General features: G+C 43.5%; 2 protein-coding genes across 5 annotated transcripts; both read right to left on the bottom strand.

Annotated features, from left to right (window-relative positions):
- Positions 1–11,249: 11,249 nt before the first annotated feature.
- On the bottom strand, positions 11,250–98,910 carry PIK3CB (phosphatidylinositol-4,5-bisphosphate 3-kinase catalytic subunit beta). 4 transcript variants are annotated; one of them, XM_071566490.1, is made up of 27 exons: positions 98,838–98,910; positions 78,640–78,804; positions 70,883–70,973; positions 70,121–70,178; positions 58,462–58,580; positions 47,005–47,190; positions 44,071–44,296; positions 41,536–41,759; positions 38,657–38,839; positions 38,253–38,423; positions 37,319–37,396; positions 34,569–34,820; positions 33,901–33,997; positions 32,921–33,051; positions 30,907–30,960; positions 29,998–30,186; positions 27,128–27,249; positions 26,050–26,193; positions 24,991–25,090; positions 22,526–22,704; positions 21,774–21,883; positions 21,376–21,454; positions 15,893–16,060; positions 15,469–15,592; positions 14,271–14,416; positions 13,264–13,396; positions 11,250–12,789 (listed from the first exon to the last, which is right to left on the bottom strand). In XM_071566490.1, exons 6-27 carry the CDS (start codon positions 47,155–47,157, stop codon positions 12,652–12,654), a joined length of 3,201 nt encoding a protein of 1,066 aa, XP_071422591.1. In that variant the 5' UTR covers positions 47,158–47,190; positions 58,462–58,580; positions 70,121–70,178; positions 70,883–70,973; positions 78,640–78,804; positions 98,838–98,910; the 3' UTR covers positions 11,250–12,651. The 4 variants fall into 4 exon arrangements, with proteins under 4 accessions (XP_071422591.1, XP_071422589.1, XP_071422590.1 ...); XM_071566488.1 differs by lacking the exons at positions 70,121–70,178; positions 70,883–70,973; XM_071566489.1 differs by lacking the exons at positions 70,121–70,178; positions 70,883–70,973; positions 98,838–98,910 and adding an exon at positions 88,662–88,767.
- Positions 98,911–128,909: 29,999 nt separating this feature from the next.
- FOXL2 (forkhead box L2) lies at positions 128,910–129,958 on the bottom strand. The gene has a single exon (XM_071566626.1). It carries the CDS (start codon positions 129,956–129,958, stop codon positions 129,038–129,040), a length of 921 nt encoding a protein of 306 aa, XP_071422727.1. The 3' UTR covers positions 128,910–129,037.
- Positions 129,959–144,179: the final 14,221 nt, after the last annotated feature.

The following is a 144,179-nucleotide window of genomic DNA, read 5'->3' on the forward strand; positions in this document are numbered from 1 at the left end:
AGGTATTGCTGTTCAATCCATACTGTCAGGGGTGAGTGAATGAAAAAAGGCAACCTGGGAGGATTGCAATGCCTACCCCTAAGACAGCAAATCCAGAGACAGATTAGCTCCTAGATCAGCCACTGATTGTGAAATGGTTGTATCCCCCATGAAGAAGAGCTGCTGCCAAATCTCTACTGCTGGCTTTAACTTCACCTCACACTCAACCCAAGTCAAGGCATCCAACTTCACCCTTGAATCTCTTTCATTACTATCAACACTTCCCCTTCTTGCCCCACACCCTTGTACAGCACAAAACTTCTGAAGCACAACATGCTCCTTTACATTCACACCAATATACTCTAAACAGAGGCCAAGGAGGAATAAAGTCTGCAGTTTCTCTAGAAGTGGCACTTAACATTGCTGTCCCCAATGATACCTTGTTGCATTTCACTTGCAAAAAGATACTTTACCTGTCACTGCTATTCCATCAATGTCACAATCTAGCACAAGATGTTTAAAACGAGGTATCACCCTACAGCAAAGGCTTACCAAGAACAGAGAGGAGCTTCTGTAAGACCTCAGATCTCAAGGCACCTGTTGAGGATAAAGTACAACAGTGTCATCAGATCAAATCCATGTTTTCTGATGTGTGAGTCAAAGAAAAGGTGAATTGTTCCTCAAAGCAACAGGCAAAGGCACAAGTACTGGGGCTGAGCAATTCATCAGTGCCAATTTCTAAACTTGGCGTCAATCAGTTGAGTATTTTCATGGAGAAAGTAACCAGGGAATGTGACAACACCCACAGTGGTGGTACAGCACAGACCTGACTCAGGAGCGAGCCCTTGGCTGTCAGCTCTTGGGGGAACGGTGGAACTCCTGAGTCACAGGAACCTCTCTCTCCTCTCCCTCTGCTGTCTGAGACCTTGCTCACTGCACTAAAGACTCATCACACCTACAGCCACTGGAGGGTCATTCTGTCTCTTCTGCTGGAGCTAATTATTTGCATGAATGAATAAATGGCACTGTAGGCTGCACTTTGAGCCTTAGTTTTCTACATTTGACCACATCACTAAGGGCTTGCTCACATATTTCAGCTGTGACAGCCTGGCCCTGAGAAACTTTCCCTGATGGAAGCAAGACACTTCAAAATGGATTTTCTTTTTGAAAAGATATTGTTTCAACCAGTTGATAAGCCTTGATGACAACAGAATATTCCTGAGTAGCTTTAAGGTTTATCCACTCACAGATTATTTAGCTCAGCACTTCTCATCTGGAATTCCTCCATAACTCTTTCCTGCTGAGGACAGTTTACTTTTCAGATATCCTAGACAAAGACACATTTATCTGATATCCCCATAGCACACAGCCACACCAACACCCACACCTGGGATTACACCCAGCACAGGTACAACCTGCCACCAGGTACGTTCTCACAGTCTTCAAACCTCAACCACATTCACACATGGAGGAGGTGAGAAGTCATGGAGGAGGCGAGGCCAGGAGCTTCTGGGACACAAGTACCTGATGTATAGACCTTCCTGTCCTTTCTGTGTTATCACTTTGTGTCATTACTACACGGAGGGTGGAACCAGTACTGATGCTAGAACAAAGCTCAAAAGACTCAAGAAAAACCCCTGAAAGACCCCAAGGCCAACATCTTACAATGTTTTGTTATACAAACTATCCAGAGCACATGAAACGGTGTTTATGCTTTCATGCCAGCTTTATCCTGATTGAAGTGGAACAGAAAATACACCCACAAGCAAAAAGGTGAAATGACAATCAGAGAAGTTATTAGAAGCGTGTCAGTACAGGAATAGTACCTCAAACCTTGTGGACACAGTGCAGAATGTGCTGAAGGTAGACCAATGCACCACATCATATGGCCACAGCTTTCTCTGGTGCGATACAGAAGAGTTCTCAAAACCAAATTAAATAACATCTTTGGACTGTGGCTGCTATGGAAGAATTTCCTGCCAGCTAATGAAGGCATCACCATTCCAATCCAAGATCATGATCCTGAATAAAATCCACAGCTAAACTGGGAGACATCTTCCTTTAGCCCTTCATTCCCTCGAGCTTGCAGCCTGCCATTAAAGGCTACCAAAGCCTTTGGTGTAAGAAGAGATGCAGAGACACCCTGTGGTGGCAAAAATAATAGTATTGGAATTAGTTCAAACAGCTTAAATTTCATTTAAGACACAGAAGTGGGTCAGAAAAGCTGCATCCTGAGGAGACAGAGAAATTTTCCCCAAGTTGCTATTCATGTAATTTCTTCTCTCTGGACCTCCTTTCCTGTCTGACGTCTTTCACTCTGCATATTTGCACGACAGTCACTGCCACAAAGATTTTGCCTCTTATTCTGTTTAGTTCTTTTATACCAGAGGTTAACAGCTGGATCAGGGCTGCTACAATTGGAAGGAGAGCTGTGGAAATGCTCTGTTTTAGGAAAATAGTTTCCTGCATCTTTCACCTGCCAGTCTTGTGTAGGGAAAACAATCAGTCTTTTGTAAACTGTTGTTGTTGATTTTTTGCCCCATCCATAATTCATGCTTTGTACTGAAGTCAAATTTTATATATAAAGGCACTTTCAGAGCCACCAGTACACCACTCAGGACATCCAACAATGAAAGACATCAACATCCAACATCAGTGCAGGTTAGTTTTGGCATCTGAAGTCTTGTAGGTCCTAGACTTTGCTTATAATTAACTAAAGACATCCTGCAGGTACAATGCTGAGGTTCCTCAAAATGTTGTCCATTCCCGATCCATGATCTTCACTGAAGGAAACATATTTTCTCCCAGATCTGCAAGTAGGACCCCCATTTTAAAGAGTCATTAACAAACCAAAGTAACTCTGTTAGTGCTAGATAAAGGTGAGAAAAATTAGTTGGTGTATAGAAACCAACGGTAGTCAAGTTTCATATGATTTAAGCAGAGAAGAAAACAAGGCAAGTAAATCAATTATTCAAATACTGGGTGTCCAAATCTGATTTGGCAACATATTTAAACATATAGTCAGAGTACAGAAGGATTTTCCCCTACGTCACTAGAACTAAATACACTCAACATAGCCAGACAAATTCATCTGTAAAAGAGAACTTAAATACTATGCTTGTCCAAAGTAAAATTTTTTCAAAAACTGTTGTCTAAAATGCTTTTAAAAACATCTGAGTGTCTGCAATTCTTTGCTACCAATCGTTACATGTTTACTTTCAATGTTACATTTTCTTCTCTTGATCTTGTAGACAAGTGGAAGTGGTACTGACAGGCCCTACCGGGAGAAGCCTTTGAAGCTCATTGTCAGAAGCAGGGTAGGTGTCTGCCCCACCAGCTGCTGGTTTTATTAGCCACAGATTGGGCTGTTCTGCAGAGCTTCACCTCAGCATCCCTGGATGTCTCAAATGGCTCTTGAACTTGCAGATTATTTTGTCACAAATTAAACCTGAAGTCTGTAACTGTGAGGTGTGTAGTTTTCTTTCATTCACAACTTCTATTCATTCCTTCATAGCATAGTAATTCTTCAGTGACAGTTTCCCTTTACAGGTCAAGGAACTGTTTGTAATTCCTTTCATAAATGGTCTTTTCTGACACAGGTCTGACTTACCTGTGTCCTGTTAAAACACTGGGTGTCTCCTGACCAAGCCTGAGCAGTAAGGTGTGTCACTCTGTGATCCTTCAAGGGATTTATGGCTTCTTGTTAATGTGTATTAACATGTAATTTTGGTAAATTATTATAACACAATGAAAAACTGTTTCAAGGTGTGATCTTGCAAAGCATTTTCACAGTCACTCTTGCCTGTGTGTGTGTCCTAGAGTAAGAACTGGATATGGAGGATTGAACTTAAAGGGCTGGGAGGGACTGAGGGGAGAGCAGTGTACAGGAGGGAAGAGATGAAGGGAAAAAGCAAAAAAGTTCAAAATGATTGTCAGTTTTGTTTATGAGCCTATGAACTTTATGTTACTTGGTATAGAAGGTTTGTGGAAAATATTTTCAACAGGCAGGAACAAGACAAGAGACATAGGAGGGGATGAGCATGACCCTCCAAGTCTAGCAACCAAAAGTTAATGCAATTACCAAGTATCAAATGTAGAGCAGAGAGACTAATTCAATCAGAGAGGCCAAAGGGATAATTCCTGGAGACAAAGCATCACAACGCGGAAATGCAGACTAATCAACTGCTTTATCAAAAGAAAAAGGAAACAATTTCCAAGCCTTAACTAAAATCCCCAGTTGCTTCTCCATCTTTTCAGGGGTCTGGTTTTCGCTTTGCAGTGTTTGTTCCATCTCACATTTGTTTTGCTGCTTCTGTTCTCTGCACAAAGCTGTTTCCCTGGCTCCTGGCTCTTCGCTCCTATCACACCAGCCGCCTCTGCTCGTGGTTTAAGCAACCAGCTTAACCATGAAAGAGAGCACATAGAGGGAAATATTCATGATATTTAATGTCCAAGCCTACTTTCCATAACTACGTGGAATAGAGCAAGAATATCCAGAGTCACCTTGTGCCTGGAGGAGTTTTCAGAGCAGGTATTGGCTTCATCTGATGGAAAGCAGCTGCTCCCTGATCTCAACTAAACTGCCTGTGTAACCAGGACCCTTTACAGGTTTGTAGAGCAACAGATCCAGACTTCACCAAGTACAACACGCAAGGGAGAGGCTTTCGAGAAGCTACTCAGACTTCTGTTTTCATCTGAGCAGATTCTGTTGTTATGACAGATAAAATGAGCTGGCACAAAGGAAAGAAGGACCTCACAGAAGGAAGCACAGGAGATGGGAAGCACAGCCGAAAAAAGAGAGAGCGGCTATTTAAGAAGAGATTTTCTGGACTGAGCCTCTTCTCTGGGTCTCCTAAGAATAAATTGTAAGTATATTTTAGATTGTATTTTATATACATTTTTTACTAAGGAATTTTGAAATGTTTCTGGAGCAGCTTTGGAAGAGCCACATTAGGTACCTCTGCTATACTAACAGTTTCACAAACAAGGAAACAGTTATGAACTAATTAAAGAATGTGACCTAAAAACTAGTAAGTCACTGGCAGAGGTAGCCACAAAATTAATGTCTCCAAACCTTGTGTGCCTGTTTAGCTTATAACCATTTCCCTGTACTTTCAGTGAGCAAGTCAGAGAGGCAGCATCTCTGTGTCTCCAGATATGCAGCAGCACTGCCAGGATAATGGCTCGAGGAGCAACCTTGCTACAGGGTTTGTGGCACCAACAGCTGCAACTCCAGGGTTCAATGGGCAATGGCAACGTGTGGACAGCAGCAAATATCACTGTCCAACAAAGTCACTGTTACTAAGTTTCTTGAATCAGAGCATAATTTTCCCGTGTTCCCACAATAGTGCCTTTATACTTACTACTTTTCAGTTAGAAGGAGAAAGAAACAAAGCAAAACAAAATGACAAACAATGCAAAACTGTTCCTTTTTAAAACAAAGTAAGCAGAGGCAAAAGTGAGTTTGAGCCTACTGCTCTGCGCATGTATTAGTTTAGAGCCATTATAATCATTCTTATGGGAGTGGAAATTCTCTTCTTGGGTCTTTCTACTTGACGTTATTCTTCCTTCACATGAATTAAACTGAATGTATGCATCATGCTAAGATCAGCAAGGGTTTCAAAAAACTGTTTTTTCTCATCCAAGACCCATTTTCCCTACAGATCTCCAGAAAAGAGTCTTTGATAATTATCATGAAATTACTGTCTTAGCAGGAAGTGCATGCAAGTCTCCACAATTACTCAGCTAACTACATTAAGCTTGATAGCCACAGCAGCTGATTACAGGCTTGACATAAGATTAAAATACACTAGCCAGAAATGAACCTGAGAGCCAGATTTTTCCCTCACACTGATCTAACTGCAGCACAACTAATACCAAGGACTTGGTTTGGGGATTTATCTTGCTGCACTGCTGAGGAACTGGACTAGAAACAGAGTCAAACATCCAAGAAGTGAATTACAGCTGTGAGTGTTCTGTGTTATTAATAATTCCACTGAAGCACACATTCAGGGGGGCAGACAAACATAATTGAAGCAGTAAAATCATGTTTTCTGAACGTTGATCCTTATGTGCCAGTGATAATAGGGATTTGTTCAGTTTGATCTAAAAAGAAAGAATAAAAAAAATTGAACAGTAATGTAGGAACCTCCTTCCATAGTACTCTCACATTAATGGAAAGAGTCAGTCTTCAGACTGTACTGGATATATTTCCACAGATATAGCAGTGGTTTTTAAACACATTGAAGCCATCAGGATGTACAGAACTCTCACAGTGGTGTAGCCAAATCAGATCATCTCTACAGCAAAGCACCAATTTGTGAGCTCTTGTAAGGGATTATGTAGGTTAGTAGCTTGATTTTGAAGAACTATTTTATATAAAGTACAGTGGTATATAATTTAATCAAGGGAGCTTTCCTTTCAGCTCCTCCATCTCTGTTCAAGGCCAGTGCAGCACAGGGCTTACCTCCTAGCCAGCATTAGTGTGCATTGTTAGTGCACACAAGTGGAAACAGAATCTTTAGGATGGTATGAGGAAGCCTACTAGGTCAGGTGCCAGTAATTCAGATACGCAGAGCTTATGGAATTTGTCCTCATGCAAACACACAAGGCCACAATCACCCACGGAAAAGCTTCATATTAAAGTTCCTGCCTAGCAAGCTGACATCACTGTTTTATGGTTTTGTTTAAATGGTGGAAATCCTTTAATAATTCTGTGTTCTGAAACTAATGGATTGTCACTGCCATCACAGCACCAGAGCCAGACCCTCCTTTTCCTGCTTTCTGCAGCTGAGCACATATTGCACCTGCTCCTCGTGTGTCGCAGGTACAGCCCCAGAGGGGTTCATAAATCACACACTAATTGCTCCTGCTGCCCTCGTTCATCTGAAGGAAGTGCATAGGCTGAACCTGTCACCTCTCTTTGTGCCTGTTGTAGTGCTCAGGGAAGAAGCCAGCTTTCTGAAGACAAGAGGAGATGTTTACACAGGAAAGGCTCCAAAAAACTCAAGCCAGAGCAGGAGGAAATCTGTTCTTTGAGGCAGCCACAGTCTGGGAAGATGTGTCCGAAATGCGAAATCCTCACCTGCCGAAAGTGCGAGACCCTGCACTCGGAGAGCAGCTTCATTGCCCACAGCCTGCTTGACCACTACGACAGGGGAGGAGTCACAGCCCTTCTGTGACTGCACAGAGGTGATTGAGGGTCTGGTGTGGGTGTCCTGTCAAAGCCCAGCTCCAGCCCAAAGGCTAAAGCTTGGATCCCTTGGGCTCACGGGATCTCCAGCCCATGCAGCGCCAGCAATTGCAGCCATCCTGTACTTTAGTGAGCATGCACCCTGCAAAGATATGTAAGCTTAAAGTTTCTCAGCTGTTAAGGACAGGCAAATGTTTCAGAAATTTTCTCCAGTTTTGATTTTCCTCTCACATAAACCAGGTTACCCCACAGAGCTGCAGAAGAAGAAGTGCCTATTGCGTGCAGGACTCTGGGTGCATTACACTTGCTTGCAATGCCTTGCTATGTTTCAGTGTTGCTTGTGGTCTGGAATATTAAACGTTTTATTTTTAAATTAACTAGCTCTGGTATGCAACTTGACAGGGGAAAGGGGCTTCTAAAGGCTGTCCTGGCCACAGGGAATTCAGGTGACATCCAAATTCCCTTCTAGAATTTCTGACTTTTCCCAGGCTTTCAACATCTCTCTTATGATCCAGCATCTTGCCTTAAAAGGAGCAATAAGGATCACAACTCTCAAAGTATTTAAGCCTTCTTTGGGTTCTTAACCCCAGATCTGTGGTTTTTAAGCAGTTCTTAACCTGTGTAGTGCAGCTCCAAATAACAGGCCAATATAGAGTGGGAGGGGAGGATGGTGTTAAGGTCCAGGCACACATAAAACTGTTCACCCTCATGAGTACACGTGAAGGGAGGAGTAGCCTCTGGAACAGGTTTTCCCAAGTTTAGCAATATACATGTTTTCCTCCTGTGGCAACTGGCACAACCACATATGCAGGATGAATTCCTTGCTCTTTGGTAGGGAATAGGCTAAACAGACTTAGTGTCCCATAGCCTTTAATATTGAGGGTTCTTTCATTTAGCCAAGCAGACAGAACACAGGCTGGGAATTTTGGACCTCTCTTTCATCACTCCTTTTCCTAAGGACTCTGTCCTTCCCACTCCCCTTTTGGAGCTGTTTCATTTTTGTTCCAATGAATGGTAAGGGGACTGGAATCCTAATTTTTTCCTTTCCCTAGGGAGTACTTTGTCTGAGCTATCATCCATTCTTGTGTTTTGTTTCTGCCACCCCAGAAAAGTTTCAACAGGAGGAATTCAGAGTCACATATACAACATTCCTGTGCTCCAAAGTATCTCGAACAATACTGCTTACCTCCCTTCATGAAATGTCAAACACTCAGTGCTCCTCAGGTAAGAGGTAAAGAGACCACTACAGCAACCAGACTGAGCTGCTCAGTGCTCCCAGGGCAAAGTACCATATGTAGCAGAAAACCTGAGCAAGGTTCACAAACAGGAATGAGCCACAACCAGGAACAAATCCTTAAGCCCAGACTTCATTCATTCTGTGCCCTTCCAGCAAGTGCCCAGACTTCCTGTCCACACACAGACTTCTAAAGCCAGAAATTAGATCTTACAAACATCCTTGTGCTACAAGGGCCTCAGTCCCTCAGAAACCATGTTTCCATGGTGCCTGATTGTAGCTTCCGCTCATTTGCTTCATAAAAGCCAAGCAATGCCTGGCAAACCACAATTAACCTTTTACATTTCTCTGTGACTGCTATTCTTAAGATGTGATCCTTCCCAGCTTTCCCAAGAATAAGCCATGCCATTACTTTGAAAATATGTATTCATCCTCATCCCTCTTCATCAAGCAATCCGGAAGAAACTTCTCCAGATAGTCACCTGAGGAAGAACCAGGTGACAGACTGAAAGGATGAAGGACTAGCTCATCACAGCAATGTTACTTAAAATCCCATACTCCAATACAGTGACACCTGTTCCAATAGGCTATGTGGTTGAGGTTTTGGCCAAGTGTTCCAGAGAGACCAGAACAAGAAACATTCTATCAGCATCTGCCTGGTAGGGTTTCCTGTGTGGCTTGCTAGAGGACACACAGCAAGCTCCTCATGTGGGCTATTGGGCTGGAAAGGCATCCAAGTAACAGCAGTGTGCAAATGCAGCTCATTAAAGTGAGAAGCTTTCCCTTCTCCACACTTCCCCCACAGTTAATGCTGTTTTGCTGTTCTGTTTGAAGGACATATGGTAATATATATGGGCAGGGTAAATCATTTCCCTGGTCAGCACTGGTCGAAGCACCATTTTCTCCTTTATCAGTCACAAAGTCACGCTTGGGAAGAGTAACTACATGTCCATTATGCACTGAGGTAGCAGGAGCAGTACTGTGCCTGTTTTTTCAGTAGCTGTTCAATTAGTGCACCTTTCCTGCACTGGCTACCAGAACTTGCTCCAGAGATCTGCTTGTGTTGCGTGTTCCTGACACCACGTTTGCTCCTGTCACACACAGGTTCATGTGTGTGGTATTGAGGTCAGGCAGCAGAGCCACTACCTTGAGCTCGGCCTGACTTTTGTCCCACCAGCCACGACACCACGAGGCACATTTGTCCATAAAGCCCCCCAGGCCCTGCCAAAGGTGAAGCCCAACAGCCAGGCAGCACCTCCTGACACTTGCCCATCGGCACAGCTCCAACCCTCAGCTCCTGACACTCTCACACCAGACAAGCAATTTTGAAAATTATTTCAAGTAAACTTACCAAAAACCAGAATGCATTATGTGAGCACATGATTTTGGGGTTAGATTTTAAAGCTGGCTCAGACATGTAATTACATTAATACAATATATTGTGAAAGAATTATAATAGAAATACTGATTACACATTTAAAAGATTTAGGCTTGAAATCATTCCTAAAGAATAAAGCCATGATCATACCTGACATATCAATTATTAAGAGCCTGTACTATTTAATTATCTGATTTCAATAGCTTGAGGAAATTAAAGAAGAATATTGGATTCTATTATATTAAATACACGAATGGGTTCCATCAAAGGCATTCACCAGAATGGGAGTGACTTGACAACCAATACACCCCTGCCAATACTAGTGATACAAGCATGAAAGGGAAAGGAAGCAACTCCACTGGTGAGGGGCCAATCTAAGGGAGTTCTTCCCCTGGAAATCCAACACAGGACAAGCAGAACTGTAAAAGCAGCAGTTGTCACCATTTGTTCCCAAACCAAATGATTCAAGGTAAAGAAAGAAAACACATAAAGTACTCATTCAATCAAAAAAATCAGAATAAATTAATACAATATACACACTGCACATATCCAATTCCAGTTTTGGCTTTTAAAGCAGCCTAGGTAGCTTTCCTCTCTGCCAGACACAATGAAAGTCTTGAACAAGAAACAGTTCACATGTACAGAGCAGACTAGAAGTAGACCTGGAGAAAAGTGATTAACATGAGACCACCTGAACTGAAGATGTTTGATCTCAGAGCTGTACCTTGTTTCTTTTCTACAGCTCAACAAAGATACATCCTTTCTAAAGCTTCCACATTTAAAAAGGTAATGTTTCATACAGTTACAAACAAAACCTTTACAGAAAATGGTCCAAACTGATATGATCGCACGCAGCCCAAATGAACCTGCTATTTCAACACTACAAGCTGGATACTGGGAGGTAAGGACAGAAATAAGCAATAGACTAATGTGCCAAAATTCCAGTGTTTTCCTCTTGGACAACAAAATGTGGAGGACAGACTGTCTCTCCTCCCACTTTTCACAAAGCAGTTATTCATTTGTTTGTTTTCTGAATGAAAGTCTGTATGCCACATGCTGTAGCAAGTGTGATGAAAACCAGGAAAACAGACTTGCCTTTTTAGCTATGGATTTAAAGCTGCCATTGTGCTCCCTCCTCTCAGACACCACACACACCAGCCTCAGGCAGCCATAGTGAACTTACCAACTTCATCTCAAAGTTCTGGGAAAGGTTATGCCTCCTTCAACAACACAACTTACCAGAGATGTCCAAGTACTCCATTTTACAGAAAAAAATAATGTGTCCAGGAACAGCTACTTATGCAAATTTACATGCTGTGAATTAGCTGAGAATAAAATTACTTTTTTCAGAGTTGTCACCTGAGGAGAAGAAAATCAATGCCCTACACAGAATGTCCTCCTGGCTCCAGGTAGGTTCTTGACTTCTAAAAGAAACAAGGAAACCCCAAACCAACAAAAATACACCATTCTCAACAAAGTAAAACCACTTTTAATTAAATTCCTACATAAACCAACATTTCTATGCAGAACAATTGTTTAGTCAAAAGGTAAATATTTATGTTTCTTTCAAATGTCAACAAGAATCAAGAGCTACCAGTGTTCCTCGGAGAACAAGCAGTAGTTAAAATCTCTTTTGCTGATGTTTACAAACAGTATGTTACATCTTTGAACCAGCAGTTCCCTATTGCACGTAACAAATTTGCTCTCCATTTAAGCACCTAAAGCCTGGTACCTCACTAAATAAATTAAAACAAATCCAGTTTCTTCAGCAACCATCTTCAACATATATATCTTGGTAAAGCAACATTACTGCAAACTTTTAATAAATAGAGAGAAAAGATCAATGACTACCCATTGATGTTCTGTGAAATTATCTCTTCCTATAAACACTTGATTTCCAAATATCTGGGGTTTTTGGTATGTAGGCTCTAAAAATCACTTTGTGTAGTATGTTTAATGAAAACGCCCCTTACATGAGTCAGTACGTTTTGCAGGGAACAACTAATCAGAGATAGGAATTTCAGTGTAAGGCTGTGAGGAGCTTCTTGTTGAAACTGAAACAAATGTGTCTCTCAAGGAGCTGAGGGCAAAGCCCCATAGACTGAGTGGGAGACTGTTACCAACGAGGGATTCTCAGGCATGGCTGGAATTGGCCTAACCCTCCTCATTCTGAAAAGCTTCTTTTGTGTGTGTGTGTGTGTTATGTCAGAGGAACAAAACTGTGCAACCCTGAACATCTGGATGTTGCATCATTCCCAAAGATCTCCTCATTCTCCCCCACCCTACACACATCACCCCTTCCTTCGGCAGCAGCACGAGACACGGAGCAGCCCCTGCAGTACAGTGATACTGTGGTTGCTATTTACAGTAGAATTAATGCATCTGTGCCAGTAGGGCAGAGGTCTTATGAAAAATATACACAATCCAGTCGGTCATTTTTAGCCAGATTAGGATATAAAAAAATTTACTCTTCAAGTCCCAACTTTAAAGAAAGAATAGTTCCTCCAGAGGTCTTCAAACCTCCTGAGCCTGTTAGAGTACATTACCCTAACGTATAAAAACAAATATTTACACCTCCATAAAGTACCAAAGAATTTTTAAAAATGTCTAGTAGCTCTCAGCGTGCAAAGTCAGCAGGAACTGATTATCCAGGATGTTCACTCTTTCTAGAGACAGTCTTGGAATCAAGCATTCAGAAGCAGAGTGCAAAAGACTCAGGAATTATTTCAGTCCATTTCTTTTTGCTGTTGTTTGTGAGCCTGAGAGCGTTGTCCAAATGCTTCTTGAAGTTCTGTTGGTCCATATGACAGACACCCTCTAAAACACTTATCAAGGTAACCTTCAGCTTAGTGCAAATGCAGAAATCTTCTAAGATCTGTAATCTTTTCTAACAGTGTGAGCCATCCAATTCACTTTAGTAGTCCAACTTTCCCGGAGTGCTTCATCAAACTTTTGCTTAAATTGTTTTAGTGCTTCTTCCTCACTCTTCCCTAAGGCGAGAGAGTCCTAAGACAACAGGAAAACAGGTACTGTTAGGAATTCAAAACCCCACAGTTTTAAACCCTCCTTCTCCTTTCAACACAAACCACATTCTGGTTTGTTCTATTTTGACACGTTTTCACCCATTATTCATTGAGCCATCAGAGTACCATCAGTGGTATTTTCTGGGTTTAAAGATAAACTGAAAATAATTAAGCAAATAATTTTCACCTTTACAGGTCTATGCTTGTGCGTAAACACCCCTGAGATGACTACCTTCAAGATGGAGGGATTTCATCACAGCAGGGCTGAAAGGAACAGTTTCCTTTGAGCACTAGGACTGAGTACAGACCTTGGTCTATAGAGCTGAACAAGAAAGCTTTGAGGACTATGTGGAAATCTTGACAGAAATGGAAAACAATTAAAATGTACTAATCTTGGAGTCAAAATTCACATCCTGGAAGAATGATAAGTCCTGCTGAGCTGTAAATCTTACTTTACCTTGAGATACTGGATGTCCTTGACAGAGGAGAGCTCTGGAAGCCCTGCAGTTAACATCAGTGCAAAGAGTGTGATGAACAGGTTCCCGTGCTTCCGCAGGATCAGGTAGGCTTCCTCACAATACTGCCGGAACCTTCGAGGCCAGTGCGGGGCACACGCAATGGAAACAACATGTGAGAACCTCCACACAGGGCAAGTGCATGCAACAGTTCCCAAATTTGTTATCTGGTCTGACACATGTATTGTGGGAATGCAGGAACAGAAAGGATTGAGGTGTCTGTAGAACCTCCACTGCATTCTCACAACCATGCCTGTGCTACAAGCCCTTAAAACATCGGTACAAAAGACCACCAGCTGCTCTTCAGAAAGAACAAAAATGCCAGAGATTATGCCAATGTCCTGCCTCCCTGAGAATTTGTCAGGTGAAATTCCCTGATGATCTCATTGAGTGGACCTACAGTGGAAAAAGCAAAAGCTCTGCAGCAGTCCCTCTGTATCAACCCAGCCTGTCTGTAATCTCTGTCATCTGTAATTCCTTCCTATAGACACGGTCAAAATTGAGCCAACTGCCAGGTCTGTCTGCAGCACGAGCACCTGGCTCTCCATGCCCTAGCAAGGCCAGGATGGGTTGGCATCCTGAGTGTGCACTGATGGACAGGTAGGAGAGAAGGCAGCCTGTTCCTAAGGCCAGTGCTTCATCTCACCTGAACCCCTGCCTAGTGCCCAGTGCTGCTGCAGGCAGAAAGAGGTGAGCCCAGCAGAACCTGCCACCTCCTGCTGTGGGAGATGGAACCACACTTTCATCCTGCAGAGCTGCAGCTTCTGGGTAGGAAATAATCTGTATGTACATTCTAGCTCAGATAGAGAAGTAGACAGGACAGTAAATGTGCGTTAGGACACCTCCAAACAAGTGCAAATGGGCAAATTAAACCCAGACAGGTTCCTGGTATGATGGAAATTATCACGAGGGATCATGACAGTTACAAAGAGATCAAAATAATACTCACCGACCAAATTTTTCAGTGTTCCCTGTTTTTCCTTGTTGAATAACATGAATGAAGTCATAGGTGAGTATGAAAGGTACCCGTTCCCTTTTAATTCCAAACTTGGACTTAAAGTTTCCAAGAATATGCCCAAAATCTATGTGAAAGAGCTAAAAAACAAAACAAAACACCACCAGAATTGAAAATCAATTTCTCCAGTGAAATATGTCACTTCTCTAATATCTCTACAGGATGCTGGTATTAAGAACAGTTGTAACTCCTAGTGCAACTCTCCACAGCCCACAGTTTCAACCCTTTTGGGGTTAGTTTTAAAACATTTCAAGATTTAAAGTCAGTGAGAATGTCCACACTTATGAGTGACCACTGCAGCAAATCAGCATGCAAAAGATTATCTGAGGTTTGAAGTGCTGCTGTCTGCCACTAGATGTCTTGTTGGCAATATCAGGCAGAAAAATGAGCCCAAGGATGAGTTCCCAAAGCTGAACATCAACATATCCAAGGGTTTCCTACATAACGACAGTGGCAAAGGCAGCAGAATTAAGGTAATCTCAAGGAATCTGTGGCAGTTGTTCCATTTTAGAATCAAAGATAAGGACATTTCAGCTTTCTGTCAATAGGTACAAACTTTATACTGCAAATGCCCGTAAAACTCTCACTTTTGTAACCCCTGCTAGTTTTCCAGGCACAATAATTTCAATTAAATCAGGCAAATTACAGTAGAACATAACCACTAAGTACAAAAGTACAAGTCTAAGAGCTCACCCAGGTTCTCAGTGAACAGGATTATGCTCGTACGGGGTTCCCCATGAACATTTCTGCAGAGCTGAGTGGTAGAGACTCACTTCAGGGAAACTACACTGCTCCAAAATGCAATTCATGTGTTTTTAGGGATGCTCTTTAGGCAGATACTCTCAGGTTACTTTTACTCAATGAATCTGAGCCATTAACACACCTTTAAGATGTTCTGAAAAAGCTCTACAGAACAGCCTCTCTTGATACAGATTTGCTTGCATTGGTCTGTCCTTCCACCAGCATTACATTTCCTTTCCTTGAAGCTCTCTTCAATTCTCAGTGAACAGACATAATTTCTAACCATGTGTGGAGTTAATTTCACCAAGACGGCAAAGAAATTACAAATTCTCAAGACAATTCTTGCATACCAGAGATACCATTGTTATTCTGCCCATGGAGGGATTTTTACCTGCCCGTTTTTTCTGACCATGATGTTGTCACTGTGTCTGTCACCAATTCCCAACACATAAGTAGCTACACAGTAGCCAGCGCAAGATAGAGTAAATTCTTCAATGGCTCGATCCAAGTCATCTCTGTAACCACAAGACAAATGACATTAGTGCACACCATTGGTAATTCAAGTCATGCCTTGAACACAAAGAGGATTTTTGCTTGTTTAAACCAGAAGTCCATTAGGATGATGTAAAACCAGGCTTACTTATGCTACAAATGCCAGGTCCAAGGGCACCAGAAATACGAGTCTGAATTTGATATACCAGAAAAAGAAACAACAAAACTGCCAGGAGAGCCACACCTTCCTGAACATTAAAAGAGAAACATAAAAGGCATTTTATAGCTTCTACTGTAGCTGAGAGAGTAACTGTAGAAATTACCCCAAATTGTATTCCTTCAGCCAGTTCAGGAGCGCATCCTTGTTGAAGGCAGCGGCTGCAGCAACATTGCTGCTGTTTAACTGAATGTCAGCAATTGTTTCTGAACTGGAAACAGCCTCAATTAGGCCAGAGTGATCTCCAGTTGCTAAACAGCCATATGGCAGTATCCTGAAAGGAAACACAGAATCATGTTAGAATGTAAAATAGCAACATATTTGTTTAGTGTATCCATTATCTGAGAGGGCTGAACACTTGTTTGAACAGTAAACTCTCAAAGGAACGTACAGGAATTGTTTGTAAAGGTAAAATACCAACAATACATTTAAAAGATTAATTTTTCCTATTATGCACATAATACAAAAAAAAAAAGAAAAACTTTTAAGAAGCCTAATTTTCCCCAGGTACTTGTACTTTCATGGGAAGACCCACAGAGGGAGCCCCGTGTTTGCATTTGTTAATTCCTTCCCGTGCACCACCACACTCCTGTTCATTCCAGATAAATCACTTCTGTAAACAGAAGAGAGTATCTACCCTTTCCCCCCGCTTTTTCATATTTCAAATGAAAATGCAAGAAATCCTTCTAAATATAAACATACAAAATGCTCTCCAACTCATAGCAAATTTAAACGTAGAAATCCAGTGAAAAAGAGGAACATCTCTTAACTCATCTGGTATCTAAGAGCACACTCATGCATTCATATACTGTGACTAGGAAAAATACCTCCAACAATATCACTGCATTATTATAAGACCCAGTTAATGATATGAATCAATGAGAGACGTGTCTAAATAGATAAGCATTTTCTCACTCCAGATGCTTAAAAAGGCAAACAGAATGGCAATTCCCCATGAGATGTGAACTCAGTGTGTGCAATGGAAACTTACAGCAAACGCTTCAAAGGCACTGCATACCAAATTGAGGTGTCTAATCTCGTGCCAGGCATCTCAGGTGAAGAATATCATCTTTGGTGGTTGTGGATCCAAATATAAGGAAACACATGACCACAAAAATCTACACTGCAGTACACAAGCTATAGACTAGCACTCACTAACCTACAGAGCTGTACACAACAATTGCAGGGCATGTTAAAATTGTGTGTGCACACACACATATATATAAATATAAAACATTGGTGATGGATCTGTTGTTATTATTTATGTATAAAATATATATTAAATTCCATTGCCACAAAGCAGAACCACATCTCTTAACTGACACAGCTTATTATCCCAAGCCATAGAAGAAAAACAAATAAAATTCCATAGAAAATTAATCACAACTTTTTGCTATAACAGCTATCAGGCAACTCTGCAGTTTCTCTGCCCCGAGGACAAACACAACTGGAGTGGTACAAGCTGCAGTAATGACACAGTCTGTGGTTCTTCTCTACTGGCAACAAAGTGAACTGAGAACCAGACTCAACTGGGTATTTCAAGAACACTCAACTTCCAAACAACAAAAGAAGTGCAGACTTGGAACGTTCTTCCCGTTTCTATTCTGATCCTTGTCCCCACCAAACGTAGCTGCCCTGACCAGGGGCTCACAGTGCACACAAGGGTGTCTGCAGCTCCCCAGCCTCGAGGAAGCTCTGCCCATCCTTATCGCGACACGGCAACTGTGAGCCAAATATTGCCAGGTTAAAGTGCACGCTGGCCTTCTTCCACAGCATGTCAACCCACCCTACTTGCAGCTGAACTGGGCACATGTCCAACAACTTCCCCTTCAAAAGCAAGCAATGATGAAAGCCTTCCCTCCCTTGAGGGCTGTGTGCTTACAACTGGAGGAAAAAACATCCTTGTCAGAGAGACGGTTTGACAGGAGTCAAGTTAGGGACAAATCCTCTGGGCCCTTTCCATCTCATCCTGGTCTTTCTGACTTCAACATCTGTCAGCAGGATATGCTCCCTGCTTTTTAAAGCCAGTAAGACCTACGGACAGATCCATACTGCAGTTCTGTGCAGGACAGAAAATTTTCTCTTCACTCATTTAAAACTGTTCTTTATTTCAGGAGCTTAATTCTCCAAAGTAGTATCCTTCCAAATACACACCAAATTCTGGTAATTTATCAAGATATTCTCTGTAGCTTTAGATCCAATAGCTTAAACATTATGACATTCTTTAGAGTTGTAACTAATACATTTTCAGTATTTGTGTGAATTCTGATTTCAGTCATACACAGCCACATTACATCAGACCTCACTCATAGGAGATGAGAATGAAATCCCACAATAAACAGGCACTGAAACAAAAAAGTACTTTGGAGAACGTCCCTGCATCTGTCCAAAAAATAACCAAGTATTAAATAGTTTTATGACAATTTACCACAGCAAAGGTGACTAAATACAGATCAAACTCCTCAAATTCAGGATTTTTTGTTGCTCTGTGACTTTATTAGTTTCTCCCTTAACACAACTTTGATGCTCTAACACAGGTAAAGCAGACAAAACACTTTCTAATGCAAGGATTATTTTCCTAAGAGGTGCACACCACAGACCCCACAGCATCCTTGAGAAGACAGATGTTGTGCTTCTCTGCTGTGACATGTGCTTGTAATAGTTAAATATTCCTCAAGGAAATAGTAGAATAAGCTGTGTAATACACTGTGAGTATGCCTATACACAACTTCATATGCAGAATATTTTAAAGCCAACTAACTTGAAGAGTTGTAAGTTTTCGAGATGTTTCAACCTCTGAAAGTTTGAACATCTGCAGATGCAGCCTCAATAACTTAATAGCTTACTAAGTTTAACTTAGTAAGTTTGTTTTTAACTACCCATATTTAAGTGCAAGAAAGAACTAGAAAGAAAATGCAGAAAAGGGAGGAAGTTTGGCTGCACATACTAATGTCTTAGGCCAACTATTTCCTGCTCAATTTTGAAGCAATAGTTTGTCTTAGAAAATAATAGGTGTGGGGATTAACTAAAAAATACACTTTTTTGGTTCTCATTTCTCTCTGCTACCTTAGTGACTGAGGTTTAAGGTACACTGAGCCTCTGAACAGCAGAGAAGAGTTTGCCCAGGGTGCTGCCCTTGGTGCTCATGGCTGGCTCTGCACTGGGAAGCAAATGAATCTACATCTCAGGTCTACTCAGCTGTGCACCCACAGCCCAGCCAATGCCAGCCCAGGATGAAGGACCTGCTGGAGCGCTGCTCCATCCTCACACACCCTCATGGATCTCCTTTTCCACACTGACCTGGCTGTGGTGTTCACTCACATCTCACAGGAACCCAGGCAGCACAACACACATGTGCAAAAGGACAGTTTACCCATGAGACAAATAATTTGACAGTTACACAAACATTTCTCCTTCAGGTTTGGAGATCTCAAAAAAACCCAATATATATTTGATGTTCTTCTCTGGAGTTGAGAAATCACGCTGGGAATATAGTGCTTGCTTTAGACACGGACTGAGCTAAGATTTAATTTTAAATTGCTACTAAATAACTGACTGTGGATCACAGTGCAATTAAAAGGGAACTGGTCTTGTCCCAGTCTCCTCGACTGCCATTTGGTCCACACTTAACAGAAGCTGTACAACTGGCTTGTAGCAAAACATGATTGATGAGGATAGGCAAACAGCAAGTGCTTCTGCTCACATTGGTGACACAAGTGAGAAACCCCACTTTTCTCAGGTGGAGTCATCAGACTTTCTGTAGTGGAAAGAAGCTGGAAAGTGCAAAATCCATTATGCATCCACAAATGGAAATAACAGCTTCAGGGAAACTAAAGCCTCTAAGGACAATACAGGGCAAGAAGTGAAGACTTCACTCATTGGTACAGGCATATGGCACTATCTTTCAGGAAGGCACATCTATTTAACACTACTATTCCACCCAAGACCATGACTTCTACCCAAGCAAAAAGAAGCCAACAGTCCTGACTCATGAAGGTGGCAAAGAACTCATGGCTACCACCGTTAACTCATGGATTTTGGAGTTGTCACTTTTTGAGAGATGGGCAGACTATAAACATGAAGATGACAAAGTCTCACCCTCCAAGCTCTGTCCTCATGCTGCAGGCACTTGGAGTGCTGCTTTGTCCAATTCTGTTCCAAATTAAGGTCATTTCAGAGCCTTCTCTTGGCAAGTGCCTGATAAATCTCTCTGACAGACATAAAACTCTAAACCTGTCTCAATCTGAGAAATTTATTCTATAATGGTAACTATGAGAGGATGAATGGAAGGAAGATGCTCCCAGTTAAGCAAATAAATGGAAGTGGTCAAATATAGAACTTCAATTCTCACTAGGAACTTCCCCTTTCTATGTTTTTTTCTTCTCAGAGTTTTAAGAAAAATCTTGGACATCAGAGCTACTATTTGGTTTTCCTTTGTTGAGTTTGAAAAAAATGCCTTAGTCAGGAAAAGCATATTTGATGACTGTAATCACTATTCCTGTTTGCTAGGCATGGTGTGTGGCCCAGGCTGGAATCACAAACTAAGATTCTGGGAAGGCAGCAACCAAAGAATGCCTCATCTGGAATTCCACAGCTGCCAGAAGTTGTCCTTGCCCCTAAATGCTGGATTGGTGTCCTCACAGCCTATCTATAATGACATAAATTATCCAAGGTTTCCTCAAGTCAGTGTTCCAGATGACACAAACTCAGCCACCTCAGTGCAAATGTACATTTCCAGAAACAATTTGTAATTCACATTCCTACCTTTCAATGAGCAGCACAAGTAACAAGTTTATAATTTTACCTCTCTGTGCTGATGTTAAAGTGCCCTATGTAGCTCCCACTATTACACTTGAACTACAAAACATTTTAAATGACCTCAAAGCATCTAAATGAAGCATTTTAGGTAATATTTAAGTAATTCTAGACTTATAAAAACATTTAAAATTAACACAGAGGATCACAGCTTTTTCATAGGTGTACAGAATTGAATTTATGGCCTCCAAATCGTGTATAATAACATGATACCCAGTATCTTCTGTAGGACTACTTTCCTAAAGAGCAATTAGATTTTGAGAATCAAATTACCTAAAACTGGTGCATAAATTGGGTTGGATGTGCTTCCCTCATACAAGAAGGTTGTATGGTAACACTGCACAATTCCTGATACTCTTTCTCTTTGGAACACTCTGGTATTCCTATGAAGAATTAATGCTTACCTTGGCAAGCATATAAAGATAAAAAAGCTGCTTTTCAAGAGACTTTAGAACATACAAAGATGTTTCTGGTCTGAAAAAATGTCTTCTGACATCCAAATAAGTGTTTTATCAAGAAAAGAGTGCAAAGTGGGATTCAGAATGTCTGCTGAGGATGCTCACAGGAACTGTAAGTGTCGGTGTGAACAGTGATAGGAGGATGTTCAGAGCAGGAAGGAGTAAAGGTTCACCTTGGCTGTGACAACTGAAACCTCTGGGCATCCACACAAATGTTTAAAAAGGGGGCAGTAGGGAAGGTACTGAAAAACAGGAAAGCTTTACTTCTAATGGTAGACTCTCCATTCAAATAAACTAGAGCCCCAGAGATTCTTACCGGAGATCCAGACCAGCTTCTTTCCAAAGAACGTCCATCAGACGCAGAATCTGGAGCGTCAGCATGTCCTGTCGGAGATCTGTAACAAAAGGTTCAAACTGCTGCTTCAGTTTATCACTGTGCTGCAGACACATCTTGTAATATTTATAAGGCCTTCAGAAAAAGGTATTTAAAAACACTCATCAAGCCTAAGGGTTAAATGGCATTAATCATAATTCCATTGTCATGACAGGCCATGTCTGCACTTTGAAACTCAGCCAGAAGAAGTTGCTGAATTTGTTTACCAATGTTGCAACAATCCATGGTTACATTATGGCAACACAGAGCAACACAGCTTAAGAGCAAGTGTGACAGTGAAGAAGGAAAAGGAAAAAGTTAAAGTATTAAGCATCACCTACCATCACCATTTTTGAAGATGATCCCTACAAGATCTCCTCCAAACATTTTGTTGTTATATACTATCCATAGAGGCTTCATTTTAGAGTCCATGAATCTACACTTCTCAACACTAGAAGAAAAGACAACAAAATTTTATAAAAATTCTAAGAATAATTCAACTGAAGAGGTCTAACCATGGTTCAAAGCTTGATGGAACACGCAGACTTCCAGTTTGGAAGCACCTACATGTTCTCTCAACTTTAATTCTGCTGCTGTGCTATGAGCACATATCATGCTATGGACAGATCTGTTATAGACAGAATGTATTTGACACCATGACTGGCACACACATCTCTGATGCTTAAATCAAGCATTCTCATTTTCAGAGAAAATAATTTATTCTTTATATTCTTTTCCATTAATTTTTAGACTTCAAGGGCTGTGAAAAGTTTGAATGGCTTTTGTACTTATTGTTATAAACAGAAGGAAGGAATACAGTCTAATTCACTTTGAGGCTTATATTTAAACATATTTAGCTATGGCGATGCATTGAACAAGAGAGTATTGAGTTTCACAGTGGATTATAAAAGTTCTGTAACTTCACTGGTACCTTAACCTTAGGCAGATTCCAAGCAGACACCTGGCTGTAGAAAAAGCTTCCCATGACAGCACATCTGCTGAACAACACAGCCAGAGGAAGTTCCTGTGTTCCTGCTCTACTGACTCCATGCAAAAACTCCAGTGAAACTGTATTCACTCATTCTTTACTTACTGCAGTTCTGAAAGTATAACTGAAGGATTCAGAGGAGACTGGAGGTCAGAAAGTGCTTCTCTGTAAGCATTTTGTTTCAAACATGCCTGCATGGCATCTTTTCCTTTTGCTTTGCTTTGCTTTGCGGCATTCAGCTTAATTAGACCGTTTAAAGTCTTCATTTTATTAAGGGCTTCCACCTGAAACAGACATTTTATCTTTAAGGATTATTGCTCTGATCTGACATATAATACAGTGCAAATCCCATGTCTAAACCAATCAACATATTAAATAATTCTAAAACTTTTTAAAAACAGAAATAATAGATGACAATTAAGTCACTCATATTCCAGAAATACCAATTTCATAATTAACAGAGACATTGATGGGATGAAATCTTCTAAGCTTCGAGTCCCTTTTAAAAGCATGACTTAACATTTCCAAAAAAAATAATGAGGCATTTTAATACATCAACACAAATTGCAATACAAATACTAGTTCAACCAAGCACATAACATCAGTGCCTCTATCCATGTTGAAGTCAAGACAAACACTGACTGCTTCACACTCCTACCAAAGTCAGACATTACTTGAGATGAGCTGTGGGTGCAGACACTTCACTGTTGACATTAAGTTGCATCCAATAAGGCATGGCCATGTGACCACTTGCAGACAACTTTCAAAGTCCAGTCTTAAATGCCTGTCACTAAAATCTTGCTGAACTCAGGCATAAGGCAAAAGCTCTAATCAGCTGAAGTGCTCCAAATCATAGCATCTCAACTAAGCAATATTTTTAATATGAGTAAAAAGTCAAGGTAATTATTTGCAATAATACAGGTGAGTTTAACCCTTTTTGCCCCTTCTGTCTTACAAAGTTTTCTACTCATACATAATTTCTAAGAAAACTAGTGTTGTATAATGCTGACAGAACAAAGCCCTTTGGTAACAAATCCAGACATCACATACACCAAACAGAATTTCTACAGCTAAACAACTTGTTGGCCAAACACAAAACAGTTCTTGTAACACCCAGCTGTGTCTGCAGCAGCCACGGTTAACAAGCTCAGCAGTACACAGATCCTCCAGCAACCAGCACCAGTGTAATAATTATGAAAGCTGATTTCTATACAAGGAAGCTTCAGGCTAACGCACAAGGTGCTGAGTCAAAACTCACCCCTCCCACAGACTGAACCCTGTCAGGCAGGATGCTGTGGAAATTGTATGCAGTTTGATTATAAAACTGGGCAGTGGAGACCTGCCAGGTCAGCCATCTGTCAAAACCAAAAGGGCTCTGCTTTTCCACTATTCTAGGAGCTGTACAAACATCAGTGACAAGGGAACAAAATGGAACCTGTGCTGTACAAACAGGAACTTTTTGAAGTATTTCTACTTTGAATTTCTTCCGTGTTTGCACAGTTGGGAATTTTTTTGCCCTTTCTTTGATTGTACTGACATTTGCTTCCTGTAAGTGCACAAAAACTTCACTGACCTTACATCTATTGCCTAAAGCATTTCACCACCTAATCTCTTTATGATTTTGACAATGCTAACAAGCACACATAAGTAAGAGATGGTCTCTTCCATGCCCTGTGAGCTGCAGCAATAAAGAGCACAACAGAACACTCCTGTTCCATATGCCTCCCAAAGGATAGTTTTAATGCAGACAAATACCACTCATCAGTTAGTCATCCACTGAGTGAGTCTTTGTGACCTGATACTGTAAATACATTAACTCCAAGAGAGATAATTTTTCAAATATTTTTATGGTCACAATCTAAATTAACTCACTAAAACTGCATTAGAGACTTCAAACATGATTTGTGAGTGTCTCTTAATGATCTGCTGATACATTTATCAGTGTTTTTAAAAGCAGACCTGTCATGGTTTTAGGGCATTTAACAGCAAACATATCTCTTTCCTTTTTTTTTTTTTTTTTTTTTTTTTTTGGAAATGGCACATCTATATTAACACCAAAATGAGTATTTGGGTTACTTCAACACCTCTATTTCCAGGGAGCACTACACTACACTACAACTTCAAGGGGTTTTGCATCACGTTTTAACAAAAGTCAAAACTACAGGAAGCAGTCCTGGAGTCATCTAAGTAAAATTTAGAACAAGCTGCCTTTACTGAGGGAAAAAGTTCAAGTGCACAGAAGCTCTTCTCCAGTGAACAAAGCCCAGAGCCTGCTGTTGTACCTGGAACACACCCACAGTGTGAGGTATCCCTCACATCTTGGAACACTATAAAACCAGATGCCTACCTCTGAGGCCCCACAGCACTGGCTGCCTCCTCTGCCAGGGAGGCAGCTCCATCATCCACTTAGCCCTTTTACTCCTCAGTGTCACACAAGCTTCCTTCTCTCCCCCCTTCCCACCAGATGGACGTTGTCAGGGTAACCAATATGCCCCACAGGAACAATGGAATGAGGATTGGAGTTACAAGCTCAGAGAAGTCAAGCTTGACAGGAGAAGGGAAGTCCATACCTGTTTAGCAAGCACCTTCATGTGAGCAACACTTCCTCTGCAATAAGCCTCCAGAATCAAACCAAACTGCACTGACACAGCAGGGATGTGAATCTCTGACCTGGGAGGAGAAAGGTTTCTCGTCAGACCATGGCACCTACAGGCTTGCATTCTTCCTCTCATTCAAAAAACAAACAAAAACACCCAAAACAAACATGAAACCACCCCAAGGTCATGTAGTTAAAACAAACTCCCAGATTTCTTAAGAATTAGCAGAACACTTCCGTGCTGAAGGCTATGAGGACAGGTTAGTTTCAATATGTGCCACTTGTTTCAGGGTCCAGGACTGCTCTGGAGACAGAGGTGTTAATGTCAAGAGACAGCAACTGGATATCTCTTTCAGGACCTTTTTTACTCGGAGTGGTGCTGGTAAGTCACAGAAGAGGATACTGACAGTCAGGGCTGATGTTAAATCATGTGTTCTCAAATCTTAGAAAGGGAAAAGCCCAAATTTGTCCAAACAAAACACTTCGAAACCAACCACTGAACTTTATATGAGAGACAATTATTCTCCAAAGCATTTCCATGGAGTACTGTCTCTTTTTAGTTAGAAATATTAAAATAAATTATACTTTGAAGCCACAGTCAACCTATAGTCCCTTCTGCAAGGCTTCTGCCATTCATGAAACTGCTAATCAAAAGTAGAAATGACACATAAAACTACTTTTATTTATGCTGAGACTCACAACAATAATAGAAATTTTTCCTAACTGTGAGGTATAAATACTGTGCTTTAACTGCATGCACAGCCAGAACAAACTCTAAGGGTATATACAAACCTAACTTATCAGGTAGTCAGACCTCAATGCAGTTTGGAATTCTTACATCAAATGGTAGATTACAAACCACTTTAATTTATTATTTAATAAAAGACTCACTCAGATCTATAAATGCCAAAGATAAAGACACAAAGAGGACTTGTAGGGCACTATGGCAATGGCTTACTTAGAAAAATCCTCAAGAAATCAGCTTTGGAAGTACAATCAGGCTTAACAGAAAGAGAAAAGGGGAAACCACTACCTTAGATGCCAGAACAACATCTGTCCTATTCTCCTATTGGCAAGTGCTCTTTCCAAGAGAAACCTGGAGAGTGCACAATCCAGAAAAGGTTCATACTTCAGGACTTGCACAAGCTGGAGAAGATACTGAGAGAGCTCTTCATCACTAGAATGAGATAAAGGCAGTTAGTGACTGAGGAACTAACTAATGATACTCCAGACATTAGGATGCATATGAAAGACCCAACAATAACAGGTTTGTTTCAACAGCAAGAGTGTCTCCCAATTTGCTGTTCACATGGAGAAGGACAACACACAATGTAGTGCAATTGCCAGATGGAAATAATTTGAGATGTAATAATTTGGTGTTATTAGGACACCCAGCAGCTAAACTGCTTGTTTGCATTTGAAAGAAGTCAAAATAATTTTATTTTTTTTTTACCCCAAAGTCTAGCCTTGACCATTAAAAAATTAATCATCAAACTATTCACCACAGAGAATTCAGAATTCAAGGACAGGAAATATGCAGTAATGATAATGTTACACAAATCTTGCCCTAGGTTACAGTGAAGAGCAGAATGAAATGCATTAAAGGAAGAACTGCAGAGAGGGGAGGCTCCTGTGAGGAATAAACAAATCAGTAATTCTCTCATTATTTATTATATGCTACAGCTTACATTCCTATTATGTGATATAGCCAAACCCTGACACAGTGTGAGGTGGCTGCACATCAGGTTTTACAGTATTTGACCATTGCAATATCCCTCCCTTTGTTTTTAAAATGTTCTCACAGTATCTCACTCTCCCTTTGTCCCAAAAAGGGTTGTGTGTGTTCATCCCTTCTTGGACAAAGGTACACTGGTGTTCTCTTTGCAACATGGAAAATAATAATTTCTGACTACAAGATGTCAGAATAAATAGGTTTTATTTGGCTATCAATGTGCCAATCTAGAAATCAGCCTGCTTTACTTGGTAACACGTTCATGGCAGGCAGTGTGTTTAACTCTTCCCTCTTTGGGTGCTTCTTTTCCTGTAAACAAACAGAATTAAGTTTTCCACCCCACAAATCCCTGCATGCTGAAATGATACAACACACTCACCTCATTTGCTTCAAACAACCCACTGCATATTCCCTGACATACTGGTCTGGGTAATTGAAATCCAACAGCTCTAAAGCTTCTCTGGGCAGCAGCTTGGGCCAGATCTGAAGGAGAGCCTGAAGCTGTTTGAAAAAGAAGACTATTAGGTTACAGGTAAAGTAATTACTTAGGGACACAGATGGGTGTAACTGCCCAAAAAACATTCATACCAACAGAAGATGGTTACCAACTGCTATGGGGGTTTGGTAGAAAGGACAGAAATAGTTTGAGGTAACTGGGCACTCCTGATTCAGTTTCTTACCCCTTAAAATGATCCAGATTATTTTTAGTCTGAAAAACATGTTTCTCCACACACAGAAACAATGTACAGTAAACAAGAATCAGGTAAACTCAGATAAGTATGTTTCAGAAACAGACTGTCAATAAAAATAAGACAGTTTTGTAAATGCTCTCATAAATACATAACAATTTTGGTAATGGCAAAATGTTTCTACCAGAAAAAAAAGAAAAATGTTTTTGTTGAGAAAATCTTTCCCAAGATTATTTGTCCACCTCAACAGATGAAGCCTTTTCACACATTCATTGTGAATAATAATGAGCTTAAACTGTGAAAAGCATGATCCAGGTTCAACTTTTTAAAAATAAATCCCTATGCTGATGCAATGATGTGCTGGGAAGCGTTCCAGAACACACCAGAGCATCATTTTTCACTACCAAGAAGAACAACATCCAGAGATCTCACAAAATAAACTGGTTTCATTGCATTGTAATGAAGCTCCCTGCTGAGAGTGTATTTTTAATAATATGTATATGGTTGTATGAGTGAAAGAGTTCACCATTGTTCAAAATAAACAAACTTGAATATATATTGCAGTGTATCAACAGCACAAGATTTTTCTTTCAGTAGGAATAAGTCATAATTAGTGATAAAAACATCCTTTCCCACAAATTAGATAATGCAGGTTATTTCATATTTAAGTAGCAACTTATGAAATCTGAAGGATTAGAAAGATCTCATTTTCTTCCTGATTTAGTAACAATTTTAAAATAACAGTGAAAATTCCCTATTTCTACTGTATGTCACATGTCAACTAATGATTCCAGCTCAAGTAGGACAAAGACATTTGAGTTCAGCCTCAGCCCACGTTTAACAGGCATGTTCATGACAATATTTAAACACTCAGGGCTGGATTCTGAATCGGTTCAGTTTTGTGAAATTCAGAAGGCAACAAACAGGCAGAGATCAATCCCAGTGCAAAGCCAGGGGCCAAGCTGCAGCTCCAGAACTGGAGGTAAGGAGCAGCTAAATGGTGATATGAGCACATGCATAATACATAATGATATGAAATTAAACTAAAAGGTGTTTTTAAACATACATGTCATATTCCCACAGAAAAATACACTCAAAAATCTATTCCATCCATACCCCAACAAGAGTGAGCGACACCAGTCCTGACCTCAGGATGGCACCATCAACACTCACAGAGCAGAACATTGACACAAACTCTGAAACACTGGCACTGGTCAGATACTTAACACACAAGATAGATGTTGAAATGCAAGCAGCACCTACAAATACACAGCAAAAAACTCTGAAACAAATTTATCAGAATTTCTAGACAACCTACTTTAAATGGGGTGCAGAACCAACAAAAATATTTATATATTCTGTCAATACTGAATGATTGAATTGAATGGAGAACCTGAAGTAGTCTGATAAGATGATCCCTGGCCCTACATGCCTCATATGTCGGGCAATGAGCTGTGAAAGTCACAGTCTGCAGTGTGCACATTTACTGTGAAGGTTATCTGAAGGTACAGACCTCTCCCTTTGCTGAAATTATTGTTATTACTATGAGAAAATATTAAGTGATATGAGCTTGGACGAAGCAAGACCTAAATTAACCTATGAAACAGCCCAGAAAGCTGCCCAAATACCTATGGCTCTGCTCTCATTGTGTCTTGGAACTTTATTAAGACAGAAGTGCAGCCCAGGCAGCTCCACATCCCAAGTGTGCAGCTCCAAAGTGCAGGGAGAGGAGACAGAAGCACTTGTTGCACTTGGACAAAAGAAACTCCAAATTATGAGATGCCCTCACCTGCTCTGGCAACAGAGCAGTAACTCTGAACAGCTTCCAAGTACACTCATTTGTAAAGAAATTTTGCCTTCCAAAATGTGTTGCAAGCTCTTAAAATTTCCCTGCAAAATGAGACACGTTAATGTGAACATGTGAAAAACCACCTACTTCTATCACATGGTTTGCAGCTCCTGACAAGCTGTGAGAAAATGAGGATTCTCAACAAAAACCTAGAGGTGCAGACAAATCTCAAATTTGGTCTTGATGTATCAATACTTTTTTCTATAAAGAAATAACCACAATTTCTTTCTAACAAGACTTTACTGTAAGAGACAATACCATTAAGATGTTCCTGCTGTGAGGGTGGTCAAACATTGGAACATGTTGCCCAGAGAGACTGTGGAGTCTCCATTGGTGGAGATTCTCCAAATGCAGCTGGACACATCCTGCTCAGGTGACTGTGCTTGAGCACAGGGGCTGCACTAGGTCACCTCAGAAGGTTCCTTTCAACCTAAGCAGCTCTGGGAGTCTGTGAAATTCCTTGCAGTTAAGATCAAAGTTGACAAAAGATTTTAAAATTACTCTGTATAAATAATCAGTGTTTTTCTCAGAAAATCTCTGAAATGCATTTTGGAGTTTTGTTTTCAGTGATTAAGTTGTTCCTTACATGTCCAGGCCACAGAAGGTTTACACAATAGCACCATTTCAAACTGGCTACACTTGGGAATGAAATCCTGTTTACTGAGGATTTGACTCTGGTATTTTTCCCACCATCACTGTTGTTTCCCTTACCTGAGCAACATCTTCAAGTTTGTTCCATTTTAAAGAGAGCAGCAGTTTTGGCAATGATTGTGGGAAATTTTCACGACAGTCATATCGCAAAGTCCAAATGAGATCCATTTCATTTTCACAAAGCTGAGATAAAGGATCTCTTTCCATTATTTCTTTTAGCACAACATAAAACTTCTTACCACCACGACCCTAGAAGGTGAGAAATATAAAACGTTGCAATAAATTCAGTAAGATTCTTATATTTTAGCTCAAATACTGGGAATCCCACAGCAGGAGTAACCTCAGGTAAAAGTCATGGAACACAGGGGAATGAATGACTGATGTGACTTTCTTGCAGATTTCTTAAGCTGTAAGCCCTGGAACTAAGAGGTTCCAAATTCAACATGCAGAAGTTTCTAAAAAAACAACTAAACTTTAGAGTTAATGACACTAGATGGCAATATTTCTGTTTTTCAACTCCAACATGGAGAATTGTCATTTAGGATGCATATTTCCTCTTTTGTTTTTAAAGTGAAGAAATTTAATAGATACATGAATAATTATTTCTTTTAATAAAAAGCAAAAAAATACTTTTCCAATAGTAATCAAAAGAAAGTACATTTGCCAAGTAGACAAATACATATTTTTGTCTTCTAATACCGATTTGTTTTCCAGATCTGATGTAAATCTTAGCTGTTTTCCAAATCCATAGAGCATGTAAAGTTTTTGACAAAATCCAGCCAAGTACAAAATATATTGGAAAAAGCAGATATATACATGAATTTTAAGGCAGTTCACAAAAGCGAATTATATAAGAAAACAGACCCAGTAAACTCTTATTTGGGCAGTTGACTCCTTTATTCCTAGACTTATGTAGAGTCAAAAAAGCCCAGAGAATTAATTTTAAAACAGTCTTTAGATGATGCTCACCGCCATTGCAGCATTGTCACTGTTTCTTGCAATCTCAGCTGCCTTTTCAAGTATCTGCAAAAAATTGTTTATAAATACATTAGATTGAAACCCAAACATGATTGCATTGAAAAAACAAGCATTATAGAAATGGAACAGATAAGGACATTTTGCTATCTTTTAGGTAAGTTTTAACAGTAACAGTGGTACAGCATAGACTTTATGCTGTGTCCCATTTCCAATCTGCAGGACTAGGGGGATCAGGAATGGAATGCTCAGGATTACCTCAGGATTTTTTCTTCAGCACACCTGGGCTAAATAGTCTTTCTGATGGCATCTTCCTTTTCATTTCTGTTTGTCCTCCTTATTTTGCAGTTCAGCAAAACAATTCCTCAACTCTAAGTTTTCCTTTACTGTCAGTCTCTGCTGTTTCCCAGGGCACTGTTTCTGCACCCACACAGCCACACTTCCAGCTGTCCACTTCAGTGGGAATCCACACACCCAGTCCCTTCACCATCCTCTCAGATTGCCCACGTGATCCCAGCGAGCATTTCCAGGTATTTCTCTAGGTCTGGGGTTTCCCTTCATGTAGCACCAGGCCAAACCAGCTTTCAACAAGAACTCATTTAACAGTGCAGCAAATATTCCACCAACGAACTCCCAGCACCAATTATTACACACCAACTCTCAGAGCAAGGACTGCTACTTTTGTGAACAGCCAAACAGCATTCCCCCAGAACCTCAGCCCTGACATTCTTGCTTTTTTTAATTTTTTTTCCTTTTGAACATTCTGCTTGGTTTTTGAAGTCCATGTAATAAACCACAATGGATAATTAAGTATAGATGTAAAAACAGTCCTTCAAACTGTATTCTGCACACCACTGCAACCCCAGACAGGTGTTAGAGCAGTGGCTGCCTGAGCCAATTAGACCAGCTGAACTGCTCAGGTACATCCATCTACAGCTGTCAGATGCTGCTGCTTTGAGGAACAAATCATAAATGAAAACTCAGTTAAGACAAAAGTCAAAGGAACTACGACATCTCCCTTTCCTCAGAGCTCTGCCTCTCCCATCACCCTGATCAAAACAGCACCCCCAGTCACAGGTTCAGCAAGACTCGTGCTGTCTTCACTCAGGGAATGTGAGAAACAACAAAGACTACAATAACCAGAGCATAAATACCCAGCAGCTAAAATCCTTGAAAAGGTATATTAACTTGTTTTATTTCTTTCTCTGTATGAAACTCTTATTAGTATCATGTGTTACATCTGCTGCTCAGCCACAAAGCTTGTTTACATACTGTGTGAAAACATGCAGAAACAGAACCACAGTGTCCTAATTCTGTGTTTGATGCTTGCCTCCCCATGCTCTTCAGTTTGCAAATAAACTTTGAAAGTCTGCAAGTCCAGCTTTGTTGAACTGAACCCCAAGCCCTGCAGTGTGCCAGCAGCACAGGTCATTAACCAGCTCCTGCCTCACACAACACCTTCTTATCAATGGTCCAGGCACTTCTGCTCCCTCAGCCCCAAACTCGCTGTGCAAGCAGGTTGATGATATGATTGAAAAGTTTCATCTGCTTTTGCACATTGTGTTTAGTAGAATAAAAATCTGGCATCCAATTCTCCATTTTCTTGGCAGAAACAAGCAACAGCACTGGAAAAATCAGAAGCAGTCACACAGCAAGCAAATCTCAGACAGCTTTGAGGAACAGATTCTCAGCTGATACAACAGATCACAGGCAAACACAGTTTGAAGATTTCCAGAATAGGAGATAAGTTAGCTTTTTGTTAAATCATACTGATTATGCTTCTGACCCTCGAAAGACTATGTACAGTCCATTTTTAAGAGCATACATCTTCAAAAGAGATCCTGAAGTCAAAGCACTGCCACTCACATGGTGCAAGTTTAACAAACTGCACTGTGTTGACTAAAAGGCAGGAAGAGGGGAATTCATTGGAAAAGGCAGTGTTGAAAGGAAACAAGAAACAGCTATTTACACATAAGCTTTCATGACTGTTCTTTATGTCATACCTTACCTTATCAAAGGGAGGGTAATTAATAGGCTGTTTGGAATATTCCTGAAATCTAATGTGCAAAGCTGTTGCATTTTCAGTGTAAGGGTTAGTCTGGACGGTTCCCATGGGATTCAGCATTTCTTCAAGTTCATCTGAAACATTGGCAGAACAATTAATATCATAGGCCAGGCATGCATTAAAATTTTAAAACTCTGAAAGGCAAAGACACAGGAAGAAATCAATTCATGTGTACAACAGACAGAAGAGTGTTGTGCAGCACAGCACTTCTAGTACAATGCTCTGTACTTCCAGCATAAACTACCTCCTACATTTCCAATGGATTAGCACCCAATGAGAAACTGATTTTTTCTCTCCAAAGTAAACATAACAGTCAAGGGAAGCTGAGATATCCCTGTCTTGAGACAAATCCCTGTAAGACCTGTAGCTCCTGCAAGCAGGACACACACTGCCCCTGTACAAAATAGTGTGGAGGAAGAGGAGTTTGGAGCCAAGGTGAGACAGGTTTTCTCAGGATGGAATGAACAGTGACATGGGGGTGTCAGACACTCTCACTAATTGATCCAAATACCAGGGAAGAAAACAAAATTCTAATTCACATTTTCTGCCGATGCAACTACTGCCACATACACCATAGTTTATCTATTTAGTTCAGAATGCACAGGGGACCAAATGAAACCTAAACTGCTTCTTAAAAACAAGTAATGCTAGATATAAACATGCATGTATTTTTATGTGATTTTCCTTCCGAAACAGATAAAACTTTTAGAACACTACTTCTAAGCAAACTCTTGCTCTTCCCCTTTCCTGATAATCAATACTTTCAAGAAAGAGATTAAGGTGCTATGTATTTATCCACATAAAAAATACAAGCAATAAAGAGATTATTACAGGGGAATTGGACATGCATACAGTAAACATTCTACTACTTGATACTACGTTCTCTGGTACTTAAAGCCCAAATCTTAGAAGTTAAACTTTACCAGGAAACGATGACCAGCTGTGCAGTACCACTTCTCCATTCTTCAAGTATCCTTTATAATCAAACACCATGGTATTTACCCAGGCTACAGGATAATGCTGTTAAAGGAAATTATTTTTACATGGAAAATTAGATGCCAGTAAATATTACTACAAAACAAATACTACAATATAAATAAAATTGAGAGGGTGGATTGTTGTTTTGTTTTCAAAGGGTGATATCTTTCAAAACAGCAGTTGATCACATGCTTAGTTTTCAGCATATACTCCAGTACCACTGACAACAACAAGACTTAATTTTAAGGGTGTCACTTTGCCAGTGTAAAAATACACATTTCCCTGAATGTGAGCCTTTTCCTGAATGTAAGCCTAATGCTAATTTTTTCATCTTTTCCCAATCACAACTCAGAATAAAACTGACCTTGTAAAATACAGTTCTTTAAACAGCTATGTGACAACTGACTTACAACTGACACTTTTATGTCTTTTTTCAGCATCTGAGAAGTATCACAAGTTTTTTCATGCCAAGACGTGCAATTCTTCACACATATGCTCTTTTTAATTTTCATTTTGCACTCTTGAAAACCAAAGAGAGGGCAAGGAAAGATTTCTGAACATTCATTTCAATATAGCTCAACAGTCACCCAAGAAAAATAAATTACATAATTACCACTTTTCCTGCTTTCCTAATGGTTTGGTATTTGGAAGGATTCATTGCCTTGGTGGACTTTTTAGTTTTCACCTTATCCATCACAGCATAAACAGCAAAGCAGAGCCTTGCCATCCTTGGCAGATCACAGACACTGATGTCAAACTCCAGCTCTTCATTCCAAATGTGGTCACTTCTCCCAGATATTTCTGTGCTTACCGTAGTTTTACAAAGGAGCTCTGTACCATGGAAAAGACCAGCCCTAACATGAACCTGCCATAAAAAAAGAAAAAATTTAAGCTCCTCACAGAACCTAAAGAACTCTGTATAGAATATTACACAGAACATACATATGTGAATTTCATCAAACAAACTACTAAACAGAATGAAAAAGTTAAGGCTAATTTTCTGAATACAAATTTAGGTCTCCAGGCAGAACCAATTTGTGCTTCAAAATGAGAAGTGTTTCATTTTTTTTGTTCCACCTTTAAAAAGAAAAAAAAATAATTTTTTACTTAAACTGTTTATAATAATGTACAGAGGGAACACTGGTGACTCTAATGTCAGAAATCATCTGTCATAATAATGACAATGTACACAATTTCCAGGATTTGTTTTGTCTTTAGCACCCAAAAACCTAACAAAACTAGGTAGCCTGAATGATGAAAATAAGGATCAGGAAAGGAGAACAAGTAGACACAGAAGCTGGAGCTATTGGCACTGAAATGAAACACATTACAGGTCAATGCTAACATCTGGCATATTCCTGCATTTCTGTTTAATAACATATGCACACAGAAAATGCAGAATGAAATATGCCATCTTCTTTCAGGTGTCCTTCCCGAATACCAGTGTGAGAGAGGGAGAAACCCACAAGTGTAATCCTTTGGTCAACACATATGGGAAGTTCTCAGTGTTACAGTTAAATGTGTATAAGTGACCTGATGTTTCAGGTTCTCTATGCTCCTTTATCAACCTTGCCAACATTCCCTTTAAGCTGTCATATTATTTCTGAGCACAGCAAGAGAAAGACAGATGTTTAGAATTTGACACAGGTTTTAGATTAAAAAATTAATTCACCTTTCTAATTCTACAGTTTCCGATCATGTTCATGTAAGGGATTGAGTCCCAATTTTTTCCTTTTCATTCTGACATGGCCCTATTACTGTATGTGCCAGTCAAAGAGCAACACCCAAAACCAAGCAATTTCCAGTGTCATGTACTTGGATGTCAGAGAGCTGAATGACAACACTTGTGCACCAGGTGAAAGGACCCAGCCCAGCCCAGCTCAGGTCAGTGCAGTGCAACCCATCTGACAAAGGTTTCATTTCTCTCCCACAAACACTGCGTTTGTGGCCCTTGGTAGTGGATTCAGCAAAAATGGATGAATATTGGCTTGATCCAAAGCACAATGGGTGCAAATGAACAATGGGAGTGAATTAAACAGCCTCAGAATCAGGGCTGGAAAACAAATGTGTTCTCAGTAGAGACAATTTCATAATAGTGTAGAGACAGACAACACAGGGCAACAAGCACGAGTTTGCAGAGTTACTCTGAGCACTCTTGTTCTTGAGTAAATACAAGACTTCTAAGTCATCAACATTAAAAAGCATTAAAAATATTAAATAATATTAGCTGTGCCCACAGGTGCCAATACAAAAGAATTGTAGTTTTTTTCTGTTTCTTCCCAAGTTTGCAATCAAAGTATTTTCTTTTTCCTCTAAAACATAGCGAAATTAACCAAAACTCACTTTTTTAAGCATGAAAAATACACCTAGGAAAACCTGACAGCTATACTGCTGTCAGAATCCACCTTCTCTTTTCTCTTTTTTTCTTTTAAAAACTTGAGTCAAAAGAATGCAGAATTAAGAAGAACTAAGCAAGTAATGGTTTAGACAAAGTAGAGGAAAATACCTGGTTTTGCAGGGATCTTATTCCACAATCACAGTGTCTCAGGTAGTAAAATGTAATTATGGCTCATTTAGCTATGTAGTAAAATGCAGGATTGCTAATTTACAAAGAGGTTGTAACAACAGATACTTGGTGGTAAATGCACCCAGTATCCTGAATAGCAGATATCAATGGCTAACTGGATCCCTTTCTTCTCCACATGACTGGTTATACAATCTATTGATTGCTAAATGAAACAAAGGAAATTAATGTTGTTTAATCTTACAGGCAAGTGTCTTCTCAGGCCTAGAAGTAGTTGTGCAATAAATCCCCATGTGTTAACTTGTGGTCTGTACAACAGTCAGCAGCCCAGTCGTGTACAATTTTGCAGGAAGTGATACTACAGCTTTCCTGCTTTGTGTTCCTCGTGTTTGAAAGTAAAAGACAGATTGTATGGAAGCATGCAGTCCATGTTTAGACACACAGAATATGTTTGGGACCACAAAAAGCCTCGTGTTCCACTGAAAAATGTTTAATCTCCTCCTATGTCAGGTGTTTATGACAGTCTATTCTATAGAAACTTTATTTCACACTGATATAGGTCCTTTATAGAGCCAATATTAAAAAAAACCCACAACACTACCACATGAACATTCATGTCAAACTCAGAATTATTGCAATGTTCTATGCACAGATTCAACTTCAGACAATAAGGGAACACTTCAGCAGTAAAGCTGGATTTTAACCAATATAATTTGGAATAATAAAAAATGCTTACATGTCTGCTAAATTGAAATCTGTATGATTTTCACTTCGCTTAACACTGAAAACCATTAAAATGATGAACAGAATGTCTTCTCATACTAGACAGAGTTACTTACTTTGGCATTTTCTTCTGTATTAAGTTTATTACCCTTTAACAGAATAATCTTGAAAGGGTTGGAAATATCCCACACACTCTGAAAAGTGAAACAAAAACAAGTTCATTTTTCATCAGTGTAACACTGAGACCTATTTTATAAGCTAAGCATTTTAAGCAGAAGTCAAATACAAAAAAATGTATCTTAAAAATATAGATTTGAAATTTTAACTGATAAATTTGTTATCATAACTACAAGAGCAGACAAAGTAAAAACTCAGCTGAAAGGGTGGTGGGGGTGAGAACATACATCACGTACTACCTGCTGACAATTCAGAATAACCCTTCAAATTTATTGTTCATTCTGAGTAACTATGGAGTGTGTAATAGAGCAAAGATTTCTCCACATTCCTAAGAGTGACAGCACATAAAATATGACTGTGCTGTAAGGCCATAAGTTTAGGAAAAAAGGAAGCACCAGATTATAAGAATTTTCTGTGTTCATTGTGGAAAAAGTCACTGGCCTGCAGTGGCAGCACCACGTGAGGCTTCTGGGCTGGCACAGCATCCCAGGGCACTCCTGCCCAGGCTGCTGGAGCTCCAAAGCTGCAGGTCCAGGGGCTCTGCAGTATCTCCTCCAGCTGCTGGTAAAAAATTATTATTACCCACTCTTCTGGGTCATGATTTAAAGTAGAGTCGACAGCAATGGAAAGGGGTGGGTGGGTAGCGGAAGGGGAGAAGGAGGATGGGTGAGGTGAGGGAAGGTAAGAAGGCTCTAAAAAGCTGCAAGGTCTGCTATTTCTGAGGTAAATCTTGCAAGCAACAGGAGGCTCTGAGTAGACTCAGGTGACCTGCAATGGAGAACAGCAGTCCCAGCACAAATCCCAGGCACTGGGATTCATATTCCACGAGTCACTGCTCCATTCAGGTATTAGACATTCCCCATACAAACTCACAGTTGTTGCTCTTGTTTTTTTTGGTGGCAGAGGAAGAGGAAGGTTGGATGATTTTCGGTTTATGGCAGCCTCTGTGGCAATCATCTCCTGCTCACACATCTTCTTTATGGTGCAACACTCGACCAGGGTCAGCTGAGGGAGGGTCCTGTTCATCACACAGTTGCGGATGTACTAAAAACCCAAGAAAATCAGTTGTTACCAAGCTGGCAGAGCATTGCTGCAGCAACTTTCAAATCAAAGAAACAAATAATTCATGACAAAGATACAAAGGGAATAGCACACATGTATTTTACAACTGGAGATGGCTGCAGACAGAGGAGACAGGCTGTTACTCCTCAGCAGAGAGCACCTTTGGCCAAGGCAACAGAGAATTGTTACACCAAGTTCCAAAAAATTTTATGTACCTGGTACTGGATTAATGGATGATCACCAAAAACATACTCTAGCCTTCCACTAACTTGCAGCACATAGTCAGCAGGATCAACTTCCTCATCTTCTTTTCCATGGATAGTCAAACGTTTTCGGATTGCCAGTTCATTCAGCTTGATGGGATTCATGTTAGGAGACACCTGGAAACTAAATACATCCTAACAAAACACAAGCAGGAATCCTGAATGTCAGATTTGTCATAGTCAGATGTAAAAGTCTTAAATTGTAGCACACATAATAAAAGGGTGTAGAAAGAATAACTGCCAAACCCAGTCTATTTCAGCAGTTATAGTTAATGTCTGTATCTGTAGGACAACCACAGTAATAACTACCCTGAAAGCTGCAAAATGTCAATTCCCAAATTTTTATATTAATCAGAAGTACTTTTAAAAACACAGTCCAATTCATCTATTTGATTCATCAATGATTTAAGCAGTGTACTGATTTAGAAGCTTGTTTTTTGGAATGTGACTGAGGGAAACAATAAATCATGCACACACATTCCAAGGCATTTAGCAGTACTGGATGTGTTAATTTTTCTTCTTCCTGGCCACTAGCAATCTATTCCCTTTCTAAGTATCACTGTACTCAGAAGGAAAAGAAAGCTTCAAGTAATAAAGCAGAAGGAACTGTTAATGTGATTAATGTACAAACCCACCATCAAACTGGGAAGAGAGCAGAAAAAAGAAGTAGCAGCAAAACCTACAGCATTCCAAACACAACATGGAAAGACTGCTCTTTCTAACACTGTTTTAATCAAACCTTTAGAGGCTATTTATATATTTCCAAAGTATCTCTAATTTCAATGTGTTCTAGAAAGATAAAGGTAAGAAGTTACTTTCTTCTGTACTTTAAAAAAGAGGTTTACTTTAATTTCAAGTTCCTAATATAAAAAGATCTTCTGTGAAACCTTTCATTCCCCTTAACCTACTACATTATGCTCTGCACAGGCTTATTTGCAAATGTTGTTTCAGGGAGTTCTGAGTTTTTGTTATGTTTGGGGTTTTTTCTTTAATTATTATTTTTTATTTACATACACACAATTTTGAAGATGCAAGCATCCTAAACCCAGTTAATAACAAATGTTAAGTGTTGTCTGGCTTGCATGCTTTTGACTTGTGCTTTATTTAAATAGACATTTACTGGTAAGAGGCCAAGCTGCCCTAATGGAAAAAACAAACTCTGTGCAGTCACGCTAAATTAATTCTGTATTTTCTCAGTTTCTGCATGGTTCACAACAGCTCCCCTTTTCAGAAAGCTGCCACACTGGGAAGGCTTTCTTCTGGTAGTGGGTGACAGGGAATAACACTTTTTCTTCCCAGGAAGCTGGTGCTCTCTGGCAGCTGCCTCACTTCCCAGTTGCAGGACTTGACACTTATGTCACAGAAATGGGGATCAGTCTCTCTTGCTCCAGAGATAACCAGGTAGCTCTTACAGCTCACCCACACCTTCCAGACAAAATGTATTTTAATGTTTTTCTCTCCACCTTACAGCTGAATGAACTGAGAGACCACAGCAGGCCCCATACCTTCCTGTGTAATCCTCCTGGGATGATTCCGGCACTCAGGACAAGCAGTAAAGTCTGGAACACAGTTTACTGCTCTAAAAAGCAGCTCAGATTTGAACTGTTAATAGCTCTGAAGGTCAGAGCTGGCAGCAGAAGCATTTGAAACATTTGAATTGTCAGCAGCCTAAGCTATTATAGTGGCAGGCAAATACATTCTGCACCAGCATGAACTTTTGCACTGCTTCTGTACTGTCAGCATATGCATATATATGCAGTATTTTAATCAAAAGCTGACAAACACACACGTGCTCTCACTCCTGGACAACTACAGGTTCTCTACTAAGCCAAAGGGGACTAGAAAAGGTTTTGTCATAAAACACCTGTGCATTCGCCATCAGCTGCTGTTACTGGTGACCAAATTTCACCTCTACAGTTAATGTTTCCACAGGCAGATATCACCTTAGCATTTTAATTTTTTTCTTAGTTTAAAAAATAGTACTAGAACTTATACAGTTTTGTAAATAAAATTATCTGAATTATTAGAAAAATTAGTATCTAGCACCTGGATCAAAATGGACACCAGATACAGCCTGATATATTTACACACTTGTGAGATTTTTAAGGTTTCCAATTCACAGTTATCCAAAAGGACAGAGTGCAAAAGGAGTAATGGGAATGCTGGACTCAAGTAGAATCACAGCAACTTCAACATCAAAAAATCTGAGGCTAAAACATTTCAGATTTTTTGGTGGAAACTAAAAGGAATTTTATTTTAAAAATAAGCTATGTTTTATTAGCCAAAACAAAAAGGTAACACCAAGTCTCAGTGTTTTATTTGTCTGTGTGCATTTTTAAGAAAGGGAACACTAATTCTTCTTTTTTTTTTAAATACATTGCTCAATCTAGTGAGCAGATCAACCCCAAAGATGTTCAAGAAGGCACACATAAAGCGAGTGTGGTGAATATGGTGCCTCCCAATTACCAGTAATCCCTGAGGAACTAAGCTTAAAACTTAATGCTAGTGAAGCAACACATTAACAGTTGTCCAAAAAGAGTCCTGACAACTTTGAATCATGTTTTATGTTTAAATCAATGTGAAACCATATAGAACATACAAGTTGTACATTTTGCCTGTAGAACTGTAATTTGACTTCAGAAGTTCAGTTCTCAGCTGTAGGTTAGCACCCTCACTTTCTTTCAAGAGTCAAGGACCCTGGTGAAGAATTTGCATTTTAAGGCAAACACCATAATGTCAGTATTCTGTTTCATTTACACTCTGGATCGATCTCATTCTAATTCAGAACTGGGTAAGACCAGACACAAAACATGATGAACAACCAATCCTACCTGGCAGTTATCAAAATGAACAGCCACGACAAGATTTCCACTGTAGAGCTTATCCTGGAAGCTCTCTGGGATAACAGCTTCCTGTTCTGGTGGGTAAGTGTGTTTTAACCAGTCCATCCAGGAGAGACCCACAAGGGACTGATTCTTTTCCTCGCTGATCCTCCGCATTTTAGCTCGGAAGTCGTTGACTTCAGGATCTTGTAAGGCATCGAACTCATGGAGACCTGGAAGAATTCAAGGAAGCAGAAAAGTACATACCTGAACCAGTATACCTCTCAGGTACTATTAAATGGAAAAGCCAAACCCTGAGTTTAATATAGTTTGGAAGGTATTATGTCTCTCTTCACAAGAGCAAAGAGAAAGCACAGCAAATGCATCATAAAGACCACAGGGCAGAAGAAGTGTTTGCAAAATGTTTTTTTTTTTTTTAAATAGATGACATGGAAAGATGACATACTTTTAAATTTTGTTTTAAAAATAAAAAAAAAAGAAAATCTTCTACTCAGGTCAAAATTACAGGACTGAAATTTCAGCTAATCCAAGACGAGTCAAGTTCCTCTTCCAAAACATGTAGAGAGAGAATACATAGGGCAAGTCCTGCCTGACCAACCCAATGGCCTCCTATAATGGAGAACTACACCAATGGACAAGGGAATGGCTATAGATGCCACTTCTCTGGATTTCTGTAAGGCCTTTGACATCATCCTCCATGACATCGTTCTCTCTTCATTGGAGATGGATTTGGTAAGTGGACTGTTAAATGGATAAGGAATTTGTTGGACAGTCACATCCAGGGGGTGATGGTCAACGACTCAGAGTCCCAATGGACATCAGTGACTAGTGGAATCCCTCAGGGGTCTGTACTGGGACCAATGTTATTTATTATCTCCACTAGTGACACAGACCAAGGGATAGAGGGCACCCTTAGCAGGTTTGAAGCTGACACAAGCTGAGTGGTGCAGCTGAGGCTCCTGAAGGACAGGATGTCATGCACAGGGACCTGGACAGGCTTGAGAAGTGGCCTTTGGGAATCTCAGTGGTTCATCAAGATCAGGTGCTGTTTCTGCAGCTGGCTTAGGGCAACCTGTGGTATCAACACAGGCTGAAGGATGAGCAGATCAAGAGCAGCCCTGCAGAGAACGACTTGGGAGAGCTGGTGGATGAGAGGCTGGACATGCCACACAATGTGCCACAGAGCCCATCGTGTCCTGGGCTGCACCCCAAGCAGAAAGATAAGGACAGACTTTTTAGCAGGGTCTGTTGCAACAGGACACAGGATAATGGTTTTAAACTAAAAAAAGCTAGATTTAGATTAAATATAAGTAAGAATTTTTTTTACAATGAGGGTGATGGAACACTGGCACAGGTTGTCCAGAGAGGTGGTGAATGCCCCACCCTGGAAATATTCCAGGTCAGGTTGGACAGGACTCTGAACAACCTGGTCTAGTTGAAGATGTTCCCGCTCACTGTAGGAGTTTGGAACAAGTTGACCTTTAAAGGTTCTTCCAACCCAAACTATCCAAATTTCTGTGATGAAGAGTCCACACAGCTGTGACTCTTCAGTACTTCAGGACACACTGGGCCTGTAAGTGTCTTTATCTTTTCTCCTGAACTTTGAAGGACATTGTCCAAACCACACAAAGCACTGAACACCTTTTGGGAACAAAACACCAAGTACAGAAGCTCAGACAGGAACACATTTTTTCCACTGCTAAGGTACAGATTCAAGGCTGCAGAAGGAAGGACCACACACAGCTGTAATAAGTCAAATATTCAATCACAGAATGTGAATCTCTCAGAATCTGTCTGAATGGTTAAACTGGCCAACTGTTCCCATTGTCAGCTTTAACAAACAGGCAGACAGTGCACTGCTGAAATCTAAACAAAACCTGCAGTCTTTATAAGAGACCTAACAATGGTTCATTGTTTTAAAACAAGAGGTATGACCTCACATGACCCTGTCAATCTTGATTGTATAACCAAGCAGGGTAGATTTAGAAGCTGAAAATTCTGAAATAACATCAAGAATAAGTTACTGTGAAACCTTTAAAATAGCTTTTCATTGTTTGATGAAAATCAGTGTCACAATTGAGAGCAAAAACAAGAATCATTGTTAGCTATCTCAGACACCATGTGTAAAAAAATCAATGGTTTCTAGTTCCTTCTGTGGAATCAGTTTGCTGTTAGGTTATTTATGATAACTGTTCAAGGATTATACTTTTCTTCATTTAGTAGTAGTAGTGGTAATAACAATAATAAAAATGTTCTCCACATCTACAAAATAAAATTTTCTCTTGATTGGTGTAATAATACAATATAGTGCTGCAATCCAATACAGAAAGTAGCTTTAGATAACATTCATATGTTTCATCTTGGGAATTTAAATCCTTTCCAACTATATCAGTATTTATTTGAGAAAGAGAAATACTGAATTTTTAATATTTTTTTTTAAATTTTTCACTGTTACCTGCCCAATTAAGACCTTCACACACAACAAAGTTTACCCTCATTTTTTAAAAAATTAAATGGAATTACCTTTGCCTATAAGGACACCTATTTTGGAATCCAACTTTTCTCCTGGATCACAATTCCTTGTCACTAGTTTAAGGACAGGAAGAAAGGGTCTAACATCACAAAGTCTCCGTGTTTCATCCTCTAATTCTTCATGCACAGCAGTTTGATTCACACATGAGAACATGTAAGAGTCAATCTCCATGAGGAGGTCGAAGAGTGGATAGGCATGTGCCTGCTTCCATAACAGCTGCAGTGGAAACAGAAGAGAAATGAAACAAAACAAGCAAACAAGGGCCTGAGTTAGTGCCTTGAAGGTAACATTCATTTCCATTTATGCTCCCAAAGGAACATAAAAGTGGCACGTTTGCATCTCTGTAAATCATTATATATTTACTTTGTCTCTTGCTTGTGGTCTCTGCCTTGGGGTTCTTTTTAAGTAGAAACTTGGGTGATAAACATCCCAGGGGCAAAAGCCACATGGGGACAAGTGCTATGAGCTGAGGAGAGAAGGGTGGCACTAACCCTCATCCTGATCCTTCTCCTGGAATTCCCCAGTACAGTCCTTTTTGCAGGGAAGTTGCAGGACTGGGGCTGTCACCACAGTTAAAAAAGCACTTACTGATGTTCTTGACACTACCCAGCAAACTGCTGCTCTCCTCCATCCAATCCTAGAGCTTCCTATCAAAATCCCTCTCTCCCAAGACACATCTCTATTTTCTTTTCGCAGTAATTATCATAATATATAGACAAGAAATTCTCACTATGGAACTAATTCCTGAACAAAACAACACGTTGTCTGGAGAAGATTAAATTAAAAGTTGCAAAGTACAGACAGGCCACTAAGACATGCAATTCGCCCACAGAACACTTAATTAATGCTTTACTGAACTGATACTTCAGTAGCAGATTACACCTGAAGGGGCACCAATGTATCAAATACACAAAAATACCAAATCCTCAGCAGAAATCAAAATTGGAGGTAAAGTGAGTTCTCCCAACCTAAATATTACTCAAATCTTTAGCTGAAAGAGTATTTTTGTCCTTATTTTAGAAGTTTGCACTTTACAGATTTATTTCTGAAACTTCTTTCAAACAGGAGCTGCAGGATCAATAATGCAATGGCAAAAACCTCTCCTCAAATAACTGCAGCTGAACCCAACTGCTTCTGTGGAGCTGAGCACACCTGCATACAGTTCATACATTTGTACAATGAGTTCTGTCTACCAGAAAGGTCTTACAGTACATATTGCATAGCTCAGTGAGAGCCAAATCCGACAACTATTTTTGGTGGAGATCAAAAAATTCCAACTTCAAAGGTATCAGAAGACTAAATCTATTATTGCCTCTTTTCTTGAGTTGTGCAACTTCAATTTCCAGCTACTGGTATTTATTGTATGACTTCACGATTGCAAAATTTACAAAGCAGTGAAGTCCCTGAAACACTTTCACTGAAAGCAGCCACTGCCCATTACCCACAGCACTGGCCTGGTCGAATTGCAAATCCTACAGAAATTAAAAATTCTTCAGCCTTCAAATAACTGGCTATTTTACTTTTTTCCCTATTATTTTAAGTGTTCATGTACAAGATGCACTGCTCATGTTTGTTCTCAAGTCTTCTATTTGTACACACAAGAGTCCACAAATTAGGGCTTGTCACAGAAACGTGATGGGAGCGAAATTACTAATCCAGTTTGGCATCAAAGTCTTCATTACTGTTTTGTTTCCAAATACAGAGATCTCCAGGAAAGACCTCTGTGGTTAGGATCAACATTCCTTTTCTTTGAAAAACAGCTACATGTCAACAGTACCTGTTTATAGCATGTTAAGTTCAATGTGCCACAACCATCAAAATCAGACAGCTTAGTTCAAGTCCCTTATTGTTGTCACTTGCACACTTGTCTTTTAAATGCTCTATCAGTTGAAATCACTATCAGTTATTCCATTATCTTACCCACCAACTAACCTGTGGCTGCCCAGGTTAACCTTTTACTAAAACAACAATGACATTTTCCCAATCAGAATTATTTCACATATTTGAGTACAGCATAAAACATATTTCTCAGATCACTTCAATTGCTAGTGGCATTCCCATTTCTTCTAAAGTGGTTCTCTGCCTCAGAAAATACTTCAGTGTCTAGAAAGTTTCAGATTAGGACTACAAGAAATTAGATGAAGCTACAACTGATTCACAGAAAATAGTTTCTATAAACAAGTATATAGTGTCTGTCAATAGGACTGAAAAACACTATATTTATTTAGCAGAAAATGCCATGAAAGGGGAAATCACACTTCTGTATTTTCCTTTAGAAATTTATTATGCTTAAGAAGTAGATTACTCAGTGGTGTAATTCACTCACTACCTTATCTGAATGTCCTCATGTGACCATTATCTCATGAAAGGCAGTATATTCTTTAATTTCTCTGGTTATTTCCTTATATTCTCCTGTTTCTTTGATTTGGATATTCCCTCACATTTTAAGTGATGCCCTGAATTGTACAAACCTTAAGTGACAGACATAGTTTTTGAAGCATCAGTCTTTGGTGGCAATCAAAAGAAGCAGGAGCACAATCTATGACTTCTATACTAAATATCTAATTAGACACACTTATCAGGGAAATGTTAGCTCAAAAATGAATATATTACAAATGTGTTAGAAAAAAGGTTTAGAGCAGCACTACAGTATTACTATATAGCTATTAGAATAATCTCTGCTGAGCTGCAACTATAAGCAAGCAGTAACTTCTCCAAACCTTGTCGTGATGTGCCCAAAACCACTGCAAACCCTCCCACAGATGTACCTTTATTAGTCTATCTGCTGCGCACGTGCCTTCAACACATTATTTTTATGCCTACTCAAATTCATTACTTGATTTGCCAAAAGGCACGTAAAAAATCAGAAGCAGCACTCACACCAAACAAGTTTAATTTTAAGTTCCCTGCCCCTTTGGCATTACCTGTTTAATGTGAGATATGGTGGCATCTCGAGGGACGTCCAAGTTGATGTAGATTCCAGTGGGCAACAGGAAGTCCACAGATACTGAGCCATCAGCACCAATCTGTGAATCCACTGCCCAGACGTCAAGGCTGTCTGTCACGGCAGGAGGCATTATGGACTCTCAATAATATCATAACCACATGGCCTTAGGGGGAAAAAAAATTAAAATTCAGTATACTTAACCTTCTATAATTAGACACACATTTTAAAGCCTTTGGAAAGTTTACATTAGGCTGCTTGTGCAGCTCAGCTTACGAATCCGAGGTCACAAATGCCAGTATTGCAAACACATAAGCACAGTTTTAGTCATTAATGTTATTTAATACCTGGTAAAGCACTGTGGTTGAAATGTTTATATCATTACGACAAAGTAATAAGAGAAAAAAATCTAACTAATTAGAGGTTAGCTAAAACAAAGGTAGAAATTAATTTCAGGTTTTCCCTAAAAATTTACTTGCATAAAACACAAACAAAGTAAACCTCTTGGATGAAACAAAGTAATATTTCATATGAAAACACATGATCAGCTTTATTATTTTTTTTTTTTTTGCAGATTTTCTGTTAATTGTCCACAGATATGGCCAATGACATATTTAACTTGAAAATCTCTATTAATAGCAGGAAAAACATCCTCAGCTATATTAGAAAGTGACATTTTCCCTTAAAGACACTTATCTCAATTTGAGTTCACCCTTAAAGAAACTTCACTGTGCAAACTACGTTCTCTACAGGGCAGGAGGAAACACTTTCTGTGATGTACTTCAGCTCACTCCACTGTCTTCCTGACTAGTCGTCCTTTGTATTCCAAGGCATTTTTATTTACTTTTAGTGCTACCATCACTTTTTCTGACCTTCCAAGTCCTCTTTTTTGATTACTACTCTTTAAACAAAGTTTTCTCTTCAACCACAACTCACTGAAGTATTTACCTTCCTCTTCATCCAGACAATGCTCTCTAGCTGACAAAGGGGTGGGAAGAACTGCAAAACACTCTTGCAAAGCACTTCAATAAAGACAATTCACCCACACAACTTTCTAATTGTTGTTGGACAGCAGGAGCTGTGGGAAAGCAAAAGAACATGGCAGAAAGTGCAACTCCACCACTGCCACAACTTTCCATTGCTTTTATCAGTCCTTCCCTTCCCTTCCATGAATAACAGAACATGCCAACAGCACAAAAAACAACTTGCCAGTTCATAGCTGCCCCAGGCACTGGACAACACCCTCCAGTCTCACCTCCACCTGCCATGCAAATACAGTGAGTAACAAGACTCAAATCACTCCAACACCTTTCCATCTGGCCTTGGCAAAGCTGTGAGGACCTACACAAACATGACTGCTGCCAACATACCTTGGAACCACACTAATACGTGGATTGCTTCATATTTTGTTTGCTCTAGATAAAAACAAAGTAGAATTTTTATTAAAGCCAAACAGGAACCTCTAAATTTCAGAAAGCATAAATACACAAGAGAAAACATTTTTCCTCAATAGAAGCAACATTTAGGGAGCTCCTACCACCATCACTAACAAATAATATTTTACCACCATCATTTTCTCCCAAAAAATCCACTACACTGATCAGAATGAATCAAAACAAAGAGTTGGAGGTGAAGGTGTAGACCTGGTGGAAAGAAGAAATCAAAAGATTTGATACTGAAGATATCTTAATTGCCCCATTTTACAAATCCATGCATTCATTAATGGGTGTACGAAGTTTAGCACAGTGTGTGAGCTCCAACTCATGTTAGGAAAGAAAGAAAATGTAACTTCATCATGCAACACAGATGACACTACTGGAGTAACACAGTCTCTATTCCAAAAATTTGTAGTTCCTCATTAGTGATCAGTAGATCTTTAACAAGCTATTCTTTAAATGGGATATTGTATTTCTTTTCCTCCATACAGTTCCTTCTACCCATAAAATCCTGCCTGCAGTTCTGTTGTAACTGAAATTAGTAGTCAAAGAAAAATAATAATACTAAACATTTTTCATACTTTGTTGCACGCACAGTATTTTTCAGTTATTTTCTGTGGTCATCAGAGTAAAATAAAGTGATATTGTCATCATAACAGGTACAGTGGCACGGAAACCATTAATCTATTCTATGTAGTTATTTTGTTAATATTTCATTCCTGTTTTAATTCAGCCTAAGATTGTTTTCTATTTTCATCCTCTTCCAGATGTTTCACCACATTTCCAGTTGTGAAACCACATTAGTGCATCAACAAGAGTTTAAAATATCCAAAGAAACAAGATTTTAAAATGCTGCCTCGTGCCCTGCAGCCCGGGCATCACAGCAGAGAGAATTATATAAAGTTTTGCAAGATTCTTGTTTATAATTATGCCCTTCCAGCACAGGCATCAGAGTCTTCTAAAATTCCATTTCCATTTTCCATTAAAAAGGGAAGCACAGCCACCAAGCCAATCTGAGCACGCTGGGAAGCCCTTCTTGCTTTCAGGCACTTACTTAATATTTCCTTCCTCAAGGAAGCAGGTCAGTGTCTTGCACAGCCAGCACTGATTCTGGCCCAGCAGTGACATCACAGGGGTCAAGAGAGAACCAGAAATTTACCCTGAGAATAACATCATGGCAAACCCACAGTGAGCGTGAGAATGAGTCACAGCCCCAGCTGTAACACGTGTGTGGCACCAGTGACTGACTAACAGTATCACATCTAGGAACTGAAACAAAGCCATCTGGACTGGGAGCAACACCAGAGACACTTTAAACAACTTCCAACTAAAGGAAAAAACCAACAAGTGAAATAATAATAAAAAGCTATTTCAGGTTGTTAACCTCATAGCTATTCTTGCCTCCTGTCACAGTAACAACAACTTCACATACAAAAGAAGGAAGTAATTAAACCAGTACTTAATCTTGGCTACTCAAGTGTCTAATCAATGACTTTGAATTTCACAGCAGCAAAGTCCAATACAAGATGCTTTTCTAAGCCACAGGTACATAGTATTGATAGACAGCATTCAAACCTTCCCATGTGAAGTGCAAATTTTAGCTAAACTTAAACCTGTGCATTTCAGATTGATTTATGTGTGTGTAGATACCCAGTCTGAACCTCAAAACTGCTCAACTCGTACTTTAACAGATCAGCAGCTCTAAAAGAGCTGCTTAGACCAATGGAAAGACACTGAACACAGAAGAGCAGTACATCTGCAGAACAAGAAATAGAAAATTTAACACTCATTTTTGTATTTATTTATTTATTTAATATACACAAGAAGCCCTACAACAAGATCTCTCAGTTGAGTGGCATCATATGGCATTTTTAGAGGAATTATCAGTCTAGGCAAGAGTTTTCTTACTGAGCCAGCCCCTCAGATGCTAATCCCATTCTGCTGAGAAGGCAGGCAGGACTAGTTTGTGCCAAACTCAGTTCCAGCATGACTATTACTTCAGGACACTACTGAGGCCAGGACCACCCAGCTGCAAAGGCTTCTCACCACTGCTCCAAGAGTGGGTGAAATCAATTTTACCTCTGTCAAGTAATTAACTTGAACACGTAAAGGAATTAAATCCAAGATGTTCAAATATCTGACATAAAACTGTGCCAATCAAAATGGTATGGAAGACAGAGGAGCACAGAAGAGAGTTCATAAGGTTATCCTGAAATTAAGATCTACACAGGAACATGCTCAGAGAGACAGAGCCTGTTTGAAGGCATTGCAAAAAATTAGATATGGAGTAACAATGCAATGAACTTCCCTTTGAAAATAATTTATCATATCAGCAAAGTACTTAGACATTAAAAAGTACCAAATCCAGTTGGACTGTCATCAATACATTAATCTTTGTCAGATAAGTTCTACTAACACCAATATTTTGAAGACTACAGCAATTATGAAATTAATTATGTCATTAAGTCCTTTGCTTTAAACTCACCACAAATCCCCTACTACTCATTCTTTGAGGTCTATTTTTCTGTTATTAGAAGAACAGTGACATAAAATCCAATGCAACACTCAATGCATTATCCTGAAGAATAGTCCAAAAGAATACTAACAAAACACAAGTAAAAGTAGCTGCAGAGAACCTGGTAATTATAAATACACATATAACACAGTGTTAGAGGAAAATTTTGATGCCCTTTTATCTCTCATAGTGTTTATTCACCTGAGCATCAAGAAAATTTCATCTACAGACAAGGCTTTAGAAGAGATATGGTACATCTGAAGTGATGTCATCCACTCCTGAAATGTGGTCACAGCTCTCTCAGGATGAAATAAATATGCTATCATGCCAAACAGATGGCAGAAAGTTGGGGAGGAGAGGATCCCTTCCATATTAAGAAGTAATTTTCCTTAGGAAGTAAGTTTTACGTTTACATCACCTCTCCCAAACACAGATGCATTTTAAAGGCACATAAGCATCTACAGCTCTTCAGATTAAATATAAACTTAGATTTACCTTTCAATAAAAACATGAATATTTGCATAAAGGACAAATTGCTTGTTTTGGTTATCCAAAAACTGAGAGCTCTCTGCTTATCTAGATTTTTGCTGTGTGCCATAAGTTGTTACAACTGTTGAGCATCACATTCAAGATAATCATCACTGTGATCAATACAGCTCTTTATTCACTGCTTGCTCTGTCATGTGGCAGTCAAGGGGCAAAAATAAAGAGTCTTGCAGCAGTGAAAAGGGCCACCCTGCCCAGACACACAAGAACAGTGTTTAAACAGTATCTTACTGTCCAGAACAGACTAGATGACAATCTGACTACAGTAATTTTGTAGGAAACAGCACCAACATAGCATGTAGTCTAACTAGGGAAAACGCTGAGCAGTGCCACAATATAATCACTGTAATCATTTTTCTAACTACGTAAACATCTGGTACTATGAAAAGATGAGCAGGTTGTAAATGAAATTTTGGAGAAGAAACGAGGGAAGTGTCTAGTAGAAATATGGAAAAGGAGTCAGAATACACAGGAAGGTTTATGTCCTATGAAATTTAGGAGACCTCTGGGAAAAAAAACTGAAGGAAAAATTGAAAGATTTCTGGTGTCTTTTGAGGACTTTGAAGTCAAATATACAGATTAGATCAGTGTGCCAGTTCATGGCTCCACAGAACTACATCTTCTTGCATTCCTAAAACTGTAATGAGTCCCTGGTGCCTCCACAGCCCCTGAGCTCACAGGCCAAGGCAGTGGCAGAGCCAAGGCACAGGCAGCACTTCCATGTGATGCACAGGACTCCTGCTGCGTGCACAGGCACTCCAAGGGGATCTCTTGGGACACCAGCTCAGCTCTGCCAAGTCACCCTGGTGCGACCCTCCCACAGCCAAAAGCAGCACTGCTAAGCCTTTCCCCTTCCTGGCTGTCCCCTGTCCCCACCCAAGGCACACAATGGGAACACAATAGAAACGCTGCTGGTGTTCCATGAGCCCAGGGCCTGCCTCACCCAGGGACAAGCAGGCACCATATCTGAAACAAGGGTGGGGTGAGAACACAGCCCTCACAGGGATGAAACCAGGATTGATGTGGAACTGCAGCCAAGCTCCTGTTTAAAGGTTTAACATGACAAGGACACCTGTGCTAAGCAGTGCATGTACTAAGGACTGTATTTGCTGTCCACTGTCCCTCAGATCACACAGGACCAGCAGTGACCCTCTGCAGAGACGGCATCCAGTGTACCAACAACTGAAGTGTATTCTGCATGTACCACATACCACACCTCAAGAGTGACCCCCCACTCAAGGTTCTGGCCTTCTGCAGGTGAATGTCCATCAAAACTGCCAGTAAACCTAAATACAATCAACTTGATGATAAATGCAATTGACTAAATCAGCAAAGCTAAGATTTTCCCACTCCACAAGTGTCATGATTATCTATCTAAACAGCAAAGATTCTAAGAATTCAAGACCTCTACAAAGTAGCCTGGGAAGTTATTTTTGAAGGTCATGTGGTACTATAAATAGTTCCCAACAGTTTAGTTCAAATGCCACATGAGCTGGTCCTATGGAATGGAAAATTAAGTGTCTGTTTAGTCAGGATTCCTCTTGAAATTAGAATAAAAATATCACCCTGTTGTTTTCTAAAAATAACTATATATATAAAACATGAAAGGCCTTCTCTAAAGGCTTCATTCCCTCACAGTGCTCAGACTGGCACAAAGAGTGGTCTCTCAGCTATGAAAGAATCTGAACTTGATTCTCATGAAATAAAGTATATTATCCACAAACAAAAAAAATTTAATAAGGGGTTTTTTTTCCAGGATCTCTGGTTATTTTGCCTGTTTATCTCCCGTAGCTTTATTCTGCTGTGTTCATAACGGATAAAGTTTTAAGAAACTGAAGTCAGGATTGTAAAACTGCAATGAATGAAGCTTCCTCTTGGACATTAATGTCTCTAAATAAAAGTGGCCCAGTTTTCAAGAAATGCTGAGCACCTGAATTTCTGATTGCCTTATACAAGATTCAGATATGAAAAAAATGCAGACCTGTTAACTGGTTTCAAATTAAAATTTAATCTAATTTTACAAAACTTGATTTGAACAGATGGTTAGACTACCTCTAGTCACTCCTTCCCATGGAAGTGATTCCATGATTCAGTGGAAGTGCAGTTTTAAAACCAGCTGAAAACGAGACTGTTCTCAGAATTTTTTTCCTGGAAAACAAGTCTACAGGTAGAGAACAGCGCTATTAAAAATGGCATTCCAGACTTAGATGACTTATCAGAACTGGTTTGAACAATGAGGATAGAAGGACATTTTTATTTCTCCTTACTTTATACTCAGGCATGTAAACACATTTTCTGCTCCCTCCAAAGAATATTCATGATGAAGTAAACAAGTGAATAAAACTTAAGTCACAGGCTTCTGATGGACTTCCAACAATTTACAGGCAGCACATAATTCATAATGAACACAAAACACAGCAGTGCCATAACAGCTTCTCACAGTCAATTCACAACCACCCTCTGCTCTATCCTGAAACCCCCACCCCATAGCCCTACATGAAAATACAGATATAAAAAGAAGGAGTTTCAGGCCATCTTTTTGTTTTGCAGAATTAAAGTGAGTTGCAGAAAGAAGAAAAACTCCTTTCCCACTCAAATGCTACTGTCTAAATAGTCTTCAGAAGCACCGATCACTGGATCACACTGAAGCTGTAAGAAAACATCCCCCTTCCACTCATTGGAATGCAGTTCTGCATGGCTGAGATGGGAGGGAATATAAAGAGATGGAAGAAAGCAGCAGATTAGAAAAGCTCTGTCACATGAGTAACAGTTCATTTGACACCTGAAGCAACAAGAGTCAGGGAGTGAAAAAGGAGAAAAGTTCAAATGAAACAAAAAGCCCAGGTAAATAATCCAGTTTTCTATGTCAGCTGGGCTGTGAGAATGTATGTGGTAGACAGTTTTAGGGAATTTTCTAATCAGCTCTCAGATATTTGGTAATTTTTAAATAACAGCTGGCAAGGGGCTCTGACATGAGGGCCAAGGCATTCTTCATGGCACACTCCAGGACAGTGAGGTGAGATGAAAGATTTGAGGAAAGATTACACCTGGGGAGTTCACAAGGTGGATAACTCACTTTTGATACTGTAGATACTTCATGTTCTAGAGGAAGATTGGAATGTAATGTAGGGTATATGTTGAGTTCTAACGCTGCACTAGATATTTAAATGATGGAGTGTTTACATGGATATTTTAAACAAACAAACAAAAATGAAGCTTAACAAAAAAGGTGACTGGGGGTGGCACAGGGGAAGAAAGAGGACTGGACAGCCAGGCTGAGTGGGAAAGGAGGAGAAAGAGCTGAACCACAACCCAGACCAAAGATGTCAGTTTAACACAGGTGAGTCAGGCGGTTTCCTACAGAGCAGCACAACTGCTGTGCCAGCAAGGGGAAGGTGTGAACAGCAGCAAGAGGAGTGGCAGGGACGGTTCCTTCCAGCCTCAGGGCTGCTTTGCCACTTTACAGTTCTTAAGCTCATTTCAAAAAAATGTAGGCAAAACTACAGCCTGGAGGGCTGGCTTTTTAACAGCCCAAGCTATTGTTCAAATGACTCTGCAACGTCTCCATCGTGAATCTGAAAAGATGTGTTAATAATCTGGAGTTGAGCTTGTATGGATTGATTGTACTAAGTAAAGTGTAGAGTTCTCCCCATTGCTAAACAAGAATTGTGCAAGAATTCTTGGTAGTCTAAACAACAGACCTAGGAAATTTTAAACCACTATTAGCCCTGCTCTCTGATGTTTCCTTGCCTGTTCTACCACTCATTCTTGTTCCACCATAAACACAAAGGAAACATTTTACTTACAAGATATCTAAATATATAAGTGACTAATATTTCCTCTCCTTTGTAATTGTACAAATGGACCTAGACCAGCAAATCTCACCAGCAGCCTACTGTTTCCTTCAGCAATTAAAATGCTGCATCTCTAAATTATGAGCTAGGTTACTTCCTCCTATAAAAATAGGTAAAACCAGAAATTGAGGATTTCCTAAATATAGATACCTCTTCTCCCAGGGACTAAAAGGTTCACTTTTCAATTATTTCTGATACTTCAATCAAAACCTCTAGGAAAGAGAATTATTCTGCAGCAGACAGGTTGTATGCATCTAGAAAAAGAGGTAAAACAGTGATATAATTAAAACCTGTGGAAAATTAATGATGAGTGAAATCCTCTCCTACAAGGAGGTCACACAGACCAAAACACAGAGCTATCACATGAGCAGACTGTGCTTAAGTCTCACAGATGCCATGGATCCTAAAAGACAGAAAATTGCCCTTTAAGAAAAAAAAATTAAGAAGTACTTTACATGCTTCATCACTAGACATTCTTCCTGACTGGGTTGGTTTCTTGCCTAATCTGGTCTGGATTTCTGCAGTTATCTTTCTTCCCACACCAGCATGAATGTACCCCACTACACAGATTCAGAGGTGTCTGTTCACAACCATCTGTTATATGAACAGGACTGTTCAGTGCTGAACAAGCATTGAAGGAAACTCAACTATTTTAGTCTAATGCAAATATTTAGATGTATTTTACATATCTTTTCCATAACACTTCTTTATAAACACAACTTGAAATATAATGCCAACTGGTAGAAAAGATTACTCCTAAAAATCCCATGCAATCAACACTTAATGGTAATAAAGCCAAAAGCAGACCTGACCATTCCTCATAAGGACCAAAAATAATTAAGATTATCCAAGAATCACAGAATAATTTAGGTTTGAAAGGCTTCTCTGGGAGTCAGCTGGTCCCAAGATTAGTTCCAGCACTGAAGTTAAAACATGTTGCTTAGGAGTTTGGACAGGTAAATCTGAAGGTCTCCATGGATGGAGGCTCCAGTCTGCCAGAGATGCTGCTACCCTTGGAGCCTTGAGCAGCTCCTTCAGTAGTCACAGCCCTGTCTGGTGTCTGGGGTTACTTTTACCCAGCTGTGAGATTCAGCATCTGCTCCTAAGACTTCAGGAGAACTCACCTAGCTTTCATCTGTGAATAGAGACATACTCAGACTTCATTTTAATGTTTTTAGTACTTTGATGAAAAATCCCAATGGCACAATACTTTATGATGATTGAAATGCACACAAGCACACACAAGTGTTCAACTTAAACAAATGGGGTTCCAAAACATTTTCCCAAAAAGGACAAATTAGAATCAGTTTTAGGTTCCAACATCTGAACCCTCAGTCTCTTAAAAAATTTTAAAAAAGGGGAGAGCAGGAAACACAAGTTTACTGGCTGCTGAACACCTGAGCAAGTTCTGTGCCTGGCATAAGCCTGAACACGGTGATTCAAAATTACTAAAGCTGTCTCCAGCGGACATTCTTCATTTCATTTGAATGGAGAGCTCAGTTTCAACTTTGTTGCCCATCTGTTTTGGTAACTTGATTACCAGAATCAAGAATTAACTTCTAAGACTAAGTGCAAAGGCAGCAAATAGGTATTATTTTATCTGGACATTGTGACAGGTGCCTGTATTTCTGCTGTGTTGTCTAGTAAGTCAGTAAAAGAAAAAATAACTCCATGCTATACAATTCCTGAAAACTTCATAGGTCAGAATTTGGGTATCAGGTGCTACAAGCACTTTTCCTGAGTGTCTTTATCAGTCACTTGCCATATGGCCTAGATTAGGAACCGATGCAAATTTGAATATGCTGACTAAAAACTGTAGCATTTGTTTCAAGTACTTACAGAAAGGGAACTAACACACATTAACTTCTTTAAATCCATGTTTAATTGAATTTTATAGGGGCTTTTTTAAGGCAGGAAGAGTTATCAATTCCAATGTGTTATTCTGACAGTTTAGAACACTGGAAAAAACACCAAGTATGAAGGGTTCAGCCTATCTAACCAGGTTAATGTAGGTTTCACAGACATTTTACTACCAAATTGCAACACCATGTACACATCCGATTTAAAGAAGCTAAAGAGGAGTCATTTTCTCTTGTTACTAAAGCAGTATGGCAAAATATACCTCTCATGAACGAGAGCTGTTTTTAACTCTGTTTCGGTTCTAATGACCAGATATTTTTCATTTCAGGTGTATTTCCATTCACTTTTGCAAAATCACATTCACATAATCCCACAGCATGAGTAAAATCTGCACCAGACATATGCAGGTTTTCCCACTTTCTAACCTCTACAACAATATGTTTAAGCATTTTACAATCTGATGCAAACAAAGTGACAGAGAAATTACTACATTTCCCATCTCAAGCATGTGAGGTCGACAGAAATAAAGAATTACAATGTGTCAGAATACAAATCTTTAGGTAACAAAAGTTGCAATCCACAGTTTCTGTGTTAGGTAGTGAGGCTTCTTTTATCATAAATGAGAAACATGTGTCTCAGCCTACAATTCACAAAAGTTAGAAGTGAACTAGAAACAGAGAAGAAAAGATGTATCTGAGACCATAAATTATTCAAGTTTGATAGATGATGGAACTGCTGTAAAGACAAATACTAAAATACTGACAACAACAGTCACTCAAAGTGCCAGGACTAAAAAGTTACAGAAAAAAAAGATAACTATTTTCAAGTTCCCTGGACAATACAAGCAGGGCTTTAAGTTTTGTCAGCAAATAGGGGGTTATATGTAATTACATCCATTCTAGACCACTCTCTGCTCAAAGCCATAGCCAGAATACACAGCAGTCAAATGAAAAATCTGAAGCCTATCCAAATTTCACAAGATACAACAACAGATTCTAAGATGGAAGATGTTTCAAAAAGAATCACTAAGAGTCCTTTACCAGCTGATCAACTGAAATGAGTATGATCAATGATTTTCTTTTTAATTCAACTCTAACAAAGTTAAATGCAGTAAGAATCTAATAATCATACTAACTTTACAAGAAAAAAAAAAGAACAAACCCAAACAAACCCCCCAAAAAACCATAAAAACTTAACAGAAAAAAAACCAACCCTGTAATACTTACTCCAAAGATCCTTTCCTGCTTCAGGCTGACTGGGTAGCAAAGGTACTTCTATTAACCATCATTTTCTTACTATTACTCTTGTTTCTTTGGAAGATTCCACAAGATGACCTAAATGTGACCTAAAAAAGCAAAACACAACATAATGTAACTGACCAATTGAGAAAATCAGCATTTTATAGTAGGTTTATAAGCTCAATCAACTTTTTGTGCAGAAATACCTAATTAATCACTCATTTTCACTGTCTCCAAATACTACAGCACCACATTCCCATTACACAATCTAACATTTAAATGAATGTCAAATCTGCAAATGCTCTGCTACAAGAAAGAAAAAAAGGAAAGGAAATAATAAATAGAATATGCCAAAACATATTTAGTGGCTACAAAAGTACTTTAAAATTTTTGTGTACTCAATTTGGAACAGACCAACAGACATACACTGTAGTTAAAGATGACAAAAAGGGAAGAGAGTTGGCTTCATTTCCCTTACCAAACTTTCTCTTTTACCCTGGCTGCAAGCTGATTTTGGTTTGCTTCGCATTGTGTTTGGTGGGGTATTTTTCAGAGTGTAGTGTCATCTGTAGTTCTCCTGAGGAAAATCTGAGTTGATGACACAAATGATCCCATCTTCCTATTCATATTTCAACTTGTGAAGTGGCCCAAGGAGGGCTCAGTAGGTCTCCTCTGACCAACATCCTGCAGATCTACAGGACAAAACAGCTCCACAGACCCAAGACATCACCTCCATTAGCTCTACCCTGAAAATCAGGCTCTCAGGAGAGACATAAACAACAACTATTTAAAACCCCCTTGAGCTCAAAGCAGTATTATAAGTTTGCACTGATATTATCTACAGGTTTGTAGGCCAAGCCACAAAGCCCAAGGCATGTAGCTACACTCCTCTTCCCATAAACAATTGTTTTACTAAACCACACGAAGTAACCCAACACAGTTCAGTGACCAGGAATGAGGGTTGTCAGTACCCCTGACCCACACGGAGCAGAACTTCCCTAGGAATTGGCATGTAGAGCACTCTGAGGCAACTTAAGATTCTTTAGTGGCTTTGAGGGAAAAATAGTTGCTGCTTCACCTGCTCCACACACACAATTTTTTGAAAATAAGATTATAGTGCGTAAAGGTGTTGTCCTGAAATGAGTTCTTTCACCCCGTGTGCAAGAAGGCAATCCATGCACAGAGTTGAAGCATTTATTTACAAAGGTATTAACTACTCCAGAAACTTCATCTTGCATAATCTGTGACTGCTCAAACAGGGGACACAGTGCAAGACTGAAGTACCACACCCAGTGGCAGGAGCAGGACACTATTTTAATTGAAAATCAGACATCTCAACTTTCTAGAGGTCTCTGGCTAACACCTGATGACAAATTAGAAGGTGTGAGCCTAGAAAGTATCTAGGGTCCATAAACTACACAGTGAACAAACCAGTACATTGTGAACAGCTCCTGCCACACTGTGTTCTCCCCAGCCTCTGGCTGGGTTTCTGCCCATTTCGTTTCAGCTCCCAGCCCTATTTCTCCTCTAGTCTCACAGCACTTTATCTTCACTGCAGTTCAGACATGATATCGACAACAGGCTTCCTGCTGGTCTTTTACAGCCAACTATAAGATCCCTCCAGACCTCAAAACATTTCTAGTGTGCTCAGACAAATTACCCACTACTATATTCAAGCACAAGAAACAAACCCTTCATTAGAGGGTGACTGTGCAGCTTTATTTTTTTTGCTAACCAAGCTTTCTCATTTTTCAGACCAGAAGAGCAGTGATTAAGAGAGGTGGTATCAACACCTTGCAGATCACATCAAGTCAGCCTTCCACATGCTGGGACACTCTTCCTTCAAAAAAACAGTGGAGAATTTTTCACTGGATGGTGACTGCACAAACTCTGCTGCCCATGAACAGCCAGTGAGGACTGACTACAAAAAATAAAACCACACCAGTATCATCTCTGGAAACAGTGTAAAGGTCAGGAAGACTTGGAGCAACTGCCTCAAGTGGTGAACACAAACTGGACTCTGATGAGGACACATCTTTTCCACACTTTGGGAAATGTGGTAAAAATAGAACTGTCTCCTGGACATCACCAACAGGGCCTCCTTCAGGGATCTGTTGATTGTGAGCTCAGTCAAAAACACAACACAAACCCACTTTGGGCACTTGCCCTTGGGACCACACCTGTGTCACTTCTACTGACAGTATCCAGAGGCGACCTCAGAGAAACCCAGTTCAGCTTGCAACTTCTGTAGGAGAAATTGTGTTTCATAAAATAATAATTTTTGTGAATCCTTTAACTACACCTTTATTACACAGATACTGGTTTTATGTAAATTGTAACTATTGTTTTCCTAAAACATTAACAGTGTAATGAAGTAATTCAGGAATCATAAAATCATGTGGTGGCAACCAAAATGCCTGTGACAATACAGTAAAATTTTCTGCAGTTCTCCACCTACCCTCTATACTTCTCTATGTCCACAGAAACATGAATGTAAGACAAAAAAAATCTGTGCCACAAGTAAAGAAAGAGGGAAAATCTACAAGAAACTTCTGCCTAAAACTCCCCTGTGGCATCTAATGTCAAAGTGAAACAATTGCAAGCCAAGGAAATAGGTCACTCACAGAGATAAAGGGGGCAAAAGACAGAGATAAAGGGGGCAAAAAGGACAAAAGAAACAAATTAATTCATAAACAATGTTAGATGCCACATAGAAATTACTGGGCCAATTGTGGCCCTATGGTCTTCTACTCTATTACAGTTTCTAGACCCATCGGACAGGCTGCTCTGTGAATTCTGACAGAGTACACAGAGAATCATTTGTTGGAGAGGATACTCCAGGTTTCCTATAGGATAAGGAACTCTGAGTGGGTTGAATGACATGACAGCAGTTTCTGGAGTATCTTCCTCTCTGCAGATAAACCACTGGCTCTGGAAGAATGCACTGAGCAGGATATCAGGAGAGCACTAACAGATGTTCAGGACAGGGATACACAGAGAAGTGCACAATTAGGGTATTTCAGAGTCTTTGGTTCGCACCTTTGGCTACCTCAGAGCTGTCTTGTGCATTCCATGCTCTCAAAAGCACTGAAGATTGAACAAGTGAATGTCAAGCTAAATTAGCTGCTGTAGCATCCACCTGGCAATGAAGAAACTCACCATTTCACTGAGTATGAGACAAGAAAAGGGATTAACCAGCCATATTAACACCAAATACCAAATTAAAAAAAAATGAAAAATATAAATCAACTCAGTCTCCTTAAGTCTTAAATTTCAACAATAGGCACAAAATTCTTCAAGAACTTTTACTGTCACTAATTAAGCCATTACAATCTAAGTCCAGAAATTAAAAGAGTGAAAAAAATTATAAACTTGCAGCAGTGCACACCTGGCTAAATCACAGCAACTTCCACACTGCGTATCTGAGTGGAAGTGTTGAAAAGGTGAGTTAAAGCCTAGATCTGAAAAACACATTCCTTCAATATTACATAGTGTTCTATGCAGACTGATCTAAATGGTAGAACTGTTTAGGACCATCCTAATTGTGCAGTGCCCAGAGTCTCTTGAACAGCACAGAGCAGTTTTGACCTTTCAAAGATGACACTTATTTCTGCAGTAATAACAAGAGACAAAATACCTTACTGGCAATGGACAGCGTGCTGTTACACACACAGCAGCATTCTTCATGTTCTACTTTCACAGGTGTTGGTGGTTGGTCAAAAAACCATAATATTCTTTTAAAAAAAAAAGGCTTCAACTTTATTTGAAATGTGAAACCCACCTATCTTGTACAAAATCTTTTAACCAAAAGAAAGCAGGCAGGGAGCTACAAGCTCTCACCACAGAAGAATAGCCACAGAAACAAATAAGGCAGAGACAGAAACTGCAGAACATCAAGCTCACAGTCAAATGAATTCAAAAAAGAGATGCATGTCAGAATTAAAAGTCAGTTTACAGCCTTGCTTATTCCTGAGAATGGACAAAACAGATACCACAAAACATTTTCTTGAATAACTAAAATTATGGGTCACTGTTATTCTTTAAGTTAAATGGGTGCCAGTTAGAAACACAACTCGAACTCAATTCAGTCACATATCTTCATTAAGAAGAACTCAGTATCATAATTTTATTTCTCCAGTGGGTGATTCAGAGCAGGAGCTCTGTACCAACTACTCTGAATCACCCTGTAGGGAAGCCTTGTTCACCCTTCCCAGAGACTCAGACCCACCTCTGAAATCCCCTTAAGTGTCCAACAGGCTTGTTTAAAAAAAATTGTACTTGCACAATCACATACCAATATGCTTTTCAATAAATCTTTCTTTCTTGGTTATATATGCTGCTGAGTTTCTTTCAGTTTAGAACTGTAACACACTACCAAGTTTTCACCAACTCTTTATTCTGAAAATACTGCTTTTAGTTCCAAGCTGCACCAGGAGAGGTTTAGGTTAGACATCAGGAGGAACTTCTTCATAGAAAGGGTGATTAGACATTGGAATGGGCTGCCCAGGGAGGTGGTGGAGTCACTGTCCCTGGAGGTGTTTAAGGAAAAGCTGGAGATGGCACTGAGTGCCCTGGTCTAGTTTACATATTACTGTTCAGGCAGGGGTTGGACTTGGACCTCAGAGGTCTTTTCCAATTGACTCTGATTCTGTGATCCTATCAGGGTGTCAGTTCCTGACATTTGAATTTGTCTGGGGTGGTGGATTGTGTCCCCCTTTCACAGTGATGATGGTGCTCAGGGTTAAGCAACCCAATAACCCTCCTACTAATTGTAGCTTAGAACTCAATGATTGTAATTTGCCTCACAACTTTAATGTTTTGTCTCTACAATAAAGTTAACATGAAAGAAAAAAACTGTGGGCTCTTACTGGCACTGGAATATGAAGGACCTTAAACCAAAGGAGCAAAGAACAGATACTTCCAGATGGCAAGGAATCACCTGCATGATTTAGGATCAACAAACAGAAACCTACACAAAAACAATTTATTTTAGTTTTCCCAGAATGATTCAATTGTTTGTCTGTTGCTCTGCCACTTGAAAAAGAAATTCCTCTGGGCAAAGCAGAAGGGGAGCACATCACTGTTAATAAAGCCTAACAAAAAGAGACTGCTAGAAAACAAATTTCCCTCTCGCATTCTGCCAGGCAGCCAGTCATTCATACTCTGATCTGAGAGCAGTGCTGAGACCAAGACTGGCAAAGTCTCTGCCAGTGGGAGATCCTGCAAATGCCTTCAGCACTAGGGAGGGCTAGGGCTGGCTGCCAGTGCTCCTAACTTCTGATGACAGCTCCAGGATAAGAACTCATGCTAAGAGAGGTTCTGGGCTGCAGAAGTACTGCATTTGGGGGTACACTGCAGTTCAAAAGGCACAAAGTTCTAGGCTGCACATGACCATTTTATAAAAATAGCAGTGTTGTTATGATCTCAGATGACTCACAAACAACTGCTTACATTTGCTTTGTATTGCTTCATAAACAGAGTCAAGTGAGCAACACTTTCCAGCTCATTTCCAGTTCCGATCCAGCACAGGGCACAAGTAATTACCCAACTGGTTCAGTAGCTCCAAAGCTGGTGACAAAGAAGTGAATAGTTTAGACTGAACAGACTCATCCATGTGAAGATGTAACTCCTCCCAGGGCCCACAGATCTCTTTCACCTCCAGGCCAGTGTTGCAGCTTTTCTAAGTCTGGTTCACTCCATCTGGCTTACAGAAGTGAAGCAGCCATGCTCCTCTTCCAAGGAATGATACACAGCACATACACAGAGCGTGAAGCTCAAAGGCTTGAGGCTGAGCCAGTCTAACCACGAGCTGCAGTTCAGGCAGGTGCAAACAAATTCAACCCTACACAAGCCCTTGTGACACCTACAGGGATGTTTTCAAGAGTCAGTGAACTGCCAACCTGCTGCTCTGCAATCCCTGCGCACCCTCAGTGGTCAGGCCACTGACATGCAGCTTCCTGAACACTAAACTAGACTGCAAGTAGTAATGAGATATCTGCATGGATTGCCATTACATCTAAAAAAAGCATTTGAAAACTTGGAGAGGGGGGATTCATTGCCAGCAGCACATTAATTCCTGTAGCTGTGGGATGTCAGTGAAGTGCTGGTTCTTTGGTTCTCTGTCACAAGACAATTATGCCCCACACTTTTGTTTTCAAACACACTTCTTGATCTAGTTAATTACTGGGCTTAACACAGAACACAAAATCACCCCCATACCATCATTTTCATATAGAAATCTTACATTCATTTAATGAGTTCAAGGCCATTTTCAGGCATTCCAAAGCCCTTGTCCATGGTTTCTCTCTGCCTCAAACTCTGAAAGACTCAAGGTGCTCAGGTTTCACTGATTAAGCATTTCCTCAGAATTCAGAACACTTGAACATGGCTCTTACTGCTGATGTGTTTTCTACTCACTAGTGTGTCATAGATGTAAAAACACTGAAAAAAATCCCTACTGGTTCCACCCAAAAGTTACTAAATGTATAAATATTTACCTGCACTTTAAACGAAGAACTAAAGCATGAGTCTTCATCCTGGCTCTGCAAAGATCTTATCACAATTACTTAGTTACTTGAAACTTTATTAGTAGGACTACTCATGATTTCTGTTTCTTGTGATCTCTTCTGTATCTGTTTTCTTCACTACTTTCACATGCTGATGTTTCACTTCCTATTTACATTCTGTTAAATGCCTCATATGGCGAAACTATGCAAATTTACTTCTATTTAGCTCCCAAATTCTGTTTCTTGTTGTGCTCCTATTTGAATTTATATAAATGAAAACACACTAGTGGAGTTAAAGTAAAACTGAGTAATTTTTTAGTAATTAATTATTATGAGCCATTTTGTGAAGCAACTGCCCACTCTGCTCCAGGTAACACTTGAAAGGCTCCATTCTTTGTGATTAAAACAAACTCCAAAGTGTGGATTGTGAGACAATGAACCAACACAGCAGTGTATGTCTAAATGTATTCCAAAGCCATGCTGCTGCAGTCCAACTTGCTGTTTGATTCCAAAGATTACCACATGATAAATATCAACATTATTCCATCACTAACATCATGTACACATTAAACACTATCTGAAACTAAAATTATCACCAAAAATTATTTCTTGTGCTGAATACAGAAAAATTCACGTGACTTATAAATGCAGTTTATCTACAGCTATATCCAAAACTCAAAAGCAAATCTATTAGATAACAAAACATAGCATTTTAATTTGCTCTTGCTCCCCAATCCCCCTTTCACAGGTAGTGAGATTTCATATAAAAAAATTAAAATATCAAGCATAATTTCAGCATGACGACCCCAAATTTGCACTAATCCCAGGCTAGAAGCAGGGGAGTGCTTCATTCGCAGAAGGAAACAAAGAAAAAAATAAGCCCAACCACAAAAGACAGGTCTCCTCTCATCAACAGTTCAAATCTGAATTTGGATACATATGTTAGACTTAAATAGTATTCACGTATTTTATACTGCTTTTAGACATAGCACCGAAAATTACAGAAAAGAACACCTGATGTAAAAACAAACCAGCTAACCCAAACATTTCTATTTTCATCACCTGCAATGCTCAGTACAGTGACTAAGACTACATGGCACTTTTTTGGGCTTCCTTAATTAACGAAAAGGGTTCAGCACATTAACTAACTGCCTGTTCTACAGGCCTATTTCTGACAGAAGTAAAAGGTTTTGTGGCATCAGGAGTGAGAAATTCACTTCTACATTCTGAGAAGGAGCAGAGCCTTAGCAGTGCTAGAGCTGTGACTTCTCTGAGTCCCTTTCAGGGCATTGCCATGTTTATTGACCTCAGAGAATTCTGCACAAAGCAGCAACACTGTGACCCAGTGTGAGAGCAGCACTGGCAGAGTACAGAAATGCTTTGGGAATAGGCTTCTTCCATAGACAGCAACCTGCTTGGGAGTTCTCTAACACAACAGGAGGAATGACTTCTTACCTCTAGCATCATAGATGCCACAGTGAATAGCATCGCTCTAACCAGATCAAGAGCAATTCTATATTCAATAGGATCAAATTGCAAAGCAATCCATGGCACTGAGATGAACCACAAAGACCAAATGGCAAGAATAAAATACAACCCTCTTAATTTTCTGCAACATCTCAAAACCACAGAGAAAACAAAGACTGAACTGAAAATGATACATTCTCTGACTTTTTCAAGGGAAGAATTGAGGAGAGGCAGCAGATGCATTCTGGAGAATGGATTTAACCTCTTGCTACCACTATATTATGAGATCAATATTTACAGCAGTTTCTGGCAATAGGCATCTAAAACACTGCTGTCCCCTGAGAAATGAACATGAGCTCCTCCTTTTCCCAGAACCAATCACTGGAGAGACTTTCTTTCAGCAAGGACTTCACCACATTAGACCCACATTCTGCACCCCCAACATGCTGCTTCACCTCAAACAACAGGAGCAGCAGTGCACAACCTGGGCACATGGAAGAACTGCTGCAGCAGCACCATGTTTATTTAAGAAAGCAATTCCTAATACATGCAATAAAATCAGAAACCAAAAAAGCAATTCTTGTAAATGAAAGCAAAGGCTTTAAAGTGTTCACACAAATAATGGACTGACAAAGATAAAAATTTCTCAACACCACACTTGACAGCAGAAGAGGGGTTTAACCAGGAGAGACTCAGAAAATATTTGCCTTAAGTCCATTCAAATTCTCTCACATAACTCAGAAAGAAAACAAAGCCCCTCTGTAATCCTAATAAACCTATTTCACTTCTCACCAGTAAATCACAGGAAAAAAGCTCATCACAGAACAAAAGAAAATGAAACAAATCATTTCATTTGCCACTTGCACCCCAATAAATCCTTCTTCAGCTTAACTGGGCCTGTTAATCACCAAAATGTAGACACTTGAGCTGAAAGTCTCATGAATGCTGCTGTTTCTGAAGAACCTTTCTTACACAAGGGGTCTGTCTAACCACTCACACTGCCTCCTCTTTTTCTATGAAAACTGCCCTTCCATAGGTAGAAACTCTTTATTATTCTACAAGAAGAGATAAAAACCACCCAAAAAGTAGCATACTATTTTCCTGGCCAACAAGTCCTAATTAAATCAAAAACGAAGAATCAACTTACAGCATCAAGAGGGTGAAAGATTTTCACAGCAATCAGTATGTATTGTCTGGCTGTCTCAGGCTTTAGCAGTGTAACACACACAGCCCCCATCTCATTCTCATCAGCCAATAAACCCAGAAGATCAGTCTTCAGCATTTTCAGGTTTTAAGTAGTTTAAAAACTGGCAAGACCAAAGGAGCCACCAAATGCTGAAGGGCTCTTTAAATCCTGTAGCTGCATCCAGTAAAAACAGACGTGATTTGTGAAATTCACATTAAAGAAAACAAAGTAACTTGAGGATATTAAATTATTAGCCGCAGAGATTAAGACTAAGGCAAAATTGCTCTGCCTTCTCATAAAATTTACCCAGAAGTTAACTGGAACAGGAATTGTAACTCAGAGATAACAGGTATAAATAGAATCATTGAAATTTCTATTCCCAGAACAAGAATACACTAAAGAGTCTAAGTTTTAAATCTTATAATAAATGATGCTTTAAAAATACTTTAGCTGCTGTACTACAGTCTGCCTCTACCTACTTTTTAAGAATATTTTCTCCCTTATTTTTTCAAATGCAATAAAGGAGATTATCGTTTAACAAAAACATTTGCACGGACAGTAGGCAAAGTGATTCTATGCATCAGCTGGAATGATTATATGCAGTAGCTTAAATGGACCTCTTTTAATGGGACCACTTAAAAATACATTTACCTTTTCCCCATCCTAATAAAAATTTGCTATCTACTTCAACTACTCGAGCTGCTACGAAGTATTTTTCAATTAAGTGCTTGCATTTATCCTAAGGTAGTGCGGAAACTTGGAATCGTTACGGCTGGAAAAGCTTCTACGATCAGAGTCCAGCTGTTCCCTTAGCACTGCCAAGCCCATCACTAAACCATGTCCCACAGTGCCACATCTACACACGGCTTTTAAATCCCTCCAGGGATGACAGTTGACACTATATTTGTTCAAGGACATAAACACAAGAAAAGTTTACCACTCAAAGACACCAAAGAAATTAAAACACACAGATGAAAACCCACCATGATAACCAAGTGCTCCTGAACTCACACAGCAGTTGTGTGACCCACTCGGAATTAGCACCCAATTATTGCAAATCTCCAGCCAGTGCTCCACTCACAGTATTTCTCACCCAAGCAAATTAGTCTTGAAGGTTTCGAGTTAAATAACATGGAGTAAAGGAAAAAAGTACAGAGAGAGGAGTTCTTTATTTAAAATGTAGAAATAGATCAGGACTTCTGTCATTTCATGGTGAATAGCAAATGGAATGTAGAGTGAGTTGTCACTCAGCACATTTGCAGTGACAGAAAACACAGCAGCACCCAACACGTGCCTTCAGCTTCAACAGATACAGAGCTGCTGCAGATCCTCATGAGAAATGATGAGGAAAAGATTTGATTGTGGTCTTAAAGTTACTTCTAACTTTTTAGGTTGCGTCTTCACAATCTTGTAAAATTTTTACTGAAGGCCTCTCTTCCTAAAAAATAAGCCTTCCTTTTTATGCAGTACTCTTCTGCTGTTCTTAATCCCTGCAGCCCTTCATACACCACATTTATTTACAGCACCCAAAGGAAGCAGAAATTAGTAGTTATCAAAACAGGCTGCCATATGAAAATAAACAATTGTTATGTGCTTGTGTTATTTGGAGTCCAAGAATTTACACAGAACAACCTTTGAGTATTAAAAAATGGTATTGTGACACTTAAAGCAACAGTTCAGTAAACAAAATGCTGCTGTTATTCTAATTACTCAGGAAAAAATAAAGTTAGATCACTAAGCTGAGCTTACTAAAATTTTCCACATAGCTAGAGATCATATTCTTCAAGTGTAAATAAATATTTTTAATAAACATACTACTTCCTTACAATACTACCACTAGTGGCAGATATAAAAAAGTACTTCCAAAGTGCTGGGGAAATAAAACTGATCTGGCATGAAGGCTCTCAGTACTCTGCACAGTTTAATACACATCTGAATGGTGGTATCTCTTTATCTTTAAAGACACTGGAAATTTTGTACTAGTTTACACACAGCTTGTAGTAGCTTATAAACATAATAAAGTCGCTTAAAGTTTGTTATGTAATTGGATGCAGATTATCAGTATATCATGAAGTGGTTTTTCTTTCTAATAAAATATAAAAGAATATTTTTCAAAAGCGTTGTGTCTGTCTTATGTGGATATCAACTATCAGCCTACCAAGCACAGATAATCAACCCCTCCTCATTTTTATTATTAACAACAGAAACAAAAGTCTTTTTTTGCTAGCAAGTTTTGTGCCAAAAAGTAATGTACCATTTGCTGCTGAAAATCTGCCAAACGAATGATGTTTTTCTTCACTCAAGAGGGTTCAGAAACTACTACTCACTTTCCAGTCAGCATTTATCATAGTTTCCCAAATACAGTCCTCTCATGAAAATAAAAACAAGACAGTTCTTCACACACAGACACACATCTCTTCACACTTGAGTCATTACTACAAGTAAATAATTAAAAATACTTTAGCAGATGTTGACAAGTGTTTTTCACCTTCTGATATTATGGCTCAGTCTTGACGTCATGGTGTACTTGATACTTCCATTCAAACCTGACAAAAGAAAACTGAAAGAATAAAATCACAGAAACATTTCGCTTGGAAAAGACCCTCAAGATTGAGTCCAGCACTGCCAAACCCGTCGCTCAGCCGCCACATCTGCACATCTTCTAAATACATTCAGGGGTGGTGACCGCACCATTCCCTGGGCAGCCTGTATCAGTGCTAGATAATGGATTTGGTGAAGAAAATTCACCTAATATCCAATCTAAACCTCCTCTGGTGCAGTTGAAGCAGTTTCCTCTCATCCTACTGCTTGCCACTTGGGAAAACAAACTGAGCTTCACCACCCTACCACCTCCTTTGAGGTAGTTGGAAAGCTGCACTATTGCAAAGTTGTAAAGCCAGTTGTGGTGGCCCCATTCCTGGAAGTGTCCAAGGCCAGGCTGGACAGGGCTTGGAGCAACATGGTGGAAAGTGTCCCTGCAGGAGGTGGAATAAGATGATCTTTAAGATCCCTTCCAACCCAACCCATTCTGTGATCCTACATTTCAAATTTTATCTCCTCCTAGGTTTGATTCATTATTGGGGATTTTGTCTCCATTAATTAATAACAGGACTTACATTCTTGTGTCTACTCATGTTTTGATGCTGCCATTGCATGTGCCCATTCAGACTGGACACATAAAAATGCATTATTCTGTTTTACAGCTGTCTGTAAACCAAGCACTAACTCTTCTTTGTCTACAGGATCCCACCTTAAATATCTTTACTGATGTCTTGAATTGCACCCTTAGCAGGGCATACAGATAACCAGACAGTAAATTCAGAGCTCCTCCTCTGTATTAGCTGAAACAAAAGGAAAACACTCAGCATTAAAGACCAGAAATACAAACACTTCAAAGCCCACATTGCATGTGGTGGTCTGAAAATCCCAAAGGCCCTCCCTTAGGAACACCTATATAAGTCCAAGAGGGATCTGAAAAAATTACCCAAACCAAAACTCAAACAGAGCCCAAGAGCAGCAGAGAAGGAATAGTATTTTCAGCCATCTTCAAGCACTGAAATGCAGAGGACCCAAAGCAGACCTTCCAGTATCAAGATTTCTGCCTTGCCAGCCCCCACACCTCCCTGTGCACCTCCAGTCCCTGACTGCCAGACCAAAGTTGGCCACTCCTGTCCTAGTCTGGCCTCACCTGTGACTGCTAGTTTCCTTCCCTCCACAGCTGTCACCAGAGAACCTTTTCTTCCAGAGATTCTGTTCCACACAATATTATACTTCATAAAGCATAAATTATTTCTAACACACATCCTCAGGACAGGACCCCACAGGCACTGTAAGGAACACTGGCCTACGCCTCCAAGATCCAACAGTGTAAAACGGCACTAAACAGAGCAAAGACATACAGATGGTTAACACACAGGTTCCTAAATGCTTTGGGGGTTGGGAGGGAAATAATGGGAGAAAAAGGCAGGAGTAGTAAACTTAGTGACATACTGTAAGAAGGAAAAATAAAGCTAGAAAACAGGTATAAGAAAGGCAGACGAAGTGGAATAAAGTACAGGCATAAGGACCAAAGTACTTTTCAAAAATAGAGAAGGAATCTGAGGCATGAAGCCAAGGAAGGGGAGAAAGTGCTCAATGCAGTTTTTAAATAACACTGTATGCGCTTCTTTCTACTGCATCAATTTTATACTTAGCCCTTTGAGTTTCTACTGACATCTACCTTTGTTTACCTGGTTCTCGCCTGTACATGTGTCTGCACCGATGTGTGTGCATGCACAAACCACAGCCTAATAAAACCACAGACTTCTGGAGACACAACAACAAACAGCAATACTCACATCACTGACAAAACCATCACTCTGCAGTACACAAAAGCAGTCTTTTTGGCTGCTTTTTGTACCGACAAATGTAATCAGTGTTTTAAATCAACTATGCTTCATATTCTTCAGTTATTAACATTCTATACTCATGAACATAAAGTTGTTAACTGAAAATAACAGTGCATTTCAAAATACCGTCTTTCCTTCTTAAGAAAATAAAATGATGCAACAATACCAAAATGCATCTCTCAAGCACCTTATTTACAAAAGTTATTGCTCAACAGCTCCCGTAAGAAACTCAAGCACTAAAAAATGTTACCAGTTATTCTGTTTTCTAGAGATTTTTTTACAATATCCTCCAAACCATCTACCTACTCTGACTTCTAAAGTGGTTCTAGTACTCCCTACCTGCAGACAGAGACAGGTCTTCCACATTAAACCTGTCACAAAACCACTTGACAGCAGGACTCTGAGCCTCTTAAAATGTCAGGTTAATGACAGAGAACACCAGCTATTGCACATTCCACATAACAGCTTTCATAAACAAGGATTTCATTGCTCTGCCAAAGACACCTCCTGTGCGCAAAGACAGCAAAGGACTTTCAGAAACACTGAGAATTAGCAACACTTCATAGCAACACTGTACCATAAAACTAAAGACACACCAATATTCTTAAGAATTGTTATTAACTGACAACACTAACCACAAACACTCACATGACTTCCACAGAACTGTTTATCTACCTCTACCAGCCACACAAGCTGGGCCAGACATGCTGCCAGCTGATGTCAACTGTAAACTTACAGCCTCTAACTCATCTTTAAATCGTCTCATAGAGGTGGCTTCGGTGGGTGTTTTTATTTTGTTTTTGTTTTGTGTTTTTGTTTTTTGTTTTGTGTTTTTGTTTTGTGTTTTTATCCAGTTGATATGTCATGCAGGGGCGGGGGGGGGGGGGGGGGGGAGGAAAGGGAGGACAGGAATGATCCAAAGGGAGAGCAAACAGTTGGAGCTCCTAATGGACTATACAACACTTTAAAATGTCCACTAGTTGCAAATTAAAGCACAAACAAAAGCCTCTACTTTCTGCTCTGGGGAAAAAGCCTCAGAAGAACACCGTGAAAAGCTAAACTGGTGATAGTCTCCAAAAGTGAACACCAAAAGAGAGTCATGAGAACACACTGGGTCTCTTGTAAAGAAATTATAAATCATAGTGCTGTTACCTCTTCACCTCTTGCAAGCAGACCCTTGCAAAGAGGAAAGATAACATCACATACAGGCACAAAAATGAACCCCACAACACAGACTCGTTTCCATGACAGGGCATATCTTTCCCATTCAATCACCACGGTTTCTGGAAAACAGAAAAAACTCCTGTATTTATACAGCCAATAGTGAAGTAGTAAAAGATCATTTATCAAACTAATATGGGAAGTAAATGTGTTCAGCATTACAGCAACATGCTGATCTAAGATACACAAACATAAAACCGAACATCAGTATCTCTGATGGAGTTCCTTTGAGATATTTTGATGCTGATATTTTGATGAATTCACAAAGCTATTCTAAAAATAGAGTAACTACCACAACTATTAGCAAGACATTCTAGAAACAGAAGAGCACCCTTTACAATTCAGTTTCGTAGTAAAAAGTTAATGCAACACCACTTATGCAAAAGATGCAGGTTTAACAAATTAAAAGAAACAAAAGTAAGCTGTGAGTAGAAAGTTTATATTAAGTATATTCTCCATTGAGAGAAACATTGTAGTACTCCTAATTCTAAGGCCCTTTAAGAACAAAAATATTTCTATGTATGTACATGTAGCTCCAAAAAACACAAAGTTACTCTTGAGTTAAACTAATTAACAATTTTTACTCCAGAGAACCTAAGAAAGTAAATACTTGAGGTTTTCCCAGACGCCCTTTTAAATGCAACTGAAAAAGATGTGGGACATTTCCTCCGCCCCCAGCTAAAGCTGCGAAGTGGAAGTAGCAAAAGCGGTACCTGAGGACAGCCAAGATCCTCTATTTGTGCAGAACCCTTTTTCTGCAGCACGACAGCAAACTCTGGCTACCTGAAACTGCCAAAGCCAAACCAAGTGACAATGTGCACACACACAAATAATCAGTGGGGAAGCAGAACTGCCCCAATCTCACTCCTCAAAGGAAGCTTTTCTTGACACGTCAGTGTCACTCTTTGTTTCTTTAATCTTCTGAAGCCAGTATGTAAATTCAATTATTTTGGTAGCTAGATATCCACAAGCATTTGCACATGAGGGCCTCTTCTGCAACTCTTAATGTATGTAAATGAAACCACATTCCTGAATTTATTTCCACCCGGGGTTGAGACAAAAATATTTACCCATGTAAATGTGACAGACTGTAACACAGACTGGTCGATGTTGCCTATAGAGTACCTGGTTCTTCAGGCATTGTAAAGTTACATTCAATATCCAACCTGCTGTACTGGGTAAATTGTAAGCGCACAATTTACTAACCCAAAGTGAAACTGCTTGAAGTTACTACTAACACTAACTAGAGGGGAAAAAAAATGTTCCATTGCTAACATAAGATGATCTTTGCCCCCAGATTGGATTTGGTTGTCTAAACAAGACACAGTGACACTTCCACAGGTTGAGTGACCGTGAGGACGAGCAGCACTGCCACAAAACAAGCTGTTTCATGCACTCAGACACTAGTGTTACATTTTAGTTCTCCAGTATTCAACGTCCTTATACTCTGAGGCAAATGATTTGAGACGCAGTGTGTGTGTAACCCTGTGTGTGCCCTGCCCAGGGGTATCAGTTTGAGGACAAACACACATTCACAAGAACACCCAAAAAGAACCCCTCCAAAAAGCGAGCAAGCTTTTCTATGTAACTGTGTAAATGATGCTTATTTCAGATTCTCTCCGGGACTGTTTACACAGAAACTGCCACTTGTGAAAAGGGGGAAACTTCATAACTTAACGGTCTGGTGCTCCCAAGAGTGGCAAGTCACAAAAGTCCACCTCGAACTAAAGCAGTCCTATGGCCTTTGAATAAATACAATACCACATTCTACAGCCCAACAACCCCCGTGTTTATTTCCAGATAAATTAACTGGTGGCAACTTAAAAGAACCAAGGGCAAAACTTCCATGTGTATCTCTAGATTTGTGAAAAAGAACTTAAGCTACTTGAACTCTGTGCCTCTAGTCACTGAAACACAACACCAGCTTTCTAGTTAACCAACCAAAACACCAGCATGTATTCCACCCCAATTCTAAACAACAACAGTACCCTTTCTGCACCCTCCTCGTGTATATACAGCAGTCTAACAGCTTATAGTTCTACTGGACTTTGCTTTTTAATTACATGCAAGATAGAGCATATTGCAGACATATGCAAACTTTTTTAAAGGGAAAGGATTAGTGGAGCAGGACATATTCTTTCTTAACTACATCACAAAAACCAAAGAAAGATTTATTTTTTTTTAAGAAGGCTTTCCTAGACTAGAAATTGGAGTTCTGCCAAAAGTCCATAGACAATTGGAGAACTAGCAAACTTATGACATCAGATATTCCAGGGAAGTGCAACCTGACTCAACGGAAGTGATTTTTACTCAAGAGAAACAGATATTTAAATAGACAATCAATAAAAATATTTTAAGACCACATATGGAGGAAGTATCTTAAAAAAAAAATGGAAAAACCATATAATCAATGTTAAAGACCCTACCCAACCCTGTCTCCAAGTCAATCCACATCAAAACATTCCTGATATCACCGATATCCCTGACACTTTTTTACAAAAGGCCAGTAAAACAGTTACTCAAAAAATTTTGTTCAGTAACCCTTTCCTGAATCCCAAATTTTCTGAAAAGGAGTGCTTGCTGGTACAAAATTTCCTAAGCCTGGAAAACCCCCATCAGTCTGAACTGAAGCTTCTAGATCAAAATTTCCAAGTGACTTGGTGATTGATTCCCCAGCCACCTTAATGCATTCCACTAGACTTCACAACCCTTTGCCAAGCATATGGATATTCAATATTCTTTTATATTCAATTTTCCTAAAAGGAAGCATGTCATAAAGTGTTAGTTCACCTTTTAATTAACCTTTGAAGATATACAGCTGTGGGAGTCTCCAGCTAATACTGTAAACCAGTAAAATTTCCACAACATCCTTCACGTATTCATCTAACTGCAAACCCTAAATTACAGTCCTGAAAACACAAATAATGTGTTGCTGGGGTTTCTAGCCATGTCCAGCTTCAGGAACTTAAGCCTCAATAGAGTTCAGTAGCAACAGAGTAATGACAAAGCATGGACTTAGATAGTATGTAACAGTTATGTAGCCAGTTATGGCTACACTTGCCAAAATTCCCAATGAACAAAACTCACCAATGTATCCAAGGACAAAAATAGCCTGAAAATGCATCAAGTGCTGAGGGAAAAAAACAAAACCAACAACAACAAAAACCCCCACCAAACCCACCCAAAACAAACAAACAAAAAGCGCAATACAAACTAAACTTTCTGGATTTTGGAAAGAATCCAACAGGAGTCTACACACACATGTGTTGGAGCTAGTCAAACCAGAGAATCTAGCATGGAAAGTTTCCGTTTCTCTTTCAGGAACTCCTCGGGACTAATGAAGATTTATTCTCTCCTTTCACAGAAAGGGCTCCCCGTCTGCGAAAGAGTTCAGTTGTCTGCTAAGAGAGTGCAGAATGCCAGCACGCTGCCAAAGCCACCGCTCTGTGCTGCAGAGCGTGGGCATCTGCCTGCAAACACATTTCCGAAATACTGCTTTGCCATACAAATTCCTGCGGTTCGGAAGCGAAACAACGCTCAGAAATGCGGCTGAAAACAACCAGGAGTATTGAGTAATCTAAACGCCACTTAAAATTCACGGAGCGATCACCGAGAGTTCTCAGGTGAGGACAAAAAAAAAAAAGAAAAAAAAAAAGAGCAGGCAGCGCGCAAAACGGGATCGCTCTGGAGAGAGCAGGCGCCGCACGCCCAGGGACGGCCGAGCCCGCGGAAGCGACCTGGCTGAGCCGCTGGCGGTCCCCGGGCCGTGCCGGGGGCTCCGATGCCGTCGCAGCCGCGGGCCCGGTACGGCTGAGCACGGACCGACCGGCCCGGCCGGGGCGCGCCGGGCACTTGTTGCAGAGCCGTTCCCGCCGCGGCCGCGCAGGGCCGGCACAAAGGCGCCCGCCCCGCAAAGCCGAGCCCAGCCGCCCACCCCGGGCCTCTTTTCGCCGCCAAACGGCCGCGTCCCGCCGAGCCCGTCCCTGCGCGGTTGAGCAACTGCGGTGTCGCAACCGGGGCAGCGCCGCTTCCCGCGGCGCGGAGGCACCGGCAGTACCGGCCGAGGCAGCCCCGCCACCGCCCGCCAGTCCCTCTCGGTGCCGTCGGAGCGCACCCCGCGGCACAACCCGCTCGGGGCTCCCCCGCACACGCACCTGCCCGCGCAGGTCAGGCCGCCGCCGTGTTCCGTCCCGTCCCGTCCCGCGCCGCCCCAGCCAGCGCGGCGGCGCTGGCGCCAGCGGGGAGCGCTCCCTCGGCCGCCACCGGCACCGGCCCCTGCTCCGCCGGGGTTACCAAGGCGATGGCTTCGCCCTCGGCCCGGCGCCGCCAACCCGGGCCGGGCTTTCGCTATCAGACCGCGGGCGGCCGCCAATGGCGCGGCGCGTCCCGCCCCACCGGGCGCGTCCCTTCCCCGGGAGGGACGGAGGTGGCCGCGCCCCCGGCCGGGCTGCGGGGGTGGTGGCGAGGGGGGTGCGCCCGCCCCGTCCGCGCCACGGCATCCCCCCGAGCGCTTCCGCAGCGCAGTCCCGCTGCACCCGCCAGCCGGGCGCTCTCCGGCCGCGTTTCGCACTCACAGCGCCCGGAAAGTCGCTGTCGCACAGCCCGGACAGCCCTGCCCGCGGCCGGGCCGCAGACTGAGCGCAGGGGCAGCCGCCCACGGGCATGTAAGAGAGGGCTCATCCATGAGCCGCTTTCCCTTTTGGAATCAGCGGGGAAGACCTCATTATAGCAGCTTATTGCCTTACCAATGACTTCCGTGGTGCATCCTCATCACAAGAGTCTTGGTGCTGAACTATTAGAAATAATTGCATGGAAACTAGTACGTTGAAAAGGAGTTGTTTTTCTAAGGCTTAAAAGAAACAGTCAAAAAAAGGAAGGTAGGATGTAACCGGTAATGAAACAACTTTTGCATGCAGCGGGTCCGCCCCCACCCACTGAAATCAGCAGCAGCATTCCTACTGCCTTTAATGAACATAGGGCGAGGCATAGCACATCCTTGTCCACAAAGAATATCATCATATTCTGCATATTTTAACATCCCTATGCTAGTAATTATGCTGTATCATTAGCCTTGTCTATTTTAGTCTGTTCATCTTTCCAGTTATTCCAGTTTTGAAAATGGGTGGATGGATTTATTTCCTCATCAGCTTCACTTACTGACTCTCAAGGTACTAAAACCCCATTAAATTTGGATTCGAAAATATCTAGTGGACATTTCGTTGTTTGTTCCCAACAACCTAACCACCCACAACATGGATTAACTAGAAATCTATGGAAAGGACAATGATCTTCCCTACTGCTTCAGCAAACGGGATTTTTGCATGAATAGTGAGTGTGTAATGCTACATCCTGGCAAATCTCAGTGGAAGGGCAGAAGTTAATGAGAAATCTTGCCTACCGTGTGCCAGTCGCCTTCCAGCCTGTCGTGTGTATCAATTAACAGTTCCCCTTCCTGCTAAAAGCAGTTCCCTTCCAGTTCCTTTAAGGCTGCTCATTGTTCCTGAACATCATGTTGCTTCTTCACACCACAGTGTGTGGTAACTTCACTTGACTCCTCTTCTTCCTGGAAAAAGAAAGCCAATAGATTTCAAATGAAACTGGTTTATCAAGGCAAACATGCAACTCATACAAATGGATCATGCCTTTATAATGAAGTTTAGTTCACCATATTAAGCCTCTTCTCTATTCTGTTTTGAAGTTTACATGGCTACTGAAATATATTTCTGAAAAATAAGGTATCACTTAAATACAATAGTGCAAAAAGTCACAGATATGGAATTTTCCAAATCATTCTAATACTTGTGGGTTTAACATTAAATATTCCAGAGAGTCATGGCTTAGATATTGAAACCTTGACTTGCTAGTTGACCTCACTTGATGACAAATGGGTTTGTGCCTGAAAGGCTAGATAATGTTTCTTTAGAAAGGAGCTATTTACTCTGGATCTTGTGACATAATGTTGCTGTTCTACAGGATCCAGTGCAGTCTTTGTAAAGTGATGTGAGTGATTTACTGGACTAAGCAGAGGGCTACAATCCAGAAGCTTAAAAATCTGTTTACTGTACCGCCATCTTTTCAATTGAATAATGATGCCTTGAAGTGTCTGTCATGCATAAAGCCCCAAGCACTTAAAAATTGTCCTGTATAGGCAGTTTCTGCTATATCTGTGAATAGATTACAGTGAAACCTGCCCACACAGTTTTTCTGCGGGATTGTAACCCCTGATTTCCTAGTTCCTTTCCATTTTCTGTTTTAACGCCTTCAAACACAGCATTTGTATTTAGCAGGGGGAATAAAGAGATCTCACTCGGTAGCTATTAACATATTTCAGACTACAGTTTATCAACTTGCATATTTAGGTTCTTGTCACACGTGGAGTTGTTATAGACAGTGTGTGCAATAAGGAATTTGTCTTGAAACATCTTAAAGAAATGTTTATATACCCTGTATGGCAGGAGAAAAACGCCAGACTTTACATAAAATTTTAATTCTCAATTTCCTTATCTTTAGATTCCCTTCCCACCCCCTTTCACAAAACAACAAATGTTCTATTCTTCTCACACACCCCCCAGGCTATTGTTACATGTGTTCTCAGTATAACAAAGGGGTTTTGTCTAACAAGGCTGTATCTGAGTCATGTCTTTGCATGTGAAACAGCTGTACACCTAGGGCACATTCTTGGTCACTTGAAAATGTGTCATTTTCGGTGTTCTGGGTTTGCATTATTTGAGTCCTGTGTCACTGCAGTGATCAGAAGAAAGGAACTTGTCTGTGTATCTGCAAACATCAGAGAACCGTGGCAGCAGACCCAGACAGAAAGAAAATGTAAGTGGAAATGCCATGGTCAAGGATGTTTGGCCTAAAGAAGAAAAAGCCAATCTGAAAAATGTCCAAGTTATTAAATCTAAAGGACAATGATCCAGAACACAGCAAAATACTGGGCAGGAGATGTATAGAAATAATTCATTACAAAACTTAAATACTCATAGCAGCTTGCTACTGTCTGATACTGTGATACAATGGCAACATCTACAAACCAAATCAGCTTTGGGTAGTAAATGCACAGGAATGTTTTGTGGTGAATACAGAATGAGAATCTCTCATCAGTATTTCTTTTCTTAAATAAAAAAAAAAAAGTTATATTCAAAACTGTGTGAGCAATAGTAGAAAGAATAATGGTCACTTTACACTGCATGGTCATCCCTTTGCCTGCTTGCTGCCTACTGTTATCCCAACAAAAGGCTTTAGAACATCTTGGGTATGACAAATAACATGTCAGTCTCCTCAGTAGTCACTAGAGGAGAGCCAGTTTGGATTATAACCATCAAAAAAAACACCTTATCTGCTATTAACAAAACTTTCATCTCCCCTTTCAAGTCCTTCCTTCAACTACACTAGAAAGAATATGTCCCCTGTTGCCTAAGGTAGCAGAGGTTGTTACCATTTGGAAGACAGAATTATTAGTCATTGAAACTTAAGAGATGTTAATAAACAAGTGAACAATTTTGGCATGACTGTTTCAAGCCATGTGTTCAGAAAAAAAATCATAAGAATCAGGTTTAACTGTAAAAGTCTATATTTAATCTCCTAAAAAGGAAATACTAAGCAATTCCCAATACATAATTTCATGGCCCAGGTTGAAGTAGTGCAGCACATATAAATGATATGACAGAAGATAAGGTGTGTGGGTGTGCTGGTTTAAAGATAAACCAGCAGGAGAAATGAACTCAACACAAGAGAGATTATAAGTCAGAGCTACAATTTAATAATAATATTACAATAAATACAATGGCACCAGGAGAAATTGGTTTTAACTCACAAAACCCAGCAGTATAACCCAGTGTCCTGGGGCACAAACCCAAAGGAGTTTGTTAGCCCTTGTGTTGAGACCTGTGTGGTTCCCCCAAGTGCAAAGCAAAAGGAAGTGAAAAAACCTGTTAGTGCAGGTGATGGCCGTAGTCTGGTCGAGAGTGGTGGTCTCCTCCTGTCAAGGTCCTGCTGCTCCTTTGGATCCAACAAGTGGTTCCCGAGGTGTTCTTACCCACCAGTTATGTACCCTCGGGGAGCACCCAGTCCCTCCCCCAGGGCGGGGACTCACACAATGGGTGATTGACTCTCTGAGTCATGGGGTATCCCTGAACTGTTGATGGCCCTTTAGCAGCCACGCCCCCCCAGGCTGGGTGTGAAGGTGCTAATGACTCCCTGGGCAGCTGCTGCTAATGGTCCATTGTTCTTGGAAAATGAATAGAGGGGGTAGAATATACAACTTTGATCACCCCCACACAGTGATAATTGGTCCCACCTGCTGAACTAGGACAGTGGGGATAGCATGGTCCTGTAACAGCCTCAGCAGCTAAATAAAAACTGGCCTGCTGGCCTTGATTTCCCCATCTCTGCAGTTCTCTGACAGATCAATCTGTGAAATCCAGACTGGCCACTGCCATGAGGGTCTCTCAGGGTGCACTGGTAAGTGCTAATGGCCCAGTCAAGAACTCGGTGTGACAGGCCAGCTCAATTTTGTAAACACAGCATTCCCTCAGAGGTGCTCTGTACAGCAGGTTGGTCTCTGTTCCAGTGCTTGCACCAGCATGTGTGTCTATAATAAGCCTCCCTTTGTGTCTCGCGCTGACTGTGGTGAAGGGAAAGGCAGCAGCAAATAATGGACTGAGTGACGTTCAGGACCAGACTGCAAATGCAGATGTTGAACAAAACGGATGCTGAGTTTGGTTAATGAAGCAACAGCCTGCTGCAAGAACAAGAGCTTTTAGCAGTGCTTTACTAAATCAAGATATGTAATACGAGTAAAATTCAGTAGAATAGTTCTCTGAGAACTTAAAGCATCTGTATGGGAGCCAGAGAGGCAAAACCCCTCTGTTATCTGCAACAGCCCCCCAAACAGTCAGCAGCCTGGCACTTCACTGTCCTGTTCCACCTACTGAATTCCATGTCTGAGGCCTCTCATTTTAAAATTTTAAGTCTCACTTAAATGACACAAAGCCACTTGAAATAGAGGACCTCTTCCTTTACCTCGCTGGCCACTGTAACACACCAGAAGTACCAGCACATTAGCTGATGTACCCGCCAGGGCAGACACAGCCCAGCTGTGAATGAGTAGGTGCAGCTCCTTCCCCCTTCCCCTCTCAGGCAAGCTGTGTGAGCTGTGTACAGCAGCAGGTCCAAGCTGGAGACAGGCCTTACTCCACCAAAGCTCTCCTTCTGGAGCACCAGCTTTGCTTGGGATCCTGCAGAGCACAACTGCTTCTCTTGGGTTCCCTAAACCTGGGCCATGGACTGGGGAATTGGAAAGGAGAGACCCTCTGCACTGAGGCTGCAAGTGTGCCAGGAAGTGCTGGGAGCTGAACCCCCCTGCCCTCCCCTGTAAATCCACACCCATTGTCATATTGCTTCCAAATCACAGGAACTCCATGGTCAGGAGCTCTTAGGCAGGCACATTGAAATGGTGGCATTTTGATCAACTTATGCCAATTCTATTGTAATAAAGCAGCAAATTTTTAACATCACTTATCTGTAGAGAAACTGATTGAAAGTACTTAGTTTTCACCAATTCTGTATTATAGCCAATGTATATTTTTCTGTGTCTGTTCTGGTTTCTAGGTATGGTCACACTTTACAAGACAGCTTGCTCATGAGGTGTGTGGACAACCATCTTGTATCAGCCAGTGAAGACAAAAAAACCTGCCCAGAATTAGTTAGAAAAAGGTCTTTTTAACAACCAACAGCATCCTTCTGACTTTCCTTCTACGTTCCCTCTTTTTGTAAAAATAACTACATACAGTCTTTCATTTTTCCAGTTTCCTAACACAGACTTTGCAAAAGTAGTTCCCATCAATACAAAACAAATTATTTCATCCAAAAGCATCTTGAATAGCTAGTGCCTAATAGAACAGGACTTGTGTCCACATGTAACCTCATATCCCACACAGGCAAGTCTCCCACCAGCTATTATCCCCTCTGCCCACTTTGAGTCGGAACTCATAACCAATATTAACATACTTTTGTTATAAAAGGCAGCACTGGATTGTTAGAATTTCCAGTTTTTAGACAAGGCACTGAGTTCCCTTGTGTTATTTCTACTGACTTTTCTAATCAAATACAAAGATCCCATGACACATTTTGACAAAAAGTAGGGCACAGCTGGCTTATTTATTCTTTTACTAAAAATAGGCTTCATTGTCCAGCAGGTTGTAATGTGTGAGATAGCACTTTAAGTGTAACAGCTGCTGTACCTGCCTTGATACATCTGTGTTACCAGTCCCTCTCCACAATCTGCTAATTGTGAAAATAAAACATCAGGCTTCACAATTACTTCAGTAGTTCCCTTTTGCTAAAATGCTTACTGGGGTTAGGCCATCCAGCAATTGAAAAAGCAATAAAATACCTTCTCATCCTTTCAGGAGGAGTTTCTGACACCCTTCCAAGCATAGCACAGCATGTTTTAAATCTCCTGGGTTAATGGCATATTACTATTCTCAGCCAGAGGCAAAGACTAGGAAGAGATTCATTACAGGAACTGGAACACAAATGGTTTAAAGAAATCCATATCTCTCCTGCTTTCTTTACATATTTACTTTTTAGCTGGCCTTTTTGTTAAGGCAAGTCTGATAACAGAACAGATGTGACAACTGTGAAAATGAATAATGATCAGGAATAGTACTGAGTCTGTCACACTTTTTAATGAGTGTGGATATGAAATACACTCTATTATTTCAGAGTTTGGCCTTGAGGAGACTTTCAACTGATGTTTTGTCAAGTTTGCTTACACCACTTGTCCAGCCACAATGGTGTAAATCAGGGTTAGGAAGACTTAATTTTGTGCAGAACTGCCACAAGGGAGAAAAGTCTCTCTGCCCTAGAGCACACTGACATAGTTATTCTTTGGGTCAAACACATTTACTGACCTGCAGTGCACATCACTTCAGAGGTTGGTCATGTACCATTTGCAAACCATGAAAGGGTTGCTCAAACCCAAATCTGTCTTTGTCTGGAACAAGTTGTATGTCATGTGCAAATCAAAGAAAAAGATAAAAGCAAATGGGATGTATTCCTGCTACCATAAAACATAGGTACTGCATTAGCATTTTACTAGCCCATAGAAAACATGATCACAATAACCTCACTGATTTTCACACACTACTAGAGAGCTGGTACAACTACACATAGTACATCTATCTATATCTAGAGAGCAAAGCAAACTAAAAAAAAGTGGTGTGAAATTTTAAAAATCAGTAAGCACAAGAAAAATAACAAATATTATATGCATTGCCATTCCTCTAAAAATATAAATTCTTAGCTACAAATCGACTATTATTTTGAAACCCTATTTAAAACCTCAGATTTTAACTTCTTTCCTCTGGTGGATGTGTTGCAATTTTAATATTGCTGATGAGTTTCTATTTTTAAAAGGACTATAAAAATACATGTATATAGCAAAATTGCATTCAAAAGGCATTTACAGATTTCTTATTAAGCATGTTTCAAGTTTCTAGATACTGTCTAATTCTCATTCATGAGCATTTAATTTTAATATTTATTTTGCCATAAAACTGTTCTTCTAGAATAAGATCTGTACGAACAGAATCACAAAGACATGCTGAAATCAGTGAGAGCCATGAATATTCAGTGCTCTGCTGGAAGGGACTGAAACACTTCCATCTCGCAGTTCTGTTAATTTATCTTCTCATAATCCAGAGCCGCAAGTCCCATCCTCAGAAAAACCAGCACTCTGACACATTTCAGAGCAGCACCCACAATGTGTTATTAACAGGCACTGCACAATCCAAGGCAGGAGAGATTCCCAGAATACTCCTAAAATGCCAGTACATTTTTGAAGCAGTACTCTGCACAGCCTTTTGTCGCTAGACAATCCAGTCATCCTGAATCAGGAAGACTCATGTTTACAGGAATTACGTTTTAGACAGTTTCTTCGAGCTACATATGCCTCATCTTCATTTTTAGTCCTCAAGAGCTAATGTTACCAAGTCTGGCTAGATGCCATCAGAGAAAAAAAATTGTTGCAGCATAAGAGGACAAGTACAGTATTATTCTGTTCAAAACAAGAAACTAAGCCTGCCTTACTGTTTTGGAAACTCCAGCCTCTGTGCCAAATTGCTTTTTAAAACATTTCCAGGTATTGATTAACCAAATAAAAATCCACGTATTTCACCCACTCTGTATGACAATCTATCACAACAAGTCTGAGAGTTTCATTTATATGACTCATACACCTTTAGATTAAACACCTATGCAAATGATGCCAAGTCTCTGTTTATCAGAGCTTTGTCAGTGAGACAAATCATTCAGCAGGTGAATCATGAAATTACTCTCTGTGTGGATGAGGGAAGCAGAGAGATACCAGCTCAACTTCACGGTTCCCAATCCATTTCTTCTTCCATTCTCCTTGGCTGCATCACTGCGACATCGCTCATATGAGATGGGGAGCTCTCCTTGCCTTTTCCTCAACACACAGCCCATTTGGCTGCAGCTCAGAATGTCCTTTAGGCACATCAGGAAAACAGAACCTTTAAGTGGTTTGCTCAGGAGAGAGCACTTGCTGCCTCCCTCTGAGAGGGAAAGTGGTGTTTCATTTCCAGTAGGAGAAGTGCATCCATTTAAATGGCTCCAACATTTAGTGGGTAGCCTCCTGCTTGGAGGGGGCTCACAGGGGGCTTTTGGTGCAATTCTGCTCTAGGCTGAAGAAAGACTGACAGTGTGTCACTGCTCAGAGAAGGACTAACCATCTGGACAAGGTTAGGTCACCTTTGCAAGAGAACACATTCCAGTAGTTCATAAAAATGTGGCTCAAGAACATTTTTTTATTCCTGGAATGTATCTTGCTGCCAAAGAAGGTAGCTACGATCAGGAAAATATTCCATGGGGAACAAACAAATTCTTCTGCAAAGCCATTCCTCCCTGCTCCACCCCAGCTGACATTACACAAGTTGAATAATGCATGTCAAGGTATTAAGTAACATGTAAACACTTCCAGTAAATGGTTCTGCTGTAGGCCTTGGCTTAACTGGTATTGCTTCCCTCCTGTGATAATGGAAAAACATCTTCCTAAGACCTTCTGCACCTAAAACGTAATATTAATGAAGCACATCTCACCAATCACTGACTGGAACCTTCCTCCTGCCCTATCTCCCAAATAGACTGTAAGTCCCTTTAAAACTTCCCTAATGAAGCCTTACTCAGATATGGCCTTCTCCAAAAGCCTCTGACTCGCCTTCCAGCCTTTGCAATGGGGCAACCTTTGGTCTCAAAAGTATTACAGTTCTGGTAATACTTTTAATAACAAATGACAAATTCCCACTGGAAACAAGCTGGGGGTTTTCTCATACCACCAAGGATGTCTTATATGAGCCCCATCATGCATTGCCCAACAATATTCCCCACCCCAATTTTGAGATTAGGTGTTTTCACATTTTTTTACCAAGGGTGTGGCAACACAGTGTTGGGAAGCCACAGTTCTTTTCAATCTGGTAGAGGAAATCTCCTTGTGATTTAGTGTGGCTTTAGGCATGCACTCTGCTTACACAGTATATGCCAGTAATTCCTTTCCTTTACTGTCTGTGACATTCCACAGCAGGGACACATGCCAAAAGGGGACATGCTGTAAAGCTAAACCACCACTGGGATGAAGATGGGCTCTTGAATCATCTCCATGAGACTGCGAATCATTAGTCTCAATGGAGATGTGCCCAAGGAAATTTCTGGGATTTTCCACTGGAATTTGTACTTTCATGAAGGGTTTTCTGCAGAAGGGACTGACCTAGAGTCAAGTATCCAAGGAACTCCCAGGAAACAACAACAAATTCCACTCTGAAAAGTACTTGAGCAGTAAGTTTCAACAGAGCTGTTAAGTAAGAAGGTAAAGTCATGCACTTTCTGTAACTTATTCCAAGTAATTATTATTTCTTTTAATGTCTGTTATCTACACAGGGCTGAGAATTGTGGGTTGAGTTGGGTTGTTCTCCTTTCCATAATTGTTTTCCTGGCAATAGAACTTGCAGCCCAGCTGCGGGTGTGACAACAGCAGTGCTAAACATTACTTAGATCCAAGGACCTAAGTAACTGCAACTAGTAAGAAATGTGCTCTTGTTTGGCCAACGTATGGAAAGGAGAAATAGCAAAGAAGAGCCACCTCCAAGCCCTCTCTGTCCCCCTGCTAACAGCAGCAGCCATTTTTTTTTGTCTGATTTCCCACATCTGGATGAGAAGTAATGGGTTAGTGACAGTGAATATCACAGCTCCCATTGTCAAGGCTTCCCACCTCTGTGTGAGAACTGCAGCACCAGTGGCTGTTCAAAGACAATAAAGCACAGGGAAACTGAAATTACACCCACCATGGCAAAATCAGATCACCATAATGTGACAACTGTTGTACACATCTCTGTAGCTGATGTGGGCCTATTTTTTGTCTGGGCTGATCAGGACAGGCACAAAGCAAAAACCATGCCAGAACGAGCCTGTCCTGCTCAGAAGATTGTTAAGTTAATGACTGCATTACAGCTATCACAGGAATGCCAGTGCTTAGTGAGGAGTGTTTTAAAGAAAGGTTTCTGAATGCTACTTCCCTGCTGCTTCCAGTCCCCCCACTGAAGAACTACTGGAAAGACCAAACTATCTTCCAACACCTTTGGAGAAAGGAAAGCAACAGTGACTAGTCCAAGCTAAGAAAGTGCAACTCACTGCATTCTTAATTCTTCTTCATACTTGGAAATAACCAAAACTGCTGATTTCCAGACTTCTAAAAATGTTAGTGCTAAAGTGGACTCTTGGAAGGACCATTGGCTTTTTGACTCAATGCATTCTATACAACTGAAAAGCTGTTTATTTTTCAGTCAAAACACTGAGGGCACCAAAGCTCAGGTATAAACTCCCTATACAGAGAGAAATATAATGACAGCAAAGGAAATGCATTTGCCCTCTTCTTTTTCCCTTCCACCCACCCACCATCACCTGAAAAGCAGAACATGTTCCCCAGCCCTTGTCTGGATACATCTCCAGGCCCAGAGAACAGGCAGGCATCTGCCCCAGCCTGCTTCCAGTAGTGCATGGGATGAAGCAGGACACAATGCCACAGAGACAAGAGGAGCTGGTTTACTGCACAGTCACACACATGTATATAATCCACACCTCCTGCACCTTCACAGCACTTTGGCCTTCTAGCTCTTAACACATGCAAGAAATTACAGACCATGTCTGCCATCCACCATGATTTTGTGGCTATAAAACAGTGTCTGGCAGCAGCACAGCCTCCCAGTCCACCCTACAGGGTCCTGTATACCCACCAGGGAGATGGGAGCACACTCATCTGGCAGATAATAGTGACTACGGAAGCCCAAGCCTGGATGATGATGACAGCCCAGACACACTTGGCATATGGAAAGGTTTACATACCTGTCTGCACACAGATTGTGTCCTTACTGCTGTGTGTGAACACAGAGAGCTTCGAGCACAGGACTTTGGTAAGCAGAGGACTTTGGCAAGCCTGTCTGCGTTGCAGTGATCCATATCTTACACTGCAGTGAGCTGCTAAAGCAAAGCAGTGAGGCAATGCGTTAAAGCAGAACATGCTGCCTTTAACCACCCCACACAAATCCAGCAGCGTTTCTAGTACCCCATACAAAGGACACAAACAAAGTAATTTAAACTGAAACTTCAAGCACGTCCTTACCTTGCCATTAAACTATATTTACAATTCTTTTTGTCAAGTACAACTTCCAGTTAGGGTTACTTAGTTACAGAGTGGTTTAGAGGAGAGTTTCAAAACTGCTAAAACTATCAAATATAATGTTTCAGGCATCTTTGTTCTCCAAAACCATTAACAACAGATTCAATACCTGGAGCAGCCACAATACAGAAAAAGAAATCTCCACATTGCAGTGAAAAAAGTCTTAATTCATGAAATAGCACCTGTAAACTTTAACCACATCATATGCTAATTGCTTCATATAATATAGTCAAAATAAGCTCTTAAAACACTATCATTTAAAATTAGTGCTTTTCTTTAATAATTTACCTTAAAGATGTATGCTTAACCTTTAAATCTTGTCTCTAATGCTAAATATTCCTTTGAGAAAAAGGCTTGAGCAAAGTATTAGAGAGATGTATACCACACCTCTCTTAGTCATATCTTAAACTACCATTTTCATAGATAGATGTTAAAAAGAAGTACATATAGATATGAAAAACAAGGTCCTGTTACAGGATGTCAGCTTTTCTATCAAAGAACATGCCATTACACTTTGTGGCTTAATCATTTTACTCAAACCTAAGAACTGATGATGTTCAGCTAAATTATCCATAAAACATACTTTGGAAAGCTGAGCATGATTTTGTTTTGTTGTTTTCTCTCCTTCCCCCATGACAACAGCTGGGGGAACAGATGTGCAGTCCTACAGTGGCTCGGCCGTATGAACTCTATTAAAAAACTGATTATTTCAAGTTGTTAAAGATCAGGTGATAACCTCCCTCAAAAGATGTAAAAAGAGACCCTAATTAGTATCTGATAGAAGTGGGGCTGTTGCACTGTGTAAACGCTGAATTAGAATAATAATGCAGGGAGACTCAACAAAAGCAGCTTTGTGTTCCTCGTTGCAGCAGTAACAGCTCCTCCGGGGATTGCCCCTGCCAGCAGTGCCAGCTTGCAGATCACTGCGGCAGTGCAGAACAGTTCCTCCACGCCCTGCTAAGATACACCTGAAAGGTGCTTCTCTAGTGTAGTTTGAAGGGACAGACCCGTGCCCCTTGCTCCCCGTCCTGTGTGAAATAAAGAGTGTTTATATAAATCCTCCTGGGCAAATGCTCGCTAAATCACACCCCAGTGAGGCAACTCTTAATATTCGAGTGCATCTATTCCATGCACCTGTGGCATTGCCTGCAGAAACCTCAGCTGTCCTGACCTTGCTCCCCACCGACTTTACACTAAAAAGGAGTTCCTCCTCCACCTGAATTTTGCACTGATGGGAATATGGTGGGATTATGAGTCACTCAGCAGCAAACTCCAACCTGCACCTCAGCAAAGTGCTTTGCGTTCACCCAACGATGGCACTCGAACACATCAGGGTTTCACTCGAGGCTACTGAAGGCAGAAGGCTACAAAGGAATGCCTCTATGGCAAGTTTACTGCCAGATCCACATTACTGTGGTTGCTTCCAGTTCCTTGGCAGATACTGAGATCCTGAGTATCTTAATTAGCAATCTGCATTTTTAATACATAGAAAATTACATGTTTTGCACTCTGGGTCTGGAGTGTCTGATCCCACATACCCACACACATAACCTTACACATGTGAGCAATCCTGCTGAGTCCGACCCTCTTTCCAAGCCAGTCTGTCCTCAGCATATGTCAGATTCTGTACATTTTGTCCTTTTCCAATTCATCCCATCTGTTTATGGTCTTTCCATCTAGCTGACTATGATTTTCCAAGGTTTCAAATTCATCTTTTTCCTTTCAGGGTTTTTTTTCCCCATCTGATGTACACTGTAATGTTATTAAGGGGAAATTTATTAAAGAACATGCTTAACTGATTTTTTTTCCCCCACACTTTTCCTCCAAACTGGTTAAGTGTGATTTACAAAGGTATTTGGCAGCAGCCTGTCATTTGTCATGTTATTTTTCCAATTTTTGTCAGTGAATTTTAAAATCATTACCAAATTAATTTTGTTACAACAGATAAAAAAATGCTCTCTAGCTAAGCTGACATATTTTAATCTAATTCCTCAAAACTGTATGAGACAAATGAAGTACATAGTGGAAAACAACCCCCACAAAAGTCTGGTTTGTGGCCAAAATTCCATCTAGACATAAAACAGGAGGGGAAGAAAAATGAAATCTCCTGAATAGTATTTCCCAAGTGTTTATTATGAATTGCTTTCTTTTGTAGTCTCAAATCTACAGTATTCTCAAATCAACAATGCTAGAACTGCACTTGATGAGATCTGTTGAAAATACAGAGATAACCTCTCATTCTACTCCCTACCATCTCCAGTAGGTTGTGTATCCCTGGCACATGTAGACCAAACTGCTTCTTTCTTACAGCTTTCATTAATCACTCACTGGTGTGTTGGTTCCGGATAACAGGGTGGAATCAGCAGACCAGTTCAAATATCTTCTTACAGTTGCTGCTAAATTGGAACTATTTTAAAAGATTGAGTATGACAGGTCAGTGAAAGGAACAAAGAGTTTTATTCATGGAGAATCTTTCTAGCCCTCAAAGCAAGTCATATGAGAGATATATGAATACATAAGTTTTTATAGCTTGTGCCTAAATTAGAAACAAGATTAGAAATCTCGATGTCCCTCATGAACTCCTTCCTGTCTCACCATGTTTTACTATTCATTTTGGATGATACACTGTCCCCTTTCTTCTTCTTCCCCCTCTTATCCTTTCTTGTCCTTTGTCACTCCACTTAGCACATCCTACTTCTTGACTTTGTGTTCACTTGTAACCATAAATTGAATTCAGAGATGCAACACACCAAGTTCTGGCACTTGGGAAATCTGGCAATTCCCAGCTATGAAACTTCTCATCTTGCCTCCCCTAAACAAGCAATTAATAAAAGGCACAGGGAGGAAAAAACCCCAACCAAACAACAACAAAACCAACAAAAAACAAACAGCAAAGCCTGAGATTACTTAAAACTTTGTCGCTATCTGTCCTGAGTCTTCCCAGTTTAAAGCAAAGTGATCAAACTACACTGGCAGAAGGCAGTAATAGATGCAGCTTAAACTGTCTAGGGTTATTTTTTTATTTTAGTTCTAGGAATTACACAGAAACCATAACTACACAACTGTGCTAGAAGCCTCCAGGGATGGGGCTGCCTTCTCAGGGAACATCTGAACTCATCAGCCTTGCTGCTGGTTCTGGCTCAGTTACATTTTCTTAACCAACTTGCCTGTGCCTTCCCCGTAACTGCCTCAAAGCAACTGTGGTAACAAAACCTTCAATGATTTGCTTGTATTTCAGAGATGAAGAAAATAAGAGCATGCCATGTGCATGCTTCTCTTACTCCAGGGTGGTTTCACAGATCTGCAGAGCATCAGAAAGCACTTTTGGTCTGCAACACCTCTGCAAACCTCAGGTTAGCAAGGGCAGACACTGAGCTTCAGGCAGAAATGAGTGGAATGACTCTTCTTTCTGGTTCACTTGTCCCCACAACACCTTTCACAACACAAACCTGTGTATGTCCCCACTGCCTCACTTGGCAAGTGTCTCATCTGTCTGCCAGTGCTTGTTTTGGATGAGAAAGCTTTGGCACTGCCTGGTTTAAACATGGTGTCCTCAGCCCCTCTGGAAGGCCAACAGTCCTATAGGAACACGGTCCCTGCAGCTCCTTCAGCTCCCTCAGGCACCAATACTGCCTGACCAACAGCACTGAGGCTCTGGCAGCATCTCCAATGCACCCACACCCATACACCAACATTCCAACAAAATGGCACTAATCCAGTGATATCCTAACCAAGTGAGTACAAAGCCAAACTCTAGTCCTCCTTAACAAGCTAAGTATGAGGCAGAAGTCCCTTTGACCAGAAAAGATAATAATTTAAGAAATTTAGAAAAAGGCAGAATACAAGTGAAAACTACTTCCACAGGAATTCTCTGGGACATCCAAATCGGGCGGCTATGCTGGAAAACACTTTTGTGTATTTGTTGAATTAAAGTTTTGGAATCAACCAGGGCAGTCATTTTTGGAGATGTGGTAAAATACACAGAGCTCCTCTTGACTCAGCAAGAAGAGGTAATGACAGCAAGAGGCAAACTTATAGCTGGATGAAAAACTCTGCCTTCAAGGACAACCACCCCTCAAGGAGGTAAAGGGAGCAACAGCAACTACTCAGTTGTACACTGATGCAACAGAACAGAATTGAAACCAGGCAGTATCTCCCAATGGTACCAACTGCTATATTGCTAGGTCTAAACAAGTTTACAGCCTCAGAAGACTGCAATCTCCTTTGCTATACAGGAAAGGAAAATCGTTTATTTTAGAGGAACTCAGAATTGCTCAACTACAATTAATCTTCTAAAACAGGAAATCTCTGACAACACAGGTGGAACTATAATACACTGGCTGTGCAGCTGGGGAACATGAAAAATGGGATTTCCGTGTTTCCATCTCACCAAAACCAGAGTGGAGACACTGTAAGTAAAACACGCAGCTGAAAAATCGGAAAAAAAGCAAGAAAGTTAAAAAAAAAACTGAAAAGAGAACTATAGAGTTCCCTAAGTCATGAAAGTTCCCTGCAGTTAAGGATGGTTTGAGCCCTTCTGACAAAGTTGCTATCACTAAGAGCTTCCCTATATAGGGCAATGGAAATTCATCTAATTTGTATTTTAGGAAACAAAGTTGAGAGGACACTTTGCTGCCTCCTGATGTCACCTGCACTCCTGAAGAAGCCCTGAAATGTGCACGGACAAGACCAGTTTCTCTCAGCTATCCCTTTGTTCTCTGTAATTGGTATGTTTAAATACAGTTTACACTGTTACTCACTGGACCACATCACAAAAGATGAATGTCAGGATAGAAATTTCTTTGCCATTGAAATGTTACTTGAGTTAAAAGTCAGAACAAGAATTAGACATTCCTTCATAATATTTACTTGTCTGCAGCATTTTGTGGTGGCATGTAGAAAAGAGGGATATAACCCATTACTTACATTGCTACACATTTCTGTCTATCTAACTGGAAGCCAAAAGACTTAGGGACATGTGGAGATGACACATGTCCCATCACTGCTTGCAGGGTATGCCCTGCACTCTGCTCTGAGCACTAAGGCTGTGCTTAAATTTAGCTTAGGATAAACAATGTTTTTCAAGACAGCTTATTTTATTATTTGGGCAACCTGGTCTAGTGGAGGGTGTCCCTGCCCATGGCAGGGAGGTGGAACTAGATGATCTATAAGGTCCCTTCCAACTCAAACCATTCAGTGATCCTATGATTGTACGATATCAAGCACCACGAAGCCACCTGTATCAAAAGAATGACACAGGGCAAATTTCAGTGGAACTAAAAAAACCCCAAATGCTGTCTCAAATGAAAAGAACTAAACACAAAGAGCAGCTTTGTTGAGACTAGGGAAGGTTCAGTAATTCACTGATAAAAGAGCTATAAGGGTGGGATACTCCAAGGTGTGTTTTCACCAGGAGACCAGTGTTCTCATTATAAAACAACCTGAGTACTTCTCACCATATAAAGGCACCCTCAGTCATCAGATGTGCCAAACCGAGTGGGTAACTAAACCAAAACCAGATTGATTTCCTGTAACTACACATATACCTCATAGAGGGCAAAGATAAATATATTTACTATTAATAAAAATAGCAGGGGGGAAAGGGGGGGCGGCACACGACATTTTTTTTCTTTCCTACGTATACATAAAAGTAGCCCTCTATTTACACCATCAGAAGGGTAACTTCTCTCACTCATACATTTCAGTCAATATAATAGATAGCTATGCACATTCTTATGTTACTTTTTCATGAATTTATGTTTTATTGCTCCATTTCCAAAAGCCATTGAACCCACAGGACTCTTTTGTAGTCCATATAGTATGGTGCTGCATAGCAAAGGCACGCTTGGAAATGACCTGAATACATGCAATGAAGGCAGTAAAATGAGTAAGATTACTTAGCTGGCCTTTTATTTCAACCTGGATACTAGTTCCAGCAAGAAACTAATACATATTTACCAGAACAGGTGTTCATCAAAGCCACAAAGCAATTTAATGCTTACACGTAAGCTGACAACACTATGTCAGAGTTGTGAGTAACCCAGCAAAGGAGGCTTTAGGTAGATCAGAAGGGCAAGTTGGTCCAAAATGCACATAAACCCTTCACTAACATTATGTCCATCCTCAGTCTGACCTCTGTGATTCAGGGTGCTACACCCAATATTGAAGGTAAATATGTAAGAACAATTGAAAACTCATTTCATCCTGGCCTGTCAGTGATGGGAGGTGTTTAATTGAAGGAGAAAACAAAAATGATCCTGTGATTTTACAGACATGTTGCTCCTCTTAAGATGGAATGATAAGACATAGAATTTAATACAAAGTTAACTGCAAAATCGAGATAATGTCATGATGTTTTGCATTCTACAAGAAAAAGAAAGGCACTGGTTTTAGTTGCTACATTAAGGGAGAAAACTTTATTTTAAATAAAAAGCTATCTTAATATCCTGGTAAATTGCAAGGTTTAGGTCAGTTCTAAAAGGAATTTACGTCAGCTGGAATAAGGCACCTATGTGAAAGATTAATAATAATGAAAATCAACTGCTTAAAAAAAGTAGAAGTAATGCTTGTTGCATTTATCATCACCTGCAAGACTGGTTATGTTAATAATCCTACATGTTTTGCCAAGTAGACAAATAACCTTCTCAATGAAGCTTCAGTGCCAATGTTGTTTTAACTGATTACAATAAATACAAAATACAATCCCAAACATTCAGGCCTTCAACATGAATTCCTTATATCTGAGAAACCTAAATGAAAAGGAATAATAAATCTGTCAGAGTGTTGCCCTATCAAGGACAACTGAGTCCCTGGATCACAGTTTCTCTGGGAATTGTGGTCTCACTGTTCACAACTCTTTAATAAAGTCCATTCTGCTCAAGAAATGGAGCAGCTGATTCAATCTATACACTCAGGGTTTTCAGTACTGAGCTCTGCTGAGCCACCACAAACACTCAAGAGTCAGTGGGTGAGAAACAGGGTACAATCAAAGCTTGGCAGGTTTTGCTATTTAGGAGGTGCTCATTAAATCCTGAAGGTTATCCCTCTCACCACGCAGTCTCTTTCCTCCTCTTGTCCAAAGGAGCTGCGAAACAATGTTCAGCTGGCAACATGTCTCAAACCAGCAAGGAATGTCTGCAAGGACACAGGACTGTGAGAGAGGATGGGAAGGAAGAGAAGGAAATGGAGCATAAAGCAATACATGGAAGGGAGGAAGGTCAGAAGGTTGTTTATGCACTTGCAATACCTCTAAAATAAAGTCACACCCCAGAGAGATGCAGGTGGCAAACTGATCTCATTAGAAAAACCACAATGGTTCAGAAACAAGGTTGATTTCTGCCAGGAACCTGTTTCCAGCACTGCTCATACCCAGATGTTGCAGAGGAAGGTTCCCAGCCACAATGTTTAACAGACTTAAATGTGATTCCTGCAGGACGGGTCAGAAACATTTGGCTAAAATTCATTCCCAAGCTAGAGAAACACTACATAGGTGGAAAAAATTCCACTCTTCAGAACAGGGCATTCTTGACTATCAAGTTTAGAACCTACTCATGACATTTTTCTCTGTAAACAGCACTTGGTACAGCACACACCATCCCAGCAGAACTCTCAGGTCCTAAAATCTTTCATGTATGCCTCAAAAGTATGTGGATAAACCTGGCTACTCACTGTCCTGTTAGCCTAGGGACTAGGCAACTAGTGTACAAACAGTTCAAAATCCACCGAGACATGAAAGGGACTACTATTCCCACACACACCATGAAGGCTTTTGGGGCAAAGCAGAGGTTTAACCAGGTCAGGGAAGAAAGTGCCACACTAGGATGATGTGGCAGCCAGTGTTTCACTCAGGGATGCTGTCAAGGCAAGAAATGGACAAGACCAACTGCATTCATTTCTTATCCCTCCATTAATATTGGATCTTCATAACTGCTGCCTGAGGCTGCTCAAAAAACTCCTTTCATGATGGTTTTCTGCTGAAAATTGTGGCTTTCTCCAGGGGGAAAAAAGAAATCTTTTCATTAAAAACACTCACCCTGTCTAGTACTTAATTTCTAAAAACACAGAGATCTACTATCTTTTGGTTTTCAACAAACACTTGGTTTTGAAGTGGTGCCTCACTGGAGCTGTGGTTCAGCTGCCAGAGCACACCTCCCACGAGGTGTGAGATCACCCAGAGGGTAGGTGATGACACAACTGGGGAGCCCAGCCAGGGAAGCCAGGGTGCATTTGAGTCAAAGCTGTCAATCAGAAATATTCAAAACTTTAGAAAGTCTACTGCAAGTGTTTGCAAAAATAGTATATTTCACTTTTTATATTTCTGCAAAATAATATATTTGGTGATCAGGCCTGTTCCTCACCATTTCTGGGCACCCCTGAAGCTGCCACTGATAAAGATTGAGTCAATTATAGGAGGACACAGGAGGCTCCAGCAATAGGAGCAATAGCCCAGCACTTTTCAAATGCTTAGGAATTGCACGTAGTTTGCTGTTCCTCCTCTAGTTCTTCCACTTCTCAAGCATCTCAGCTCCCCTATCTGGCCACTCATTGCCAAAAGGGACTAAGCTCACCAGGGAATGCTGTGCATTGCCCTGGCAACGTCAAAAATTAACTCGTTGATCCTCGCGTTTAATGTACAAAAACTACTACTGGAGCACTGCGTTTAATACAGACTCTGATCCGAGGGCAGTGGATAGCCCCTGGTGCCTCGGCAGCTGTCTGAGCTGTCTTATGGGATGTGATGTCTAGCAGGAGCAAACGCAAGAGCACGTATGCATATGCAATCAAGGCTCCACTCTTATCAGTCCCCTCCCAGTCTGCTCATGCTTTAACAGATCATTGACCTCCCTCCTGTTACAACTGCCAGGAAAATACAATAGCCTGAAACTGAAAACACCTCCGGTCTACCAAGAACCCAATCTGAGGGACAAACGCTCTGATAACTCTGAGACCAGGTCATAGGATGAGACACTGATTGACTCAGAGCTCCAAGCAAGCGGCTTATTTGGAAAAGAAAAACAGGGTGATGAATCACAGCTAAGGAAAGCACCTTGCTACAGAAGACAGACAACATAAACTCTTTACATCGTTAAAAAAATTTGAGGTTACCATTCAGGACAGCACACGTGGAAAACATACAAGAAAGATGAAATGTTGTTTAATTGGTGAATTCTTGCCATTAACACCCTAAACGGTCTGACACATGCTGGCAAACGGGAGGTGTCAGCCTCAGACATGCTGCCAGCCACACTTCCCCACTCCCGGCAGCTGCCAGACCTTGCTGGGTTTTGAAAATTTCCCAACTCGAGGCCCCGTTTCTATTGCTTTCTGGTAAATTAGCCACTATATTCACATTACCTTGGTGCGTTTCATTCTATTGGTTTTGATTCTATTTTCTTTTTTTCTTCTGCTTTTTCCCCGCCCTAGTTTCTTTCTGATTCAGTAGCATCTGGTATTTTCCAGTCCAAACCCCTCTAATCATCTCCTCCCGCCAGAAAAGGGGAAGAGACCCCAGACGCGCCCCAGGGAGGGAGGATTCACCCAAGACTGCAAAGCCGCTAAACCAGCCGCCAGTGTCGTGGGATAGAGGAGCTTCTTACTGCATGCAAAACCCCGGCAGCGAGAGGAAGGGGACCGCTCCAGTGCCCCGCAGGCAGGAGCCAGCTGGCAGTGGGCTGGAGCGGAGGGGCTAGAGCTGTCCCACGGCAGGCGGCGGTGCCCGCACAGGACAGCGTTGTGCCGCTCCCTCGGCCCTAGGGGCGCTCAGCCGCGGGGGGCTCGGTCCTGGAAAGGAGTTGGAGGAGGTCAGAAGTGAAGCAAAGCAGAGACGCGACCCGTGGTCCTACCCGACTGTGCCTCCCGCAGCCTCGCACCGACAGCGCGTCCCCAGCACCGGCTGCCCCGGCCCGCCCCGCCCCGGCCACCGCCTCTTCCTCCTCTGCCTCGGCCCTACCCCGAGCGAGGCGCGGGGACAGCGGGGAGTTCGGCGCCGGCTGTCCCGGGACAGTTCCGCTTTTTTCCCCAGGCATTAGCACTTCCCGAGGCACCGCTGCCCACCATGCACAGCCTGCCACGCACAGCCAGCCACCGCCACGCACAGCCAGCCACAACCACTGCTGCTGCCACGCACAGCTCGCCAGCCATCGCCACGCACAGCCAGCCACGACCACTGCTGCTGCCACGCACAGCTCGCCAGCCATCGCCACGCACAGCCAGCCAGGACCACTGCTGCTGCCACGCACAGCTCGCCAGCCATCGCCACGCACAGCCAGCCACGACCACTGCTGCTGCCACGCACAGCTCGCCAGCCATCGCCACGCACAGCCAGCCACGACCACTGCTGCTGCCACGCACAGCTCGCCAGCCATCGCCACGCACAGCCAGCCACGACCACTGCTGCTGCCACGCACAGCTCGCCAGCCACCGCCACGCACAGCCAGCCACGACCACTGCTGCTGCCACGCACAGCTCGCCACCGCCACGCACAGCTTTTCACCGCCGCTGCTACTGCCACGCACAGCCCGGTAGTGCCCCAGAACCACACTATACCTTTGCCCAGGGTGGGAGAGCAGCCGGAGCCTCCTCAGTTTCCAAGCGTGATCTTTTCAACCATGACTTTGCACTTAGCAGTGAAATACTGAGTCATGCTAAATACTACCCAGCTGTTTCTTGTTCTCTCCCCCTTTATCTCCTCTCAGGAAAGGTGATTACTGCAATAAAACTCCTGGTTCATCTCGTGCCGCTCTCCAGTTCCCCTAGAGGAACCGGCTGGAAAGTACCAGGTAACACCCTGCACCGATGAGGATATACAAGGCCCAGGTCTACCCCAGCACAGAGACCACTGCATTCTTGCCATCATCTCACTCCTCCTGCCAGCCAGCTCTCAAGTTGGTGTCTCCAGCTGCTCGCCCACATTGCCTGTCTGCCTTCCTCACAAATGTCAAGCAGGCCACAGGCCTCCACCTACTACAGAACTCCTGCAGAAGCCCCTTGCCAGCATCTCAGGCTGACACATGGCATCCCCTGCAAGACCAAGACCTTGCCTGAGCCAGCACAGTACTAATGCACAGTAGAAACCAGCTGCCCACAGCTGACAAAGACACCTTTCCAATTTCTGGCCATCAAAACACCTTCACTCTCCTCTGTGTTCAGTAGGACTTTGTGCCAACCTTCACCAAGGTTTAGGCCACCACTTAGTGTTTTAATAAGTCAAAACCTGTAACTTCAGTTACTGTGGTTGTATATGTACAAATCCAGCCATCACATTTGGCAGTGTGTCAGGTGGTAAGGCACAAAGCTCTGCTGCTTCAGGTTGTGCTTGATAGGAAGGCCAGGCCATCTGCCAGGAGACACAAGACAACTGTAAGGGCTAAAAGGACAATAAACAGCCCCCACAGGAGGGGTGACCTCTATCACTGGACCAAAGGCAAACATGATTTCTGAGAAAAGCCTGAATTCAAAAAATGCCCTAGTAGGAGGCCTGGAACATCCCACAGGGCAAGCTGAACCTCGTATTCCTGTTTTATTGTCTGTCACAAGCAGCAAGAACGGTGTTCCTCAGCAGATGAATGGTCACTTGTAAATTTTAGTATGTGCAGCACTTTAGGTTTAGAGACAATTTTCAAATCTACAAAGTTGGACTATATTCTAAAACCATGGCAACATTATATTTTTGAGGCCTGACATTCTTTTAATGCATGGTATGGACAATAGATTGCAATGAACAATAGCAACTGCAAACCCTCCCCTACAGCTGTGCTGGTCACAAGTAAGGGTCTGAACAGGGCAGGAAAACCATTGTCAAAGAACAAAGGAACCTGAAGCAGCCTCCTTTTTCAGGCTCCTCTCCATCCTCATGGCCTTGCTTTGGGGATCCTCAGTGCCAGATCTCTTCCTTACCCCTGGAGTGAGCAAAGCTCTTCCTCCTCACTGACACAGAACAAAATCCATCTCTAAGTTCCTTGCCATTTCTTGCAGGGTGCTGGTTCCCCTCCCCTTGAACAAGCTTCTGTGCCTACCAGTTACATCACCATATTGGAACATCACCCTCACATATGGAGAAGTGCTCTGGGACACTGTGCACACACAGCTTCCACCTGGAGCCACAGAAACAGAAAAGTCAGACTTCAGTCAAAATTTTATCTGGCATAAACCCACACCTCAGGAAGACACCACCTCCCCTTGCCCACTCTTAGGGCTCTCTGCATTGCCTCCTCCTTTCCACCATTGCAAGCTTCTTTCCCACTGGACAACTAGGATGAGTGAACTCACCTAGGCTAAAACACAGCAGTTTGCTCCTTTCGCCAGTGCACTTGTGACTTCTCTTTAATAACTGCCTTCTTCAAGGAAAAAGAATATATCCAGTTGGTTCCTTTCAGTACAGAAGAGCCAGTACTCACTTCTATATTTAAAGTAGTTTTTCAATAGCCTAAATCCAGACAACTATCCTAACACCTGTATAAATCAGTGGCAGATGTGATAAAAACTCCATAAGCAGCTTAGAAGAAACAACTAGGAAAAACAGTTTTAGTCAGGACCTTATGAAGTGTTTTCCACCAGTAAGTCTCAGCTGCTGGTGCTTTTGAGTTTATATCTGCATCACAATTAACAGATTTTGAAGTCTAGCTCTCCATGACTGACTTGACATCACTTTGCCAGCAGCTTTTATGGCATCTGTAGGCTAAACCCTGCTTTGAAAGGACTCTGCTTCCTTTGGACACTCTAGTATGACCATCTATGCCAAGGAAGCTAATGTGTCAACCTAAAAATCTCAGAAGAATGAGCAACAAGGGTATTGCTGGCTCTGACTCTTCACAAAGTGTCCCTCAGACAGCTTTTAAATCCAAATTTCCAATTTCTTCCCACATAGCATGACTAATACTTCACTTTTTCCACCCTCCTCCAGCCATTCCTGTATGGATGGTGCTTTCCGAGTAAGGCTGTTCCCCATGCACTAAACACAGCTGTGGCACCTAAACATTGCCTGAAAGGGTAAAAATAATTACTGAGGTACTGCAGAGGCAAGTCTGACTTGCTTGGTTTCTTGCCCTTGCTGGGAAGAAATCTTATTTTGTATGTCCACTACCACAGCTGGATCTTTCAGCCTGCAGCCGGCCTCTCTGTCTGGCCTAACTTACACACTCCTGGCCAGGGTTTCATCTCACCTTATTAGTGGATTCAGCATTCTTCAGATCCTGACAACCCATGCTTCTCCCTCACTGCTTCCCAGGATTCCTTTGTATTATTGTTGTTATCTAGTGTTGCCTTTAATCCTTCTTGCTCTTTCTTTTTACTATCATGTCTCACCACACACCTTGAGAAGGGTGAGTTTCCTGGAAAAAGATAGGGAAAAGGTCTTGCCTCACTATCTGAGCAAGTAAGGGAGCCAGGAGCTATTTACATATTTTCTGATAATGAGTGAGAACGTCCTGATGGTCCTGTAAAGTCCACAAGGAATTGACTTTGTGCTGTTCTGCATTTCTTACTTGTCTATGCTTGCCCAGTTCTAATCAAGTAACAGTATTAAACATGTTTTACATACTGTTATAACATTCTTTGGAGGAAAAAGCAGTATCAGAGTCTTGAATTCAGCCAGTAAAAAGGTAATGTTGGCAATACTTGGCATCTAAAAATCATGAAAATGACTTTAAAAGTATGACTTTTTCTTATTAATTATCAGTTAATTTCTGCCTGAACTATTAGGTTGCAGCTGCACCTCATTTCTGTTTTTTTCATGCAACCATTAGAGGAAAAATGATATTGATTATATATATTATTAATTTAAATTCTCTACTCTTTTTATAAAGACTATAATGGAGGGGCTTCTAAGTTTAATTTTACTGTTGATTTTTTCTTTTCTTAACATAACTTTAAAGATCTGGAATCTTACAAGAAAACCCCAAACCAGCCAACGCTCCCTCACATACACACACAGAGCAGATGTGCTAAGACTAGTGCCTGGCAATACCACTGAGAGCTCCCCCTGCCCTGGCACGGGGTAACTGTGGGAATGGGGGTACTCAGCATTTTTCTTTCACCGTGGGAAGAGGAGAAGCAGCCAAGAACTGCCCATCACATAAAGCAGGAGCACAGCAGCGATCCCCAGGTAGCGAGCAGGTTTGTGGGAAACCTTAGGAGCAAACCATGAGCTGACCCAGGCTGAGGAAAGGGAAGGAGGTGACAGCTGAAAGGCAGAGCTGCTGCCACTCCCTGAGGCTGCTCGGTTTGCAGTCCCTTCTGGTAGTCGCAAGTCCTGGGTAAGGAAATGCATGGGAAAACTGGAACATTACTCTCACACATTTCTATTTCAGTGTGTGATCCTTGCCTGTTATGAACGCAGCAGATTTCTGAGTGTTTCTTGCTCTGTGATTAAGAAGTAAGAAAGTAAGACAAGGCTCTGAGATGAGCGACTATTGGAATAGAACAGTTTGCGGTCAGTGATGTGCATGACCACTTCTGAAAATACAGCTGAAACTCTCCTGGAGGCAGATCCTGAGATGGTAACTGTTTTCACTCGAACCGTATTCAAATCAGCCTGCACTGACAACAAACAAAATGAGCAGCAAGCCAAGCCACAGTCTTGGAGGACACACAGGCAGCTGTGAGAGGAGAATCCATTGACTGCCCCCACAGAGGCTCTGGCTGCTTTCAGGGGCCACGTTATTGCTCTGGGGGGAACTCTCTTCTGCCCACTAACTTCATTCTTTAATTTTTCATTAGATACTCGACCTGTTATGACTTTCAAAGTGCTTAATTCAAAGTTTCATCTTACTCACAGCACTTATTGAGCCCTAGCACTTAGCAAATACGTCTAACACACCTGCTTTGAACTGCCACTTAGATTACACTATAAAACCTGCCAATTTGGTAAACTACAGTTACTTGGTCACCTGTCAGTCCTTGACAGCCCCACCCATCCTGTCTCTGTCATTCACCTGTTGCAGCACCTGCTGCAAGCAGATTAAAGGAGTATCTATTAATTTTTTGTTTCTTTTAATTGCTACAGTCAAATCCTGCTATGGACACAATTCTTGACTTTAGAAAAGTCTTTTCTAGGTGCAGTTTGGGCACAGTGCATTACAGATACAGCATCTGTGAAAAACCATCCACACAGGGAGCAATAAGAGGGCAGGCTTCCTGCCAAGAAGCAAACCCCACCAGTCCGATCCAGATGAGCCTGACACTAACACAGCACCTTGGAGATGGCAAAGTAGAGACCTAAACCACACAGCTCCACACATCATCTGCTGCCATTCCAAATCTCAGTCCAATTGCTTACATGTGAAAATCCCTCAACTTGGTTTTTGCACAATTGTACTTATTCTTACTTTGGTATGCTGCTGATGGAAATGCTGCAAGTTCTGTGTGTGATACTTTCATTCAGTCAAGTACTGTACTGAGCTGTTTCTTCATCTTGCTGTGCCTGACTCTAACAATGCTGGAAAGGGAATACAAAACTCCACAGAACAGGGCAAGGGCTTGAGAAAGTAGTGGGGTTTCCTCTGCTACAGGAGCAGGAGACCAAGAAATAAACAAGGGAGAAAGAGATGCTGACAGAGAGATCACAGAGATGGGCAAGGTCGCCAAAAGTGTTTCAGCACTGCTGGAAGGTGGATGCTTTCTTGCTGCCTATGCGATAGGGAAGGGCTGCGTGAGGGAAGGCCCAGAAACTGGCTTTAATCCCCAGCATCCATCACTCCAGCTACTCCTTGTGAACAGTACTGGGGGAGAGAGCCCCAAAGGCTAGAGTAGCCCAGCTGCCCACTTGGGAACCCTGGGGGACAGGCAGCAGGGCTGACAGATGCATGGAAGTCACATGAACTCTGCTGCTTCTGGGCAGGAGGAGGAAGTGCTGAAGAACACAACATTTCAGTGCAGTAGGTAGTGCTCAAGAGTAACGTAAATAATCACCCCCGTACCACGGACGCCTCAGTCAGAGAGGAAGCACTGGACTCACAGCCCTGTTAACAGCCTTGACCTTGAAATGGTCCCGAAAGCAGGGCTACAGAGGAACGCAGCAGCAGAGCATTTGCAAGTAGCCGCATTCAGGCGGAAAGACAACCCTGCGGCACGTCTAACACGGGATCGCCAACGCTGCACAATTCCGCCGCGCAGCCGAGCGCGGCCCCTCCGGGAGAGCGGCTCTGCCGGCGCTGTCTGGCATGGCAGCTCACCTCTGCACGACCCGAGACTCAGCCAGGCAACGCTGAGAGTCTGAAAACACTCTGCACTTGCACTACAGAAAGCGCCAGACTATTTACTCACCTGTGAGCTTTCTGTGCGCGGTGCCCAGACTCTTCCAGGAACAACGTCTTCTCCAGGCAAAATGGCATTCATCCTGACGGATGCTACAAGATGTTTCCCTGTGAAAAAGCAAGGATGCTTGTGGGGTTTACTTTAAGGGAGTCATTGCCTGCAAAGTCACTGTAATGCTTTCTAGAGTCCGTGGGATATTTTTGTACTTGTTCATTAAAAGATCTACCAACTACTACAAAATAGTAAGGGCTGCAATAACAGCATTACACATTAAGGATGGCTTTAATTACGTACACAATATTATGCAAATGCCAGATAGCGTCTTCTGCATGAAAGGCAGGGTTGGTTTGTTTGCTTCTTATCCTCACAGTATGGAATCTTAGTGCTTCTTATGAAGCAATATTAATTTGATTAGACTTAATTTAATTACTGTGGCTAGTAATTAACATATATTAAAGTAACTAGTGTCATCATGAAGTATTTCTGTCATGGTGGCTCCTAAAATATCTGTCAGGATTAGATCCATATTGTTCAAGAGGTTGTGAAAAAAAGTACACTAGAAAACAGATCCAGACAAACCAATCTGCCTTATAACACGATGAAGCCACTGCTGAATGGCAGGTGCCTGGCAGCTCTGAAACATAATACAGGTGCCTGTCCAGCACCAAAAGCAAAATTTTTCTCAATCACATCCTAGTTTGGGTACCTTGGCCTGCGTGTCATGCCCAACATTCCACCATAAACCATTAAAACAGCACTTGTTTCACCACTTTTCTTTAGCTGCTTCAGTCTGTTTGCTTAAACCCTCAAGCACCAGACAGAAAATTCATAGTCATGACTGTCCCATGTAACCCAAGTCACTGAGAGGTAAAGTAGCTTGACCAAGGTAGTGGCTAACTCAGTGGCTTACCCGTATTTGTACTGCTATCATGACTGTTCTAAGAAGTTGGGCTTCAGTTTGAGTAGGAGTAAACAGATCAGGCCCTTGTTGAGTCACTGTCACAAGAACTCCAATGTCCTGCTACTGGCAGTGATGCTTAAGGCACAGTATACCAGGGAATGGGGGTCTTTGAGTCTTCTGCAGGAGCAGCTTTCCCTAACATGAACTGGCCAACCAGGCTTTACTGTGATTTGAGGCATAAAAGCAAGCATTACCTTCAGACTAACACAGCACTTGAAGAATTAAACTGTTTGCTTGATTATGACTGTTCCAGAATATCAAACATAAGGTACAATGCTAAATGGATGCTGAAGAAACAGAGCCAACCCCATAGATGGCCAGGACAAGGGTACCAATACAACTCAAGCTTAGCCCTCTACTCTACAGGCCATGTGGCACAGTCTTAATCCCTTATTTCTCCTGCATTAATTTATCACTGAAGCTCGAGGAAGAGACTGCTCCCAGACTCTCTCTTCCAACTGAATGACAGGGCCAGGAGAACACATCAGACAGTGAGTTACACAAGCAGTTGTGAGACAGCTCTGGAATGTCAGCAAACAGGATCTTTGAGACTAGCACCAGCTCTGGAGGCAGCAAGCAGCCCAAGTCATCATAAACAAGAAGCCCCATCACACTAGCAGGTAGATTTGTTTTGAAAGATGATATGGCAAAGTACACAAACCTCGCTGTTTTGTAGGCCACAGCTCCATCCCCAGCTCTGTACACAGCCCACATGCTGCAGTTTATCTGCAGAACAGGTGAATGACCATTACTTTACTACAGGAAGGATAACTGGCTTTTAGGAGTGGATGTGCTAACAGAAGCAGTGGAGCATGTAGGATCAGATATCATGGGCTTCTGGGCAGCAGTAAACAGCACTGTAAGTGTATCTGACTTCTCCCCCTCCACTTGCACTTCCCTTGTCATTGTGTGGGCTGGCAGGAGACTTGCCAAATGTGTCAGAGCCACATGAAATGCATGACACTTGTAACCCTGACCTCGTGGGCCCCAGGCTGACTGTCAAGTCTGAGACACAGACCAACCTAAAACAAAATGAGAAAGGTCCTACCCAGACCATAAGGGACAGCAGGACCAGTCTCAGTGGGCTTGTTTACTCTGCAATTTTTAAGTTGGACACCCCCACCCCCCCCCAGTAACAACAAAGCTTTTGAATTCTGTGCTATGTATAGCAATTCTCTTATATCTGTGAGTTTGTTGATGTCAATGCTCTGTAACCAAGAGCCACTGCTGCCTGTCACACACAAGTCCTCATTATGTTGCATAACAAATTACCTTTGTTGCCTAACAGAATGGCACAGTAGATTTTGTTGTTGCCTCATGTAAACTTTAGTCTTGCGAATTCCATTTTGCACTGACGCATTGCTTCTGCCTGACAAGTGCTTTATTTCAGTTGTTAAGCAGCGAGCTCCACAATATGCAGGCAGCCAGGGATCCTGAAAAACAAGTTTGGAAATACATAAATACGCCACCACTATGTCTGCAAAACAATTGGCCACGTGGATCCTGACTGCTGTGTAACACGGGGCTTAGAGGCTGCAGCTACACATCCTGGGAGGCAGCTCCGCTGCATATTCATCCCTCGTGGTCATCTGATGTTTTCAGTTACAAGGAAAAACAGTAGCATAAAGAAACAAAGAAAGTGGCAGAATAGCATAGGAATTTTAAACCAACAAAGAATTCATGGTGTTGGCATTTTTACGTTATACTATTGCCTTTTTAATGGACTTATCCAACTGCGTTACATTATCTCTTGTTTTCAGTGTTTAAGTACTGTTTTTAACTAAATAGTATTAGTTACAATGTTTGTCTATTAAAGAACAAAGTGTGAAAAATATTAACAAATTCATCCATATGATCACAAAATGTTAAACCTCACCAGACACTTCTGAGTCTTCTTTATATATGTTCAGCACATACTTCAGAGAAAAGAAAACATGTATTTCCAGGCTTCAAATGGTGTTTCCTTGCTTAAAACGTTTTAGTTGGCAGCTTTTTCCATTGGCATATGACCAAAACTCTGGATAAGTGGGAAAACAGTGGTGATATCTAAAGGCCAAATTTTGCCACTTCTTCAAATAAGTAGTTCTATCTTATTTTCATATATGCTGGCCATACCCTCTACTCAGAGCAGAGCTGGAAGCTCACTGATTGCTGCTCCCTAGTTTCTCTGGATAAAAGCCAAAAAGGAAGAAAATCCAGTCACTACAAAAGCAAACTTCAATAAAGTCTGAGAGCTGGCCTGTTGGGATAACCCTAAATACGAGTAACAAAATCTAGATGCTAGCTTATTTAAAGACACACATGTTTTTACTTCCCCGCCTATCCCTTTGAGAAATGTATGTTTCAATCTCCAACACACTCATCTCTGGTGTACTCTTCAAATTGTTCAGCTGCTTTTCAGTTGAACCTGCTTTTTCATCAGTACTCCTGTCATTCCCACTGCTCACCCCATCTCCTACGTGGCCAAGCAGCAGTCATCAAATAAATCATTGGAGACATTGTTGGACAATGGGTGAATGAGTTACTGCTGAAGGATTGGGCTTTGCCTCTATTTACTGGCTGTAGTTAGAAACACTTGAAGCCAAATTTCAATTACAGGGGATAAAATAAAAGCCAGCCCAGTCTGGGCATTTTAAGAGATGATTGTACTTTGGTAAAGCAATAAGACATGGTTGTTTTCAGACAATGCTGCTCATAGTTAATGGTGCTCATACAAAATCTACCTGGGTATTACTGCAAACAGCTTTGGAAAGCCTTCATGGGAATGCTTATAGTCAATGAAGGCAACAAGGTGTCTGGGTGCTTGAGGTACAGGATGGTGAAACAAAAGAATCCTTGTAGGAACCTGACATATGTGAGCACTCTACAGCTCTAATTATGTGAAAGTGTACAGCCACTCTTTAGCTTGTGGGAAAAAATCGTGAGCAGTGCTAAGTGGATAGGAGGGAGATCACAGCCCTGCCTGCTTCAGTGTAAAACACCAGCCCGAAGATGTTGGCTACTTCATCTTCGCAAATACACTGATGACACAGGACCTGCAAAATTTCAATTATGATTGGAACACCAGGACTTTTTCAGACAGAGAAGAAATGAGTAAGAGAAGACTTGATAGAAGCACAGCTTGGAATGAATAGGATTGATAACAGGAGATAGGAGCTTGGCTCTTTCCTGTCTTGGTGTTTGAACACAGAGATATGTAAAAAAATGGGAAGTGTGGAAAGCTCAAATCTGAGGAAAGGAAATACATCTTCAGTGAGAAATTTAAAGTGAGTCTAGAAAGCATCTGGACATTAACAGGAGTAGACAGTAACCCAAGTCCTGTTTATGCTTCACATGTTTTGACACTAACACATGTTGTTTAAGTCCTGTTGTCAGCTCTGGGCTGACTGGTTACCCTCTTCTAATAATACAAGAACAAGATGACAATGCAGTTTGAAAGGCAGCATTTGAAATTATAAAATCCCTTTCCATACAGCACATAATTAACCTATGGAACTCATTCCCACAAGACTTAAATTGAGCTGAGATTCCTCTGTATCTGAAAAGGATTGGACATGTATTTATAAATTGGCCCAATTCCACTTGAGGCAAGGGTAATAAATATTCAATTAGGTATTTGTACATGATCCTTTTTAAATCCCCGTGGAGAACATGCCAGCAGCCCTAAGGACCTCAGCAATGGGCACATACAGAACGACTTACCCAAGGGACAGAAATTCTCCAGGGCTGCTGCATCTTAACACTTGATTTCCCTTCAACAAAAGGTGTTGATTATGCTTCGGCTCCAGTGCAGTTGGCAGCAGCGCCTTCAGGACTCGACCCGCAGCCCTGGCAGTGCATGTGCACAGGTAACACAGAGACTACACACCTGCTATGGATGTGCACAGGTAACACACAGAGACTGCACACCTGTGGTGGGTGTGCACAGGTAACACACAGTGACTGCACACCTGCCTTGAGTGTGCACAGGTAACACACAGTGACTGCACACCTATTTTGGACTTGCACAGGTAACACAGTGACTGCACACCTGCCTATTGCTGAGGCTTTCTCACACCTGCTGAGCTTCCCGAGTGTAGGGTTTCACAGTGGTTTTGCTCTCCAGAAGCTCGAGCAGGATCAAGATCCCTCCACACCCGACACTTTACAAGCACACTGGGCTGAAACCGAACTCCCTCCCGCCCGCACGTTCGTGGTTCCCCTGCCGGGGGTGCCGGGAGAGCCCATGCTCCGCCGGCCCGGCGGGAGCCACAGGCGCTGGGAGGCGGCGCGGAGGCTACCGGTGCAGCCGGTGTGCCTGGACCGGGCCCATCGCGGCTCCTCGGGGCTCCTCCCGCCGCTCCGGCCGTGGGGCCGGGACCGCACTCAGGGAACGCACCGCGTCCCGCCCCGCCACCTGGCGGCGGGATGGGGAATCGGTCACACCGAGACGTGGGGCTTGGATCGGTCACATCAGGCTGGCAGCTTTGGGGTTCTGACACCGAGAAGCATGAGAGGAACTGAGAGCAGCAGGGACAGTCACGGGTATGGCGTGGCTCAGCCAGTGCACAGGGGGCTAAACACTATACTGGCATGAAATACCCTAAACCAGCCCAAATGGTAAACAGCTCAGCCCAAGCAGACATTCAGTTGGGAAGCAGAAGGATTTTCCAAAGGAGCCTCAGGCAAACCTTTGCTAGCACAGAGATGACCATGGGAGATTCTCCCAAACTGACAGGAGCACAGTGATGCCCGAGGGGGCCCAGGCTGTGTACCCAGATCAGCACCCCAGCATGAAGGCTCCTGTCCAGGTTTGCCTGCAGTCAGGGTTCTTTAGACAAGGGTTTCTTTGGGTAGGTCCCACTATCACAGCCTGAGTGCCCTCAAATGAGCACCTGTAACACCCAGTGGTCCCAAAACAGAGGCACTGCAGGATGCAGCAGCTGGGAACACTCTGTGGTGGCAGTAGGTGACAGCCCAAGGCTCTGCTCTCTGGCCAACTGCTCCTTTTCTAAACATTCTGGCTGCAAACTAGTGCTCAGTGCTAGATTTCTAGGTATACTGAGAGGAAGTCCTCATGTCTGCTGCTGCAAAACAAAATAATTTTACCATAAAACAAGATGTATTTACTCATATGTTCCGTAAAAGAACAAGCATATTAAATGTTACTACAACATCCAGGCTTTGGCAACATCCAAAGCCTTTCCTCTGTGCCTGTGTTTTCACCCACATGTGTTACAGCTTTTCCTGTCCCAATCTTCCTCCAACTGCCTTTAAAATAACACTCCAGCTGGGAAGGCCAGACTGGCTACAGTTCCTCTGCAGCACTGTTTCTCTTTGCCTCTGTAGCTTGGTGGCAGAGGGATTGGACTGGACTTCAAGAGAGAAGGGACACATCCTCCTGCAGCTTGCCCATGAGGCAAGAAGGGGATGAATTGCAATGGAAAACCCCCTTGGAGCTGTGGGCCTGTTAAATATGCTCAGTTCAGCTTCACCTGTCAAAGGGAAAAGTCTAAGGGTCTTCTGGAAGGAGAGAAAGCAGTTCACCTGTGCACCTTAGAACTCTTTAACTGCAAGACAGCCTCTGCTGGAAACACAGAGCACTGTCAGCCAAGCACAGGGGCTGAGCAGGCAAAGGAGACCTCAAAGCTGGTGCTACTCTTTAGAAGGACAAAGCAGAGCCCAGTCAGGAGCAAAGAAGTGAACCTAGAAAGGAAAGGTAACATTCAGACAAGCTAACTGAGGAGAAGCAGTGGAAAATAGGTTAAGAGAGATGCGAATTTTACCATTTTTGACTCTGCAATTCAACTCCACCTTCTAGGACTGATGCTTCTCACACAAATTGCTAGGAAGAAGCTCCTGTGCTTTTTGAAGGAGGGTTTCTTCATCTTTGGGCAGAACTCACTTTTCCAATCACGGTGGGAGACCATCACTCGTGTCATGTAGCTCAGGTCAAGACTGAAGGCTCCAGGATAAGCTGAAAGAGGCTCCTAAGCAGAGACCACAGGGAAGGCTGTTTATGCTAATTGGGACCTATTAGTGCCCTCAGGGCCCTGACATAACAAGAGAGCACCTGTGCTCACTAAAGGTCTGTGGTGACTCCAGAGATCTCACTATTAGGGATCTAACAGAAAACTGTTGAGAGAAATGTGGGAACAGATGGTGCTGATGCCCAGCACCACGGCAGCAGTGAGACAGGGCTATATCATGCCCTCACCATGTACAAGCCAGTTTTCCCTAAAAATAGCCCTTGCAGTGGTAACAGCTCCCTTCTGAAGTTACTAGCCAGAGAGGCATCACCCACATCCAAGCAGACAAGATGAAGCAACAACATATTTTGAGTCTAACTGCAAAAATCAAACACACTATTTCAGTCTTTTACAATGGTATCTGTGATCCCACAATTAAGCAGGTTTGGAGAAGCAGCTACAGGTTTCTACAGTTTTCAATTCCATTTCAAAACCGAACATGCTCTGCTTCCCTGCATTTCCAGCATGAAGTCTCAAACAGATGAAGTTTCATTGTGCTAGGTTCCTTCAGCCTCAGCCCCTCTGGAAAACATTCCCTGTGCGCATTACATCTCTCCAGATTTTATTCTCATTGCAAATCTGCAAGTACAAATATAGTAACATTCCACTCTCCTAATGCACACTTACAAGATGTGCTGAAATGTCAGACGCTAAATGTTACAAAAAAGCACTTTACCACATTCCCGTTGATGTGCAGTATAACAGAGAAGGCAGAAATTGTTTGAACATCTGTTGATTTATTAGATCTGAATACTCTCCTGCTTTCATCTGGAGCAGCAGAGCCATTAATGCTGCAGCAGCTTCTTCAGGGCTTGCAGCAGTACACTGGCAAATACATACCTCGAGAACAGCCTCATTTCTGCTGGATTTTGGTCATGACTCCCTCTATCCAAACCAGAGCTGCTGGAGCAGAGGGATTATAGGAAGGTGAACCCAACAGAGAGGAGTGGGCAGGCAGGTGATACCCCTGCTGTGGGGAGGAAACAGGGGTGAGGCTAGAAAGCTTCCTACCGCTGTAGCTATTGTGTCCCTGCTTCCTCTGCTGCACAGCCAGGGAAACCATGGATGACGCAGCCAGTGGGACTGAACTCACCCAGCAGCAGGCGCAGGGCTCTGACAGCCTGATCAGAATCAGTTCTCAACAAGCAGTGTTGCTGTGTCACTTCAATGGATGCAGGGTCCTTCCCCATGGCTGGTATTGTTTCTCATGCTGCTAAAAACAGCTAGTTGGCAATATTCCTTCTGCACATTTGAATTACCCAGAAAAAACTCAACTCAGCCAAAAATGTTGAGATAACAACATTTTTTTTCCTGCTTCTGGATGGGAAACTGAATATTTTGACATACTAAGAGACTTCAAAATGAAAAAAATCAAGGTTTTGTCCTGATACATTCGCATTTTCTCAGGGAGTGGAGGCCCAGGGAATCACTTTGTTAAAACTTCCCAGTCAGCTTTAATAATAAGGATATGACCTTGAAGAAGTCAACTGTGACACAAACATTTTCTCATAACAGAAGACACAATCTCTACCTTACTGTGGATCAAGCAATGTGACTGATATATTGAACCCTGTCCAAAGGAGAAAACGTATGTTCAAATGGGAGCATCTCATCCAAACCCAAAGCTCCACATTAAGGCAGCACAGGTCAGGGCTCACATGTCCTTGCCCCACCTCTGGTCTTGCCCTGCTGCAAAGTGTCTAAGAAGACATCTGATGTTTCTGGGAACTAGGGACATACCCTCCCTCTTCTTGGAGGACATTTAAGAAGGGAATAGCTACCAAGGGCTCTTGCGATGTTAGCACAGCTTGCTGATGTGTTGACTTTTGCAATGTGTCAAACATCCTCCAAACGGGCGCATTGCTCCATTCCCTTCCATGGGCATGGGCATGGGCACAAATCAACTCTGAGCATACACCAGTCAGCTACAGCAGCTGTCAAAATGCTTAGGCTGAAAAAAATGACAGGACAAATTTGTTTGGAATCAAATTAGAACTTCACCATGGGATAAGCACCAGGTTAAGTTGAACCACCTCAGGACCATCCCTGCAATAAGAAGTCCTCAGTTCTCCTTCTCTACTGGCAGGAAGCCTCTTGATTTCAGCATATTACTTTACTCAAATACTCTCATATTTTCCTAATGCTGAAATTATAAAGTGTCAGAGCAGCCAAATATAGGAACAAAATAAACTAACTTCATGAGAAATAAAAGCTTATTTTTGTCTCCTCTGATTTCATTAATAATATTTCTTTTTCTAGAGTTCCTTGCTGAGCTGGAAACAAAATCCTAGTTGCCAAATCTGTACCTAATCTATTGTTTCTTTCTATGTATTTGTTATATATTTTTTCCTCGTTTTAGTCAAGGTTCCTCTATGAATGCAAGTTTTCCCCACTGTCCTAGCCAAAATATATGGTGTATTAGTGGGAACTAACCTCTTCAGTACTCAAGGAGGAAATCTCACAGGGATTTTTCTTCAGCAGAAGATCTGTAATACTCTGAGTACCAACAAATACTGCAAGTCATGTCTCTCATATTTTGGGTATAAAATTTAAACTTCTCCCAGCAGCATTTCTGGCTGTGACCTCCATGGAGATGTCACTGACAATTTCCCCTGTGATGAAGGGAAATGTTTGGCTGAGACTTGCATGACTCCTGGAGCACATGCTGCTGCCCAGCAGCCCCTTCTGCTGCCTGTGGTGACATCTCACCCAGCACGTTTCAGTGTTGGAGCTCCAGTGCCTGGTTGTGCCAAACAAGCCCTTATCTCACTGAGTTTGGGATCAACCCTTCCAGCTGAGCATTCAGCCAGTGGTGACCTGAAACTGGAGGACAGCACAGACAGTCCTGGAACATTTTTCTCCATCTGTCTGTGCTAAGTCCAGCTAACTTTTGCCATCTTCTGGAGGAAGGGAATAAAATGAGAATGCTCAGTTATATTTGTGCTGTATCAGACTTGAGGCACTAAATAATGTCCTTATTTGCTATTCTCAAAAACTTCACCAAGTTTAGAGAATTTTTTATGGGGCTTTTAACCACTTCATCCCTGATTCTCTGATGATGTTTTCATTCTGCCTCAGACTCTGGAAGCCTCATGTTCATCAGAAATGCTTCCAAGGTACCCAGAGCATATTTAGGATTTCCTGACCAATTTTTCAGCAGTGTAGTCTGCTGAAAGGAACTGCTCAGTACCAGAGCAGTGGTGCGTTTCCCCTCAACTGAAACAAGAATCTCCTTCACAGGAGAGCTGTGCTTTCCCGTGGACAGTGAACTCACTTCCTTCTGTTTTGTTTATAGCCCTATGTGAGGTTTTTCCTCTTCCATTCCCTTTTCCAAAAGCAGTAAGACAATAAGATATTGTTAAGTGTTAAACATCCATGTTTCTGTTTCTTGTGTTCATAACAGGAATATTAGAATGATGAGAAGTGAAACAGGGAAATTATGAGGGAGAAGGGCAAAATTTAGCTCAGATTTTTATCCAAAACAGAAGAAAAGACATTCAGAAATGATCCAGCAATTGCCAGGAGGCATTTTGTTTTTAGAAAAATTACAGATTAACCATGTAATGTTAAAGAACCTGTGCACCATGCTTAAACTAGAAAACTTTGTACCCTGTACATGGTGCCGTGAACAATGCCATCTGTAACAGGGCATGGGAATGAAGCATACAGGTCACTAACAAAACACAGAGATGGCATTTGCAACAGTATAAGGAAATAAAGCATCCATCACTGAACTACAAAATCCTTGGACTCCTCCAAAAAGGGCCCTCTCTGGAGGGACAAGGGACAAACATGATCATGGGAGGACCTGAGGATACCTTTGAAGTAAGCTCTCCCCAGTGTTTGGAAGAAAACTAAAGGAATCTGACCTCCCTCACACCCTGGGGAGAGAGTCTAAGGCCAGACAAAATAGTACTGGAGTGGCACTCCCAAAACTAGGGACTGGAGCAAACCCTGGAGCTGGTTAGACAGGTAAGATCACACATGCACACATCCAGCAGCAAACCAACCGCTGTGCAAGAGGAGGACATTCTGCACTATCCTCAGCATCCTAAATGTGGTGGATGTGACACTTTGTCCTCAAGCAAGAGAAGGGCACACACAGGGACTGTGGACGGCTTTGAAATTAATCTTGTGATCAGCTAAGAAGATCCAGAAAATGTGTAATTAGTGTAATGAGAGGATTCAGCTCAGCACATGGACAAGTACATGGCAAGGAGGTTTGGCAGCACAGCCACTCCAGCAGGAATCAAATTAGAAATTCCTGGGGATGCTCAGCTGTCTAGAGAAATGCATGTCACACCAATCTGACCAAGCCAGAACCAACCCATTTCAGCTTGCCAAGTGTGTTATTCCTCATAAAATAACTGAGCACCATTTATCAAGCATGAGCATTATGCTGCTGGACAGATGGCACTGGGGGGAAACTCTGAGTACTAGTAAAAATGTGAGTATGGAGAACAGAGGGTGATCCCCAGGAAGGCTGCAATTTCTGTCTCATTTTAAGTATATAATTATATGTTAACACATAAGTATATATAAAAATCAAAGAAAAACTCTCACTTACTTTCAGAACATAAGTGGTAGCCTTCCGGTCTGCTCCAGGCTTTGTTCTCCTAAAGTGAAAGCTGCCAGATTACAAAATAAAATGTCATTATTTTTCTTGCTTCTCTCCTTCTCTTTTCTGTCTCATATGCTTCCTTCATTTTCCCTCTCTCTCTCCTTTATTTCACTTCTTTCTTCCCCCCACTTCTATCCCTGGTCTCCCTAACCCCCCTTATTAGCATTTAGTCTCTCCACTCATCCTTGCTCCTTTCCTGCTGCTTCTGCTTTTCTGTCTCATTCCCAGTCACTCATTTCTTTCATACTGAATTAACTCTACCACTGGTCTATGCATCCTGACAATCTATCTGTTTTTAATTGCTGCACTAAACTTAGCTGGACATTTCAGAGAGCCGTGTACATTTAAACTGAGGACCTTTTCAAAGTCTTCATAATTCAACTTGATTCCATGTATTTAATACAAGAGCCATATGTTTTTGTGGATCAGGTATTGTTTCGCACATGTGAATACTTACAGAACAGACCTGTATTTGGGTATCGATTGCTTTTGCTTTCTGAGCTGTCAAGTAATTTTGTGTTATGTAAAAGCATTGATACTTGGAAATGAGCAGAGATTTTCTCTACACTTCTAAAAATACTCCATAAATGTAATAAATGAGGGCTTGCAATGCTGAGTGGGCTTTCCTTGGCATTCTTTCACAGGTGAAAAAGAAGCCCTCACATGCTACTCCCCATCAGGGCTAAGAGGGTGGTAGGGTTTGAACAGCACTGAGACCACATTGCTTCTTCATGACCATTAGCTTTTAAAATGGACACCACCAGTATTTGTAAGTTTTATTGATTCCTCCCAACAAACTCCCTAGAAATTATTAATTAATCTATTGCATCCTCAGAGCAGATCTAGTAGCCTTTACTCAGACAAACTTTTCTGTGTCACACCCTGGTGCTAAGTCTATAAAGAAGGGGAGAGAAGAGGGAAAACATCATAATGGATTCTGGCAAAGGCATGTAAGAAATTACATTTACTTTTCAGCAGTTAAAACACTAAACCAAAAGCTAAAATCCTACCCTAGGTGTGGGTGTCCCCAGCACATCTTGGTATCAAATGTGTGCCTCTCCAGGGAAAAGTGGACAGAGACTAGCAGTGATCTAAATGGAGGGGAAAAGTTCTCACACTGATTCAATTAGAGCAGTAGATGTTGTAATATAGCTTCAAGGGATAACTGAAACTTTTGGAGAGCACTTCCTTTTCTTTTTTTTTCTTTCCCTTTTTCTTTCTTTGGCTGCTGCCACATGGAGCTCATTTCACATTTCAACTGTAATGTAAGTGATATAGAAGAACAGTTCTCACTTTGTGTCAGATCCACTGGTGCCGAATCCACAGGCACCCTCCTCCAAGGAGTCTGAGAATACAGCCATGCACAGAGGTTTACCTTTTCTACCCTACTTCTGCCACACCTAGGTCTCAAGTGAATGAGTTTTCTTTCTGACTGCTAGTCAGAAATACTGAGTGACCACCAGAAAATGACCCATCTCACTCAGTTCTCTGAAAAAAAGGACAGAAGTTAAATCATGACAGTTGTTCCTTGCTACAATGATGAGAAGCACAGGACAAATTACAATGTGCTATTAACCAACTATGTCAATAGAAGTAGAAATCCACACTTAGCATGATGAGAGTGCACTGATTTTATTACTTCTGTGCTGATTTGCACCAGTGAAACATCAGTCCTGGCAAGTTCCCTGAGAGCAGAGCACCCTTCCCCCTGAGGTAGCCAACAGTCTGGAAACATCACAGAAGTATTTTGACTGGGGACTCTCAGGAGCTGGGGCTGCTCCATATGCTGTGGTATTGCAGCAACGCCCCAGTCTTGCTTGAGCAGTAAACAAATATAACAATAGCTACAAAGATAAACCACAAAAAAATTTCCCACTCTTGGAATTCCCAATGTGAGGTGAGCACCTACCTCTCAAGAATAGCAGTACCTCGACTTCTCACTGCACTGGCTTATGCTGTGTGTGCTCAGTGAGTCTAAAATTCAGTTCTGCTCTATTCTTCATCACTCAGAATTTGAAAGATCTAAAGGAAAAACAACCCTGGAAAATCAAGACATATATAAGTTTGTTCACTGTGGAGAGCTCCCCTTGCTCAGTTCTTCCCTCTACAAACTGACATCCCACCATCAGAGCTGTGACATTGATACTGCAATGCTGAATGGGAGGGACGCTTCACCACGGCCAGTGTGGGCAGCAGAAGACTCCAGGACTTCACTTGCAGCCTCTATTTCTGTGTTGGCAACAGAGGCAACAATACCCACAGTTCATCCTCCAGTGCCTTCTGAGTCATCTTTGTAATCTTCCTCAGCTAGTTCAGACCATGGGGAATCCCTTGCAGTCATGATCCCCCACACAAATCCCCCCACCAGCCCCAGCACAGAACTGAAACTGGGAAGGGCCACTGCCAAGCCCAGTGAGGGGCTCGCAACAGGACAGAGAGACCAGGACTTCCTTCTGACTGCAGTATCAGTTATTTCACTGGTCCTTGTTTATCTAGGATCCTCTGCACTTGATTTTCTTTAGCAAATTCTCTTTCTCCAAATTATAAATATCAGTTCTTTCTCAAATAAAAGGCAATAGCTGGTATGCCTTCATTTGCTCAAGATCAATAGACCACACAGTGATTATCGGGGTCTGAGCAACATAAAATGAATTTATCACCAAAAATTTTGGTGTGTAAAAATTTATTTTCTGTAGTTATAAGGTCTCAGTTGCCAAAGAAGGATTGTGTCCTGCATGTATGTACAGGAAAATTTGGCTATGAAGATTACTTGACACCTTCTAGTTCTCCAAACCAAGCTCTGCTCTCTACATTACTTTATTAATATTTATACAGGGCCACACCTCAAAACATGAGGACTTGTTACATAAAGGGAATTTTCCTTACAGGAGAGACTAGTGGTTACAAACATGGAACACCGGAACAATGGAAAAGCCTACTGTCAGGAGAGAGGGAAAGCAGCAGCAAAAGGAAAAGAAGAATCTGCGAGGGAAACGGAGAAGGGAAAAGGAGAAATGTGCAACTGCATATTATATCCCAGGAATTCCCCACATTTCAAGACCGCACGAAGAACGACCCGCAGGCTGGGAAACACCTCCCGCCCCCGTGGCATTTTCTGGGTGTTTTCTGGCAATCGGACGATGCTGAGAGCACGGAGGGTTCTCCGGTGGGAAGAGTGGCGTCCCCTCGGCAGAAGGGACCTCTCTTCCCGGCGGGGCGGTGCGGGGCGATGTGGGGCGATGCGGGGATGTGCGGGACCGGCAGAGGGCAGCGGCGGTCCGGGCCGCCGCAACGCGGGGCGGGAGATGCAGGCACAGGCACTGCCCGCACCGGGCCAACTGTAACTACTTAGGGTGTGCTCTTGCTTCAAACTCCAAAACGTGTCATGTGGAACTTCAGAAAGGCGCACTGGTGAACTATCCGGCTCTAATGGGAAACACTTGAGTTCCACCAAATCTGTCACTTTTTAAATGAAAACATGAAAAAAGGGCTGAGATAAAACAAAACAACAGGGAAAAAATAAAGTTGGAATCATGCACTTTGATTCAGATACTGAAAAATTTTCCTCTAGGAATGGAAAAACTGATGGGGAAAAAAAAGAAAAAGGCAAAGCGAAATCTTCTGGTGCTTGCAGCAGCTGGAGCAGACATTCCTCCCTATAATCCCCTCGGTCCCTTCCCGCTTCGGAAAGGGGGGATAAAAAGTCTTCTGTGATGGCTCGTAGAGATTTTGGGACCTTAAGATGTTTAAACAAGTGGTTCCCATTTCTACTACAAGGCAACTGGTGACTGTCCCAGACAACACCGGCTGCTCTGGGCTGAACTGAACGGTGGTTTATCAAAAAAAAAAAAAAAAAGGAAAAAAAAGAAAAAAAAAGAAAAAAAAAAAAGAACCAAGAGGCTTCCAAAGCAAGTTCGTTGATTCAGGGGAAAGAGTAGGGAAAGAGAAGGAATGTTCCGTGGACTGGAACTACAGCAGCCAGGGCAGAAGGGATATCAGCAGTGATGTGTATTTTTTAAAACCTTACTGCTAACTCTTAAAATCTCCTGCTTCTTTTTTGAAGACGTCCCCATATCTCGGAGGCATTACAGGAACCAGAAAGGCAACCTGTAAGGCCGGGGACTGAGAGGCTGTCCCTGTCCCTGTCCCTGTCCCTGCCCGCCTTGCCACCGCTGCCCGCCCGGCAGCCCTGGGGATACTGGATCCATGGCCATCCCTGAGGACACGCACTAAAGTGCCTCGGGAACTCCCCTGGCACTGGTACTACCGGGGATCCCAATGGCCGCTCCCAGACACAGGGTGTGAGCTCCTCCCGGCCCACGTGGAGCTGGTTTGAGGTCAGAAGGGGCTGGTATGGCCGCAAAACCTTGGTGAAAACGAATCAAGGGAGAACTCTGACTGCCCAAACCTCAAAATCCTGCAGCCTGTTTGCCCCCGAAAGACCTCCCGGCCTCGCCCGGGGGTGTTTCATTAGCCAGGCAGCCAGTGGAGGGAATATTTCCCGGGACTTCGTTGTCCGGGCTGTGCGAGCCTTTCCCGGCGCCGCTTCTGATCCTCCCGTGGGGCTCACAGCAGACTCTCGGCGGGGCAGACTGCGGGGCCGCCTTCGTGCCGCAAGAACTACTTGTACCCGAGCGCGGGGAGCGTTCGGGGGTCACGTACCAGTTGCCGCAGACATTGATGCTGATAATCACCAAGCGATATCGCCTCCAAAGCAAGGAGAAGAGGAAACGCAGCGCACCGTCAACGTGTGCCTGATATGTTTTCCACCCGAACATCTTGTTAAAAGCAACACCTGAAAAAAATCCCCAGATGAGTAGCGGGTGATTCCTTTTTGTTTCTTGCCCCTTTTGATAACTTAGAACATTACGCCTCGTGTTGTGCTCAGCTTTGTCCCGTCCTTTATTGATTGTTTGGGTTTTCACGGAACAAAACGATAGTAATGAAAAGAATCCCAGTTATCGTTGGGAAAAAACGGGGAAACAGGAGCTGTATGTTAAACAACAGGTAAGTAACCCTTCTCTGCGGCGGAGCCGGCAGCGTGCCTTCAAATACGCACTTTTGCACGCACTGCTTGTCCGAAGAAGTGGAAGTTGCCCCGACAGCCCAGAAATCACGAACCTTCTCCTCACGCTCGCTCAGAGCCCATTTACTGAAGACCTGCGGGTTTTTCAGACGCCCCTGCCCCATACAAGGTCCAGATCCCCACCAATTGTCAGTGAAATGCCCTTCAAGGGCCTGCGGGTCGGGGTGGTTTACATCACTCCGTACACACTTTCACTTCGCGATGCCTCCTGTCATCGAAAATAGTCACTGTGAAGGAGAAAGGTGAGATTCCACCCCGTGACTTAGTGATCGCTCCGAATTAGCTATTCTTGTGGTGTGGAGATAAAAATCCCGTTGAAGAGAGAAAGAAATTAAACGAAGGTAGATGAACAATTAATCTGCCAGCTAAACCCTAGGGTTTACAGAGACCAGATGGGAAACCAGGAGCCTCCGTCCGTGTCAGGAGCCACCTGTGTGCCCGCGACCACCTGCACACTCTGGGAAAACCAAGCTTGGGTCCCGGCAATTCAGGGCAGGGTGACGTTCCTCCTACCATCATTCTATAACGGGGAAAGGCCTTACACAGCGCGCAAAACCCCTCCCAAAGGCAGAGCAGGGAGAACCGATGTTTCACTTTAAGATCACACCTGATGAAATTTCTCACAGTATTTGCTCACTGTGCAACTTGAAGGAGAGCAAGGCTCTCCTCTCCTGCCAATGCGTTCGTGATCTGTGGTTCTCGACTCTCTCTCTCGGGCAGAACGGGCAGGTCCCCGCAGCAGGAGCGGGTGGGTTCCAGTGGGATGCTGCCCTGCCTGGTGTCCGGCGCCGTGTGCTGGGGCGGGAAGAAGCACGAGGTTCTGTCGAAAGCCGAATTCTGCTTCAGAAAATATGCAGCTAATTTTCAACGAATCCCCACCAGCCCACCAAATCCTGCAGCTGCTTGTTTGGCTAATAAGACCCCATGTGGTTTCTAAACTTATGAAAAGAAAGAGAAAAAAGATGTCCATCCAAGTAAACTATAAGTGAAAACTCATTGATTACCTCCGCCTTCCTGTCTCTGATTTGATTAAACATTTGCCATCATGCTTTCCGAGTCACTTCTGTGTTGGTTTGCCTCTGCCTGAATCCTGTAAGACTTTTCCAGAAGGGCGGCTGTGATGTTGAGACCAACATACTGTAAACAACCACAAGAAGCAGAGCTAATGTTTTCAATACAGCTCTAGGACTAAAATAAACTCATTGGATTAGGCCAGCCTGAGCGATTGTTTTGGTGAACGCTTCCCAGGCCCGCTGCTGAGCACATCCCCGAGGGCTACCTAGGGCGGGCGGTGGTGCCGCGGCGGCCGCCGACGCCGCCGGGAGGAGACCCCCCCTCGCCCGCCCTGTGCGGGGCCGCATCCCTACTGCGGGGCAGATGCTACACCGCCGCAGAGAAGAGCCCTGCCAAGGGCGGCGATGCCCCGCACACACAGGGATGGGCTTCTGGGCGATTCCACATAGGTGAATAGAGAAGTCGTTGGGGAACCGCGAACCCGGGGGCCCCGCCTGACCCCTGTCTCTCTCCCCAGGTCCTGGATGCCAAGGTGTGCCCAGAGCTGACGCCGCCGCTGGCAGGTCTCAGCGCTGCTCTCAGGGCTCTGCAGCATTTCTCGGGGCTTTCCAGCCTGGTTATCCCAGCCCTGTCCGAGCCCGCTACAATGTCCGGTTTAGTCCTCGCTGTACTTTTTCGCCGACTTCTATTACCCGTGCCCGCGCCCGCCTGCATGGGGCTGGTCCACCGCGTTTGTGCCCGGCTGGCCTCTCCTGCGAGCGGGCACGAGCGGACCGCACAGGGCAGTCTGAGACCTAGCGAGGAGGAAGGTGCGGGTCTCTGGTCCCTGCTCGCCCCGTCGATCCGCCCTGCAGCCGCCCAGGCCGGGCCGGGCCCGGGGCGCAGGGCAGTCGGCGAGCTGGGGCCGCCAGAGCTCGCCACTCTCCCGACCGCCGGGAGCCGCGTCCGTCACACATGCAGAGCGGAGATTTTTTAAGTAACAAATGTACATTTTTATTTTTGAAACAAAAATATCGTTTTCGGCTTAACAATAGCCGGATCTCGCTGAATGAAGCCTTTGCATATTTTCCTGTTTTAATTGGTTGTATAATAAACAGTCCTGACCCCGCACTCTCTTTTCAATGAGTTCAGGGTGAAATGCGGACCATGGGACTGGAAGTGACTTTTTCACCACTTAAAACACGGACAAGAATACCAGGAATCAGGCGGTGTTAAACAGGCGCTCCTGCCGGGGCGGGCGGGAGGGCGCAAGGTAAGAGCTCTGTGTGTGTCTCCTCACGGAGCGCGGCTCTGCCCTGCCCGCAGCCACCGCCACCGTCGCCTCCCCACCGCAGGCACGGCGAGCGGAGCCGGGGCAGCTCCTCCGGGGTCCCTCAGCACCCGCTGTCGGGCGGCTGCCCCCGCGCTCCCGCCGGCCCGCAGGCAGAGGGCAGCGGTGCCATGCCGTGCCGTGCCGGCGGAGACGGGCATCGGTCCCACTGCCGAGGGCTCTGCCACCCTCCAACCGCGGCCAGGGGTTCAAAGGACCCTTGCGGCCTGCGCAAGGACTCGGAGAGGAAGAAAAAGCTACGGCCGCAGAACATCCCGCGGAGTGGGCACTGCCCCAGTGGCCTGGAGCAGCAGAGGGGCTGTGGGAGCAAAATCTGCCCTTCCCCCGAGGGGCACGGGCTGCGCGCCGCCGCTCCTGCAGTGATCGTGGCAGTCTGCTTCCACACCCGCTCCGGGCAGGGAGAAAACACTCCTCGCTCTTCTGCTTTCATCTTCCGCCAGCGCTGCATAAACCCGGGGCCATTCCGAAAGGGCAGAGCAGTCCTGAGTCCCCTGCCCCGGCTCTGGCTCTCGGACCAGTCCCGCTGCGGGCGGCGGCCCCGTGGCCCGAGAGGGCTGCGCTCCAAATTGCTGTCCTGGGGAGCGCGTCCCGCTCCGTGGAGCATTCCTCCTGCCGTCATTTATATAACGGGGAAAGACCTTACACAACGCACAAAGTCATCTCTTGCCAAGAATCCGGCTGTCGGCCGCTTGCTTTTGTGAGGAGTCGACGGGGCTGGGCGGCAGCGTGGCCGGGGCCAGGTGGGACCCGTGAGAGGAGCAGACGTGGCACCGGGGGCGAGAAAATGCTGAGCCGCCGTGGGCACCCCCTGGTCCCCCGGCACCTTTCGTGCCCACGGAGCTGCCTGCAGGAGGGGTCGGTACAGACCCGTTCTCCCGCCCAGCCCCTGCTGTCCCAAGTGCCACTGTCCCGGGATGCAGCCCGGTCCTACACATCAGCTAGGCTGCCCAGCGGGCTGGGTGCGGGCCCGCGGGGAGGCAGGGCTCGTACGGGGCACTCGGGCCCTGCGTGCCTGTGCCTGGGTGCTCGGGAGCGCACAGCGCGGCCCTCCGCACCTCCCGACGGGCCCGTGCCCGGGGCCCAGGCAAGCACAGCGAGCAGGGAGGTGACGGCCGCCCCTGTCCCCAGGCCGGTACGACTTAACTGGAGGCCCGCAGCTCCTGGCGGTGGCAGAGGCCGAACTGCTCCCGGTAGGACCAGCCTTGCCCCGGGCCACAGCCCGACAGTGCCCGGCGAGAACGGCCAGGCCAGCCCGGGATGGCCGGTGGGTTCTCGCCGTGGTTTCCCTGTGAGTTTACATTCAGTGCAGTCTCTGTTTATAAAATACAGAAAACGATCGTGAAAACATCCTACAGGCGCGATGGCCGCAGCTGACTCGGGGACGCGCTGCTGCCAGGGCTCAGCGAGGGGGGCCCGGAGCGAAGGCGATCGGAGCCTCGGCCGAGCACAGGGACAGGCAGACGGACAGGACCCTGGCCTGGCACGGCCGCACGGCCCGGCCGGCCCGCTTCTCTCCCAAACGCTCCTCTCTGCCTCTCCTTGTGCACTCAGGGGGGAGCTGGCCAAGCACGGCGGGACCCAGCTGAAGACCACTCGGGAATCCGAGTAGCCCCGGGGGCCGCACGGTCCTGCCCAGTCCCGGGCTGCCGCCTCCTCCCCCAGCATCTGGCACTGCCAGGTACCCCTTGACCCAAAGCTGGCGAGTCCCAGCCGCTCCAAGGCGTTTGCCAAGGTCGTTTGCAGTCCGGCCGAGAGATGGCACAGCCCAGGAAGGAGCCCGGGGAGGCGCCGGTGGGACTGCGCGGAGCCCGGGGCGGTGCTCCCGCCCTCCCTTCGCCCCGTGCCCACCTCCGGCGGCGGGGGTTTCCCTTGCGGTCTCGACGTACCCTGGAGGAAACTAGCGGGACTGGGAGTACCAAGAAACAATCAGCCAAGGCCCTGAGCCCTCCGGTGCAAAATCTCAATCCTTAAGGCCTGTGAGCGGTGCTACCTCTCCACTCCACAGCCCGATCCCGCCCGAAAGTAGGTCGGAGGCCCAGGGCAGGTCGGAGGCACAGGGCAGCGCGCCGCTCCGGCAGCCCCACGGGCGGCAGAGGTCTGAGTCGCGGCTGTGTCCCATGTGCACTGGAAGACCCACTCCGGCCTTTCGCCCCCCGTTACACCGGTGTTCGTGTAGAGGCCAGGCTTCTCCCGTCCCTCCCGACCACCGCTCGGCCCGCAACCCCGAGCACAGCGCGGAGCGGCCGCGGCACCTCCGCCACGCAGCGACTCATCTTTGCTGCACCCTCTATGCATTCCTGTCCTCCCGGGAGCGGAGCCCCTCGGCCACAGCACTGCTCCCAGCGCCGTCCCGGTGGGGACTAGGCCTGGGCAGCGGGGCCAGAGGGCACAGCAGGGCCTCCACCCCGGCTCCGTGTGTGCCCCTGCAGCCCTTCTGCCCTGGCCGAGCCCGCCGACTGGCGCCGCGGCAGAGAGGCCATCTGTGCCCACGTCCCCCCACGGCTTTCCGTGACCGGGCTGGAGGCTGCCGTTTCCTCCCGTGCAGGGAGGGCCCTGGCAGATGGGGAGAGTGTCAGGCAGTCGGGCAAGGGCCTGGCTGACCCACGGGTCACGCCGCAGGCCTCCGGCAGCGGGAGGGGAGTGCTCAACCCCAGTACCAGTTTTCGTCCCCGTAGCCCCTCTTCGGGGCAGATGCCCGCGAGGCTCGGGAAGCGGAACACCCGCATCCTCGTTCCCTCTGCGGAACTGCAGGCCTGGCCCATGCCGATGATTAAGAGGACCTACTGCATCCCGGGCTGGCATCGGGCGCGGGCCGCCCGCCTGCTCCATCGTCTCCTGACTCCCAGGAACCCACACAGGGCCCTCTGCCACCGTAGGCAGGCAGGTTTCGAAGCGAGGCCCAGGCCTCGAGAGTGCCGCTGCCGCCGCCATCGGCCCGGCAAGGAACGAGGGACCCGCCAGTGGCTCCCGGCTCCGTCCCCGCCGGGGCCCGGAGGGGGCGCGGGCGGCTCTGTAGCGCGGCCGGGCCGGGCCCGGGATAACGCTGTGTCGCTCCGAGCAGGCGGGGAGAAACGAAAGCGGAGTCGGAGTCCGCGGCGGGCACAGCCGCAGGCAATGCCCGGAGGGCTCTGTCCCCGGCGCCCCACGGACAGGGCACACCAGCGAGGTCCCAGAGCCGGGGCGCTCCCGGGCCCGCCCGCCGAGCCAACGAGACGGTCCCGCACCTTCCCGGCCGCCGGCGACACAGCCCCGGGCCGCCGGTCGGCGCGGCCCCGCCGGCGCTCTGTGTCGATGCGCAGCCCACCGGTGCAGCTCCCGGGGCCGATGGACCGCCCAGGCCCAGCCTGAGTGTTCCCGCAGCACAGCGGCCCCGCGAGCGGCGCCGGGAGCGGTGCCCACCGCCAGGAACGGGCCGGGCAGCGCCGAGCGACCCCGGACACGGCGCTCGCCCCGTTCTCCGCCGCCGTCTCCCGATCCCGATCCCGATCCCGAAGAAGCGGAGTGAAATAAAACGATATGGAAAGAAGGAGAGGCATTTTATTGGAGACTTTACAATGCCAGAAAGTACAATAAAAGTGCTAGTTCACTCTAGAAAAGTTGGTCCAAAAATGGTACTATGCCACAGTATCTAACAGCTTACAAAAACATTTACAAAATCGCTATGAACTGGCCCCTGCTTTATAAACGCTATTTTTTCACATTAATCTATGTAAATTGAAGAATCAAAACGTTTTAAGAAAAAGGGCAAACACTCAAAAGTAGAACCTACTGGAATATGCATTTTAGACCAGGTTTGGGGTCAGAAAAAACGAATATAGTTTAAACTTTCATTATTAATAATAATATGCACACGAAAAAATATTCCAATTTACAGGAAACTCTTTTTTTTCTAATAACATCACAATATTTTAGCCTGTATAAAATTACTTTTAAGACCTCAGAGGACATTGTATCCTTAAAAAATACATTTACCACTGCCAAAACGTTTCACGAGTGACCCTGGTGGGTTTTGTTTGTTGGTTTCTATTAACCAGCAATATCGCACATCTGCTGTTACAGCAGTCCCCATATTAAGTACTATTTTAACGAAAAGCCACAGCTCAGAAGAACCGCAGTGCTTTGCAGAGCGAGGAAGAAGACAGAGAACACGAAGAGAAGGAGGACGAGCACCCTGGGCACGCAGTAGTGTCTAGGCCCGGCCAGCCCTGAACTGCACGCGTGAAAATGCCTCCGCTTTTTACAAGCTCCACTTCACTCTCCCCAAGGCTGAGCCCGAAAAGATTACGGCCGAATTACAAAGAAGCAAAATTTTGATAGCTAAAGAGTCCATTTTTAATTACATACTTCCCCCCCTCACCACCCCCCCAAAAAAACCCCAAACAAACCAACAAGAAAAAAAGCCTCAAAATAACAAACCCCAACCAAAACTAACAGCTCACGAACGAAACACACACACACACGAGCAGAGAAACACTCGGTGAATCCCAGCTCGCCCGGAGACGGGCGGCCCGGCCGCCGCTGCCCGGCGCAGCCCCGCGGGGAAGTCCCCGCATTTACACTGCCTTCTTCGCATGACGGGACGGCTCCTACACTGACACTACACGCGGGGCGAGACTGCTATTTGCTCACCGCGACAGTCTGGGGACAGAGAGAGAAAAGTCCGCAGCTAGGAACGAGAGGGAGAGACACGAGAGCATGGGGGAACGCGGCGGGATGGGAGCGGGGCAGCGGAGCCGGTGCATTTCTGTGACGGCGGCCGGCCGGAGCCTCCCTAGATATCTATGCGGGAGTGTAGGGCGCTGTGTTTGCTGTCGTGCTCCCAGTAGGAACAGTGCATCATGGACAGCTCGGTGGGCTGACGGGCGCAGGCAAACTGGAGGCCGGCTCCGTTCGTCGCCGAGGCCGGGGGCGGCGCGGGGCTGGCCGGGCTGAGCTGCTGCGGGTGGTGGGCGTGCGGGTGGTGGTGGTGGTGGCCCATGCCGTTGTAGGAGTTCACCATGCTAGGCAGCGCCATGCTCTGCACCCGCGAGTAAGGGCTGTAGGACGCCGGGCCCGAGAGTCCTTTCACATTGACGGGGCTGACGTTCCCGCCAGACATCTGGCAGGAGGTGTAGGGCATGGGCGCGGGGGGCTGCGCCAGCGGCCACGAGTTGTTCATGAAGGTGGACTGCAAGTACTTGGGCGGGGACAGGTAGCCGTAGCTGTCCGGGCTGAAGAGGGTCTTGCCAGGCTGGAAGTGGGTCGGAGGCGGCCGGAAAGGCCGTTTCATCCTTCGTCTCCTGCGGTAGTTGCCTTTCTCGAACATGTCCTCGCAAGCAGGGTCCAGGGTCCAGTAGTTGCCCTTGCGCTCGCCGCCGCCCTCCCGGGGCACCTTGATGAAGCACTCGTTGAGGCTGAGGTTGTGGCGGATGCTGTTCTGCCAGCCCTTCTTGTTCTTCTCGTAGAAAGGGAACTTGCTGATGATGTACTGGTAGATCCCAGACAGCGTGAGCCTCTTCTCCGCGCTCTCTCGGATGGCCATGGCGATCAGGGCCACGTAGGAGTAGGGGGGCTTCTGCGAGGGGTCCGGCTTTTCGGGACCCTTATCCGCGCTCAGCTCCTCCTTGACCCGCTCCGGCTCCTTGTTGCCGCTGGTGTCATGAGCCAGCAGCGCCACTGTGTCCTCCTCGCCGTCCGGGTAGTTGCTCATCATGGTGCCCCGCGTCCGCCGCCCGGGGCGGCCAGCGCAGCGCCGCGCGGTGCGAAGCGCTGCCCGGTGCACGGAGCCCGGTGCCAGCGGCCGTCCGGCCCCGCGCTCGCCGAAATCGGGGCCGGGGCCGAAGCCGGGACCGGGACGGAGAACGTGAGGCGCCTCTCGCGGCGCCGCTGGTCCGTGCAGCGCGGCGGCGGCGTCGCTGCCCCCGCGGGCTCCGCTCCCCTCTGCCGCGGCGGCCGGGCTCTTTTCTGATTTGTATGGGCCCGGCCGAGTTCCGCTTTCGTCAGGAGCCCGCTCCCCTATCGCGGCCGAGCCGCTGGGCACGGCCGAGTTCAGCCTGCAGTCACGGCGCCGCGCTCAGCCCCGCGCACACGCGGCCCGACGTGGCCCCGCGGAACGGCGCGGAACCGCCCCGGCCCTGCCGCGCCGCCGGGGGCGGGGGGGCGGGGGGCGGTGTCCGGGGGGTGCCGGCCGAGCCTCCACCGCCCACCGCGGAGCCCGCCGGGGCCCGCGGCGCTGCGCTGCCCTTCCGCCGGCGCGGGGCCGCGCTGGAGGCGGTGGGTGCGAGGGGGTGTGCCCGCGGCTCTCGCCCCTGCCACGGCGGCTGTCACACGTCCAGCCGCACACGCGGCCGCATTTATATGTCTTGGCCGCTGGCCCCGCCAACCGATCGCACCCGGGGAGCACAGGAAGGCTGTTGCCGCTGCCTGCAAGTCGGTTCTTGCAGCTCTTATTTGCAGGAGGCAAGAGAGCAAAAGGTGTCTGGTCGCCCCTTCTCCCTTCTCGCAAAGTACACGCAGGTCTCCAGCGCGGCTGCGAGGCTGACAGGAGACTCGAGGGCAGGGGCAGGGTGGTGAGGCGGGGAATGACACCAAGGGCAGCTTTCCTGCTTGTTTCCCTTGAGAGTTTCGACTTATTTCACACGGTTCCTGGAGCAGCGTATATGGCACCGAAATTCCACCACTCCTTCCCCTTTCCTATCTTCAGGTAGAGCCTCCCCGAGCAGCAGAGAGGCAGTCTCAGCTGGCCTGAGGTATCGTGTTATAACAAATCAGTAACACGGAACTTCTCAGACGCGGACACAGCGGCGGGCAGAGGATGCTTTGCATTGATTTTTAACCGAGCCTTCAGCCCTATCCCCGGGAATGGGACAGACTAGCCCCGTTTGACTCTCAAGCCCTTCCATCAGACAACGCACCGGCAGGGGCGAGAGCCGGTCCGAGCTCCGCAGGGCCGGGTCCACCTGCGCTGACCGGCCGAGGTATCGCTCGGCCCTCAGGGTACGGACTGCAGTGCGCCCGGTGCTGCGGGCACGGCTCCGCACGGACCTGACCTCCCCTGCCGTACTCAAGCACAACTCGGGCTGCCCAGAAGCGGCCCTGGGAGCAGCTGCACGCACAGCCCGGCGCCCGCAGCTCCGCCGGCCGGCAGCTCATGGCCCGCAGACTCGCTCCTGCCTTTCCTGAACGCGAACCTCCGCACACACTGTTCCCTGCCCTGCGGATTTTACGTGCCACGCCAATTTTCGTAACCAAGCAGGAGCCCGGGGGGCTGGCAGCTCCCAAATCTCCGCTCCCGCTGCTGCCGGCCTATCCTGCCGAGGAGCCCCGGGGCTTCGATGGCTGATGAGCGGATCTCTAGTTCCTTTGCCTGGCCCCAGGTCCCTGCTTTCCGCCCCGGGAGAGGCTAACTGGGGGTGAAGGAAGTGGAAGATGCAGAAACGTATTTTAGCCGAGAAATAAATGAGACTTTAGGGGAACTATTATATTTACAAATATATATATAATTATATTTCTCAGTTAAAACACTTTTCTGTATCTTTGCCCATGGCCATATAACGAATCCCTGATCTTTAGTCGGTGGAGAAACGCATGCCCTATAACCCGGGCTCTATGATTTCCGTCACAGAGAGGAGGCCCGTCTGTTTCCGCACCCAGCCGCGGAGCAGCGCACGCCGCCCCCAGGCACCCCCTAATGCACACAAACGAAACGGTGGAGGGACGAGGCCCGCAGGGGAGACCCTCTTCAGGCTTCTCCTCCCCGGGCGGCCCCCCGCGTCTCCTCGGCGGCTCGCTCCGCGCAGGGCGGCGGAGCAGCCGGAGCCAGCTGTGCCCCGCCGCCGAGACGCGGGTTGTGGGCTCCCCAGGGCCGGGGCGAACTTCTTTCTGCCGGCCACCCATGCTGCTCCCGGCGCTCCCCCTCGCAGGCATTTCCGCGCAGAGGGCCGGTGCAGGTGTAACAGCACCGCTGCGTGTGTCATCACCTCCGCCAAATGGCACATTCCTCCCTTCTCACTCCTAAGCCGGGCGTGTAGCTCCTTACCAGGGCTCGCTCACTCGCAAAGGACATTTGACATCCGAGGGCTTGTTGGGGTTTTTTTGACAGCCCCACCAAGGGGGTTATTGGATGAATACCAGGGCAGAAGCTCAGCCCAGCGCTGGGAGCGGCGACCGGGCCGAGAGGCAGCAAAGGTGAGCGCGCAGCCCCGTGTGCGGCTACTTGAACACTTGACACAAGGGCAGGCAGGTGCTGCCGAGCTCTCCCCTCTCCTAATTAAGCCCTTCATGGGTCATGAAAGAACCACCTGAAAGTGCAAGAGCACGCCCCTGAAGCTGTACACTATAGCTGCGGTTAAACTGGAGAGTTGAGGGCTTGTCGGTACCCATAGAAATGTTACAGCGAGGGGAATGCAAGTAACGGGGACGGGCAGCGAGCAGAGAAGCGCAGAGAGCCCTTTCCGGGAGAAGGCTCGAGGGTCCCGCCACGGCCCGGGGGAGCGGCCCGATTCGCCGGTGGGCCAGGGTGAGCCTGCGCCCCGCTGCTCCCGGTGCCGGCCAGGAGTCCAACATCCCGGACAAGGCGAGTGCAGAAGGAGCCAGCGGAGCTGCTCCCGGCCCCGTCCTGCTGCCGCCCTTGGGGGTAAGGGTAGCAGAAAGGAAGCTCGCACTGGAGAGGGGCTCAGGCCGCCGGTGCCCGTATGCCGCCCGCTGCGGTGGGACGCTGAGAGGCCCCAGCCCGGCACCGGTGCAGGGAAGCTGGGAAGGAGGCGGGCAAAGCTGGACTCAACCCCGGCCGCGCAACTCCACTAAGAAGCGCCCCGAGACGGGCTGTAAATCTGGGCTTCGCCGGGACCGAGCCGGACTGAGTCCACCTTCCCGAACAGAGCACAGACCCTCCGCTGCAGTCCCGGGCCTCGTATTCTGGCCGGACAGGCGGCTGAGCCCGTACCCGCGGGTGGAACCGCAGAGCGGAGCGGGACACGGCAAGCGCCGGGGGTCTCGGAGCGCCGCTGGGACGCGGGACAGGGCGCCGCCCCCACGTCTAGCCCCGGCAGCCCAGACGAGGCTTCCCACGAAAGCTGAGCCTTCGGCTGCAGCGCTAAGACTCGAGTAGCCCGAGGGGTTTTTATCCTACTCACCGTGTGCAGGCAGCAGAGGCCATTCTACCTGGAAAGTTTGGGGTCGGTTTATTTGAAAACGCGCCAACCTTTCTCTCCCAAAATTTTTTTGAGGTTTTTTTTTGGTTTTTTTTTGGTGGGTTTTGAGAGAAAACATGTCTCTGCCGGGGAGCGCCGGGACGCCCCTACCTCGGAGAGCCCCGCTCCCGTTCAGCCAGCGCAGCCGCCGCCTGCAGGCATCGTGGCAGGGCTCCCACCTCCCGCACCGAGACCCGGACGGGGACAGGCGACACAGCGCCGTTCCCAGTCCTTCGGCTCCTGCTCAGCTCCGGGTGCCTCCCGGGGACGGACACACGGCTGGTGCCGCCTAAGGACCCAGCCTTCGGGACCTCTTGAGTCGGGGGCACACCGCGGCCGTACCCACATTAACCCGCGCCCATTTGGCTCGCATAGCAACGACACGGACACGGATGTAAAAGCGGTTCCGGGCGAGCCTTGTCCCGAGTCCCTTTTCCCGGAGGAGCGGGACCCGAGCCGGCGCGGGGCTCCGGGAGCCGGGAAGGACCGGCCGCTCTCGGTCCCTTCTCGGTCGCCGCAGCACCTTTCCTCCCTCGGCACAGCCACCGAAGCATTCGGGCAGGGCAGTCAGCATGTTACCGTTTCAATTATTCCTAGTTTCTTTTTTATTTTCCCAGGTATTACTAGACTTAAGACTGTCGGTTATTTATCCCCATAACAAACACAGGAGAAGGAGGGTACAATGTAAACGCGGCATGCGGGGGTCTTTCCCGCACCACGGCGCTCACGAGAGTTAACGAAATGTACAGCGGGAAATAAAATATTCTGACCTCAATGAAAATTCATCAGATTTAATCTATTACAAGGCTGAGACGGAGGCTTTTTCCTGCACTACCTACGCGAGGGAGCTGCGTGTCCCCGCGGGCAGAGCAGCGCGGAGGTGCCCGCGGGACCCGGCGGCTCCAACCCCCGCAGCCCGGGCCAGGCTAGCCCCGCTGCCTCTCCAGAGCCCGTTTCGCTCCCTTTCTAAATGATACCTGTAGGCAGGGCTCGACCCTGGAGGTGCCGTTAGCGGCGCAGCAGTAACTACCAGGAATAATAACCTTTGCAACTTCAATGCAATCATTATGTAAGACAAAATCACATGCGAGTCCACTCCCTTTAGACCCTAAACTCTGGCTTGGAAAAGCTTACATTTTCAGAACCTCACCTCTCATTTGGCCTGCAGCTCACCTCACTCACCTAGGGACACCACAAGCAATCCCACTTTCCCCTCTGTTCAGGGTTCCCAGCAGCACAGTCCCGAATATTTCATAAATGCTCTTTAATTAAATTACTCAGCGTGTGATGCCAGAAGAAGGAAATATTCACCTGGAAAGTGTCTTCTTCTGCATGAATGAGTCTCATTGTCAAAACTTTGAGCATATATAGGTGCATATATGTTTTCAGTGGAGAATTTAATTTCTCATTTATACTGTAAAGCTAAAAATTCTGGTAGCTTCAGGCTTGTTTTTACAAGTTCCCAGCTGTACAAGGATTTCTGTTTCTACAGGAAAGACTAAGCAGTCCATAGACCATGATGGCTGTACACCCATAATGCAAGCTTCATGAGGAACAGAGCAACTTTATTATAATCTGAACTGAAATCACATTGAATAAAAGACCATCTAACAGAGCCTGAGGGGGAAAGTCACAAATGGGCTCAATTCTGTATCAAACCCAATGGGAATTTTAGAGGGAAAGGTTTTAGGATCAGGAGAATAGATTTCCCCCTTCAGCTGAAACTATGAAGATAGTTTTCATGGTCCTATTTAATTTTGAGCCTGTTCCTGTTCCCTCAATATTAAAGAAATCTAGCTCACAAGAAAAGGTAGCCAGTCTTTTACCCTCTTACATTTCTGCTTTCCATCTCTTCTCTGCTCAGCTTCTTTTCTGCAGCCTGAGCCGTAGTCTTCGCTACAGTATATTCGTTTATGCTTGGAGGACAGGCCTACAGGAAAACAAGCTATATATTTCACTCCACCATTTGGTAGTTCCTTTCTTTCATCTGAAAACACAGCCTGATCCAGGGAAGGTTCTTGAATTCACACAACCGGTTACATGATGAAATGCAAACAGTTTCTTGTGGTATTAAATGGCAGCCTGCAGCAGAGTTCAGGTTGGCTGTTATGGATTCACTAGTTACGGCTCTGCAGGATAATCCTGTGTTACTGCCATCCTGCAGTTAGTGGCCTACAGCAATGCTGCTGAATGCTGCAAATAAAAACAAACAAGGAAGCCTCTGCTTTTTAAACAGTGTAAAAAATATGTCTTTTTTAGGAAGCTCGAAGCAAAGATCGTTTGTATCAGAGTCTGACAATCTCCAAAACAAGCTGCTCTTTCTAGGACTTCAAAATTGATGCTTATTTTTCTACAAAGCATGGGGGGGGGGGGGGGGGGGGGGCGGGAAAGGAGGAACAAAAAAACCCAAACCATACAAGTCCACTCATGTCCAGATCACCCTGAAGTTGCAAATTAATAGCATTGTACAACAAAACTAGAGCCAAAGCAGGCTTCTCCCATTGTTGCAGACACTCTGCTTAACAGATCATTTTGAGATAATAAAAAATCTGCATACTTATTTAGGCAGTTTGAAAAATTGGACAGTTAAAGATCCAAGCAAGGAAAATGATAAAAAATTCAGATTTTTTAAAAAAAGACACTTGAAAAATTTTCTTTCAGCTACCCTAGGGACAACAATCAAGATTTATTTTCTATCAATTCTTTGAGATTGTGAGTCCCACCCTAGTCTGTTTTCATAGAGAGTCTATTACTGCTTTGAGGAAACAATATTTGAAAATTTTATTCTGGCTAGAAGTTGAGATTCCTAAATTTAGGTGACATAGACCCACCAATATAGTATAACAACATGACTGGATTGTTAGTGATTGGAAGAAGAGCAATTCCTCACCTGATACAACTTTGCTGACAAAAGCCCTTTTAGAGAAAGTCATACTGGCAGAGCTGTTTTAATCTGGAGAGCCTGTCCATTGGCTTGAAACTGAAGTAAGCCCTTGCAGTTGACTGTGGCTTAGCTGTGTCCACTGAAAGAGCTTTGTTGCAGGAGTTTTCAGGGAGACTCCTGCTCAATCTTGTGTCAGAGGCTCCCACTCCTAAACAGCCCTGGCCAGAGGGGGACATGCTTGCACATGTCTGCACCCACGCTGGTTTTACTCTGAGTGAGTAGCTTGTGGTGACTCAGACCACTGAATCTGGGCAGCACTTCTGTGTCCTGTGAATTTGAGTTTTGTCTTGAGCAGCTCCTTGAGGGTTTGTATGAGGCATGTTCAGTTCTCTGTGTCCACTTTCTGCAGGCTCCTGCAGGGGAGGTGCTACCCTGGGAGCGAAGCCACACAGACATAGCAACATGCTGTAAAATCCACACATATGCTCAGATTTGGACATCTACGTTATGACCATGTAAGTCAAGCTCCGTTTCCATTTCTGAGCAATCAGAAGCAGTTGGACTTGGGTAAAGCTAAGTAGTCATGTCCCAAGGTCTTTCAGAACTTGCAGAAAGGGCTACATTAACCAGGAACAGGGTGCTTTTGTTTTAAAATACACTGCCCACATCTGGAATTTATGTATATGTTACCTATCTAAACAATTTGGGAATAACTGTATGTACCCATAAGCTTCTCCCCCATCTGCTTATTGAACAGAAACCCTGACTAAAACACCCAGAGAATACCCTGCCAGATCCAGAGGGCAGAGTTTAGGTGAGGGAGGACTACCATGACCCTACATCCTCTTGAAAACCTGAAGTGTTCAGGAGCAGTTCATGGCAATGCCACACTGATATGTGCAGCCTGCAGGAACCTGTAAAGCTATCCCTGCTTTCTAAGCTCCCCAGTTGAAGCTGGAGCACTTGACAATCTAATCCCTCCTGACTGTAGCTGTGCCTCTACTGAGCACGTGCTGCACTTTAAAAGCATTTAGAAGCACAACTTTGTTTCCTTTTAAATGTAACTACTGTGCTTCTACAAAGATTATAAGATTGCAAATTATATAACTAGGTTTGATCTAAGAAAAAATCAGTTTGATTACATCAAACCACATGCCATGTCTAGAGAATCAGGTTAAAAGTGATGTGATGGAAGCAATTTTCTTTCTTCTGGAGGAAAAGAGCTAAGCTTTAGCCAAAGAAAACTTCAGATTACATATATTCTCCCCCCAAAAAACTTGAACGCGTAACTTGAAAACACATGCTCGATAGAGATACAGGTTGTGGTGTCAGTGGAAGGTGGATCTGATCCTCGGACACCCTGCATTGTTCAGTCCCTGCATTGTCCCAGCCAAACAGTGGGCTTGGAAGCACAAGGAAAATCCAAAACATTAAATTTCCCTTCATGGCAAAAATAGATTTTGAAGAAGAGGAGTATTTCAGTTTAAGCTTGGCCATCTAAACTCTCGAAGTTGATTTTTGTGTGTATAATCACCCTGAGGTCTTTTAGTTTATCTCAATCTTGTTCCAACCTTCTAAGTATGCAAACCTGAACTGGAAATCTACCAAACATGGGAATTGGCACAATATTTCCAGCTTGCCCTACTTTTGACCTGGCCAGAAACAGCACATCACAGCTCTCCAGCATTTCTCCTCTTGGTCACAATGACAGCGAGGAAATGCAGAGCAGACCAAACAAAACAAACAAAAAAAAATTAATCAACTTTCTTAGACTCTCAGAAGGGGCTTGGTATATATCCAGTTGAAATACAGATGAAAGTTCAGCCTGCTCATTTTATTACAGTTTGTTTACTTATATATAATTTCATTTCAACTTGTTTTCTTTCTTTCCTCCAATTTGTAGCTATCCCTTGCAACAAATAAAAGAGAGATGCGCTGTAAGAATAGCCATCAGAAGTTAAGCCCCACACATGATTCCAGCCTGGGCTAGGCACAAGTAATTCTGCTGTGTGACCCAATGGTTCAAGTCACAAGTTGTGCCAGAGCCAGGGAGCACAGTGTGGTCAGACAGCTCCAGCTCTGTGGGGGTCAGGACACACGGACACCTTCCCTATAGGATGGCTCAGGGCAGCCAGCACAGCCCACAGAGATGGTGCTGCCTGGAGAGGGGAAGGGGGAAGAACACTCCAAGTTTCCAAGATTCAGCTCATCTTCCAGAGCCCTTTGCCAGAGCAGCTCCTGCAGAACTCTGGCTAAAGGCATGGGTGGGACAGGGAGAAATGCCCTCAGGGCTCATCAGATTTGTCATGATGCCCTGATGTTCAGAAATAAGCATCACTTAGTTATTTAACATCTAAATGCAATTATTTGTGAAATAGTTCTCTCTCCCACTCCTTCCTTGCTCCATTATCATCCATCTTCATCTTCCTGGTGCCATAGGTGTTTCATACCAAGCATGAAATAATATTATTTGCATAGAAAGGCTACTACATGTGCCACATGACTGGATACTGTATTGAGCCAGTACATGTGTGGCTTCAGTCTTGCAATGCCACTGAATATGGAGCCACGTGTTGCACTAAATGTGTGCTAAAATTTTCAGTTCAAAAATTTAAAATTTATTATGCTCCTGTGCTTAATTTTTAATGGGAAGGGCACAATGGTTCAATTTTTTAAATCTTGATTTTATCTGACTTAAATCAATAGCAGATGAAATGAAGGGGTTTGGCTGCTTCTTTTTCCAAAGATGTTTGCCTTGAGTGATGTGTTAGCTTATAGTGCTTTGTGTATCCCTGCATCCTTACAGCGAGAGCTCTGAGGATGTGCAGGGCATATCAAGGACCAAATGCAGCCCTATACATGGCTCACACTCCAGTGAGGAGAAATAGGCTCAGCTTCACCTGATAAGTTAATTAATAAACAATTACTACTCTCCTTAAAACAGAAGGCATGAGCCTCTACTAGTTGATGTTATGACTGGAATATCACAGTAAGCCACCTTTGGGGCAATTCAAGTATTTTACTACCAGCATCATTGCTGGAAGGCATAAAACAAAGTCTTACTTGCTGTTGGATCTCCACTAGTCATTTAATGTCACATTTTTGTACATGTGGTTTCTCTGAATTAGGTAAAATACAGGATCTTTGAATGCATCTGGGAACTCATGAGTCTAAATACTGATTGTGATTGCTAATATCTGACACCTCAGTTGGAAAATGTGATGGAGCTTGATCATAAGAGGCATTAAAAGCAATGAATGAAGGGCACTTCAGCATAGATTTTCAAGGAAGACATTGCCCCACTGAAACAAAAAACACAAAAAAAAAAAAAAAGGAAAGGCAGCAGTCATTTAATGCTACAAGCTCTTAAGAAATGTTCCTAAGTACCACCCCAGGAGCAAGCCCTCTACTGACCTGTAAACCCAATATAACAGTGTAAAGAGCTGTATCCCTTTCCTCTGCTTGTGGGACCACTGCAAAGTGATAGAAATGCAAAGCCTTTTAAATAGCTTTCAGAATAATGCTAAGCTAAATTTTGGTTCTTTTGAAGCTGAAAAGGAATTCCCCTCTTGATCTTGAGGGGAGCAGGATTTCCCCTACTGTTTAAGACTCCTCATAATGAGAAGGCACTTTTCTGTTTCAGTTCTTGCTGTTGGTAAGGTGTTATCCAGCACTGCCACAGCTTTGCAGACATTTTGCACATTTGCTGGGAATTAACAAAAGGAGAAACTACAGTTTATGACACATTTGAAGCCTAGTTCTTCTAGTAAACTATACATCTAACAAAACAAGTTCTTACAGTCAGTTTTGGGAGAGAAAAGGGGGAAAAAAAGGCCATCCAGCCATTCTTGCTCAAGTGTCTATGCATAGAGTCTTGCCTACCTCAGAGACTTAGTACCTTAATATTACCTACATGGAAGGGGGATAAACACATAACTCACTGATTCACGGAGCTGGTATAAATCTGTATTTTGAAAAACCTTTTGTGAGGAGTATCCCCCCTTTTCCAGAGACACTGTTAGATTTTCAGTCTTGAAAATATTCAGGAAAGAATCTCCCAAAACCAGCAAAACACTTCATTTTTGGAAAAAAGAAAGAAGGTAGTATTCTATAAACAATTATTTTCATCTGAAAAACGTATCAAAAATTCAGTTTTTCATTAGAAATACTGCAAATTTTTGACAAAAAAAGCAAAACTGCTTAACTATTCCTTTGGGCAAAGGTCAGTTTCTTGTTTAAAACTGTTTTGATAAAAAGATTTCTGATTAGTACTGTCCTGGGTCTCTCAGATGTCCAGCAGATATGTATCCAGGGCAGGACCTTGGGCTGGGAGCTGATTTGAGAGACCACAGACCATGTGTGGCTCTACCTTCAGTCCACAGGCAGCGCTGTGATGGTTGTCCCAGACTGTCAGGCAGCATCTTCTCTGCCTCACAGCCCAGCCAGAAATCAACCACCAGTTAAAAGGCTCCAGGGAAGCTTTAGACTAGCATTAAGTTTCACTGCTGGTTGGTCCAGTATTTTAAAAGTGTAGGTACCATCTCCGGTTATGGTACCTACAGTTATTTGCTGGTGGAGTGGAGGCTGCTCCCACCTCACAGAACAGTTGTAAACGCTACAGTGTATTTTGTGCAGGTAGTCGGTTATTCAGCTGCACTGTTTCCTCTCAAGTTCAGTTTCTGAAAACTGGCAGGAAAGCTTTACGTCAGGATCACATACCCACTTCTTCACCACAACCCTGCCTAGACCAAAAATAAAGGAAAAGTTGAGCCAATGTATCTTTTTCTAATTGGTGGTAACTTCAGTACATGGTTAAAACTGCTGGTTGTGTGACTGAAATTAGCTTACTTTGTGCATTTCTTCCATGAAACAATTATAAGATCCTTAAGGGCAGGCTCATTTGCTCCCTCTTATCTGCTTGTATCAATAAGCTACCAGGTTCTCCCACTCTCCTTCCCCTTTCTTTAAACTCCTCAAGCCCCGTTCTGCCTGAGCTGCAAAGCTTATTTCGGTGCTTCAGTGGCTGTATTAGTCAAACACACAGCAGATGTCAGTGCGTTACAAAACTTGGGTTTGAGAATAAAAAAGAGTTACAAATGAGAAAGTTAAACGGGAAAGCAAAAGTACAGGGAAGTGCAAAGCTCCGAAGCCATGGAGGAGGTCACCCCTCCGAGTTCGACACTGTCTCGTTAACCACTAACACTGGGAGCATTACTGCAATTTTCCAGCTTCTGCTGTTGAATCCTTCTAAAGCTTTTAAATCTCTCACCCCCCCAGGTTTTTTGGGAACTGCAGCACATGCTTCCCAGCTGGTATCGGAAAGAGATGCCTGGGTATTTGTTCCCCTTTGCGCAATTCAGGCCGTAGAAGTGCAGTAGAGAGTGGAGCAAACTGAAAGCATCGCCACTGCTCGCACTGTAACCAGAGCTCCTCTCCCTGCTTTAGCAAAGGCAGCCTAAGCAAAATATTTCCCTGGCCCGGGTGTCACGGCTGAAACAGAGGTGGGTCATTGAGAGTCAAGCTACGTATACCCTAAACCAGACCTCGGTCCTGCTCCTGCTCCTCCCGATTTCGTTGAAGTCGCAGCAATCCAGGAACAAAAGAGAGATGCAATTAAAGGCCTGCCTTGTTTTCCCCAGAACAGAGTGCCCTGGAAAAATAAACAGCTGCTCTCCTGCCCCGGGAGAGGCGCAGATAAAGACGTGTCAGTGTGTAGGGACCCTTGGGCGATAAGACACATTCTCAGGAAGCCGAGGACACACACCTCGGGCCGGGGGCTTCCTTACTTTGTACACCCAGTTTCCCCGCATGGCACGGATCATTGTCTGGCCGTGGAAAGCCTCAGCTCCAGCTCACAGCTCACATCCAACTGCCTCGCAGGAAACCGCTGAGGGCTTTTTTTTGTTGTTGTTCTTCTTGGAGAAGTAAAGCAGAATGTTTATCTTTCCTATCTCAGAAAGGAAACCTATGGGAAACGCTATGCCATATTCTCCACTGTTCTCCTGTCATATAATTATAATGCATTACCCAAAGCAAAATCTTTTGGAAAATCAGTAGGGCTAATGAGAAGAAAATCCCTTATTAGAAGGCACTTTTCTTTACAAATTCGACAAGTCTCATCTGAGTTGCCAGTTGTATAAAAACAAAAGATGAGCTAAATGTTTATGTCAGGGAAACACAACGCACCCGGAGTGTCTCATGGCATTAGGAGAATAATTGTTGCACAAGACAAATCTCTTCTCCCCAGATAACAAACCTAGGCCAGATTGTTTTCAGACTTCAAAGAAAGAACACAGTAGGGCCTCTCCCCTGCCAAATGGCTAAGTGGAATAAAAAATTGTGATTTTGCCATTAAATACTTGGTATAAATTCAAGAAGGTTTTCTTTTTCTTTTTTTTCTTTCCTTTTTTTCCCTGTTTTGTTTTGGTTTTTGATAACAGTGATGCTATTACATTCTATACTGGAAAAGGATAAATTAGAATTTCCAGGGTTCTAAGTGGTCACTAGAGAAGAAAATGTGCACACAACACTGCTACACCACCACCACAGCTTACAGCTTTTAGAATACCAAATGCTTCTAGGCTATATTCTACATGTTATTTAGGTCAGCACGGATCATACCAAAGCAGTATCTAACACTGATGATCGGTATGTGCCTCACATTCTGCCAGCAGAATTTTCCCTTGAAGATTTACTGCAAAGCTTACAGTATTTCCCTAAATTCCATTGCATTAGGTTAAAAAAAGACTCAGAAATAGTTGGGAAGGCTGATATGAATAACATCTCTAAGGAACTTTAATTTTCTCAGTGAAATGCTTAATGAGAATTTGATGAAGAGGATACTGAGACTATGTAAGAGGTTGGCAACAAACCCAGGTCTCCAAAACAGTCACTGAAGAAACTTCAAATGCTTGGGACTAGATTCTGAAGAATACTTACCAGATATAGATGGGAACCAAAGTCCTTTGAAAGAGAGAACAATCCTCACTAGTTTCCATTTCTGCAGCATGAACTCCTCAGAATTGCCTACAGACATACACTCAGGAAATGATTCTGAATTACAGTTTCAAGTGGATTAATTATTTGGCCTAAGCCTCCCACTTATACACAACCAAGAGCTTTTGAGTTAACTAAGTTAAAGGCAGTTGAGCTCTCAAACTCTAAAAAGAATTCCTACACAGCATTTTAATGCAGTTAAAGTAATTTGTTTCAAATCCACACCTTCACTTAATTTGCTGGGGTTTTTTTAAGCCTTCCTATGTAAATGGATGCTAAGGCAACACAGAAAAAGGAGTTTGGATAAGTAAATTTGTAATTTTTAAAGTAAACAAAGAAAACATTTAATCTCATCAAACATTCCCAGATCATTTCATGAGGGTTCTACAAGCAAGCTCTGAGAATGTGCTTGTTTTTGAAGCAAATATCAGTACAAGAGCAATAAACCCCTCAAATCAGAATGGTCCCTTGGCCCCCAGTTTAACACACACATGCACCTTAAAGTGTGCAGGGTACTCCAGGCTTCTCAGTAGCTTCAGTGAAACTGAAGGATATCACCCAAAGAATCAGATAAAAATAATGAGAATAAAACAAGCTGATCCCTGCCAAGGCCCAAGGGGTGCACGGGTGGTCCTGCAGGGAGTCCCCAGCCCCTTCAGCAGCGGGTGGGAGCAGAGGGCAGTGGGGCAGCTCGGCCCTGGCAGGACAGGCTGAAGCTGCTCCCATGGAGAGCTGAGGTGAAGGACGAGCAGGGCCCAAACCGATATGTCTCTCCCTGTTGTGATCCAGACACCCTCCTGCCTGCTGGCAGCCAGCTGTGTAGAAACAGACCTATTGGTATTGATCCTTCAACAGTTACTGGA

Source organism: Pithys albifrons, chromosome 11 (assembly GCF_047495875.1).
Source record: "Pithys albifrons albifrons isolate INPA30051 chromosome 11, PitAlb_v1, whole genome shotgun sequence".
Lineage (NCBI taxonomy): Eukaryota > Metazoa > Chordata > Aves > Passeriformes > Thamnophilidae > Pithys > Pithys albifrons.

Coding starts and splice junctions, on each gene's coding strand:
- PIK3CB (XM_071566488.1), bottom strand. CDS start 47,157: ATGCCTCCTGCCGTGACAGACAGCCTTGACGTCTGGGCAGTGGATTCA. Junction 25,091..26,049: donor ATGTTGTTCTGGCATCTAAG/GTAGTGGTTTCC, acceptor TTCTCCTCCCAG/GTCAGAGATTCACATCCCTG. Junction 21,884..22,525: donor GTTATACTTTCAGAACTGCA/GTAAGTAAAGAA, acceptor CTTTTCTTCTAG/TGTTGAGAAGTGTAGATTCA.
- FOXL2 (XM_071566626.1), bottom strand. CDS start 129,958: ATGATGAGCAACTACCCGGACGGCGAGGAGGACACAGTGGCGCTGCTG.